This window comes from Ailuropoda melanoleuca, chromosome 6 (assembly GCF_002007445.2).
Source record: "Ailuropoda melanoleuca isolate Jingjing chromosome 6, ASM200744v2, whole genome shotgun sequence".
In the NCBI taxonomy this organism is placed as follows: Eukaryota; Metazoa; Chordata; class Mammalia; order Carnivora; family Ursidae; genus Ailuropoda; species Ailuropoda melanoleuca.
In genome coordinates, this window is record NC_048223.1 from 18395764 (window position 1) to 18514702 (window position 118939).

A 118939-nucleotide genomic window follows, 5' to 3' on the forward strand; every position below is an offset into this window, starting at 1 on the left:
GAAGCAGGCTCCCAGCGGAAGAGCCTGACATGGGGCTCGATCCCAGAACTCCGGGATCATGCCCTGAGCCGAAGGCAGACGCTTAATAACTGAGCCACCCAGGCGCCCCTATTATTACTTCTATTAGACATATGATTTATGATAATAAATAATATAACACAACTGGAATCTCCCCGCTGCTCAGGTTCTGCTGAATTAACAGATCTATTCCTTTCTGCTACTACTAATAATGGTTAAGACTGCCACAGTGTTACCACATGCCAAGCATTGTTCTGATTACTTTACATAAATCGACTTATTTCATCTTCATGACAGCCTGACGTCATGTTTTTATTATCATCCCCATTTTATAGGCATGAACTTCAAACGTACCCTTCTTGTTGTTGCCAATCACACAGTATTTCCTAGTCTACTTAACTTCATACAATGATTTCACATCTTTTTCTTTCTTCTCAAACCTCCAATTCCTCCTCCTCCATTCTCTTTCTTAGCTGATGACCTCGTTCTTTCAATAAAGAAGAGTTTCTATGAACTCCCACCAGCCACCATCTGCTTTCCCACCCAATACTATAGATGGATTATCTGTACTCCTCTAGAAAGAAAGAACTTGTTTTGATAGGAATTCCCAGTCATTTTCTTATGCTCAAAGACCCCAACCATTTTTCTCTTCTCCTCTATATCATTAATTTTCACTATCTTAAAGATCATTCCTATTTATACAAATATGCTGTTATTTTCCTATCAAAAATTTTTTTTTCAATTTTATCTTCTTTTCTTCCCTTTGTAGCAAAATTGAAAAGATTTTTCTAAACTCACAAGTATTCTCTCTTAAACGACTCCAAACAAGATTTTGCCCCTACACTAAATGAAAACTGTGCTTATCAAGGACATCAATGACTGTGTTGCTAGATCTAATTCTTACATTTTAGTCGTCTTTCTTGACCCATCAATAGCACTGGGCACAATTGATAATTCCCTCCTCCTTGGTGCCCTTCCTATGCTTGGATTCTAGGCTGCCACACTCTTCTGGTTTACTTTGCATCTCTTTGTTTGCTTCTTTTCATGCTCCTCTGCCAGCTCTGTCACTTCTCTCTGACGTTTTAACTAGTACTAGAGTCCTTAGAGATCCATCTTTGATCTTTCCTCGGTCTACATTCACTCTCTTGATGACCTCATCCAGTCTCATGGCTCTAAACACCACCTCTATGCCAGTGACTCACAAATCTATATACCCAGACCAGACCTCTCTCCTAAACTCCAGAGACCTACACACAAATGCCTTCTCCACATCCACACTTGGATGTCTAATAGACATCTTAGACTTAACATGTATGAAACTGACTGTCTAAAGCTATGGTGGCAGCACATGGTCACAGTTGTCGGGTGACTGAGAGGAGCAAGCATGGAGACAATGCTGCCGACACATTGAGAATGACAGAGTAGAAGGTGAAAGACTCAGTGCCCTTGAAAACATTGTTGCACTATCATGTGTGAGATTATAAATTATTTTTTGAGTTGGATTTTCGGTTCTTGTGGTCAAAATCATCCTAATTAATTACATAGCCCAAACTGGAGGGCAATTAATGGAGATCTCAATATTTGTTTTTCCTGATGGTCTTCCTTAGTCTGTTCCCCATCAAGAGATTAGAGACAATGCAGATACTTTAAAGACAGGAACATTTAAACAAATTACCTATAGGAGGCAACCTGAGATTTTCTAGGGATACTTCTTTCTTTTTGAAAGAAAATCGTCTTTCCTTATTTCATTCTCTAACAAAATGTTGCCAGTTAATGTGATGAGTTCATTTCAAAGTCTATGGCTAGTGTGTTGGGTGTGTAATGAGCCTGGTGCAATCCCAGAGTGGGAGCTTCACATAGGACTAAGGATTTATTCTAAACTCAATTTTCAAATATTCCCAGCCCCTAGTGAGTGGGGCAAGTTCTAAGTATCAAAGGTAGGGGTTAAGCTCTAAGAATGGGGGATGGTGATATAATTCAGGAAGATAGTATAGCCACTCGATTTAGAAAAAGGACCTTGATGGGGCGCCTGGGTGGCACAGCGGTTAAGCGTCTGCCTTCAGCTCAGGGCGTGATCCCGGCGTTCTGTGATCAAGCCCCACATCAGGCTCCTCCGCTATGAGCCTTCCTCTTCCTCTCCCACTCCCCCTGCTTGTGTTCCCTCTCTCGCTGGCTGTCTCTATCTCTGTCAAATAAATAAATAAAATCTTAAAAAAAGAAAGAAAAAGAAAGGACCTTGCTAAGGGACTAAAATATGAGAAATAGTCCAAGAAAGACAGCAGTAATGGTATAATTTTTCTGGAAGCAGTCTGAGAACGTCTATCAAAGTCCTAAACAATCTTCATATCTTTTAACTCAGTAATTTTATTTTATTGGAATCTAGAACAAGGAAATAATCCTGATGAAGAGTCATGACATCATATCCATCCCCAATTTTCTTTGGGTCCACTCCTCTTGGGCGCTCAGCAGGAAATGTTCTCAGCTAATTTGATGGCATTTATCCCAAGAGTCGCTGAAGACAAAAGATGAGAGGGCCTTAGAAAGTCAATAAAAAGAATATGTACATTTCTCATTCAGTCTACATCCTGTTGTCTTGGGAAAAAATTATTGCTTGCTGTGGTAAAGAATGCTTTCCTTCAGGTAAATCAGAGGAGGCTGGCTGGAGCTCTCATCACTGGAAAGGCTGAATAGGATTGTGGGAATTCTATTCCACAAGGTCACAAGACCAGAACTCTCTAAATCACACTTAGAGCCTGTGACTCCTGAGCATAGCAAACCTCTGTTAACATCTGGCCAAATATGAGGCTCTAGGGCTTCAAAGACACAAGAAGAGACTGGGGGCTAGGAGGCGGAGTGTCGGGTGGATGTGAGAGGACGCTTTTGTTCTCCAAGCAGGCTCCTCAGGTACACCACTTTATGACTCCAGGGGCCTTGAGTCGTCCCCTGTGCACCTTCTTCACAGCTTAACTGGGAAATTTATGTGTCCATATAGGTTCCTACATCAATCTCTCAGCTCTCTTTCAGTTTTCTGGGAATGTCCGGGAAGTTCTTACCACTTATTGCAGGTATGGACAAAACATTAAATCTTCTCACAACCTTAAGGAGATTCGGAGTTTCAGGATCTCTTCTCAATGTCACTTTCTATCTCCTGTTTGGGATTCCCACTGGTAGAATAACATAACATTAAAGGTTCTGGATTGACTGAAGTGACTACTGAACTTAAAGAGAGGCGAGTGGAAACATCTGGGAAGTCCAGAAAATTTAGTTCAAGGAACAAGAAAAAGACTCTTAACTCTCGTTGAGAAAGAGGAACTCCTAATGTATCAGAATAGGCATCTTTCCCCACTAGTTCCCAGAAGAGGTATGTGGAAGACACTGGACATCTGTGCATTGGACAGAGCTTCCAAACCAGCCCACTCACCCTCCTTGGCAGCATTCTCTAGACTCCCCCATGTGGTAATGCAGTAGATATGAGGGTCACCACAAAGGTATGCTAGCCCCTTTCAAGGATCTTGGGTTTCTGCTGGGAATTGGACAGTTACTAAATGATAGGACTCCTTCTTTCCTTGCCATGGCCAGCTTCTCCATCCACCACAGAACCCACAACTTGATATACATACAACATCCCCAGGATTTTCTCCCTAGGAAGTTCCACCCCACACATTTAACTCACATACGTTCTCTGCAGGATTATCAGTGAGTCCCAAAAAATAGGATTTGAAGAAAATATGTGGAGTTGGAGTAAATTGCCCCCGGAATTTGGAGACAAAATCAGGAAAAGAGAAAACTCCCAGATAGGAACAAGTACAAATTAATGTGGAGGAAAGTGGCCTTTTTAGAAGACTTCAGAAAGATGTAGGGTGCAGCCTTTTCATTTATAGACTTTTAGGGTTTGGAAGGAATGGTATGTGACAGTGCCTGAGCAGTACTGGGCACATTGTAGGTATTTGACAAGTGCTAGCATTTTTTCAGTCGCTTCTAGTCTCAGATGCATCTGAGGTGTAAATCATTTTGGACCTCTCTGCTAGAATCTTCTTTTCTTATAGTGAACATAAATATATTTCTCTGTACTTTCCTTTTATTATCTTATATCTATTCCTGGAGACTTAACAGAATAAATTTTATCTCTTTACACCATGACATACTTTAAAACATTTGAAGGCAGTCGTTTTGTTTCCCAAATATTCTTTTTAATGTTTAAGTTCCCAAGTCCTCAACCATTCTGCTTAGGACCTACTTTTGAGGCCTGTTCACTCCCTCTGAATACCCCTGTGTTTGTCTTTGTCTTTCCTGAAAGATGACCATGAAGTGGACACTATACTGTGGAAGAATGTCAGAAAAGCACAGAAAAAACTATCCAATTTTCTCAGTTACTTGTATAAGTCAGCATAAAATTTGTTTCACTGTCTAGTTTATTTCAGAAACTATGTCACTATGACAACTCATGCTACCTTACTATCCTTGAAAATCTTCAAAGATTTTTAGCCATTTTCCCCAAGTGGAAGATTGCTAATTGTTCACCAAAAGCTGTTTTTTTTTTCTTTCATTGTTGTTGGATACCTGGCTACTTGGGTGGAAATTATATTTTGCAACCTCCTTTGCAGTTAGGAGTGATCATGTAACTATACTCTTGCCAGTTGAATGTTAAGTGAAATTGATGCTCCCAGCTTCCAAGTCTTGGCCTTTAAATATTACCTATGTGCTTCTCCATGCATTTTCCCTCTTTCCAAAGATGATACCTGAACAGGCCTGTAATCAGGTTCCAAACATGCAGATCAGGATCATACTCTAGGGTTTGGTAGAACCACATTAAGGAGACTGAGGCCCTCAATGATCAGTGGAGCTGAAAATTGGCCAACCAGGACCTTTAACATTGAGATTTCTATCAGTCAGCCACTGGCATAATAATGTTGTGTAATAAACAACCTCAAAAATACCAGTGGTTTGCAATAAAAGTAAAGGAGACAGGATCTTGAAATAAAAACATGACAACCTAAACTCATTTCTTTGGTAGGGTCTGTAGATAAGAGGCAACTGCAGAGAAAACAATGGGGCTAGATGTACCAATCGCAGTGAATTTCTGGAACTGCAAAATCATAGGCTGGATATTGGGTGATGCATCCTTACCTAACCACTGACAACTGGGGAGACTCAGCCTGCACAGCCGCCCTGCTCTCTTGGGGGTAGATTGATATATCGGTGGCCTCCAAAGAACCACACCTTGGCATTTGCACACTTGCATACTCCCCTCCCACACTCTCTCTGCACTTGACCACGGGACTTGGTTTGGTCATTGAGACATTAGCAAAGTAATGTCAACAGAGGCTTGATAGTTGAATTCACGTCGGCGCTTGTCCTCTTGAAATGCTCCTTGGAAGTCAACTGCCGTGATATTGAGAAGTTTGGGCTGAACTACTGAATGGTGAGAGGTTCTGGAGGATGAGAGACCATCTTGGATGTCCCAGATCCAGTCAAACTCACAGCCAAAAATAGTTCATGAGTGCAACCTTAGCTATACCATGGGGAACAGAAGAGCCACCTAGCTGGTAACAGTCTGTCCACAGAATCACGAAGAATTAGAAATCGCTGCTGTTTTAAGTCACTGTTTTGGGTTGGTTTATAAAGCTACTAAGGCTACAAAACTCATCTGGAGACCCAGATGTCTGGCCTAGGACCCTTGGAGAAAATTTTCTGGCACTGGGAATGTAGCCAAAGGGCCCCAGAAATGGAATCTGGAAATGTCTCTGTTCTCCTGAAAATTAAAAATATTTTACTCACAAATCCTGAAAAGAAAAGAAATCCTTAAACCTTGAGGTATAAGAATATTCCACCAACTAGCCAGGTAAGACCAAGTTCTCACTCAGCGCCCCACATTCCTTTCTCACGTATCTAGTTTCCTCCTCAATAAATACATCAGTTTAAGGGAAGGCCATAGATTGTTTGGTCCTCCTGAGACACCAAGAGAGAAAACTCCCTTCAAATGCCTCCTGTCTTATTGCCCAATCTCTTGTGAGGTGGCTCAGTGTGTGATGGGTTGTATGTCCTTCAAGACTGAAGGGGAAATTTTCCTGGATAATGCCAGAGAAAGTTACCCAAAGCGCTGAAAGGTACCATCTTCTGAGGTCATTGCAAGCAGTACTGGGTATGACATTTCAGGAATATTTTTGGTTTGCCCTCAGCTGAAGATATATGACTCTCCAGTATCCCCAATTGCTTATGGATTCCATGACACGAAGTCAGGGTGTGTGCTTCCAGGGGTTGTTACACACACCAAGAGGTTTATATTCCAAAGCACCGAGACTGGCATTTACAATCACTTCTTTTTAAGGATATGTACTGAGCAAGCTCTGAACTTTGCCCAGAAGTAAGTTTTCATTTCTTCAGTGAACAAATGTCTTTACTGGGGAGCTACCCTGTCTGAATATTCAGCAGGCATCAAGTACAGTGGCCCAGTAGATAACTTGTTTGAAGCTAGGCAGCACACATTCTCCCCTTTGGAATAGCCAACCAATTTTTTTTTCCAGAATAGAAATTACTTCTCTCTTTTGGATCCAGGCCAATGAGGCTTCTTTCCCTCCCCAGCCAAGGGTGAGCCAATGATCTAAGTCAGGCCAATTAAATGTTCTCACTCTGGATTTTAAATCAAAACAGATTATTAAAGAGACTGAAAACAAGTTGGCATTCAGGGATCTCACACCCCAATCAGGCTGTTTTTACCAGAACTTACTTCCTGCCATTTTAACTTCCTACTTTTTAGAGCTGCCTTGTTCCTGCTTGTTTCCAAGCCTTGTTCTTTGGCCTGACTACTAACTCCAGATGTCCTTCCAACGAATTTCCCTTTTCTTACATTAGCCAGACTGATTTCTGTTGCTTTCATCCAAAATATCCTGACAGATACAAAAATGAATGAAACAGACATAATCACAGCTTTCAGAGCCTATCAGTTGGGTCAGGAAGACATACACTAAACAAACAAACAAAAAAAACGTTTTACAAAGACTTGTGAAATAAATGAAAGAGAATACTAGAATAATCTAATTGAGATTGCGGGCCCTCTGAAGGCTGCTGTGAGATGGAAAGGGTGAGCTGGCATGAAGAAGAGAGCACAGGGAAAGGGCTTTCCTGGCCGAGGACAGGGAAAAAACAAAGCCCATCTTTCCAGCCTCATCTCCTACACTTCCCAAGAACCCCAGCCCCCATTCCTTCTCAGAATGCAAAAGACTTCTCTCTGCCTCAGGGCCTTTGTTTGTTCCCTGTCCTCAGCCAGGAAAGCCCTTTCCCCGTGCTCTCTCTCCATGCCTGCTCACCCTTTCCATCTCACAGAAGCCTTCAGTGCTCCACAATCTCAACTAGGTTATTCTAGTATTCTCTTTCATTTATTTCACAAGTCTTTGTAATACGTATTTTTTGTTGTATTTTCTGTTTGTTTAGTGTATGTCTTCCTGAAACAATTGATGTTGGAGAGGTTGTGGAGAAAGGGGAACCCTCTTACACTGCTGGTGGGAATGCAAGTTGGTACAGCCACTTTGGAAAACAGTGTGGAGATTCCTCAAAAAGTTAAAAATGGAGCAACTCTGTGAGCCAGCAATTGCACTACTGGGCATTTACCCCAAAGATACAGATGTAGTGAAAGAAGGGCCATATGCACCCCAATGTTCACAGCAGCAATGTCACAATAGCCAAACTGTGGAAGAAGCCGAGATGCCCTTCAACAGACTAATGGATAAAGATGTGGTCCATATATACAATGGAATATTACTCAGCCACCAGAAAGGATGAATACCCACTATTTGCATCAACACGGATAGAACTGGAGGGGATTATGCTAAGTGAAATAAGTCAAGCAGAGAAGGACAATTATCATATCGTTTCACTTATTTATGGAGCATAAGGAATAGCATGGAGGATATTAGGAGAAGGAAGGGGAAAATGAAGGAGGTGAAAACAGAGGGGAGACGAACCATGAAAGACTATGGACTCCAGGAAACAAACTGAGGGTTTCAGAGGGGAGGCGGGTGGGGAATGGGCTAGCCTGGTGATGGGTATTAAGGAGGGCACGTATTGCATGGAGCACTGGGTGTTATACGCAATGAATCATGGAACACTATATCAAAAACTAATGATGCACTGTATGGCGACTAACATATCATAATAAAAAAATGAAAAATAAATAAAAGGGGTTTGCTTTAAAAAAAAAAAAAGAAAGATGGGCTCAGGCAGAGCATGCACACTCTTGGAGGTTATGGAGAGAACTTAAAACTTGTTTCAAGACAAGAGGAAGAAGCTGTCAGAATGTTTTAAGTGTGTGAGCGACATGATGTGTTAGGTTTGTAAACGATCCCCCTGGCTGCTGTATAGTTGGCTTAGAGGACAGACCCAGGGAATGGCTGAGTGGCCTGGGAGGGCGATGAGGCCGCTTAGTTAGGCTAGATGGTAACAAGGGCAGAGAAGCCAAGTGCTAGCCGGATTTACAGGTGTGTGCGCGCAGAAACTCCTGCTCCAGGGCGGGACTGCGCTCGGACAAGGTCAGAGTCCTGCTCATTTCTACACCCCGCAGTACCTAAAGGTTTGTGCGTTGGCAGAATGTCACAATTTACAAAGTGTTTCTCTGTCCAACTCTCCTTTGATCCTTGCAGCAACCCTGAGGGGTTACTAAAAATAAAGTAACCAAAGCCTGGAGGGAGAGGTGCAGTGGTCCAGAGGCACACCGCTGAGGACAACCCCGCAGGACTTAGTCTGCTCCTCCCTCCTACACCCCGCCGCGCCTGCGCAGTGTCTAACCTGCAAACTGCGGCATCCCCAGAAACGATTGCAGATCCGCAAACAAACTGAGCTCTTCTCCTCTGCCTTTGGTGGCCATAGACTGTGCACCTGAACCGGGGTGCTGTGAGATGGCCTCATCCTTCTCCACATCAGGCTTTGCCCAGCACCCCCTGAGCACTTCGAGCCAAGTCATACATTCCTATCTCCCTTTATCTCATTCTGCCTGGATCTCCTCTGATATTCTTTGAGTCTTTTCTCTCATCCTTCCCTAGAATGCCTACTTCCCTGTACCTGGATTAGCGTCTCGACTGGCAGCACGGGCATCACTTGGAAACTTGGTAGAGAGGTAAACTCTCAAGCCCCATCCCAGATCTATTGAATAAGAAACTTCGGGGGTGGCCCCACCATCTGTGCTTTAATGGGCCTGCCAGCTGACTTTGATGCATGCCAAAGTTTCAGAACCCCGGGTCTAAATCTTTCCAGAAGCAGCCCCTGAAGCTGCAGACAGCAGAGTTCAGTGAAGGACCTGTTCTCTGTAAAACCTACGTCAGGGGCTGAGGTCACCGGTGGATCTTTCCCGAGCTCTGGGCCCATAGGGCAGAAAGGTAGTGACAGCTCCAAGCTGAAGAATGTAGTGAAGCTCTAACGGGTTTTCTGCTTCCGTGAACTCTACCAGATCTCGAGGAGAGGGTCTGGAGGAGGGTAAAGGGAAAAGTTGTCTGTCCTTCTTTGTCCTTAGCATTCATGTCTCCTCTGCCCACCACACATTCACTGAGCATCCTCTAGCTGCCTGGGACCGATAGGTTCAGTGAGTGCTGATTAGAGCCTTCTTGGGGACAGGGATCAGTCAGGTGGATAAATGATTACAGGTAACACTGAGAAGCGCCCTAGTGGGGGGGTGTGTATCAGCCTGCTCGGGCTGTCAAAACAACCTACCACAGACTGGGCGGCTCTATTTTCTCACAGTTCTGTAGGCTGGAAGTCGGAAATCGAGGTGTCGTCAGGCAGGGTTGGTTTCCCCTGAGGCCTCTCCCACTCTGTGTGTCCCCTTGTGCATCCCTGGGGTGTCTTTGTGTTCTGATCACCTCTTCTTGTAAGGACACCTGCCAGATTGGGTTAGGGCCTTCCATACACCTCATTTACCCTTACTCACCACTTTAAAGGCCCCATCTCCAAAACCAGTCACATTCTGAGGTACTAGGGGTTGGGGTTTCACCACATGAATTCATGGGGGACAGCCCTTGGTGGGGTGTGACCAGTATTCTCCTCAGTGGGGTAAGAAGCTACTGCATGAGGTGGTCAGAGAGGGTTCCCCAGTAAAGGCGATGTCTAGGCTTAGTCCTACAATGTTTCCAAGCAGACAGGGTGTTGGGAGTGAATTTTGGACAGAGCAAAGATACTTTGCAAAGACAGGGAGGTGGGGCCATCCCGGTGAGCTTGGTGGTAGGAAGTATTTCGGTGGGGCCCGAGTGGTGGTACGTGATGCTGGCCTTGCTGCCCAGCTCAGGGGAGCTCGGGGACCCAGTCTGGAGGCCACAGTAGCTTCCACTGATACATCAGGTGTGCTTTTTGGTTACAGGTAGTGGAAACTGACTCAAGGGAATTCAAAGGAAGGACATCAGGGAGCTCAGGAAATTGCTGGGAAGACAGAGTTTGCACAAACTATTGCACAATTTACTTGTTTTTCCTTTAGCCTCCTCTCCTCTCCAAGCTCTTTCGTATAATCAGGAGGCATGGCAGTAAATACACATGGTGTTTGTTTGTCTGTTTGCTGTGAACCACCTCTTTCCTCATAGCCTGTTGTGACCTGAGCATATCACACAAATCACTCAACTCCACATGCTGACAGTTTTCCCTGGAACAGTGGGTATACTCATTGTAGAAACAGAATCATTAAAATTTTTTACATGAATAAAAACTTGGTAGCATCATCTGAGGGATTCTCCATATACCCTTGTGCCTATGGCAGGAGTTGAAGACCACAGAGCTCGTCCTTGCACCTAGCAGGAGCTAAGCACCCATAATAAAATGATATTTTTTTAAAAGATTTTATTTATTTATGTGACAGAGAGACAGCCAGCGAGAGAGGGAACACAGCAGGGGAGTGGGAGAGGAAGAAGCAAGCTCCCAGGGGAGGAGCCCGATGTGGGACTCGATCCCGGAACGCCAGGATCACGCCGTGAGCCAAAGGCAGACGCTTAACAACTGTGCTACCCAGGCGCCCCTAAAATGATATTTTTTAATTGAATGGACTCCCTTTTGATTTGCTTGGGGCAGACTCCCCGTGACTCCCCTTATTGGTCTGATTCCAGGCTGAATAGCTCAACCACTGCTCTGCTCAATTGAAAAATAATGTCAACTTGCCCCTGCCGACTTCTTGGTCTGTTTTTCTAGTCTTTAAGTTAAGATCTTGGACAGTCGTCTTGTACACACCATTCATTGGAATTCTCTATTATGATCATTTTTTGGAGTGGCTGGACAAAGCAGCATGCCCACCACTGGTTTAGACCAATTTACAGTTGGTTTTTGTTATTTGTGGTCATTATGTTGTATAAAGTTATCGGGAACACTGAATCAGTGAGTACTGAAACATGCTTTTGGGGAAACACACACACACACATACACACACAAACCTCACATGGATTATAATCCTAAAATCCTAAATATAATTTATCCCAGTCGATTCTATTTTCTTTATTTTACCAAAAAAAAAAAAACACCCAAAAACCAAAAACCAAAACAAAACCCCCAAACAACAACAAAAAAACAACGTTCAGAAGTGTGAAGTGACTTGTCCTAGGTTGCCCCCTTATCAGGTGCCAGAGTTGGGATTCGAACTATTCACCCGGCCCCAGAGGCTGAGCTTCTTGCACTACACTGTGCTGCCCCCACCTCGCCACCCTCTGGACACCTTTGTGGGAGAGCTGGAGGGCAGAGTGCTGCCTTGGCCCGCCTCAGCTGGGAATGTGCGGACTGGGCAACTCAAAATTTCCGCTTCCCTGCACCCATCAGCAAACGACAATGAAAGGACTGCAAGTATTTGATTTGAGGGTTACGAATACATTTTAGTGAATAAGGGCTACTCCCAAATACAGGATCGGCAAATAATGAGGATCGACTGTGCATACTGTTCGTATTCTTCCTGAGAACTTAAATCTTCTGCCCCAGCTTTCTATCCCTGACCCCTCTCCCCACAATAAGCTACGTCCTCAAAACTCCAAACTTCTCAATAGTCATTGATGTTTATTAATGATTTTCCAAAAATGTTATCAAAACGTGTATCTGCAAAGTGATGATAGCCTTAAAGAGACGGATGGACATGTGAGGCTGCATATGACCTCCGTGGGCCCAGCCGGTGGCATCCCTCCTGGCTTTGTGAATGTATGACAGACCATATTTGTTTGGTCTTCAGAATAACTCAGCAAAGTAAGGTACCAATTTTGGGCAAGGGAATTAGACTGCATAGAAACCTATAGAGCTGAATGCCGGTGATCTGCCTGAAATGGACAGACAATTCTGCTACAGCAGGATAATTATTGTGGGATTTGAAGAAATAAAAAATGTCTAAGTACTTGCATCTTGGTAAATTGTGCAATAATTCTCATATCATCATCCCCTGCCCTGCCTTTCTATTTCAATCTCTTTTTACTATAGAATAGTAATTTTTCCTGTCTTATGAGGATTAAAAATGTCTTTTTTGGCCAGAGTCAGAAGTCTCATACCATCATATTCTCAATACTATTGGCTCACAGGCTGGCCTGATCTAGCACGGGAGGGAAATACACAAAAGTGTGAAAACTGGAAAGCAAGAGTCGTTGGCAGAAGGGGGGTTGGCCTCTGGAGCCTGGCTACCACAACTGTTACACTCAGTTATCCTGCACTGGAAGGATCTTCATGGGCACTGGACATCACCAAACAGAGTCTGAGCAGGACCAGGGAACAAGGTGGCCGCCACAGGGTGGCCAAGAGCACTTTTCTGAGAACACATAGGAGTCATCTTCCATGGGTTCCCAGAAGTGACTGCCCTACAGGAGGCTAGAAGTCCTGAGAGAGAGATAAGCCTGGGTTTTCATTATTAATGCGACTCCACTGGGACTCCCCGGAGGAACCCAGGCTCTGATTTCTCCTGCTGAGGCTGACAGGTTACCAGCTCCTCCCCTCTGTAGAGTTTCTGGAGGCTTGAGAAGAACAAGTGAATTATGAATGCTGCCTTAAGCACCTTGTCCTTTCAATTTCAGTAAACAAGAAACTCATCCCCTGCAAATCCCTCGGAGGGGGGAGGGGGGTGGTCCCTGTGGGGATACCTGGGAGGAAGCAATGTTTGCAACCCAAAGGCAGTTTTTCCTGAAAGGTGGGGGTGAAAAGAAAGTTGGGGAACCAACTATACTTTAACTTCTGTAAGCAAAGGAGAAAAATAGGAGGCGTGGCATTTCTTTGTATCACTGAGGATAGAATCGGTATCTTAATTTATCCCTAATGACTACAAGTAGCCATGACTGAGCTGAAACAGTCCTTGACTGCCAAGAGATTTCAATCTAGTAGGGAAAACTCTCAAAACAGCAGCATTTGCTGAGTGACAGCCAAAGTCAGGGCGGTGGAGGTGGTGGGGAAGGAGGAGCTGGGGCATCAGACAGTAAAGGTGGCAGAGTTCCAAGGGGGAGACATCTCTGAAGGCTGGATTTACGGACATTGGAGGAGAGAGGCATGGGGACTGGGTCTGGAGGCAAGTTTGGCAAGTGGGATTTAAAAGGGGTAGAGGGGTGTGGAAAGGAGCAATTGGGAAAGACACGAGCCTCATGGGCAAAGTCCTAGGAGTTTCCCTCGCAGCCCAAACCCGGTTGGTAAATCTCTGCTGGTGCCTGAGAGACATTCGGCCAATACCTTTCTTTTGCTGTGAAGATGCAAATACGAGGCCCAGCTCTGAGTGAAAAAAACTATGTGTCTCCCACACGGCCCTCCTTGTTTCCATTAACTCATCTGCACGCCAATCAATGACAATTAGGGCCTCTCAGGTATTTTAGCCGTCAGACTGTAATGGCAAATACAATAAATCTCTGCTGTGACAGCTAAGTGTTGATTTTCTTCTGCAGAAATCTCACCACCTAGAGTCGCGAAGCTGCAGACGTGAGGTTTGCTCTGGCGGATCTACCAGCACAGGCCAGGAATGGGTCGGAAGCTCTCCCAGAAGGATGCGTTCTTCAGGTGTTGTGGAACAATGTGGCGGCCAGACAGCAACTCCAGACTTGGTGGGGGACACATGCAGACATACTGGATGGCAGGGTGGGGGGTGGGGGGGTTGGGATGGCAGCAAGGCCCAAGCGTCGGGAAGTGATGTCCATGTTTACCAGTCTTTGATTTCCTAACGGGAGGAGGACAAGGTACTATGATCCCATGTGTGGGATTTATTTGGTGTTCTATCTTGTCTTATCCTCACTCTTCCTCATCAGGCCCAGGTGTGCTGGGCCTTCTGTAAGCACAGCAAGGTTCAGGGCAAGCCACTCTGCGTACACCCACACTGGAGTGCGGCGCACATTAAGGACAAAGCAAGTCCTGCCCACCTTAGCCAAAGGGAATGTGGAGAAGGAATGTGGTTATAGGGGCGCCTGCGTGGCTCAGTCGTTGAGCGTCTGCCTTCGGCTGAGGGCATGATCCCAGCGTTCTGGGATCGAGCCCCACGTTAGGCTCCTCGGCTGAGAGCCTGCTTCTTCCTCTCCCACACCCCCTGCCTGTGTTCCCTCTCTCACTGGCTGTCTCTCCCTCTGTCAAACAAATAAATAAAATCTTAAAAAAAAAAAAAAAGGAATGTGGTTATAGGCTCCTGGGGCCCATGTGAATGTTTCCTACCATCGGTGCTTGGGGACTTCATTTTCCTTCACTTCAGTGTTTCTCTGAGTGAATGCCTAGTCATGGTGACTGAGGCCAAGGTGCCCATGTCAATCCACTGGACATGAGTCTGGGTTTCAGCAATCCCCGCTAGAGAGTTTCCTCACTGTGGTTCTGAGATCCCATAGATAAGCCCGACAGTCCCCACAGTGCATCGTTGGTCTGAAATGGCTCTGTGTACCATGAACATTAGGGCGGGGGTGGCAGGAGGGCTCAGCACGTGTGTTAAAACAAATGTGGGAGTGAGGGGAGGGAACCACCCACCAGCCTGCTTCCCACCTGGCTTGGCGTCATTCCATCTCCTGGAGCCCCAAAGACACCTGACTGACATGGTTTTGAAGCTAGATGGTTCTGCCTCTTTCCAGCAGCCTGGACCTCCAAGTGGAGATGATTCGTCCTGAATGACATAATTTCGATGGACACAATTTAGACTCTTAAAAATTATAACGAATAGTTATAAACAAATAGTGCTATTTCTCCAAATGTAATGGAAATTTCCCTTCCTATATTGTTTTTCTATTACTTTAAAACCCATATTCCTTTTTCTCATCATTTAAAAGTCAACAGGATCTTCTCCCATGCTCCCGGCTTCTGGCTGGGTTTTGCCAATGAGGACCACTGGGGGGAGACGGGAGTGAGTGGGAGAGCCAGGGTGGACATTCATTCTTCTGGCTCTCTCTTTGCAGGGTCTCTGTGGGCTGATCATCCCTTGACAGGTCACAGCTCCTTCAGGAAGCCCTTATCACTTAGCTCTTTCTTTCTCTGGACTCTGCTATGTCCACCTTTACCAGTCTTTAAGCAACATTCCTGGCATCTCCAGCCCTAGTCGTGGTGTCAGTTCCTCTGGTTACCAGCCTCAAAAATACTGCATCACACCTCGGGGTTTCCCTATACATTTTGAAAATAGCACCTTTACCAACTGTCCTCATATTAAGGAAAAAAAAAAAGTAACTAGGTTCCTGAAAGACTTAATGATGAACAGTAGAAAGCAGCCTTCCATTATCAGAGCAAAAATGGCTGAATCCATATTCCAAGGGCAAAGATGGAGACTTTTCTCATTGTATGATCAGTAGCTAACACCAAAGCAAAGCAGCCAGCAATCAAACCACCAAATATTTTACCCCATTTTCCTACTCTGGCTGCACATTCACAATCAATCAGATTAAGGGAAAGATAGAGGGAAGTGTTTGTCCAGGCTCAGCAAGAGATCAGTAGCTCATGCCGTGTACTCTGGGGGAGCACATGGCTTGCTTTGGTGACATGTGACTAGAAAGCGTGCTGCATTACTCCAATCTTTTAAATGTTGAAAATTGTGTAAAGTGTGGATTGCAAAAGAAAAGTCTTTATCACACCATACAAGGCCCAGCCTGATCTGGTCATGCTTTGCTCCCTTAACTTCAGATCCCAGCCCTCCTTTTAGTGTTTTCAAACATGCCAAGCTTCTTCCTGCCAACGGTCTTTACACATGCTGCCCTCTACCTGCGATGCTTTCGTGTCATTCTGCACTCGAATAGCATGTGTTCATCTCTCAGGTCTCAGTACAGTTTACTTCCTCGTTGAGTTCTTTTTTTTTTTTTTAATTTAAATTCAATTAGCTAACATATAGTACATCATTGGTTTCTGATGTAGAGTTCAATGATTCATTGGTAGAGTTCTGTTGGACTCATTAGTTGGGAATGTGTTTGACTGCAAGTGAGTGAAAACTCAACTTCTCTGGCTTAAACAAATAGGGCTTTATTTTTCTCACTTAAGAAGAGGTCAGAGGTACATAGTTCAGAGCTGATGCAACAGCTTTGTAATATTGTCAAGAGTCAGCTCTCCTTGTCTTTCCATCCCTCTACTCTTAGGGTACTTGACCTATGGCCTCGTGGTTGCAAGATAACTGCCATATCTCCAGGCATCAGCCAAACATTTCAGTCTGAAGGAAGAAGGAAGGACAAAGAACAAAAGCCATTCTATCTGAGTCTGTCTGTTTTTTTTTTATCAGAAAAGCAAAATTTTCTAATAAGGCCTGGCCAGCAGACTTTGACTTTCCCCTCATTGGCCAGAAATGACTTTGATTTCATTGGTAAATGACCTCCTTACAATCAAGTCATTGATCAAGGGAGATGAGAGTTCACTGACTACTTAGAACCACTTCAAGTCATACATATACTGGTCCTGAGGAAGGGCCTAAATGCCTGAGATAAAAGGGTTTCCAAGCACCTGAAGTAATCAGTCACATTAGTGACAAATGTCTCTTATGTATCCTCCTGGCCATCCAATGTAAAGCAGTCATTACACTCTTAAGGCACTTCCTGCAATTTGCCACTATATATCCATTTACGTGTTGTATGTGTTACACCTAATTTCACCACCAGACTTAAAATTCCAGGAGGGAAAGTACTATTCTTTCTCTGTTCATCACTCAGCACCTCGCATAACACCTGGCATGTGGCAGGCTCTATAGACATATTTACTGAATGGAATTTATTGAGTTTCATTATTGAATGAAAGAGGTCATCTGTTCAACACATAAATAGCTCCAGTGATGGAAAACTCCTCTCCTTTGGCAGTACACGATGTCTCTTTTCAGAGAATTCTTCTGAATATTGATTTGACTCCTATGTCTTCCACCTCACATAGAAAACTAGTCTAATCCCTCTTCCCCATGGCAACCCTTCACATACTCCAAGGTATCTATATTATCAGGTCTGCAAAATCTTTTTTTTTTTTAAAGATTCTATTTATTTATTTGAGAGAGTGAGAGGGGCTGAGACTAGATCCCGGGACCCTGGGATCATGACCTGAGCCAAAGGCAGATGCTTAACTGACTGAGCCACCCAGGCGCACCTGCAAAATCCTTTTTTATAAGCACATCCTATAGCAGGATACCAAGTGAGCTCTCCCACACCCCTCAGCCTTACATCCCTTCTGCCATCAAAGCAGCCAAATGAAAAAGAAGAGGGGGGTGTTCAATGTGCCTCTGTATGACTTTATTTCCCTGAGACAATAATAACATGTAGTATCTTGGCTTCATTTGGACCGGCGATAGTAGACCAGTTCTCACTTGAGTTTTCTTCAGAGCATTCATGTTTTAGCATCGTTTCCCCAAATCTTATGAACAAGTAATAGCCAAATTCTTTGTGGCTTAAAAATGTTGATACCATGGGGCGCCTGGGTGGCACAGCGGTTAAGCGTCTGCCTTCGGCTTAGGGCGTGATCCCGGCGTTATGGGATCGAGCCCCACGTCAGGCTCCTCCTCTATGAGCCTGCTTCTTCCTCTCCCACTCCCCCTGCTTGTGTTCCCTCTCTTGCTGGCTGTCTCTATCTCTGTCGAATAAATAAATAAAATCTTTAAAAAAAAATGTTGATACCAAGGATGGGCTTACGGAAGTGTCTCTGAATAAGAAGAATTTTCCTTACTTAGTGATTTGTGGTAGCTAATGTCATAATAGTGATCCCACTGCAGCAAGAGGTTGGCTCTCCCTTCGTGGGTGGTGCGTTAGTCAGCAACCGTTATAATGTGCTACATAACAAGCTGCCCCCAATTTCGTTTTAATGCCTGTGAGATGACCAAGGTAGCTCTATTTCAAGCTGAGGATCAAGTTCACCTCTACCCCCACTTCTCCTTCTGGACCTGAGATGAAGGGATAGCAGTGACCTGGGGCATGACCTCTCATGGTGGAGATCAGAATCTCCTAGAGGAACAGGTAGAAACATGATATCCCTTAAGACATAAGCTTGAATGAGAACATTTTTACTTGCGCTCATATTTCATTGGCCAAAACCAAGTCACATGACCAAGCTCTACATCAATGTGTGTGTGAGCAGCTCCCTTCAAGGAGTTGGGGTAAAGGTAGCGAATATTTGTTCTAAAGTAATCTGATCTACCACAGGTGGTCAGTAGAGTCCTGGGCTGAAGAGCGTCAGCCTGGGGAGGGTCCTGGAGGCTAGGGTTCCATCAAGTAGGGGTGGGACACCAGGGCGGTTGGAAGTGGACAGATCCAGAGACAAGCAAACCTTGTTTGAGGGAGGGGACAGAGAGTCAGGGGCAGAGAATTCGAAACTGTGCTGAAGTCCAAAAGGTCAATGGAATATCCAAGAAGAGGAGGAGCTTGAGGAAAGACATAAATGCATCCAGGATTGAGGCCGGGACATTTTGGAAGGTATATCCTGCCTGGTGTAAGAGTACATAAACCTGATGGAAGGTTGTAAAAATACTCCCAAGATTTTTCCTACCCCACCCTCCATATGGTCCTTTTCTTCATGTTTATTCTTCTTTCTCCTGGTGCCCTTCTCCCTGGGGCCACTCTCTCTCCCTTTGACCTAAACCTGCCTCCAGACCACCCTTCACCTACCCGTGCCCCTTCCCCCAAGCCTTGGTGACACTTGGGCATATGTTGGAGGCTCTGATCACTCACGTGTGCATGAGTGAAGCTATGTGGCTGGCTGCTTTGTGACTGTATCCTGACTTGGAAGCTGGGGATGGATAGTCCCTCAGAATAACCTGCCTGCAGAGGCCCTTCGAGGCCCTGATACCAGTTAGAGCAGAGCTGGGGCCACCGGTTATTTGGTGGCTTATCAAGTCTACTGCTGCATGGTGGGGACAGCACTCCACAGCTCAGCAGCTTAAAACAGCAAGTGTGTATTATTCCTTGTGAGCCTCTGGGTCAGCCTGGTGCCCGGGGGTGGGTGGTGCAGCTGGTGGCTCTGCTGCTCCCAGCAGGGTCATTCCTGTACAGCCAGCTGGTGGTAAACTGATGTAGGGTAAACCCATTGGAAGTGGCCCTGCTCCATATACCTCTCTTTCCCCTCCGGGACTGGCAGGCAGCCTCAAGCATACTCTTCTTAAGGCAACTGAATGAATGTAAGAGAACAAAGAGAAACATGTTTCAGGCTTCTTCAGGCCTAGGCTCAGGATTGGTACACCGTGTATAGGTTGGAGGTCCCCAAGGCCACCCTCACGTTCACCAGGAGTCACAGAACTTAGCAAAGCTGTTATACTCATGGCTACACTTTGCTATAGCAAAAGGATGCAGAGTAAGGCAGCAGTGGCTCACAGGTCAGAGTCTAAGAGACACCAGGTGCAAGCTGTCAGCTGTCCTCTCCCAGTGGAGTTCTACAGACAGTGCTCTTTCTCCCAGCAACAATGGGTGACAACATACAGGGATTATTGCCAATTAGGGCAGCTCACCCAAGCCTTGGGGCCCGGGGTTCTCACTGGGGGTTGGTCACATAGGCGTGGCTGACTGTGTGTGACTGATCGCACTTTCCAGTCCTTTCAGAGATCAAGCTGGTACCATGGAGCCCAAGGACCCCATCGTTAATAGTATTGTTAGCATCACTCTCCGGCCTGGCCCAAGGCCTCCCTCCTATCAAGCAGGCTATTCTGAGGACTTAGAAGTTACCTCCTGGGAACCAAGTACCAGTCCAGGGCCAAAGCTTCCTTTGCAATGTTCAGGGTTTGGACCATCAGACTTGCTGAGTTAATCCTTTATTGCCCACCTTCTCTTCTGTCTCATCCTATTGGTCAAAGTGAGCACAGGGCTGGGCCAGAGTCACAGTGGGAGGGTACCCCAGTTTCATAGCAAAGGGCAGGACTGCAGGGGGAGGTGAAGAATCAGGACCAGCACAGGGTGGCCATGGTGACCGGTCACAGTCTCATCACTCCCAGGACACAGCACGTGTGCTCACATCCCTCTATTTCCTGTGGGCTGTTCTCTACTTTCCCACCACTCCTCATCGACCTGGGAAGTCTCAACTCCGGTCATAAGATTTCCCTCCCCCGTGAAGCCCTCCCTGACCACCCCCAGCAAGGGCCTCCTTCTGAACAGATGACCAAGCTCAGGAATCATGGTTCTGCCTTGCCCGGTGCTCTTGGACGGGGAGACGGCCGCTCTCTTTCTGATTCTTCCTGTCCCCTTCTCCTGACCATCACCGAACTCACTTTCACCCAGGACAACAGTTTACCCAGCCCCAGATTTGCTCCCGAGGTTCCCCAGCCCAGCCATCTGCTTCTGTTCCTGATAGACCTGCTCTCTGCCAGGAGTGGAAAGTGCAGACCAGTCCATCTGACGGCTGTTTCCAATCCCCAGTTGTCACATTACCCACTTGGTTCTTCTCCTCCCACATGTTGAAGCTATTTCCACCCCAGCACTGAATTAGTTAGAGCCCTTTACGATCCATGCCCCATTGCTCAGGCTTGTAAAATGCTTTATGAGCAAATATATTGCCTTCTCCTTGACGCCCAAGGTGCGGAAGTGGGTTTGCAGTAAACAATGTCTGAATCTGAGCAACTCCTGGGCCTATCTCACAGCAGAACCAAGCCACCTGGCTATTTTAGCCAGCCCTGAAGATGTCAACTGCCTCTTTCCACATGGCACCTCCTCTTCCACGAAGCCTGCTTTAATTCCATAATGGGAAGTGATTTCTCCCCAGTCTGAAATCTCACTAATGTCTCCAAACACATTCTTCCTGGTACGATTTTCTTTTCCAGAAGTGCCTCATCTCCTCTTCCATGTCATGGGTAATCGAAGGCCAGGAACCGTGTTTTCATGGGATCCAAGGCCTAGTGCACAGTGGGTTCCCTCTACATGTTTGATGAATGACTATTTGATGGTAGCTGGTAATGGCCCCAAATAGCCCCTATTCCTAAACTGGAAAGAAAAAGAGGTCAGACAAGCTCTAGGTCCGACCCAACCCTGCAGGTCCAGAGCCAAGGAGTGGGTGGGAACAACAGGCCACTGAAGGGGGACTCTGAGGCTGAGGTGGGGACCTTACAAGGCCATGCAGGTGGCCAGGTGGGAAACAGGGAACCAGGCGGCAGGCTTCCTGACGGTCGGACTTTGCTTTAGTCACTTGCATATCCTCAGGGCTTAGCAAAGTGCTGTACACTCAGAAATCCCGAGATTAAATGAGGCCACGTGTGAGGAGCCCAAAGTGGAGAAGTAGGAAATACAAGGCACCCAAATGAGAGGTGTCTAGGAACTCCAGTGAGGGCTCTTCAAAACGACTTGACGAACCTGAAGCCGGGGGTGGGAGGATGGGCGTGGAGTGAAGCTGGTAGGTGGTATTCCCCCCCGCCCCATTCCCCTGCTGTCGCAGACTCCAGCTGGCTCCCAGAGACACCAGGTGCCACCTCACCCACACGGGTGCCACGGGCGCAGAGCCACCAGGCGCCAGGTGTGGGAGAAGCCCCCAGGTGCTCTAGAAAAGTGCTGCCCGAACTTGAATGCGCGCCCGGACTGCTGTGGGTTTGGTTAAAATGCAGGTCTGGGTTGGTAGATCCGGGGTGGGGCCTGAGATCCCACATTTCTCGCAAGGTCCCACATTTGACGCTGCTGCAGGTCTGAGGACTGTGTCTGGGGCTCAAGGGGCCAGACGAGCGGTGGTTCCCCGTGCCACCTGCTTGTCCTAATCACCGGTACCCACTGTGAAGGTGGGATGACCTTGTTCGCCAAGTTGGGAGGCTGGTCTGGCAGCATCAGTATCACCTGGAAAATCATGAGAAGTGCAAATGTTCGGACCCCATCCCAGACTTCTGGAATCAGAATCTACAAAGATAGAGCCCAGCAACCTGGGTTTCAACAAGCCCTGCAGATACGCACTAAAGTTTGTGAACCACTGTGTTGCTGCGCCCTGCTGTGATGCGGCAGGAGGTACAGAACTTCACAAAGAATCACCTATGTGAGGTTCTTGCTGGAAATATCTGACCTGGATCTAATCACCAGGGGACAGTGATTCTTCTCGGGCCTGGTTACGCTGTGCGGTTGTGTAAAGGGAGGCATGCTGCGACATTCGGGGGCCAATCAGCAAGTCCAGCCGACTTTGGAATGGTTTGACTAAAGGCAAGTGCGTGTGATGGCATGGATGTGGCAAGACGTTAACAGTTGGTTTATTTAGATAAGAAGCTTAAAGGAGTCGAATGAACTCTTCTTTGGAATATTGTGTATTGGGGGATATTAAAAAAAAAAAAAGCCATGAAGAAATATTAACCATCTTGGGCCAAGCCTCTAGTGTTTCCTGATTGATCTAGTTTGGGGTAAAAGCTGCATATATTGTATAACCGCCCTGTGGTGATTCAAATGTGCACCCGGTCTGGAGAAACTTGATGTTGCGGTCGCTTTTCTTCAACGATGACATGAAACCACCTGCCTCAGAACTCGTGGGCTGCTGGTCTACACTGCAAATCCTGAGCCTTATTACTGCACTGGAATCAGGGTCTCTTGGGTAGAGCCTCAGGCGAGCACCAAGAGGATTCTGAGCTGCGTTTGAGAATTTTTGTTTGAAGTGCTTTGTCAAAATATTGAGTCACCAAGCCAGATGGCTATAGGGTCCAGGAGGTAAACTGAACAAGTGAAGCAAGCTGGATGTAAGGTAATAGGGAATGGTGGGGACTAAAGCAAACAGAAGAATGTATTACAGTTTCCAGCTGACTGAAAAGGGTGTGTTGTCAGTGTTGTCCCATGTTACCAGATCTTTCTTTCTTTTTTTAAAAGAGACACCAGAAATCTAGTTAAAAAAAAAAAAAGATTTTATGTATTTTTTTTTTTTTTTGAGAGAGAGAGGGTGTGCATGCTCGTGGGGGAGGGGACGAGGGGGAGGAAGAGGGACAAACAGACTCAGTATTGAGTGCAGAGACTGATGCGGGTTTTGATCTCACAACCTGGACACCACAATCCTGAGACCACGACCTGAGCTGAAACAAAGAGCCAAACACTCAACCAACTGAGCCACCCAGGCACCCCCAGAAATCTAGTTTTTAATCTCCCAATTTAAGTTGGTGACTAACTAAAAAAAAAAACCACTCCAACACCATGCAAGCTAAACAAAACATGTCTGAGGGTGGTGCTCGGTCTACAGACCGTTCCTTTGCAACCACTGACAGGGCCTCAGCTCAACTAGCTGGTACTCTGCGGGCCATGAGTCAAGGGTTCTCTAGCTCAGCAGAGAAAACCACAGCCTGTGTTCTCATGTTGCCCTGTCTCTGAGCAATGCTTCCTCTGCAGGAATCCTTCCAAATAGCCAGTCCCAAGTTCCTCTCTTGCTCCTTAATGGTGTGATGTGTCCACAGCCTCCTTTCTGGGGAATTAGTCGACGGAGAGAGGAACACTTAGCAAAGCGGAGTTTCTACCTGAGAGCTCAGGGACACAGCATACCTTGTCCCTCGACCGGCAGCACAGCGGTGATCTAGGATGTTTTCTTTTCTTTGTTACTTGAAAAAAAAATTTTTTTTTGGGTATAGTTGACATGCAATGTGTATTAGTTTCAGGTGTACAACATAGTGATTTGACAAGTTTATACATTATGCTGTGCTCACCACAAGTGTAGCTACCACCTGTCATCCCACGCTATTACAATATCATTGACTGTGCTCTTTATGCTGTGCCTGTTATTCTCGTCACTTATTCATTCCTCCGTCACTGGAGGCCTGTGTCTCCCGCTCCTCTTCACCCATTTTTCTTATCCCCCATCCTCCTCCCCTCTGGAGACCATCAATTTGTTCTATGCATTTATAGGTCTGATTCTGCTTTTTGTTTGTTTATTCATTTGTTTTCTTGGACCACAGTGCCTCTCCCTCATTGGAACCATTATAGAACAAACCAACCACTGCAACGTTGCTGAGCCTGTCTTGGGGTTGGAAGGGCAGGAGAACTTGTGTGGACAGCACCTTCATTCCAAAGGGTTTTCCCTTTCTTTTGTGGCTTCCAATCCAACAACCACATCAACTGCCCGTAGATCCCAGGGTACTAGGCTCTGGTCCCAGCCACTCCACTACCCTGCTGTGTGAGCTTGGGCAAGTCCCATCTCCCTTTCTGCATCACTAGATCCTCCCTTGTGGAAGGAGACTATCATCACCGTTTTTTAATGGTAGAACTCATTTTTGAAATGCTGATGAAATCGTATAGCAAAATCCAAATATGAAACAAAAGCAATACAGAGTTCAGTTCTTCCAAAGCTGATCGGGACATGTCAATGCTTGCCAATCCCCTCTTGCGGCCATAAGGTTCCAGGGAACAGAGTTTTAAAACTACAGAGTTTGCTTATTTTTAAGCAGTTTTTCCAATTTGGACATTTGCTTGTTTTTTCAATTTGGAAATGCCATGTGAAAGCTGTGCATGAGCAGTTTCCTTTAAATCTCCCACTGGTTCGTATTTTAACTACGACTTTAGGAAAGGCCACTTCTCCAAGGCATTTAGTGAAGTCTCCTGGTTCCACAGAACTGCTAGATGCTACAAAAGAGAATAGGCCTAGCCTCCTATTCCCAGGTGTTAGGATAGTAAATCATGGGAGGTAAGAGAGGAAAGGGATCTCGGACAGATTCTAATTCTATATTTTATGACCTATTCTCACCCATGACCTCTTTCTGATAAACATAAAAATCCCACAGACTGGGAGGTTTGATGTCATTCCCACCCTCTGACTCATGAAAACTTTTGTCTAGCTTTGCTTTCTGTAATTTATATTGTGAAAACAACACGTATTGTTTTTTCATGTTTCAAATAAAAATTATATAAGTGTATTATCGATCTTGCTTTTTCCAAAACACACGTTACACTAAAGAATGTAATAAATGCACTCTATCCTCTGCCTCTCCACACTCATTGAGAATAACTGACCCAATTTATTCTTCCTCATTTATGCTTACAGTCTTGGTTTCCTTATGAAATTTGAAGATGTTATATGGGGAGTGAGGTGGGCGTGAGGAGATTGGTGGGGGTATAGATGAAACAAGATTAGCCTCAAGTTGATAATTGTTGAAACTGGGCAATTGGTATATGGAAGTTCTTTAAATGTTCTCTCCACTTTTGTATGTTGTGAAATTTTCCGTAATAAAAATGTTACATGAAGAAAATATTACCTACTTGTGAGTTGAAATTGAGTATTTTGCCCAGTTGCAAACCTAGAAGCACTTTGAACAGCATTTTCATTTGTGCAGCTACGTCTGACATTGGTTCCGATGCTGTGTCTCCACTCCCCCATTCCACCATTTTGTTATAGCAGAATCTCACACTACGCCCCTTGAGGACAGACGAGGAACTGCAACAGTCCAAATCCCAGACTGGAGGAAGGCTCTGACTCTGGGTACTTATTCCTTCACCCACGTCTTGCCAGCGCAGATGAAGCTGAAAGCTCTCTCTAACCCTGACTACAAAGGGTTAACACTCTGCCCTGAAAATGACTGGGTTTCCTTTTGGTCAGTGTTGTCTTTCAAGCTCATGCCTTCCTGATGACTCAGAGCAGGTCAACAAGTGACTATGTTTTTGGTTCCTAAGTATATGTAAACTGACTCAGATTACCAAAAATTGAGAACTGACTATTTTTGCCTTCTCCATCCATGGCAAAATAGCTCACCTGGATCCTGAGTGGGGGAGAAAAGGCTTCTGTGACACAGGGTGCCTCAGAGGATGGGGAGTGCAGTCTCTGGGGTGGAAAAAAATCAGAGGTTGCTACTAAGTAAAGAATCTGTGGGACTCAAACACAGAGGGGAGGGGGCAGGGCACCAAAAGCACTGACACCTGAATAATCCATCTGTAGCAAAATGGCTTCCAACTAATTAAACATAGAAAAACCTCTTTTAGAGAAAATAATCCTATTGGATCAACTTGCAAGATTTTTCCAGCCAGCTTCTGCCTCTTAGAGCTTCAATTAAAAGCTGTTTAGCAGATGGCAATTTCTGAGTCACAAAGTTAGACTCTCTGGCAACCATGTGTGCTTCTGGTTTCCCAGGGGATCCTGGCTACATATGGCCCTACAAGAGGTGCGAGAGCTCTTTCTTGGCGCACAGTAGAGGGCTCCTACCCCACCTCAACACAGATGACAGGGATTTCAACATAACCATGAAGAGTGATTAGCAGGAGGGATTTTCCAGATAATTCAGGGATTCAGGGGAGGGAGCTTGAACATCCTCTAATGCAACTCCTTCTTCTTATAGAATGGGGAAACTGAGGCTGGGGGGGTGTTCTATAATCTATCTAAAGTCACTCAGCAGTGGAGAAGCAGGGGACAGGACCAGTCTCATTCCTAATTACTAGAGAGACAACTTCTGTATTTACTTTGGGGACCTAATTCATTGCCTGGTCCTTTCCTTAACTCACATTGCTGCTAAAGGATATTTTACCAATGATCTGACAAAGTGGTCAGGAGACGGGCTTGAAAGGTCACTTCGCCCACCTCTTAGCTCCCTGCAGGACAAAACCTCTGAAGTAAAGCCCCATTGCTCTTCTTTTCAGAGCTGCCCACTAACGTTGAAGTCACAGCTTCCCTTGGGTGCCGTCAAAGAGAAACAACCAAATACTAGTGAAGGCAGCACGATTTTATTCAGTACTACTGCAGTAGGAGAGAGACCTCAGTTTGACTTCACTGACATGAAAGGCAGGAGGGTTTTTAAGTGCTGAGGTGTGTTAAAGGAAAAGTACTTTAAAAAGTTGGGGTCAGGGCAGGAAAACTGATGTGAATAGGCCACCCATGCTTGCTTATTGTAGTCAGCCTCTTACCCTCCCACAGACACCGGGTGATGGGGCCCTACCTTTCTTGATGATTACATTTCAAAGTGATGGCTCCCAGGTCCTTGAGAAAAACATTCCTGGCTTGTGGAAGGTACGTCACAAAAGGACAGAAAAAAGATTGTAATTACAAGTTTTTAAAACTAATGCTTCTAGTCATGTTTTAGAACAAACAGTAGATTCTTTTGGCAGCACTGAGCTTTCTGAAGCAGGAATTTAAGGAGACTGGGGCCATCATTCTAGGGATGTGCCCTTGAGCTGTTAGAAACTATGCTGGTGTTGTTTGAGTCTCAGTGGGAAAGGTGGACAAAGGATTTGCTCTGGAAGTCTGCAGTTTTCACAGGCCGAGGCTGAGGCCTAGTCAAGAAGAAGGCACAGAGGACCTGACTCAAGTTTGGGCAAAGACGGAGTCTTTGTCAATGCTGATGAGACCTTCAGTGCCCTGCCAATCAGAAAATTGGTTCAGAGATTTCCCCATATTTCTCACCATAGAAATAGAAACCTATTTCTTCCTGTTCTGTACTGGGGCTACAAGTTGGTTCGTGTTCTGCTCTGGAATGGCTCTTCACATATTTATAGTCAATCTTTCCTAAACTGGATTTTAAGTTGTTTGAAGGCAGGCCTATGTATGATATTTTTAAAAAACCTTTCATTGTACGTTGTGAGTAACTAACTTGATATTCATCCTTCATTGACCCACCTGCCAGATCACATTCCATTTTCAATGGTGCTAACCAATATTCCATGGCCCATATCGTATTTCTATAACCACCTCTGTAATTTTTTTTCTGAACCCTTTTCCAATATGGGAGAACAAAATAAGCCTCCTCCAATTACCTCTGTACATTTCACTAGCACATTCTCCTTCAAAAAGGTCTCCAAGAATTCAACTCATCAACTTTCCTGAGCCACAGCTAAAGGCCAGACAAACACTGTCCAGGCAGCTGGGGAGAAAGCAATCAATGGGTTAGGGTTTCTGCTCTCAAGTGGACGAGTGGGGAGACTGACAAGTAAATCAAGGATTCCAAGACTCAGTGAGAAGCTCCAAGTAGCGGTGCATGCCCAAAAGAAGGTCCGTAGTTCAGTTTGGGTGGGAAATGGTTAGGGAAAGTCTCCCAGAAGAGACAACATCTACTTGGGTTAGGTTCCCTTGAAGGAAAGTCTGAGAGGAGAAATCTTGGACAAGTGATTTACTGAAGGAGATCAGAAGAAACCTGTGAAGAAAGGAGGGAAGCCTGATAGATGTATGCATAGATGTGAAATCTGCCACGCAGGCTAGCCTTGGTCTGATCCCAAAGGTATATCTGGAGGGAGTGTAAATCACACCAGAGTTGCCCCTCCTGGGGTCAAAGAGGCCAGACTTCTGTGCTCCTTATTAGGCTGGAGCCTGCTCCCCGGGGGAGAGTGCCTAACATCCTACGTAACTGTGGGAGGAGCTCCTGCTGGCAGCCGGGGCATCTCTGGAGGAGGATGTAGCTTCGAGCAGCTGGGATGAGTGTACCTGCCAGCTAACAGGGATCTTGGTGGGGTGCAGGTGGTTTCTACTACAATATCTGAATGGACTCTCGAAAGAGAGGAGAGAAGTCAAAGTTAACTATAAAGAGTACATAGGAGGGGGATTGGTAGGCCATTTCAGGGCAAACTTACAGAGGGCAGAGAGAACACAATGAGTCTAGAAAGGACAAAGGTTTGGTTGATGTCTTAGCTCAGGCCGCTATAACAAAATAACCATAAACTGATGGGGCTTATAAACAACAGACATTTATTTCTCACGGTTCTGGAGGCTAGAAGTCACAGATCAGTCCAGTATGGTCAGGTCCTGGTGAGAGCCCTCTTCCGGGGTTGTAGACCACGGTTTCCTTGTTGTATCTGCGCATGGTGGAAAGAGGGCAAAAGAGCAATCTGGGGTCCCTTTTATAAGGACACTACTCCTAATTACATCTGAAGGCCCCACCTCCAAACACCATCGCACTGGGGGGTTAGAATTTCAACATGTGAACTGGGACTCGGGCACGAACATTCAATCCATTGCACTATTAATGGAACAGATAAAACACTGGATTTAAGAAGAAGGGGGTATGTATATCACCAGCGAATATCAGTGGGTGAGGACCCCTTCCCCATCTCAGGTATTTGATATCTACCCTTCTCCCACCTCAAAGGAGACTGGAGATGCAGTCCCTGGGGAAACTGAGCCAGAGGACGGAAGGGGTATACACAGAAGGATGACTAGTGGAAGTTATGTGACATTTGAGTGGCTGCAATTCACAAGGCTGTCTGTTTCTCCCCCAGTAGTAGGAGATATTCACCAACTCTTCTCAGGCAGCTCTTTGAAGAGGCATTTGATTTGTTCACCTGCAGTCAACACCTGAGAAGCCCAAATACAGTCATTCAGACTCTGCCATTGTTTACATAATCTGTCACTCTCATCGGAGGCAGCTCGCTGGTCCTGACTCCAAATCCATCATCTTCTAGCCAAGTTGGTTGCTCAGGACCTTGAGTTCTTTTTTTTTTTTTTTTTTTTTTTTAAGATTTTATTTATTTATTTGACAGAGATAGAGACAGCCAGCGAGAGAGGGAACACAAGCAGGGGGAGTGGGAGAGGAAGAAGCAGGCTCGCAGCGGAGGAGCCTAACGTGGCTCGATCCCATAACACCGGGATCACGCCCTGAGCCGAAGGCAGACGCTTAACCGCTGTGCCACCCAGGCACCCCAGGGACCTTGAGTTCTGCCTGGCATTCACAAATTGATAAATTGGTGTTTTGTTCTGTTTTTCTCCTTTTCTTTCTTTCTTTCTTTCTTTCTTTCTTTCTTTCTTTCTTTCTTTCTTTCTTTCTTCTTTCTTTTTATTTTTACTTATTTATTTGTCAGAGAGAGAGAGAGCACAAACAAGGGCAGCGGCAGGCAGAGGGAGAGAAGCAGGCTCCCGCTGAGCAAGGAGCCTCACGCGAGACTCGATCCCAGGACCCTGTGATCATGTCCTGAGCTGAAGACAGAGGTTTAATGGACTGAGCCACCCAGGCATCCCTCACCTTTCTTGAGAAGTTCTTTCTTTTTGTTTTTGTTTTGTTTTTTTAAAGATTTTATTTATTTATTCGACAGAGATAGAGACAGCCAGCAAGAGAGGGAACACAAGCAGGGGGAGTGGGAGAGGAAGAAGCAGGCTCATAGCGAAGGAGCCTGATGTGGGGTTCGATCCCATAACGCCGGGATCACGCCCTGAGCTGAAGGCAGATGCTTAACCGCTGTGCCACCCAGGCGCCCCAAGAAGTTCTTTCTTTTTGAAAAGATGGACACTGTTGTAATCTTTTCCCCCTCTGGGACCTCAGTCTTTCACATGTTCTAAAAAATAATAGCTAAGTGTTTTGCAATAACACTTGTCAACTCCTTAGGTCTCCTACTTTGCCAGTTTGAATATACCCACCTTCAAACAAACTCTCTTCCGTGGAATGTAGTCTGACACACACCTTTCCACCTGTGAGAGACAATACTTGTTGTGGTATGTGGGTATAGCTAAATCTTGTATAAACACATTAATGAAATTGTGTGAACCAAGACTCTACCCTGAACCCAACTCTTAAAGATGTCAAAAGATTAAAAAGGCTTTTGTTGAGATAGCGTGTTAGTGTGCACCCAAATGTGAATGGATAGTTGATAAATGCAAAACTACAAAATGGCAGTCAGCTCCACAGATGTCTTGTATGAGCAATCTATATCCTTCCTCACTTTTCTAATAACCAAAATAGTTGTTTTTAGATCCTCTGGAACTGCTCTGATTTTCACTTCCATCTCGTTGGTATTCCCATGTACTTTTCAGGCGTTTGCATTCACGCATTTGTTCCATAAACATATTTAAGAGCACCTGCTGTGTGAGCGGCCACAGTCACGTGCTGGAAATACAACAGTGGACAAGGCACTCAGGGTCCTGGCTCTCACAGAGTTTGCAATTAAGGAAGAAAAACAGACATTTAGCAAATCATTTAAAAAATATTTATATATCATAATTGGGACAGTTTTAAGAAATAAAAATGCAGCAGTGTTCTGATGCTCTCTTGCTGAATAGCAAACCATCCCAAAGCCTAGACTTAAAACCGTGACAATAGACTGCATCACGTGGATGAGCCCTCAGAGGGGAGAGCTCATCCCTGCTCTAGCTGCCATCGGCTGGGGTGGCTCAAGGGTTAGGCGCTGGAATCGTTGGAAGGAAAAGGCCCTCAGCTTACTGAATGCTGACGATGGCTATCTGCTGGGACCTCAGCGCAGCTGTCAGAGGAAACACAGACGGGTGGCCTCTCCATGTGGGCTGGGCTTTCCGGCAATATGGTGGCTGGGTTTCTAGGGTGTGTGTCCTGATAGAGGGCGGGATAGAAGTCCTATCATATCACGCCCCACTTATCCAGGCAGTTACAAAAGCTCACCGATTTTCAAGGAGAGGGCATGTAGACTTTTTTTTTTTTTTAAGATTTTATTTATTTGTCAGAGAGAGAGCACAGCAGGGGGAGTGGCAGGCTCAGGGAAAAGCAGGCTCCCCACTGAGCAAGGAGCCCGATGTGGGACTCGATCCGGCACCCTGGGATCATAATCTGAGCTGAAGATGGATGCTTAACCGACTGAGCTACCCAGGCATCCCGGATGTAGACTGCTTGGTGGTGAGAGTGTCAATGAGTCTGTAAACATGTTTTAGAACCACTACACCTAGAGTGACCATATAAGTCACTGTCCAAAGCAAGACATCTTGAGAGCGAAAGTGGGTGCTTTTCAAGCATGGATAAACTGGCCTTAGTAAAACAAGGCAGGTCACCTCTATTACCAGCTCTCTTAAATTCCTTTGCCTCTCTGACATTCACTGTGTCACTTTAAAACATACTCTTTACTCATTGAAATTTGTGTTTTAAAATTTATTTTTGATCATTTCTTTTTTCTAAATCACAATTATTACCGTGAGGTTGCTTGTTCACGATGACTCTGGAACTTGAGAGTTATGAATCCTGTCCCACTACATCTTTCCTGCTAATTGGGACAGCTTCTGGCACTGTGGATCTAAGTGCTTAGAATGCCTTTTCTCTCAGATGAGGGAAACCCAAGCAATGGAAGAATTTGCTTCAAGAAATGCTTTTTTAAAAACCTCATTTTTTGGCAAAGTGGTGAAAAAACACAGTGATGACTCATCAGCTGAAATCAAATCCTTCAGCCCAAAAAAGTGTTTTTATAAGAACTGGGTGGTTTTTTTTTTCTTTCCCCAAAGGCAGACTGCATAATATTTGGTGCTTCTCTTTTCTGAGTAATATATTCCATCCCAGTGGAAAGTGACAGTTTCAGACTTGAGCCAATAACGTTTTATTTTCAGAGCTGTGCGTGATGCCCCCGTATCCAGGGATCTGCTTTTGCCTTCATCCCTGAGAGGAATTCAGTCATGGATCATTCCACACCAACACAGTCCCCCTTTCCTCCCTTCCCTTGGCCAGTTATTAACCTGTTTTTCTAAAGACCCTGGAGCAGAATAAATGCCTCGAGAGAGCATTTGGAGACAGCACCCAGGTGTAAATAAGCATGGCAAGTGAAGTGTCCTTCAAGAGTGGACCACAGTCAACCACTGTCAACCCCTGTCTCACAATCCGGGTCTCCACACAGGAGCCTTTATTCACAAATACCCACCAGAAAACATTTTCTTTCTGTTGTTTCTTTCTCTTGACTCTGTAACTCTGTGCCATGACTGAAAGAAAGCGATGTGATTCTTTTCTGATCCAGGGAAGCAAACACCCCATTCTGTTCAATGTGTCTTCTCACATATCTCCTTGCTAGAAACCAAAAATGCAACACTGGTATCCATTTCTGTTCCAGACTGAAATACACAGGAAACTTTCATGAGTCCCGACCTATGGCCTGAGCTTCACGAATTAAGAGGGTATTTAAGAGAGCTATTGAGAGAGCATCAAGTCTAGGAAAGGTGAGCGGAAAGAGTTAAAAGAACCAGCAGGGGCGGGAACGGCAGCATCCAATAGCTGCTCAGATGGCAAGCGGGCCTGGACTTAGGGTGACCTATTGTCCTGGTTTTCCTGGACTGAGGGGGTTCCTGGGATGTGGGACTTTCCTTTTTTTTAATCCAGAAAGCCCTGGAAATGCGGGCACTGGATTTCTCTTCCTTAATCAGAAGCTTCCCCCACTGCTCCGCTGCCCAGAGCCCGGTTCTGCTCCGGAACCTCAGGAAGGGGCAACGATGATCCTGGGCCAGGGCCTGGAAGGGCAGAAAAGAGCCAGAGGCAGAGCTGGGCTTTTAGGCTTCTAGGGTCAGTGTGCTAAGGGGTGTTTTGGGTGAGAAAGTGGCAGTGGTGAAAGCGAACAATACTGTTAATGGCTCAAAAGCACCGTGGCAGAACGACACCCTGTAAGGAAAAGATCACGCAACTTTGTAAAATGTTACACACAATTGATGAACTATTGAACACTACATCTGAAACTAATGAAGAACTCTATGTTGGCTAATTGAATCTACCTTTAAAAAAAAAAATGAACACTTCCACCTGAGCTTTAAAGGTCCTTCCCAGGCAGCCTTCCAAGAATCCTTGGGAATTAGGGGCCATCTGGGCCTCTCGCAAGATCCCAGGGCTCCACTCCTGTTCCTCTCATGTGTCAGGGGCCTCCCTCTCCGTCCATCCCCAGTGGCAGGGCATTCATTATTGAAAGCTCCCTTTCCTGTGCTCACGGGCCCTGGGGACCCCACATGGCTTCAAGCTGGGAGAACGACCCGGCTGAACTGCCCTGCACTGAGATAACTGGAGGGCCGCTTCCTAGCGTCAGTCATACGGAATCTCGTCTCTGGTCACTTCTTTCTTCAAGAAAAACAATATCCAAAAGTCAGAAATAAAACAAAATAGATGCATGACCCTCACAGTCAAGCCTTACTCGGGGTCACTCGACTTTCTAGTAGAACGTAACTTTGTTGACTTACTATTTACTCTTGATCCAACATGGTAGAACTCTCCAAGATTAGCTGTTAATTTCTTGAAAGTCATTAAGATGCAGATGGTGTGTACCCATTAGTGGTACAAATGGCTTTTTTCCTGTAGAGATCAAAATGACTTCTGTTTGAGAGAAACTATAACTCTAAAGGTTAGAGTTTTATGGCCTTGAAGAAAAGAACTGGTGTTGTATCTAACTTATTGAACTTATTTCACATTAAAAAAAAAAAGATTTATTAATTTGAGAGAGTGTGCACGCATGTGTGCGTGCGTGTGCCCAAGTGGGGAGGGGGGCAGAGGGAGAGGGAGAGAGAGAGTCTCAGGCAGACTCCCCGATGAGCACAGAGCATGACATGGGGCTTGATTCTGGGACCCCGAGATCATGACCTGAGCCGAAACCAAGAGCGGGACGCTCAAGCGACTGAGTCACCCAGGCGCCCTACTCAGTCACATTTTTTCTTTTACCACCGTATGTGAGTCATCTTACACACCTTGTACACCTGGTTCTCTTACTAATGAGGTAAAATAAAGCTTTGGCATGTACTCATAATGTATTTGTATGAGAATTATGCTTTTTTATCATTTTAAAAATTATGCTTTGGGCAGTTCCCCCACTGCACCTCCATTTTTGGTTCCCTTTGGATCCACAGCAATGCAGTTTTCAGTCATGAGTCCTCTTCATCCTTCTGTTCTTCCATCACTGATGACACCTGGGCCTCGCTCAGGGTTGTGGTAAGTGGCATCTTTGGGTAAAAAAATTTTTTTAAAGAATCACTCAGTTGCAGAGTTACAGATAATAGCAAAATCTGGACTTTACTACGATGTCCAGCAACGGAAATAGGAAAGTATGGTGCATCAACATTAAATGCTATGCAGCTGTTACGTATAAGCATTGTCAAGACCATTGCAGCAACACGGAAAATGCTGTGGAGAGCATGTGCGAAGACAGTATACGCAATATAAACTGGAAGTTAAGACAAATGTGACAATATCTGTCAGGAAGTGCTATTAGGAAGATTTCTCATTTTTTCCCCAAATTTTATTTAAGATGGTTTTTGTCCTTTCAATGAAAAAAAAAACATAAAAAAGAAAATTTAAAACCCAAGCAAGCAGAACATTAGTATTATGTGATATTGATGTCATTACCACCAACATGGTCATGAAACTATGGTTCGGAGATTTCATTGAATAACTCTCCAGAAACCTCCCCAAACTTGCCCATTCTATCACTCCTTCACCTCTGAATGCTTAGGAGCTCCAGGGTCACTTTCAACTCAATCATGCCATGTGACCAGAGCAAGGAAAGGCAACGCCCTAAGAAGTAGACAGAGCTTGGTAAGGTAGGACTTGAAGAGATAAGCTTCCAAAGGTTTATGAAAACACACACAGGACCTCAACCATCAGCCTCCTGGACAGGGACGTTAGCAGCTCTGCCCACCGACTCTTGGGTTGCCTTAGGGGGCTGTCATGTTCCAGCCCCATCTCTACCTTTAGGGCATTGTTCTTGATGCCCCAAACTCTACCAAACTCACCCAAATCCACCCTGGGGGCAGAGCTGTTGAATATGCACCCTCTAGACCCCAAATTGTGACACAGGACCAGTATCTCCTTTGCTCACCACTTGGAACATCTATGCCTGGCCACAGAGAGCCCTTCCTGACCGTGGATGTGCTATCTAGCTGTCCTTCTGAGGACAGGCCTTTCCCTCCCCGCCCTCTTGGAGAAAACCACAAAAACAAAACAGGAGCCAGCTATGTTCCAAGGGCAATGTTTTCACCCTGCTCCCATTTCATTAAACTTTTTGGCCCAGGCCACGGGGCCTCCCAGAGGTACCCATGCAACAGGCCCAACTACCTGCCAGCTCCGATCTCATTTGAAGTTGCTTTTGGTTCTCTGGCAGCTGATGTTTTTAAGCTGGCTCATCTTCTAAGCGCACGTATTTACAAACAGACTTTAGTGAAGTTCCTTTCAAAACTCCCTCCTCCTGAGTCCTTGCCTCCGTCTGTATTCATTGAGTCAGAGTCATATTTTGTTTGATATGTTGGTGTAGTCTTAGCTTTCAAGCACAGACCCCCAAGCATAAGCTTCTGATGGGCAGGGACATATTTTACACTTCTTTATAGCCTAGGAGCTCTCATAATGACCTACACAGAATAAACATCTCAGACACCTGGGTGGTTCAGTTGATTAAACGTTCCACTCTTACTTCTGTTCAGGTCATGATCTCAGGGTTCTGGGATTGAGCCCCATGTCAGTCTCCACGCTCAGTGTGAAGTCTGCTTGAGGATTCTCTCCCTCTCCCTCTGCACCTCCTCCCACTCTCTCTCTCTCTCTCTGTGTCTCTAAAATAAATAAAAAGATCTTAAAAAAAAACACGTCTCTTGGCAAACTGGAAACAACTCAAATGTTCATCAATAGGAGAATGGATAAACAAATTATGACTTATTTGTACAACAAAATCCCTTTCAATATTCCCAAACACACATGCAACAACCTGGATCAAAAGCATTACACCGAGCAAAAGACGCGCACCCCAAAGAGCATATACTGTATGAGTCCGTGCGTATGAAGCTCTGGAGCCAGCAATGCTAATCTGTGATAGAGGCCTAGTGTGGACTGAATGTTTGCGTGCCCCCAATTCCTGTGTTGAAGCCTTAATTCCCAGTGTGACTGTATTTGGAGATGGGACCTCTAGGAAAGAAATTAAGGTTAGATGAGGCCATAATGGAGAGGCCCTGATCCAATAAGATTTGTGTCTTTCTAAGAAGGGAGACCAGAAGGCTCATATGCATACAAAGAAGAGGTCATGTGAGGACACAGTGGGAAGGTGGCCATTACAAACCAGGAAGAGGGCTCTCAACAGGAACTGAATTGGCCAGAACCTTGATCTTGGACCTCTAGGCTCCAGACCATGAGAAAATAAATTTTTGTTGTCTAAGCCACCTAGTCTATGATATTTTATATGGCAACTCTAAGACGAGATGGAAACAGTGGTTGCCTCTGGGGAAGTTGGCATTGACTGGAAAAGGATACAAGAGAACTTTCTAGGGTGAAGGAAATGTTCTATATCTTGATAGGGTGGTGGTTGCATGGATATTTACAAATGTATATGCAAAAAAGTATTGAGCTGTTCACTTAAGATATGTGTATTTTATTACATGTAAATTATACCTCAATAAAGAAATGAAAAAAAAAGTCTGTTGGTAAGAATGGTTATCTCTTCGCTGTAACTAACACCCTCTGACTGATCAACTTGGGATGAAGGTTTATCAAACACCCACTATGGGCAGATTCTTGCAGGAACCACAGATAAAGCGACCGGGCGGGGGGGGGGGGNGGGGGGGGGTGGGGGTGGGGAAGCAAGCCTGGTCCCTAGATCTCCGAGAGCCCTTTTCAACTCCAAAAGCACTAGCTGGAAGTCCTCAAGTCACAGCCCCTGAGGCAAGTTGTACCAAATGCTACCAGCTCATTAAGAGGCTTTTTGAGACTCTGAAAGTCACCTTAACTCCTTCATGCTTCTACGGAGGCAGCTGTTGCTTGGTCCCTTTAAGAACTGGGCTGACCCCAGATCTGCCCATCTGCAGGCAAATACCATAGGAAAAACAAAAGGGAAATGGAAAAGCTGGTGCAGAAAGTCTTGAGGAGATATTAAACTGTGAGACTCAGACCTTAAACACTCTCTTTACTTAAACAAAAGAATCTGCAAACTATTTCCGCGCACGTGTCGGCAGTTGACTTTTCTGGAGTGTACAGTCCTGGTGGAGTTGTTAGAAACTTGGGGCAAAAACGAGAAATTCTTCCCCATGTTGTTTCCGCTTCTTTCCTTCAAGAACTTTGACAATGCCAATGAGACGCAGTCAGACAGCACTGAAGAAACATGGTAAACCGGGGGCAAGATCTACGTGTGTCTTCCCAGGGAGAATGTGCCATTTCCTTTCCAGGCTCTTTGCAATTAAAAAAACAAAAGTTGTTCTGGAAAATGTGTGCCACCTATCTTCCCTTCTGTGTCCTTAAGAGACACTGCTAATTGATCACAGCTCTGTTAATCACTGAGCCCTGTTCTGGAAGTAGTGACATGCTCAAGCCAACTGGTGCTGGCTAAACAGAGCTAGTTGTTAAATTTCAGGAATCTTGCTAGCTGGTTGTTGAACATACTCATTATTAAAAATTAAATTATGTAAATTTATACTTGAGTGAAGTATATTAAAAGAAAAGATAATGGATACTCAAAAATCCATCACTTCCTAATTATTTTACTACATTTTATTATTATTCTCTCTGCACCTGAGGTTATTTACATATATGGTATCTGCAAGCACTTTATAATGATGTGCTGTAAAACAGTCTCGGGAGTTGGCCAGGCTTGTGAATTCCTGAGATAAAATCTCTCCATTTTATTGTCAGGTTTTTTTCATAATGGCACCCCTGGCAAAGGCAGCAGAAGGCAATTTGTTGGGGTAGAATGAAGCCTTTGGGCTACATAATTTGCAAGACCCAGCATAAAATGAAAATGTAGGTTGCTTTCTTCAAAATTTATTAAAGATTTCAAAATGGTGACAGTAGATCGTTAAACCAAACATGGGCTCTTCTGATCATGGGCCTTTTGTGAATGCCCATGAAACCAACCCTGGTAACAGGTCACCATTTTCCTGTGGAGAACCTGCATTATCTGAGTGTTTGTAACCCAGGGGCTGCCCACCTGATTTTCAAGGACAAAGTTTCCAGGCAAAATGCAGTGAGTCTTGAAAGCCTGTGCCCTGACTCTGGAGGAGAGCCATGATCCTACAGGGTCCAACAGAACAGATCTCAAAGTTTAAGGAAGTTCCACTTCCTCAAGACCCCAAGGTTTCCAGAGCCCTGGGCCCCTGTTGGAATCCCTGGAGATGACACAGAGATGTCCCAGGGAGATAGGGACAGAGGTGAAGGCAGAGAACTCTGCCGTTGGCAAACCCCTCTAGAAAGGAAGCCACAGTTGACCAGATAAACATCCACAGAGAGCCACAACCCTGCTCTGCTTCAGAACAAGTCACAAGTGTCTCAGGCCTGACTCTTCCTCATTGGCCAAGTCACCTCTTTCTACTCTTTGATCCTGTCCTGAGAAGAAGCCAAACCGACAGAATGACCAACTCATCCCAATTTACTGGGATTTCCCAGTTCGAACGGCAAAAGCCCCATGGTCTGGTTACCCTACGAGATGATTGGTCACTCTACAAACTAAAGTCACAGGAGGAGGCCCCATTCTGAAAGGGCTTAAGTCCTTTCTGTGGGCAGGCACCTTCCAAGACTAACTGGCTAAGTTCCAACAATTTGATGCAACAGGCCAACTCCTTTACCAACAGGCCAACTCCAGGTACATTTTCCCTCATCGTTCACCAGGCTCTTCCATCACTTCCATCAGATACAGCAAGGGCATCTTATTAACTATGACTATGACTGGTGATTGGTAGTAGCTACCCTGGGTTTTTCCCACCTGAAACAACCCCATCCTTGCCCTGGCAATGGTCCTCATCTCTGGTTATACACGAGGATCCCTGGGGGACTGGGTTTCAATGTTGTTCAAAGCTCTCAGTCATTCTGATGTGCAGCCAGGGTTGAGATCCACTGCCTTAGAACCTAGAACACTGGGCACTTGAATGTCCTTATGTCCAAAAAACAGTTTTCTAAGGAAAATCTTGCTTCTATCCAGTCTCCAGTCTATCCAGTCTTGCTTCTATCCATGCTTGCCCACCTCCACACAGGCATAAGTCCTGGTGTGAATAATTTTTTTTTCAAACCGAAAAGAATATAACCCTTATATTAATTTTCTTGATTGTCAAAGAATTTGGCATTTATTTTAACTGACCAGCATAGAAATTTTTTCTCTAGGTACTTGCCATTTAAAGATTAAAACCCTAAAAACAATAAAATAAAGATTAAAAGCCTGGACCCCAGGTTTCATGGACAATGACCAAGAGAATCTATTGATTATCCAGTCAGAGCATTCTTACTCTCTGAATACTGTGACCTTGAGGACTGATCGTATTTCCTTCTTTACACTGGCTGCTAGGAAGATCAGAGTGGCTCACTTTCAGCAATTGCATAGACTGCACGGTCTATGCTTCATGTGCTAACTTTACTTCTGGTTTCATCTTACTCCCTAAGCTGACTTTTCCTTTGCCCCAGAGCCCATAGCTATTTATTCTGTCCTATTAAGTTGAATGTACACACAAGCTGCTACAAATCCTTTCAGAAGAAAGGTCTAAAATATAAATAAATAAAATGCAGATGGTAATTGCTATTTTTAGGAAGAGGCAGAGCATAAAAAATATTGGACAGACTCTACAAAGCAGTTCATGCTGACTCTCATGATGCAAGGCTTCCAATTTTCAGTCCAAAGCTACCTTCTCAAGATGCATGCTTCCCCCCACGACTCATACAGAAAAAGTACTAAGCCCGAATGCCCAACCCAAGAAATGCCTTTTGGCCTTTCTCTGACATTGTCTTCTGGTCTCAAGAGTCCCAGTAAGGAGCAGATTATTGCTTTCAACAGCACACTTCTCTTCCCAGATCAAGGACACAATTATCTTGATTGGTTTATAAGCTCAAGTTTGCACTTTGTGAGTGATTTCACTGCTGGATTGGAGGGCTACCACAGTCAGTTCTCTTAAGTAATTTATTTGATTTATTTACAGAGCTGTGGGGTGGGGGGGAGTCTATTGAAATTCATATGCAAATATAATTTAAAATGTAAATCAATATTTTGAGCCAAGAGCACGGGCATTTTTAATGGGAATGCAAGGTAGTCTTGTGCCTGAAGTTATGGTTCTTTGTGGCTGATGACTTGGTTCTCTGTGGGGTTATATTTGCAGATGCTAGGAATTTTCTGAACTCTTGTTCAGAAAACAGGGAGGCTATGTGGAATGTTTAAGATTTATTCACTTTCCTCCAGCTGCATGAGTAGTCAGAGGTTCTGAAAAATGGCTCACATAAAATCTCCATTTTATAATGCACATCCAGTTCCCATCATAGAACATTAGTGCGAAAGTTCTCTGGGGAACATCATATCCAGCCTTTTCCTTCTGTGAATATATAGAAATATTTCCAGTATTACACATAGAATGAGTTGCAGAATTTGGACTGGGATCCAATGTTCACCACACCTGTGACCAACCCAGAAACAGGTGCATAAACTTCAGTTCTACCTCTAAAACAATCTCTCAGAAATTTCCTACAGACTTACCTCCAACTTACTCAGTACATCCAAGGTGAATTCATGACAATGTACTTCTTTCAAGATTTGCAGAATTGCCTGGCGGCGTGGGGGGGGGTTGCCCCAAACTGTCTGGATATATAACCTTCTGAACACAAGGCTTACGGGAAGGTTCCAACAGGCCATAAGAGTTCTCTGTTCTGGAACCCAGCCCTGTCTCCTCTTAAGTCAGGGAAGGCCTATATTTCTGCCTGTCCCACTCTTGCTTCTTAGCAAACCTCTGTTGTCAAGAGACATCTCCACCCTATACAATTTCTCTCAGGGATCATCTCATGTTTATTAAGAGATCACACAAGGTTCTCAAAAGCCTCCTTTAGAGACAGTCCCACTCTTGCAAATTGGGACTCCCTACAAAGAGAATCCAAGGAGTAAATCCCAGTCCCCATCTTGGGGACCATCATCCTCATTGTCTCCCTATACCACAATGTCCTACAGCATCTTTCCCTCCCCATTCCAGGTGTTGCAGAGAGTAGGGAGAGTTGGAGGCCAAACTGGCAGCATCTGGATCATGTCACAACTTTGCAGGTCAGACTATATGTATTTGCTAGACTTTCCCTGAAGGCTAAGACTAGGCTGCTCATCAATTCATCTCTTCCCCATCCACTTGGGTTTTACACTGTAAATGTTCACAGATTAGCTATTTCCAATGTCTTCCCATCTCAAATGGTGGATAAAAGTGGAAGAGCTCAGCTATGAGCCTGCTTCTTCCTCTCCCACTCCCCCTGCTTGTGTTCCCTCTCTCGCTGGCTGTCTCTATCTCTGTCGAATAAATAAATAAAATCTTTAAAAAAAAAAAAAGTGGAAGAGCTCAGGGTCAGCCAAGCTGCTGAGAAGTCACAAGCCTTAGACATGTGACCCATTGTCTGGATGTTCAAGATTATAGTAATGCTGGCTAGAGTTTATTTCACACATCTACCCTGCTGTCTCCAGCTCTGACCCAGCCTACGGAAGGGAGGCAGAAGCTTTCAAACATGATGATAAACAATGAGGTCACAGGACACAACAGCCAAGCCCTCTTGGACTCAGCCAAAAAAAAAAAAAAAAGTCCTTATTGGCTACAGAAGCCCTACGGGTCACTAGGAGTCAAAGAATCATGAGAAGACAAATGCCAGAACAGTGACAAGGAGTCATGGATAACTGCACTAGCCATGGCAAATGGTGGACCTCGGACATCAAATAAAACTTGAGGCAGGTGAGAGAGATGACCTCACTAGACAGACACAGAGGTGCCTGGCCACACACGTGTCAGGGCAGACTTGTCGGCATCTCCTGTCCCTCCCAGAATGCCTTAGATTGCACAGGAGATAAAGATACATTTTCCTGGACTCATACCCAACAGGTGGAGTTCTGCACGTCTTCCATCAGAGGTTGCAAACTGGCAGTCTGTGGGCTGAAGTTGGCCTGCCAACATGTTTTCTTTGGCCTTAACGGTGTATTTTAAAATTCTTGAATCCATTGCCAACTTTCACAAATTGGGGATTTCACGTTTTTAAAAATATGAATCTCCTACTTTTCTTGAAAAATCAGATGATTTGGCAAGGATAGGCCTTTTTCCTGCATGGCAAAAATTGGCCATACTGAGTGACAGCTGTTCTTGTCCAACAGGGGTAGGAATTTGCCAGCTTCTGCAGTCCCACCTCACTTATTTCTCTTGCTTTTGTTATCTGTCTGGCTTCTGGAGCCACCTAAGTTTACCTCCCTGGTCCTCCTGTCTGTCGCAGATCCTTCTCTCCCACTGTAGTAGAAACCCAGGCTGGACTTCAATTGCCAGTGTCCTTACCTCTTTGCCTGAGGACTTTCTTCAGCAGCCAGTCCTTCTGTCTGCTCCCCAGCAGGTCATCAATTGCCCTTTCCCAGCAGTCTCCAAACGATTGGAGCTGGTGCATAAATACCCCAGCTTCCTCCCCCCATTTGGGATCACTCTGAGGCACACGTTGTACCCTGGCTCCCAGAAGTCCCCAAAGATATTAAGCTCTAGTTACCCACCATGGTAACTGCCTGGATGACATGCCCTTTAAAGGCTGTCTTGCCTTCCTTATCCTCTTCTCTCCCCACTAGTAGTTTTTCTTTTCTTCTCTTTTCTTTTTTGCCACCTGAATAAATTAAGTGTACAGTTTCTTACACAATAACAAGAACTTGGAGTTGCTATGTTTTGTGCAGTTGTCATCAATACAGAATTAGCCAATAGTGAACCATTGCTTCTGGGGGTGGGGTTTCTAGGCTTCTGGTCACAATGCTTTCATCAACCAATCAATACATAACCTTGTTTTTTGTGTTTATGTTCAAAGATATATTATTCAATATATACTGTTGATTCATAAACATTGAACTCATAGCTAACAACACATTAACTCTTGCCTGAATGGAGCTTACCTAACACACACATTTTCTCCATAGACCACATCACAGCCTTCTTGGGCTTAGGAATTCTAGCCAGTACGTCAGTACTAGGCTTGGGGGCACCAATGAAAAGAACAAAAATGGGGGAAATGTAGCACTAAATAGACTATGAAAAGTGTACCTGTTTACAATATAAGAGCTGAAACAAGAAGGCAGAGCATTACCTTGTTTGGCCTCATCTGGGAATGGGCACATCAGGTAACTCAAACTTTTTGCCACTCTGTGCGTGTTCACAAATGAATGTGAAAGTGCCATGAATGTTGATTTTGAGGTTACAAATATTACAGTAAGGAGGCAAATTCACAAATACAGAATCCATGAATAATAAATATCAACTATACCCCAGAGTCTGCTCCCAGGGGACCCCAAATAAAGACAGCACCATAGAAATGCTTTCTTCCTCAAATAATTCAGGAGCAACTAAAAACACTGGGAAGCAACATAAAACAATGGTTTTCAGGCATTGGCCATCGGGTAGCACAGGATCCCCAAGAGAAGGGAACAAATGAAGTAAGTCCTATGATTTCCCCAGAGTATTGCCCAGAGACCGTTTCCAGCTGTACTGCAGGAACGAGGAACCCAGATGGAGCCCGGGGGTCACCTTAAGTTGAAGAGATGGAGCTGGGGGACCAAGGAGGTCGAGGTGGTTAGAGTTGGCAAAGCAGAGTACTGGAGACTGGAGAGCTGTGCTCAGAAGGTGCTCCAGAGATTTGCAAGGATCTGAGAGCCCTCATATGAGCTCTGATCAGAACATGTGGTGTGAGGAAACACCAAGGCCACCGAAAGGAACAGAGGGAAGAATCCTCAGAGCTTACACGGGGTTGGGAATAGTGTTTCCACCAACTAGAGTGGAAAACCTTGTAATTCCTGTGGCCTCAGGCAGAGTACTCAGCAGGGTCTTGTCTTGGTAGTGTGGAAGAAATTGGCCTTCAGCTGAAGATCAAGCTGTCTCCAACTAAGTGAACTATCTTCCAGAGCAAAGCTCAATAAAACTTACAGAAATACAAAACATCCAACATCCAACATGTTAAGATTCACAGCATCTGACATCAAAGAAAAAATTACCTGGCATGCAGAAAACCAGTAAAATATGACCCAAAGTGAGGAGAAATATTAATAGAAACAGACCAAGAAATGACACAGATGGTATTATTAGTAGACAAGAACATTGAAACCATTGTTGTAACTATATTTCGTATGTTTGAAAGTGAAAGACAGATGAGGTATGTTAAGTAGAGACATGAAAGATGTAAAAAAGATCCAAATAGAACTGTTAGTGATAAAACCAGAATGCCTAAGATGAAAAATGAAACAACACACTAGATGGGATTAATAGCAGATTAGATGCTACAGAAGTAAAGATTAGTTAACTTGAAGACAGAGTAATAGAAACTAGAAATAGAAAATGAAATTCAGAGAGGAAAAGAGTAAGAGAAGTCAGAGGCTTTGTTAGAGTGTGGCTTCTATTGCAGGTCATTTAGGTCTGTACCCAGAACCTGATGGTATGTGGGCTCTTGTGGTCCTTGGGAGGAGACACAATGGGGAAGCTGGACTAGGGACCAAGTTCCCCAGATACACTGTCAAGGGGAAGGGATGGACAAGCCTCCTACCATGCTCAGTTTAAGGTGGCTTCCAACATGTCTCAGCTTTCTTCTTCCAGGCCTTAGAGATTTGGTGGGAAGTTTCCTGCTTTAATTTTAATGGATATTCTTTCCAGGAAATGGAAGCAACGGCTGTGGAGTTTTTTGTCTCCCTAGTCCTTTCCCTCATTTTTGCCCTCCTGTAAACATAGGAACCTTTCTTTTTAGACCATCTACTCATTAATGAGAAAGGATAAATGACAAGAACAACAAAATGAAGATGAGGGAAAGGTCCTAAATACTACACTAAGTTTTCATAGATTTTGTTTCTACCAGATGGTAACACATAAAAAAGGCTGTGAGTTTGCCTTTTTCAATGGACATCTCTGAGCCCATTCTCAGATGATATTAATATACCCCGAATAAATGTTGAGGCCCTGCAGAAATGGATATTCAAACCTCAGTACCACACTAGTTAAATTTCTTTTGATTATGAAATGTCTCAAACATACTGAAAATAATGTAATTGACATGTATTTACACTCCAAGTCTTTTAAAAGTTGACTTGTGGTCATATTGGCCTCAGAACTTTGGTTCTAATTAATATTTGAAGTTACAAATACAGCTACACCCCCAGCCCCTACTCTATTCCAGTTTTCCTCTATTCCCAGTAGTGCTCACCTCCTAAAAGTGTTTTACTTTTTAATAATTTTTATGTTTACCACATATGCTTAATATGTAGTATCATTTTGATTCTTTCAAAAATCCACATGGATATTACACTGTCCTGTTACAACCTAATTTCTCACTCTATATGATGTTTTAGAGATTTGTTTGTGTGGACTTCATTATGTGACATTATGTGGACATTTTGGTTATTACTTATTTTTTTGCCATTACAGTGCTTTGGTGACCAGCCCTGCACATGTTTTTTTGTGAACATATCAAAAGAATTTTTCAGAAGTAGCAAATGCTGTACTGTCTAAATGGGCATGCTCAACGTTACTGGATATTGCCAAAATGCTCCTCAAAGGTACCAGTTTACTGCTGCCAGTGAACAGTCCCCATCCCCCATATCCCTGACTGAATTGGTATCATCAGACTTTAAAAATGCTATCAGTCTGTATCTGGACTCTCTGTTCTGTTCCCTTGATCTCTTTCTCATTCACTAGCCAATACCACACTATTTTAATTATTATGGCTTCATAAATTTAGATATCCGGGGAGAGGGATCTCCTTCTTTGTTCTTCATAATTAGCATTCTTGGTTCTTTACCCTTCTGTAGGAATTGTAGAATAGCGTGTGAAGATCTATGGAAAGCTCAGTTAGCACTTTGAATGAAATGAGAGTGAGTTTATAGATGAATTTGAGGAGGATTCACATTTTTATGATATTGAGTCTTTTTCACCCAGGATCATGCTATTTCTCTCCAGGTTTACTTTTATTGCTTCAGTAAAGTTTATAGTTTGCCTCACAAATTTCATGCGATTTATTACTAGGTACCTTAGAGCTTTTGTTGCTGAGATACCATTTTTCACTTATCAGGTAGGCAAAGTTTAAAAGGGCTACTAACACTCTATACTGGTATATAATATTATGGGGAAACAGGCATTTTTATATTTTATTATTGCAAGTGTAAATTAATTCAGCCTCTTTGGAGCACAATTTGTAATAACTTTAAAGTTTTTAATGCATATTTATTTGACCCAGAAATTCCACTTCCAAGAATTCACAAATATATGCACATACATGTGAGATTTTGTGTGTCTAAGGATGTTTAAGGCAAGATGATCATAAGAGCAAAAAATTGATCACAGCCTATATGTGTATCGGTACAAGCCTGGTTAAATTAACCACTGAATAGTTTATCCAGCCAATGAAATACTGCATAGCAGCTTTATAAATACTTACATGAGAAAAACCCCAAGATTTTTATTTTTTTCTTCTTCCTGCTTGCTTTAGGGTTAGTTCACTGTTCATTTTGCAGTACCCTCGAGTAGTAGAATAGGTTTGATTTGAAAGTTTTCTTCTCTTTCAATATAGATATATATATAGCTATAAATTCCCCTCTAAATCTGCTTTAGCTTCATGCCATAAGTTTGGGTATGTTTGATCTTCATTTTCATTTATTTCAAAGTATTTTCTAAGTACTCCTATGATTTTCTCTTTGACCCATTAGTTATTAAGGAGCGTATTGTTCAATTTCCACATATTTGTAAGTTTCTCAGATTTCCTTCTGGTATTGATTGTTCTTGGCTGGAGAACGTACTTTGTATGACTTCAATCCTTAAAGTTATTGAGGCTTGTTTTAAGGTTTAATATATGGTCTATCATGGAGAATGTTCCATATGCATTTCAGAAGAATGTGTATTCTGCTGTCGATAAGTGCAAAACAGAGTCACCTCTTAAAATTCCTTTCCTCTCTTCTCCTCCTCTGTTCCCTGCAATTAGTTCAGAGCATCTCTTCCTCTAAACTCGACATCTCTCACTCTCTATGCCAGGTCCATAGGGCTTTCTCTGTTTTTTCCCCTTTTCTCCTGTCTCACCTCTTTATTGTATAGATCAACTTAGCCTCTCTCATGGTAGCTCTCTCTCCTGCCTCTTTCTTCTCTTCCTTTTCCACTTTTCCCATCGTTTAGATTCTCCCAGATCAAAATAGAACCTGAGGACTGACACAAGAATTCACTTCTTTTACCAAGGCCTCTCTTTTTTTTTTTTTAAAGATTTTATTTATTTATTTGACAGAGATAGAGACAGCCAGCGAGAGAGGGAACACAAGCAGGGGGAGTGGGAGAGGAAGAAGCAGGCTCATAGAGGAGGAGCCTGATGTGGGGCTCGATCCCGGAATGCCGGGATCACGCCCTGAGCGGAAGGCAGACGCTTAACCGCCGTGCCACCCAGGCGCCCCTACCAAGGCCTCTCTAGTTCAGTGTCTCTCTATCCATTTTCCTAAAGCTGCAATAGAAAAAGTCCAGGAACAGGGTTGATAAGGAAAAAGCTCTCCATATGATTAGGATTCTCTATATGGTTAAAATGAGCTTGTGAAAACAAAAATGTTCCCTCTAGACCCACCTTCCATGGATCAAGACCCAATGGGAAATTGTGTAAACAAATTCTTAATCATCCACAGCAGGATTAGCCTTCTCCCTCAAGGTCATCTGCTATAAACTCCTTAACTCTGTCGATGTCTCACAGAACCAAAGGCCAGGCTTTGAGAGTGGCAGCCTCGAAGCTGCAATCAATCTGGCTTTAATTCATTATTAACACACTACTAAAAAGCCCTTTTGAAGTCACAGCACCAGCAGGAGCCAAGCACAGGAGATCCCGCGAGCTTTCTAAGATCTTACAGCCTATGGGCAGGTGGAGAAGTAATTGCACTTTTGTTGTTCTTCAACAGGCTTGGAGAAATGTCAGGCCTTTACATTTTATTTTGTTTTCTTCACATGTACCAGAATACTGGTTTGTACGCATCTCTAGCAGTAGTCCCAGCACAGTATGTGGTTATAATAACTTGTGGACCTGTCTTCCTGGCCATGTCTTATTCATCTTTTTATTCACCATGCCAAGCACCTTGCCTGGTGGATATTCAGTAATGTCTTCAGAATGAAAGGAGACAACGCAATAATAAATACACCCAGTAGGGCTTCACAGTGCTTTTCCGAAAGAATCATTATAGGTATTTCAAACCTCATATATTGGTCACATAACTCATCTCTATCTCCAAAATCCATACCATGCCCTCTACTCAGCCCTGTACGGTAATTAGTCTTCCAGGTCCTCTCAAAAGTTTGCCAGCATCTTTAATCCCTTCAACCCCAGTTCGAGTCAGTGTAATTATCTGCAAAGTCTATTTCAAACGTGTAGTATTAATGCATATGCACGCATGTGCAGGCACGTGCACTCACAAGCTACACGTTTTCAAGTATAGAGCATGGTGCATTCACCCCGCTTTTTGCACCAGGACAGAAAGTAGACCTTTGTTCTCAGAATTAGAAGAATGAGGAAGAACAGAGGCACATTGTTCTCCCAGACCGCTTACACCTTCAAAGACACCTGGAAATCAGATGGCAGGATGACTGAGAAGTTTGCTCTCCCTAATTGCCTCTGTGCCCTAGCCCTTCCCTATTCTGACCATTGGGGCCCATCCTCATTGCCTTGGGGAATGGACGGCACTGAGGAATGCTGCTTACAAAGAAATTAAATGCTTGGCTTTTCAGGTTCAATAGACTAAAAAGGGACATACCCCCCCCCAACCAAAAAAAAAAAAAACACACACCTGAAGACTACCAACAGATCCTCCCTGTTCTGTACAAGAGCCAAAGGTCCCCTGAGCAGAGTCTGTTGGGAGTAGATCGTAGCATCGACAGTGACTGATGTCACCCAGAGAGGGCTCACGTGGCTAGTGCGAAGGTGGTTATGACAATCCTGGTGCTCATTCAGAGGGGCAAGAGAGTCAGCGGTAGCTGAAAAGATGGAAGAAGTAAGTAGAGACTCTCCTGGAGTGTTCTCACCATATGAAGCTGAAATGCACACCGCCTGAATTTGTATGGAGTCATTTTTCTGGTACATCTGCCGCTGGGAGCTGGCAGGAGCTGTCTGAAGTCTTGTTTCTGGGCTCAGCAAGATGTTGATTTGGGTCATGGCCATTGCCCGAGTCTAGGCTGCCCCAGGCAGACAGAGTCAGGGGTGCTTTTGCCTCCCCACCGCCCTATCTAGAAGGATCCATAGAGAATAAGTTTAGTGTCCATGATTGGCCTCCCCATCTGACACCACCTGGTGCTACTGAGCAACGGGGCCAATTTTCTCAGTATGTGTTTTTAGGAGAAAAAAGTAGTTGCCCTTAAAAAATACATAATCATAGGGTGCCTGGCTCAGTCCATTAAGCGTGGGCCTTCGGCTCAGGTCATGATCTCAGGGTCCTGGGATAGAGTCCTGAATTAGGCTCCCTGCTCAGCAGGGAGTCTGCTTCTCCCTCTCCCTCTGCTCCTCCCCCCACTCCTGCTCTCTATCTCTCTCTCAAATAAATAAATAAAATCTTTTAAAAAAATACATAACTGTGACTTGAAAATAACAGGATCTTTAAACAAAAATTTTTTTAGTGGAATTGGGTGATTAGAATGAATTCCAAAATACTGTTAGGGTTGCTGAGATTAACTGTTTTTTAAGGCAGGCTGTCTCTACAGTGTCAGGCATGGCCTTTACCCTGCAACGTATTATTCTAGGCGCCCTATAGAACATGCTGAAGAATGTTTCACTCTTTTGAGGACTTTAGATCTGAAAGAGAACTGATCACATAGCTATCCGTTCCGTTGCACAGACTACAGATCAGGAAACATGTCACAGTCAGACTTACACAGAAAGAACAGAAATAATCTTGCAGAATACTATAGGAAGTTACCTCTCTCAGCAATTACTTTTCTCCACAACCAGAAAATAAAAGGGATTGATCAAGTATTTATGCTTGCTGGCATCCCTGTCTTACTCTGGATTCCCCCGAAAGCAAACCCTGAGGTAAGAAGGTGGGTGTAAGCAGTTTATTTGGGAAGAGAACCAAGAAGTACAAGCGAGGGGGTGGTGAGAACAAGACAAAGAAGGGAGAAGGTGGAGAAAGGGTATATTGATGAGCAGACTGCCCCTGTGGGAGCTCAATGCTGCTAGGAATTCTCTAATGAATTATGTAGATCATAGCTCAGAAGAGTTGCACTGAGTTTATGCGGTATTTTTCACTGGAGGCATTTATCCACCAATTTCCTTTCTTTGATGCCTAAAGTTGCTCCCATAGTTAAGTCCCTAGCACTCCTGACTCGCTCTGCACGAAGGGTGAGTGAGTTCTCCAATGGGGGAGAGACCCGCAGGTGGGCAGGGAGAGGCGGGCACTGTGGCATGCTGTCCGTGTGCATAGCCAGCGTCCATCTGCAGCCGCAGGAGAACTCAGAGCGAGGCCAAGGGACCTAGTGCGGTGGGTCAGCCACAGCTGCTACGGTCTCTCTGGGAATGAAAGAAAATACATTAAATGTATCTATTTTTAAACCCACTAGTCCTGAAGAGGAAAGGTTGAAGGGAGAGCAAAGAGACCCTGGATCCCAGGGGATCCCTGGAAAGTGCCCTACACCCCTCCTCCGAGCCAATCTCCAAGGCAGAAAGTGTATATGGAGGTAAATGAGAGAAGCCCTAGAGAGAGAGAGGACCAGTGTCCCCATGCTCCAGTACAGTCCGGGGCAGTGACAAGGCCCCAGAGTCCTCTTCAACCAGCATGCTGTGTGAGCAGGAGAAAAGTCCTACGCGGGGGTTAGGCTGGTAGGTGTGAGGTGGTCTCACAGAGCTCCCTATGCCCCCGAGAAGAGTGGCATGGCTGTGCTTTGGGAAGCCTGTGGCCCAAGCAAGCCCTGTGTTTGGAGAGCAGGTAGTTTACAGAAACTCTGTAAGGGTTTTCAGAGGCCAGATGGGACCAGGGCGCTTTCAGGGGAGGCTGGCGTGGGTTAAGAGCAAAGAGGAGGACAGGTGTGCTCCCTCTCAATGCCTGGGCCTGGGTAGCACCCGCAACCTAGACCCTGCCCTGGGGACAAGGAGGGGATGGAGAAACCTTGAATGGCCTAAGACTGGTTTATGTGTGAGGCCAGATGAGTGTTTTTATTTTTGCCGCAAATGAACTCATGAACCCACACTGAGGAGAATGTGGCCTCGCACATCTGAGGTTTATACACGCAAAACTGAGCTCCCTTGCTTCCCACTCATGCCCAGGAAGAATATGTCCCAGGTTAGAAAGAAAGACAGAAAGAAGCAAATTGAGTTTGGACTTCTTTGTCATGTTAAGGGAGATGTATCCTCTATATTTTTTAAATTTTTTATTTGAATTGAAACAGAGCTGACATGTGATATTAGCTTTCGGTGTACAGCATAGAGATCTGACGATTATATACATTGAGGGAGGTGCGTTCCTTATGAGAGAGCGCTCCACCCTTAGCAGACATCAGAAGCATCTGGAGGGCTTGTGAAAACACAGATGCCTCCCCCCCCCCCCCCGCCATCAACTCTAGCTCAGGAAGTCTAGCAAGGGCCTAAGAAGGGCCTCTATTCTTGGTCACTCTTGCATTTGAAGATGACCCGACAAGCATCATAGATGTCACTCCTCCCTTGAGGTAGCCCAGTGTAAAAACTGCTCTCCGTCAATGCTTATCATTGTGGTTTTACACACACGGTTACTCCCTAATTGGTGGTAACGTTCTTTCCCAGTACGATCTGTGCACAAGGAAAGCTGAGCCGAATGGGTTGTATCAGAGAAGCAGGAGTGAGGTTGGCCACATCAGGCCTGGTCCTGTCAGGTGGTCTGAGGGAGGGGAGGGGGTGGGGCTTGCACGGCCTCACATTCCCTCCTCCCCTATCTAAGGCCCAACATTGGTATGCATCCCAGGCTGTTACCTTATTGTCAACAATTCATTCAGGGCCCAATGTGTAGTGGACATCAGGTCTCATCTCCAAGAGCCATGCATTTGACATGTGTAGCTGAGCCAGGCCCTGAGTTCCATGTGGGAGAGACAAAAATGCAGCAACCGTTAACAGCGGAGGCCAGAGAGCGAACAGCCATCACCTTATAGCAAAACAAACTGGGACGTGCCTGTGGTCAAGCGCTTGGGGGAACTGTTTTTCTCTTCTCGTCTTGTTTCTGGCTCTTCTCTTCACCTCAAGTTCAGACAGGAACCAAATGGTGACTGGACATTCACCTGTTGATGACATCTTGAACCCCGCCGCCCCCCCCCCCCCTCCCCCCCCCCCCCCCCGGCCAGGTGTCCTGTTGCACGGCAGAGAGTTGATTTACTAGCTGACATCCACTGTTCCTTCAGTGAAGGCTCTCAGTCTCTGACTTGTTCAAGCACTTTGACCTGCTACCAGACTGAATTGAAGACTGAATGTTTTTTCTAGGCAAATAGCAGACTTTTCTACACTAAAGGTGCTGTGGCTTAAGAGAAAATAGGCGGATAAGAAGCTAAGTCCCAGTGGCTTGGGACCTGCCGCTCCCTCCGCTCAGGGTGACTCTGTCCGTGCGGGAAGTGCATGGGAATTTTATTTCATTCTTAGCAGACTTCAAGTATCATCCTCTGATTATGGGCTGTGTGCAATCCTTTTAGGGCTGATCAGAATCCCAACGTCTCAGAGGACATCCGACCTCACTTGACTTGAATCAGAATAGCTATATTGTTGTCTCTAAGTTTATTTGACAAATATTTATTGAGTGCCCACTCTATGTCCGACCCAGTTCTCTGGGGAAACAGCAGTGAATGGACCAGTGGAACAGTTCTCCTTGTAGAGCTAACCGTTTATGGCGCTGGGAAGGGGGCACAGACAACAAAGAACCGAGTTATCTTATTTACCAAGTACTGGAAAATCTACAGAGATTCTCAAAGAAAGCAAGAGGCCAGAACATCGTGTGTGGATGGAGGGGCTTCTGGTGTGAAAGGTGGGTCAGGAGAGGCCTCGCTGAACAGGCAATATTGGAAGAAAATGAAAGCAAGTAAATGAGCCTTATGGCTCGCTTTCTGGGGAAGGAAAGTTCAAGCAAAGGATCAGCCAGGAAAAGGCCCTGAGCGGGCAGGTGGCTGGTGAGTTTGAAACCAGTGTTGCTGGAGAGGGTCGGGGTGGGAGTTCTGCCCTGAGGCTGGAGACTGCACATTCCTTGTTCTCTGAAAGTCTCCCGGAATCATCCTTGTTAACCTCAAAATGTCCCAGAAATTCTAAATTCCATCTCCCAGAGTGTCTGCCTCTTGAACCTGACTGAAAGCCGTATAACTTCTACCCCACTACACCCCGATGTGGGATTTGGAAAATATGGTCCAATCCAGCAATCCTAACTGCTGTCCATCAGGGCGCTATGCTGGGCTATTAAGAACAATCACATATAACCCACCATGTCACCTCTGACTCTGAATGTCTTCACGGAAGACACACACACACACACACACACACACACACACACACACACACTGAGCTGGAGCTCTGGAAGAAGCAACCGAATCAAAAGGAAAAACATTTTTTTCCATGAGATGTTTAAGTTCCCATTCTAAGATCAAAATCAAAATAGAAACAATGAGCAATTCATTTCAGGAATTCCCCAGGGCAGTTCCCCACCCCCTCCCCACTCCACTCCTGGTTACTGGGCAGCCTGGCAGTCCTGCAGTCATCAGAAAAAATGCACATCACAGTGATGGTTGGTCACCCTTAATCAGTGATTCCAGCCAGAAGCCCAGGAGCTCTGAGCATGCTGGATTCCCTCCTCTCTCCCATCTACATCACCTCCTTGGATCTCATGGGTTCAGACACCATCCCTGTGCAGTTTCACCACCTGCAGGCCAGACCTGTCCCCCGACCTCCAGCTGCGACATATCCCGCTGCCCACCCTTCACCACCCCTTGACTATACGAGACATCTCACACTTCACATGGCCCAAACAGCCGCTGTCATACATCTCCTCCTACCAACGCCTGCCCTTCCCCATCTTGGTTGATAGCAACTCTGTTCTTCCAGCTACCAGAACAAAAACTTTCTTTCTCTTACACCGCGTATCAATTCACCAGCAGGTTCTATAGGCTCTGCCTTAAAATATGCCCAGGGGCGCCTGGGTGGCTCAGCGGTTAAGCATCTGCCTTGGGCTCAGGGCATGATCCCGGTGTTCTGGAATCGAGCCCCACATCAGGCTCCTCTGCTGGGAGCCTGCTTCTTCCTCTCCCACTCCCCCTGCTTGTGTTCCCTCTCTCGCTGGCTGTCTCTATCTCTGTCAAATAAATAAAAAAATCTTTAAAAAAAATAAATAAAATAAAATAAAATATGCCCAGAAGCTGACTACTCCTCGCCACCTCCACGGAGGCCACTTTGGTCCACGCCTTCATCATTTCTCACTGCAACAGCACCTGAGTTGGTCTCCTTGCTTCTGCCCTTTGCTCCCCCAGTCTGATCCAAACATGGCAGCCAGAGTGATCCCATTCAAATCTAAGTTAATTGTGTCTGTCCTCTGCTCACAACCCCGAGGGCTCCCATTTCACTCAGAGGAAAGAGGATAGCCAAAATCCCTTACAATGCCCTCCGAGGTCCTCCATGATCCCCCGTCACCTCTTACCCCCCTCACCTCTTTCATCCTGTTTTTCATCACACTCTGTCTTCCTCCCTCCGTTCCTGTCACACGGCTTTTCTGATGCTCCGGGGAAGGTCCGGCACATGCTTGCTGCAGGACCTTTGCATTTGCTCTCCCCTCTGCCCCAGATGCTCATGCCCGCATCGCTGCCTGGCCCTCCTCCTTACACAGATGCTAACTCTTCTGTGAAACCTTCCCTCACCACTCAGTGTCCCTTGTCAACCCCCAGTGTATGCTCCCCAGCCCCTTGCCCTGTGTTACTTTCCTCCTTAGCCCTTATCACCCCCTGACCCACTGCATTTTTAAATTAATTATCCATCTCTCCTGCTAGAATGTAAACTCCAGTCTAAGGCACAAATTTTGGTGTTTTATTCGTTGCTGGACTCCCACTCCCGGATAGTTTTGGCACATAGTAGGTGCTCATTAATATTTGTTGGTTGAATGAAGGAGGTTTTATAACTGAAGACCATGCCACTCCTCTCCTGATTTGCCCCCTTCGTGGCCGTGTATAGAAGTCATTCAGATGCTCTTGTGGGCAGGAGGGGCTTACAGGAACATCTCCCCCCAGCTTCCCTCATTTTCAGAAGAATGAGGACAGTGGTCCTCAAGAAGGAGGGAGAGTCCAGCCTAACATTCCAGATCACTTGTGGGAGGCCGAGGGTGCAAACAGACAGCTAGCTGTTTGCATCTGTGCTGCAGGTACACCTTTCTGGAATCAGGAGGGAATACTCTTTCCTGCCCCTGTGGGTAGGGAAAGAAATCTTCTTATCAACGGGATTCAAATCTGAACTCCTGGGATGTTCCTGTTTGGGTTTGGTCCTGGCGGGACGGTGTTTATTTTGCCCCGGAGTTGCCTTCTGTGGGATTGTGCAAAGCCTGGGAACAGTGAGGGCATTAGGACCAGGAGTGAGGCGCACACTTGGCTCCTGATGTGTCTGGCAGAGGGCTCTCAGCTGAGCGCGGAGCTATGTGTGAAAGGAAATCAGGCGCTGCCTGCCGGCTTCACATCTGTTGATCTGACCCGACTTGAAGGGTCCAAAGGAGGATGACTGTCAGCTCTGCTGGACTGAGGACCCACAGCTCCCCCCAAGACATCGCATAGCAACCTTACCATTCATGCAAGGGGCGGGGCGGGGGGAGACGAAACACGTGAGACCAAACACCTGAGCAGAATGGAATAATTTTTTTTTCCCCAAGGAGATAAAGGGGATAAAAGGGGCAAAACGATTCCATTTGAAGACCCCGTGAATGGGCTTTCAGAAGGCAATTACAGAAATCCACTCAGAGAGGAGCCAGGGTGGGACCTGGGTCCCGTGGCTTTCTGATTGTAAGTGCAAGTCGGTCTTACACATGCTGTTGGCAAATGTGAGATGGGAAAAAAGGAGCAGGTTAAGTGACCAGCAAAAAACTTCCAGGTGGAACTAGGAAGCCAGGTCCTCCTGCAAGCCAGAAGAAACCTGGAGCTGGAGGAGGAGGCGAACTTGAATATGACCTGTTGCGTTTGGCAAGTTCCAGCAACATGCTCCTAAGGAAGCGATGCCGGCCTGGACCATGCAGACTGCAATTCCTGCTGCTCTTGCTGATGCTGGGGTGCGTGCTGCTGATGGTGGCCATGCTGCAACCTCCCCCGCACGCCCCCCACCCTGCGGTCACAGCCCAGGCCGCCCAGCGCAGCCCAGAGCCTGGCTACCGCCTGGACTTCGGGGAATCCCAGGAATGGGTGCTGGAGGCCGAGGATGAGGGCCAAGAGTACGGCCCCCTGGAGGGCCTGCCCCCCTTTATCTCGCTGCGGGAAGATCAGCTCCTGGTGGCTGTGGCCTCACCCAGGGCCAGAAGGAACAAGACCCAGGGCAGGAGAGGTGGCAGCTACCGGCTCATCAAACAGCCAAGCAGAAGGCAGGATGAAGAGGCCCCAGAGAGGAACTGGGCTGCCGAGGAGGAAGATGGGGAGGTATCGCAAGATGAGCGGACCCCACTCAGCCTGGAGGAGGCGTTCAGTGCCCGCATCCCCCTGCAGAGGGCGCTGCCCGAGGTACGGCATCCACTGTAAGTAAGGTCCTGGCTTCCCCTTCCCCCAGCTCCTGAGGCGTTATCTGCAGACTCAGGGGTGCCAACTTCCTCCACTCTGCCTCCACTGTCCTTAGGGCAGCAGTTCCCAAGGTGTGGTCCCTGGAGTGGCAGCAGAAGCATCCCCTGGGGACTTGTTAGAAATGCAGAGTGTCAGACCACATCCCAGACCCACTGAGTGAGAAACTCTGGGTGGGTCCGGTGAGTTAACCAGCCCTCCTGGTGTGGAAAGGAGGAGCTCTTACTTGCCCTTGTCTTCCCCACCCGGCTTCTAGTCCTTCTGTCTCGGGCTATCAGGTCAAACAGCTTTGTCCATTTAACACATAGTGAGCTTGGGGCAGATGTTCTCCCACCCACCTTCCAACTCTAACACTCGGCCTCGATACATTTTGGTATTATGATTGCTGCTATTGTTGCTTTCCTTTTGGGTCAAAGTAACAATTGAAACTAACATTTATGTGACTCCTGCATGTGCTTGATTATTTATTTATTTATTTATTTAAGATTTTATTTGAGAGTGAGAGAGCGCACAAGCAGGGGGAGTGGCAGAGGGAGAGGGAGAAGCAGGCTCCCCGCAGAGCAGGCAGCCTGATGTGGGGCTCGATATCAGGACCCTGGGATCATGACCTGAGCTGAAGGCAGATGCCTAACTGACTAAGCCACCCAGGTGCTCCCATGTGCCTGATTTTAATCTAAGAGCTGCTCATATATTAGTCCTTATAACTCTGTCAGATGAGTGTATTACCATCAGGCTGATTTTATAGGTATGAACACAAGACACGGAGAAGTCAAGTAACTTGTCCACAGTTACACGGCTGGCAGGTACCAAAGCAGGGATTGGAATCCAAGAAACTCCAGTCTCCCTGGACTGCCACCCCATGCCGCCCTTCTTAATCTACTAGACTCAGGGCACAGTCCCAGTGCTCAGGGGCTAGAATGCTGCACTGAGGCAGCCTAGCCCGGCAGGGTGGCCCCACCCCCAGGAGGCAAGCTGGGAAGTGTGACAATATGGAGGCTGGACCCCGGGAAAGGCTGAGCTTGCCTTGTACATCCCCTGTCCTCCCCCACCATCACCATGGCTGGCTGCAGAGGAGGGCTCTGGTCCAGCGGCCAGGGCCAAGGCGGCCGGTTAGTTCGGGGAAGTCCCTTCCCTATAAGCCACTGCTCTTCCTAGAGCCCAGAGAGTTTCCCGCCAAGCAAACACATGTTCTGACCCTCTGGGCGAGCGGGTCCATGTAGAGCTGCCGTCAAGAGCGCGACAATGTACTTCTCTGCATCCTGTGTGTTGGGGGGGGGGTTCCTGTCAGCCTGACTGCCTGGTGCTCACCCTCAGGGCCGTGCAAATACAGGTCAGCGGCCGAGAGTGGCTCCCTACATCACGCATGTGGGTGCCTCACTCATCTTACGCACCCCAACCTTGCTGCTCCAACTTCAGCTCTTGGCTTAAAAAGCTCTTTTCAGGAAACTTCCAGACCCAGCCAGGCCCACCCAGGTGCAATTTTGGGCTCTCAGAAGTTTGACTGCATAACACTTACTACAACCAAAGCTAAACGGTCACTGATGTTTGTTCAATGCTCAGGTCCCTGCCATGAAGACAGTGAAGAAATGAGGGCTGAATGGATGAACATATTGTTTTCAAATTCTTTGGGTACATTTTTTCTTTGGCCTAGAACAAGAATGAGTGTCTTCATTTTGCCACTAAGAAACATTGCCTCAAACAAGAGGGTCTCTGGCTACCCCCGGATGTGTGTGTGTGCATTATGCCAACGCGCTGTGCATACGCGTGTCTGTGGGTGCGTAGTATACGTGTTTGTGCCTATGTGTGTTATATGTGCATTGTGTTGTGTGTTGTACACATATGTTGTGCACTAGGCGGTGCCCGTGTGCCTAGTGACTGCGTGTGTTGTGGTGCGCTGTGCACAGGTATGAGTTGTGCGGTGTGTAGTCACACATGCACGAGTTCATGTTCTTCTGTGTGTGCATGTTGATGTATGAAGTGTACGTGGTGCGTGTGTGATTCTGTATGTTTTGCACACGGTGTGACATGCATTGTACATGTGTGTGTTGTGACTGGGTTTTGGTTTTGTATGTGTTTGGGTGGTACTCGCGTGCATGTGTATTCTGCTGTGACTGTGTTATGTGTGCATGGTGTGCTTGTGTGAGTGTGTGGGTTGCATGTGTTGCACACGTGTGGTATGAACCTGCTATCTTGGCTGTCCATGTGTATGGGTGCTGTGTGTGCTGTTCATGCGGTGTGAAGTGCGTGTTCTGTGTGCACACGGTGCAAATATGGGTGAAGTGGGCAGCATGTGTGTGCGCCTGTAGCTAGTGTATATGCATGTTGTGTATATGGTGCATGCGGTGTGCTGTACACATGTGTGGTATAAGGTACTGCTTATTTTGCATGTTTGTGGGTACATGTGTGCAATAGTATTTGGCATGTGTTGCCTGTGTGCCCTGAGTGAGTGTGTTGCCTGTATAACTGTGTTGGGCGAGTTGTACATTTGTATGCAAGTGTGTTGCGTGTGTTATGCTTGGGGTGTGAACTGCATGTGTGTGTGTTGTGCATGTGTGGTGTAAATGTGGGTACAGTTCGTGTCACGTCTGTCACACACAGACGCGTGTGTGTGTGCGCCGCTTCAGTGGTTGCGTCTTCAAGCCAGAGTAACCAACTGGTCTCAGTTTGTCTGGGGCTTTCTGGACTGGGAAACCCCGCAGTCCCTGGGAAACCAGCGGACAGCTTGCCCAGTTCTCCCAGGCCCGCCATCAGCCCTGTGTGGAGGTGTGTGGCGCCCTCTGCTGGCCAAGCCACTCCATGCAGCCTGTGCGGCCTGAGCCTCGGCCTCCAGCCTCTCCTCGGGCTCTGCACCTCAGGTACTGCTGTCTCCCCTTTCAGCCCCGCTCCGGACACACAAGGGATTCTCTGTAAAGTGAGGCAACAAGCCCCCGCTCTCCCTCCAGGGTGATGGGACTCTCCTCCTCTCACCAACCACAAAACCAGTAGCAAATACAGCTCATAAAAGAACAGCCGTGTATTAAGTGCCTACCCTGTGCGCATCCTGCACTGCTTTCCCACCAGGCCTGGCAGAACTCTGGGAATCCCGGTGCCTCTGCCTTCGGCTGTAGTGCGCCGAGCACCACCCATCCCAGGCTTCTTGTAAGCCTGTCCTAACCCACACAAGTCCTGCCGGCCCCAATTCATGCACCAAAATCTCAAAATCAGTCCTGGCCTTTCCTCGTTCCCCTCAAAAAGCCACAGGCTTTTTCTGAGGACTTCTAGGGTCACTGCTGAAGGTCATGTTGAAAAGGGGAATGCAAGGAAGTCAGTAATAATGCAAGACCAAAGCACAAAATTTAAGTGTAAAAAGTCAAAAGGCAGGCTCTGGAAAGAAAGGCAAAATTACAGTGAACGTTTATCTGAGCACTTCCTATGTGCTAGGGACTCTGGTAAGGTTTTCATTCATTTAGTCTTCATAATGAACCCATAAGCTAGATACTATTATCATTTCCATTTTACAGATGTGAAAACTGAGGCACAGAAAGGTGAAGGGACTGAGGCCAGGTTATCTGACCTGGTGTGTCTGGCACCAAAGTCATGTTCATAACCACCACTTTCTGGGCAAGTCACTCAGGCTGGAAGCATTTCAAGTTTCTCCACCTATAAATTAGGGAGAACTCACATGGATCCACAGGGAGACATGGAGGAGGAGCTCTGTCACAGCGTCCTCGGTGGCACTGAGACATTGGAAGCCACCTGGACATGTGATCAGAGCTGCTGGGGCAGCTGGGTGCAGCCCAGAGGCGCTCGGTGGGAGGTGGAAGCCACAGACTCAGTGCACAGCACTGATGGGGGGAGATCTGCAAGCACCATGCGGAGCAAAGCAAGTAAGATGCAGAAAAGAGGCCCATAGCGTGACATCACTGGGAAAATGTGAGCTCTGGCACACTGACCAGTGCGTTCTTTGCGAGAACAGTTGAAGCTCCATGGACGAGCCATGCTGTGGGGAGGACAGGGTCCTGGGGGCAGGGGCAGGACTAGAAGTGAATGAATACGTAGATGAAATACAGAGAAATAAAGAGCCCCAGACTGAAGACTAGGGTTGACTCAGTCCTTCAAAGCTGCTATCAAAGAGGAGGTCGGGGAGGAAGAGGCCTTGCCCACTCAGCCTCGTGTGGCTTGACAGCTTCCAAGGCTCAGCCAGGCCCAGCTCTCCTTTGATCATACCGGCACCCGGCATAGGGTAACCGATTGCCAGGATCAAAGAGGCTCCCAACTGAGAAACTGCTTTGTAATCTCCTGGTCCAGGCCGTGGCCCCCAAACCTGGGTTCACATGGGATCCCCTAGAGAGCTTGCTAAAATGCAGATTTCTGGCCTCTGTCCTGCAGTGCCTGACTCAGTCGGTCAAGGGTGGGGCCCAAGAATTTGGTTTCTCCAGGTTTCCCGGGTGATGCTCATGCCGCTGGTCTTTATACCTAACAGGTTACACAGAGCCGCACTTCTCACATTTAAAGTGTGATCCCCCCAGGCATCTTGTTGAAATGCGCAGTCGGATGTAGTAGGCCTGGGGTTCGGCCCCAGATGCGACACCTCCATCAAGCTCCCAGCTGGTACCGGCACTGCCGGTCCACAGACCACAGCTTAGCAGAAGGGGCTCAAGCTCCCAGCTGGTACCGGCACTGCCGGCCCACAGACCACAGTTTAGCAGAAGGGGCTCTATCGCTGGTTCACCAGAGTAGGCACTTGTCAGATTCCCCCATATTGCTTGTTAAAAATGTAGGTTTTCAGGGGTGCCTGGGGGGCTCAGTCGGTTAAGCATCTGCCTTCGGCCCAGGTCATGATCCCAGGGTCCTGGGATCGAGCCCCACATTGGGCTCCCTGCTCCACAGGGAGCCTGCTTCCCTCTCTCCCTCTGCCTGTCGCTCCCCCTACTTGTGCTCTCTCTCTCTGTCAAATAAATAAAAATTTTTTTTAAAATGTAGATTTTCAGAATCTGCTGGAGAGTCCCCATAGTCCTGAGCCGGAGTGCAGTGATCTGAATTTGTAAAAGCTGATGTTAGTTCGGGGAACCACTGATTTGTACAGTGAGTGGAGAGGGAGTAGAGCTCTGGAAGCTTCCATGGAGGAGGCAGTACTGGGATTAGAAAATAGAAACGAGAGGCAGAGAAAAACACAGCCCCCTTCACAATCCAGAGTTCTGTACTTAAATATAAACGTCAGCTCAGCCGTACCTGGCTGGGCACTGCCTACTTGCATCAACATAGAACTGGCATTCCCATTCTGGCCCATGGCTCCCTGGTTTATATCCCCACAGCTGTGATTAACTCACACGCCCAAAGAACAGTGGAGCTGGGGCTGAATCCCAGCCCCAGCTCTTCCTGTGGGACCCTGTGTGATCGCTCAACCTCTCCACACCTCAGTTTCCTCCAAAATGTAGCTAAAATAACACCCTCGCGTGGGGTTGTAGGTTGAATGAGATAAAATGTGTGATGATTTCCTCCCTCGGTATGCAAGTACAAACAGAAGGTGTCCTTACCATATTCTTGAGTGTAGGGCCTGGAGTGAATTGAGAGATGGAGAAGTCAAAGCAGGCAGCTGTGGAGAGCACGTCACTGTCCTATCTCTGATCAAAGAGTTACTTTCTACCCCATGGGCTGCTAAGTCATCACAGACTCAGCGGCACATTGGAATTACCTGGTAAGTGTTAAAAACTACTCATACCGGGTCCCGCTCCCTCGGATTCTTACTTAGTTGGGCTGGGGAGAGGCCTGGGCCTCCCCAGGTCATTCTGATGTGCAGCCGGGGCTGAGGACCAGGGCTGCGAGGCACCAGGTCCACAGCCAGCAGGGAGACCCAGGAAGGGGTATCCTCTCCTCTGTTCCCTCCCTCCTGCCCAGAGGCCCCTTTAGCAGCAGCTTTGTTGTCAAGGAGAGGGTGGTGCTGCAGTCTACCTTCCGGTCAGGTGTGTTCCCGGCAGGCAGGCAGTCACCCCAGGATGCTGGCTCTGACACCAGGCTGCAAAAGAGAGAGAAGACAGCTGGCAGGCATCAGTAAGTCTGAGCCAGTGTGCATGGCCCCGGGGCGGGGCCGGTGAGGGGAGAGCAGACGGGGCAGGTTGGGGCAGTCACCTGGGGCTGGAGCTCAGCTTATCCACCCTCACAGCCTGGAAGGGAGAAAAGACAACCCAGTGTAGACGGTAGGAATGCTGGTTCTGGGCCCTGGCCAGCCGGGTCACGGAGGGAATACACACATACCAAGCTTTCGGCCCTCAAGCCCAAGGCTGAGAGCAGTGCTCCCCACTGCCCCCACCGGATCTGCACTCTGGATCTGTCACCCTTCAGTGGGCTTGTGGTATAGACAGGCTGAGTATAACTCTCTGAGATCGAATGTGCTCATGGGAGTCAATGCGGTAGAATCTTGCTTTGTGCCTTGGGTTAAGCTGGGGGATTAAATCAGAGGGGGTTAACTCCCGTCTTTTCTTTTTTAATTCTTAGGAAAACTGCTATTTTCCCTGAAAGTGTGGTCCTCAGACCTGCAGCACCAAAAATGCAGAATTTCAGGCCCCACTCAGACCTACTAGATAAAGTCTCTATTGTTCACAAATCTTTAGCTGATTTATATTCACATCAGAGTTTCAGACACTCTGATGACGCCAGAGGTTCACAGCCCTGCCTGCCCGTTAGAATCAACTGGAGAGTTTTACAGATCATCACGCCCAGGCTCCACCCCAGACCAACCCATCAAATACTGTTTGCTGGGACTGTCCTAAGTGCTTCTAATGTGCAGCCGCTCTTCGAGGTGAGAGGGAGACACTGGTGTTGCTGCAGGTGTCAGGGTTAGTGCTGTCTGCACAGGGAGTGAGGAGCTGGGACTGCCCAGGGAGGTGAGGGTGCAAGAGGAGGATGGGAAAGAGACTCATAAGCCATAACCCCTCTAGGGCTGGGTCTTCCTGATGACCTCCGGCAGCTGGTGTCCCCCGGGCCTGCTCATGTTGCCCTCCTAATGTCTTGCCACTAATAACCACTGCCCTCTGCTCAAGCTCTGGTCTAAAGGCCAGCAGCACCCGGATCACCTGAGTGTAGCCTCCGGGATCCAAATCTGCACTATGGACGGAGATGGTGGAGCATGACAGGTGGGCATTAACATCGGAGAGGCCTTGGGCAACCTCTTGGGTTCTGTTGCCTCATCTTTGGCTTACTGTCTGTTCTATGACCTGCTACCAACTGCTGATCCTCTCTGTAGGTCTGAATATCACACTCCTTGAGATAGAATGGCTGGAAGGTTCACCTGGCCATGATTTGGGGGAGACGATGCCTGTTAGGGGGACTACTGCCCCAGGATGCCTCATAGGCCCTGGTCAGTGTGCAGACCAGTGACTCCCTGTTAGTGCCCATCTTTAGTCCAGGGTCGGGAAGCCAGAATCACAGCAAAGCTGAGGATGCCTGGAGCACCTCAAAAGGAGGCTGGGAGGTTTCTGAGGACCCCATAAAGAGAAGGGGACTGTGTGCCCTTGTGTGATTTCTCTCCAACTCTTAGAATGATAGGCGGGCAGCATTAGCCTCAAGTCTAGGCTCCTGCCGGTCCCATACTTCTCTCTCATTTGTAGGAGCATTGTCCATCCCTCAAAGCTTCATTCCCAGGCTGTGTCCCGGGCCTCCTATCTCTGGGCCTGGCCTGGAAATTGGTATTCCCAAGATGAGCCCCACCAATTACAGACAAAATGGACTGAGCACTGGGATTTTCACAGAATGTGGGACACTGACTCTATGGCGCTACCCTCCCAATTATATAGCCCACCAGTCTATATACTCCTTGCGAGCAAGAGCAGTGTCTGCCATCATTCATTGGACAAATATTTATTTAGCAACAATGAAAGGTGAGAATGTGCACAAGACCCAGCCCTAAACCCAAGGAGCTTGGGGAGCACTGAGGGATGTAGATAAGCCCCCCGGTTGTTGCATCCGTGGGCTCCAGGAAGCGATATGGATGCTCATCTGAGAGGCGGACCTCTGCTGATGTGGTGGAAGCTGGAGGTCAGTAACCCCAAAACAGAAAAGCCAGCAGAAACCCTTCTACTCTGGCCAGGCACGGAAAGGGTGGGGGCGGTGTTTGTGGCCCAGCCAGGCCATCTGGCGCAAAGCTGTGACTCATCCTTCTCAGAATCATTGGTCAAATGCATTTTCTGAGTTCATAGGGGATCCTGGAGCTGCATGCAGAGAGGGTGTGCATCTGTGTGTAAACACAGACCCCGCACTCCTCTGATCTTGGAGTGTGAAGATACGAAGCTAACATTTATTCAGCAGCCCTCCTGGGCCAGGATGAGCCCTTTAATCCAAGAAGCATCCCTGGGCTATAGAAACATATCAGCCTGCCTGTGTTGGCTAATTAGGGGATGTAAATAGAGCCAGGATTCAAAGCCAAGTTGATTGGACCCGAAGCCCTTGGTCTCTCCTTCCCTGCTGCTGCCACTCAGAAAGATGGACAAATGAGGTCAGGATGAGCTCGTGAATGCATACTAAGTATGCATACTAAGAGTAAAGTATCCACCAGCTACACGGTTGAAGGACAAAGTATCCCCATTAGGAAATAAGATGTACATGCTTTTCTTCATGGATCCTCTTCACAACTGCCTGTCCCATTTGGGACCGCTTTGCAAAGTCCGAAAGCAGTTTCTAGACACTGCCTCACTGATCCCCCCAGCAAAGTCGTGGCACAGATAGAGCAGGAAGGATGGGCACCCCCACTTGACAGAAAGAATCTGAAATGTGGAGAGTGGAAGGGACTTGCCCAGGGCCCCTTGCAGGGCCCTCTCTTGCCCAGGCCCCTTTTGCTCACTTGTTTGTTTACCTACCTATCTTATTCCTTCAGAGGATTTAAAAATATGTCATAAAATAGAAAATTGCTAGGAATATAATGTTAATCAAGATAAGGGGAAATAAATTTGGAATACCTTCCCTTCCGTTCCTGGTATGCCCAAGCTCCTCTTCACCTCCAGGACTTAGCGAGGCTGTGACGTCTACTGGAAACACTGTTCCCCACCCACCCACCCCCTTACTTCAACTGCATCCTGCCCACCCTTCAGGTCCTGCCTTTCATATCACTGCCCTGCTCCCTGAGTGTCTCCTTGGAGCACTCGCTGTGGCTATTCAATAGTTATTTGGTTATCAGCTTCATAGGATATAAACTCCATGACATCAGAGACTATCTTAGTTTGGGTTCCTCCAAAGCAGACACTGAGATGAGGATTCATTTTGCAGACGATGCCAGGGAGCCCAGGTAAAGGACTGGGAATGTGGAGCAGAAAATAGAAGGCCAATGAATGTTGTGTTTTCGAGGCAGTTACCTCAGTGGGCAGCTAGGGCTCAGCCTCCTGGGGAACCTGGGAGGCGCTATGGAACACACCTCTCCATGTGTTTGACCTCCTTAGGGCCGGGGTTACTGGGTATTAAGACGTCAGCAACTTTTAGTCACTGGCTGAGGGCTGCTCTCAGGGGAGGGTGGGAGGTTCATTTTCTAGCTCTTCAGGTCAGCTGGGGGAGAGCATCTCCAGCAGGCAGAGAAAGCCCTCAGGCAGTTGCAAGGCAGGCTGTGGTGTACTGTAGGATATGGCTGAAGGGGACATGCGGGCCACCGCAGATTCCACTTCAAGGATCTTATCTATTTACTTCATCTTCAGTCCTCACAGACATCAGGTTGTCAGGAAATATCTGTTAAATGATGGAAAGAGGGAAAGTCAAGATCAAAGAGAAAATTAGAGTGAAGGTAGACAATCCTTAGAACCCGCTCTATGACTAAATACCCTAGTTCCTTACTCTGAGCTTCCCGGCAGCCAAATTGAAGAAGGAAACACTATAGATATCATGGTCCTTATTGGTCATGAGGAGAAAACATCAAGTCCTCAGAAGAAGAAAAGTGTCTTTTCCTAGCATTTATATCCGATGGGAATTTCCCTCTGAAGCTGTGTAGAGGTGACAGTCAGTGATAGAGGATACAACATGCTCAGCGGGTTCCCTCTATGATGAAAGTTGAGAGCATGACACCAAGCATGATTCCACAGAAGCAAATTTCTAAGGCAGCCAAGACACAGCTTTCTGAGGACCTTAACGAATGAGTGTAGACAGTCCTGAGCAGGTGAAGGAATCAATGGATTGCACAATCTTCAACTAACCCTCCATCATTGTCACTTTGATTTGGATACCAGGACCCAAGCCTCATGACCCTGAATCCAGAACATTCTTCTAACACTTTAGTCCAAGACGGCAGTATCTACACTGGGTAAGAGCGTTAGGTTTAGAGCCAGACTGACCAATCAGCTATCTGCTGTGTAACTTAAAGCAAGTCACTTAAGCTCTCTGGGTTCTAGTTTCCTCATCTCTAAAATGGGAATGTGTATCCATTATCTAGTGCTGCATACACAGCACCTCAAAATTTAGTGCCTTAAAAAACAGATAAATAGAGCTTCATGAAAATAAAAACTTTTGTGCTTCAAGAAAGTGAAAGTCAACCAAAGAATGGGAGAAAATATTTGCAAATCTAATAAGGGGTTTGTATCATAATACATAAAGAACCCTTCCAACCCACCCAACAAAAAGACACCTAATTTAAAAATAGGCAAAGATTTGAGTAGACATTGCTCCAAAGAAGACATAAAAATGGCCAAAAAGCGTATGAAAAGATGTTCAAGCCATTAGTCAGTAGGGAAAAACACAAATCAAAACCACAATGAGATACCATTTCACCACCCATTGGAATGGCTAAAATAAAAAAGGTGGACAATCACAAGTGCTGACAAGGATGTGAAGAAGTTGAAACCCGCACACGCTGCTGGTGGGATTGTAACACAGGACAGCTGCTTTGGAAAACAGCTGGGCAGCTCCTTAAGACGCTAAACAATTACCACTTAACTCAGCAACGCCAGGCCTAGCTGTACACCCAGGAGAATTGAAAACATATTTTGTTTGTTCCTAAAAACTTGTTTCAGAAGTTCATAAAAACCAGTACATGAATGTTCATAGCAGCATTGCTCAAAACGGCCCAACATGGAAACACTTAACTGTCCATCAACTGATGATCAAATAAACAAAATGTGATATATTCAAACAATGTAATATTATTTTCCAGTAAAAGGAGTGAAGTACTGACGAACGCTACAATATGGATGAACCTTGAGAACATTCTGCTAAGCGGAAGAAGCCAGTCACAAAAGGGCACATATTGTGATTCCATTAAAGTGTATAAAGTGTCCAGAGTAGTCTATAGAGACAGCAAGGAGATTAGTGTTTGTTTGGGGCTAGGGGGGTTGCCAGAGGCTGGGGGTAACTGCTAATGGGTAATGGGTTTCTTTTGGGGGTGATGAAAATATTCTGAAATTAGATATTGGTAATGGATGCACAAGCTTGTGAATACACTAGAAACCACTGAATTGTACACTTTTCTAAGGGTGGGTTTTATGATATATGCATTATATCTCAATAAAATTATTATTTCAAAATATTAGTGGCTTAAAACAATAACCATTTACCCACGATTCTATAATTAGGACTGGACTCAGCTGGGCATTTCTTCTGCCACCCTCACCTGGGGTCCCTCCTGTAGTTGCTATCATCCGGAGGCCAACTGGGATTGAGTGATCCAAGATGGCCTCACTCATGTATCTGGCAGCTGGTGCTGGTCCTCTGCTGGGGCACCTCAGCTTTTCTCCAAGTGGCCTCTCACCCTCTGTTAGAGTAGATAGGCTCCCTTACATTGCATTTTATGTCAGCAAGAGGAAGCTGCAAGGCTCTTTGGAACCTCATCTTGGGAGTCCCAGAATATCACTTCCAGTACATTCTATCGGTCAGAAAAAGTCATAAGACCAGCCAGATTCAGGGAGTGGAGAAATAGGTTGCACCTCTCAATAAAAGTGGCAAAGTCATGTTACAAAGGAGCATGCATATAAGAGTGGACAGAATTATGGTGACCATCTCTGCACACATGAAAATACCTACTCCAAAGGGCAGTTGGGAGGACTAGATGTGATAATGCATGTACTTAGCCCAGCACCCGGTGTGTAGGAACCCTCATTAAGTGGTGGCTACAGTGGATATTAATAAGACACTACAATATCTCATGGCCCGCCCTGATTCCTCAATCCCTGAGCTGAGGACAGATTGCAGACAGCAAAGCTGGAAAGGTCTAGACCTTTATAGTAAGTGAGTGAGTGAATCCCTCCTTCATGGGGAAATGAGGACCCAGGGAAGTGACAGACCTGTTCAAGGTCCCTTATTGCCCTTTGCTCACAGGGTATTCAGAGGAGCACGGCATCGGTCTTCTCCCAGTGCCCGTGGCCCATTCCCTCTGACACCTGGTCTCACACTCCTCCCTCCAGACCAGTATCCTGGCTCGGGCTGTAATCCTGTAATCGGGCTCCAAGCAGGAAGGGCTTAGCGGGAAAAGGAGCATGGAAGGCAAAGTGTTGCCTGGGATGAAGGAGCAGGAGACCCTGGAGTTAGGGGTAACTCAGATGTCACAAAATGACAGCCCACGGGTTGTATCCTGTCACAGATACACTGTTTGGCTGCAGTTGTGTGTGTTGTTTTTTTTTTTTTTTTAAGATTTTATTTTTAAGTAATCTCTATACCCAACACGGGACTTGGACCCACAACCCTGAGATCAAGAGTCATATGGTCTACCCACTGGGCCAGCCAGGAGCCCCTGACCACGGTTTTTTTTTTTTTTTTTTTTTTTTAATATTAGAGGAGTGACTGATATTTAGAAATGGAGAGATTTCCCATAAACAATTCAGGTTTATGGCTTTTTCTGAAAATCAGAACAATCTGGGAATCCTGAGCTGAATTTCCTGCTGGTAACACTGGCTGCTCCTGGGGGGGCCACGTGGTCTCTAGCTCACGGCAGCCCCCAGGGGCCAGGTCACTGTCCCCTGGCTGTCTGACAGTCTCTGCAGACATTTGAGTATGTGCTCACTCTGTACCGAACCAAGGAGCCCTTGCAAGGGGGAGCTGGCCTACATGAACTTTAAGGCCCCTTTTAAGCAATCTTGGTTGGTTGTATTTTAGAGTTTGTTTTGTTTGTTTGCTTGCTTTTTGGAGGCTTCCAGCAGCTTCTCTGAATCACTGCTTAAGCTCTCTCCCTAGCTCTGGCCTACCTACACCCCTGGCTCCCCAGCCTCCAGAGCTCTGTGAAATGGGTGGGAGGTGGGGCAGAAAGAGCAAGTACATTGTGAAGCAGACGGTAAGTTTGTAGTACTACCTGCCTTCCTCTCCCCATGCTCCACCTCCCTCCTCGTGCCCGCTCTCTCCTTAGGGACCTCGTGTCCCCGTGGTGACATCAGGGGACCAGGGTTCCCAAACACAGGGGATCAGGGCCCCACGGTCTGGACCATTTCTTCCTGTTCACTCAGGATCTCCCAAACCTTACCCATTCATATCAGTTAAGGGGTGAGTGGAGGCTTGCTATCACAAGCCTTACTCCCCCGAGGAGAATTCCTCCTATATTTTAATAAAACAAAATGGAAGCCGCCAAGCCACTTGGGTGAACAGGGGATGGGAGGCCTTTGTTCACAAAGGCTGCCTGGGTGCCTGAGAACATCTCACTGCCAGGCCGTGTTCTGCAGAGTCTGGGGCCAGTAGGGGATCTCTGTGCGTCCCAGTCGCTCCTATGCCTTTCTCTGCCTGCCATCCTCTGTGGTAGCCCACACTGTCATGCTGCACAATGCTAAGGGGCACCATTGTGTGGCGTTCTGTGAGCACGGCACTCCCTGGAGTTGGGCGGTACAACAGTCCCCGTGATGGGAATAAGGATTAAATGACAGAGCACGTGGGAAAATCCTACACATATCAGGCATCACCATTTTTAGAACACCTGACCAGTCTTCTATGATGATGCAAAGCAATGCAGAAAGGAGCCACCACACAGCACGAACCTGAGAAATAGCAAGTTTCCAGTCATTGAATGCTTGCTGGGGACAAGGCCCACAAGGCATCTCTTTGCTTATATGATCTTTTTTTTTTTTTTAAAGATTTATTTATTTTAGAGAGACAGAGAGAGTGGGAGAGAGTGAGCGGGGAGAGAGGCAGAAGGAGAGAATTTCAAGCAGACTCTCCGCTGAGCACAGCGCGGGGCTTGATCCCCGACCTACGAGGTCATGACCTGAGCCGAAACCAAGAGTCAGGTGCTCAATTGTCTGAGCCACCCAGGCACCTGTATGTAATCTTTACGAAGCCCTCTAAAGTAACTTTACTTCTTATCCTCATTTTATAGACAAACAAATTGAGGCCTAGAAGGGTATCCTGGCACATGGGAGGCTTGCAAGAAATAATAAAAACTAATATTTATTGAACTCTTACTGTGAGTAAGGCACTGGGATAAGTACTTCCCAAGTATTAACTCATTTGATCCTTCCAACACCCCCATTTTACAGATGAGAAAACTGAGGTTAAGCATATTACATGCTCAAAAAAGACTTACTGGAATCAAAAGGATTGCAAAAAATAAGAATTGATTATTATAGACATAACTGGGTCTGTGGATCTGGAAACTGTTGAAAGGAAGGATAGTTATCAGAGAGCCTATGTCACTTGCCCAAGCCACATAAGGACAGATTCAAGGTTGGAACTCAATGCCAAAGCTTGAGCTCTGTCCACGTGACATACAGACTCTTCCCAAGATGCCCTGAACTGAGAGTTTTTGAGCGGGGTGAGTGGAGTCGTGTTCGCCTGCGCTCAGGGTATCGCGTGTCACACTCTCCTCCACTCTGTGCTACTACCTGGGCCCCTGGGCGTGGAGAGGGCGCACCCCATCTGCCCATCCCCACAAGACAGTGCTACCCACAGGTGGATGACGCCCATCCCGGAGTGATGACCACGGACGCCCCATAAGCGCACACACGTAGCCGGTCCCGCTTCCTGCCGCTGGCGTGTGGAGGCGACACAGCCTACACCATCCACAGGCCCCTCCGCCTGGTTACTCCGCTCACCAGAAACAAAATAATCAATCCCTGGCTCCTCGGAAAAGCGTCGAATATGCCCCGAGACACAAGGCCTTGCCAAACATCTGCTTCTAATATTTAGCGCGGCGCTCCAGAGCCTGGCCGAGAGTGCCGGGCCTTCTGGCAAACCACAGCATTCACTCAGAGCCCATGCTTGTCCTCCTCTTGAAACTCCAGATTATTTCCACGGTGATTTTAGGCTCCCAGCAGTCCTGCGGTTGCCCCAGAGCTGTCTGTTCATGTCTTGGAGGCCGTGTGAACTTCCTTCTGTACAGCAGGTGACAGTCGAGTCTGAGCTGTTGCCAGGACACCCATCTCCACGGCTCGGGGTTGGGGGCATCTCCCTTGGCCTTGCAACAGCTCGCAGAGACCCACTTGGCCTTTTAAAGTCCTAGGAGCCTAGCCAAGTTTATCCCAGTCACGCTCCTTGTCCCCGTTCATCTCTTCCCCATCTTCTCTCAGTGTGAAGCAAGAGCACAGCTCTATCCACAAAACCCAGAAAATGCTGGAGCAAGACAGCCGGAGGGAGAGGAATCTTAACAAAATTCACTTTGAAATCCCTGCGCCCCTGGCTTCTCCTCTTGCTTTCCCCTCTCCTACCTGAAGAGGGCCCCGAGGAGTCAAGAACACAGAATTTCAAGGTGGGAGGAGCTTCGGTGATCAGCTTGTTAGTAATGGTCCATCTTCTAACAATGGGAGCAAATTCTTACCCAACACTTCCTCTGTGGCAGCCACTGTCTCTGGTGCTTTATGAAGGCCATTCATCACAGCAGCTCTGCGAAGTGGGTGCTGTTATTACCATCCCGAGGAAACCAGGGCACCAAGAAGCTAAGCAACTTGCCCAGGGTCCTTTGCACAGCTAGTAAGTGGCCTGAATCAACAGGCTAGACTGCTGCTCTAGAAGGTTCCCCGAAGCCAAAGAAAGGAAGTCAGTCGCCCTGGAGTCACCAGCTATTTAGCAGAGCAGAAAGCTCTCCTGTCTCCCGACTTTGAGGGATGTATGAGGACTGTGGTCCTAAAAAGCTAGAATTTCAGTGAAATCCCTTTTATTGGTGGAGGCCCTACTACGTGCCAGGCACTGTGCTAAACACTCGTTCTTACAAAGACTTTGAAAGGGGCGCTGCTGGCATTGCCATTGTGCAGATGAGGAAGACGCAACTTGCAAAGCAAAGATCGATATGTTTTACAAAGATAAGCATGCATACGATACACATGCTAATTACATTTTTTCCAGGATAGCTATAAAAGAGCCACTGTCTATGGAATGCCTCTAATTCTTCTTCAATTCTCACAACAGGCCCAAGGGGTAGATATTATCCAGTGTTCAGATGAGGAAACTAAGGCTTGCAAATATTGAGTATATTACCCAAGGGGTTAGGAAGAAGCAGGGGGAAGAGTCAAATCTAAATACGATTCTGAAGTCTAAGCTCTTTAACCACCCTTCTTCAAGGTCACACACACACACACACATTCACACACTCACACACTATACACTTGTGCTCTTTCCGGTGCTCCTATTCTATGGATTGGGGAAAAGAAAAGACCCGTCCCTCCAGAAGGCATGGCTGTGTTCTGCCCTCAGGTGACAGACTTCAGTCCCTATAAAACTGTAGCCACGAGAATGCCATATGCAGGCCTCTGTGTCGCCAAGCAACTCTCCTATCAGAGTTGGAAAACAGCCAGCCCCCAAGCCATTGCCCTAGTCATGTTTTCAGTTTGCTTTGTACGCACTGAATTCACTGAGGCATGGTTTCTTCTCACAGCCACCGGAGGCCCCAATCCTAGATCCCTGGATTTTCCTACTATCCCAATCTCAAGGAAAATAGAGAGGACACGAAGGAAATTTTGAATCGGTTTGTGAGCAGGTCTAGAGCAATTCTGAGTGCAGACTGGAAATTCTCCAAGTCAGGTGGGGTGGGGGAGCAAAGCTCCATCAGGGCTACGGGAGAGAGGAGGGAGAGTGCGGGAGGGGGTGTAGGGGTGAAATCCCTCAGCAGAGCCAGCACACACCCTGGGGCCTCCGTTATCTCCCGAAAACCTTATAGGAGGGGGTTCCACTTCGAATATGTTACATGAACAGCCCTGACAGCAGCCTATAAAGTACACATAAAATTCATGATTTCATTTGTTGTAGGGATGCTTCTAAGGACAGTCACCCATTTAGGGGCTTCTTTCTAAAGTTCATAGGAATTGCTCTTAAAAACTACTGCGAGATGTGAAAACTGATGAAGTGAGAATAAAGTCTGTATTTGAGCTAATAGTATTGGGACTGTGTCAAATTCCTGACTCTGCTCAAGGCGGATCGTTCTGTAATATATCATCACTGGGCAAAGCTGCGTGAAGATAACACAGGAACTCTTTGTACTATTTTTGCAACTTCTTGCAAGTCTTAAACTATTTCAAAATAAAAGTTATAAATTGTTTAAAAAAAAAGAGTACTAGAAAGAACATCACTTTCCCTAAAAATTCTAGTCAACAGCTTCTCTCATGGTGACAATCTGATACAGAATAAACCTCCCATTTTTCTTTGGCTACTAGGAAGCTCAAACTGAAAATTTATTCTGGAAACTCCAAGGCCCTTATGGCCTATATATTTATGTTTTTTTCTCTAGATGTTGGCTCTCTATTTTTTTTTAAAGATTTATTTATTCATTTGAGAGAGAGAGAGGAAGTGAATGCACTTGCGTGAGGAAGGGGCAGAGGGAGAGGGAGAGAATCCCAAGCAGACTCCCCCCGCTGAGCACAGAGCCTGATGTGGGGCTCCATCTCACGACCCTGAGATCATGACCTGGGCAGAAATCAGGAGTCGGACGCTCAATTGACTGAGCCACCGAGGCGCCCCTCGACTTTCCATTCTTCCTTATATCTCCCTTCTCCTGACTTTTCATCCTTACTTTTATCTCATTATTTTATTGTGCATATTCTTTGTGAATGGCTTCAAATCCTTTATGGAAAGAAATAGTACATTAATATATAACCTAATAAAATAATTGACAGCTAGTTTATGAGATGTTCACGTTTGGGATTTTTTTTTAAATCTAGGATTTCTGTTTCACTGTTACCTTAAAGCACTTACCTTGCATCACCCCTCCACCCCCTGGTGTAGGATTTTTGCCCAGAGTCACAGGCAGGTGTCCTGTACACTGAGAGTCTCAGCCTTGGTTAGGACTGTGCCAGGCACAGGGCGGCTCAGCTGAGGAGCAGCGTGGCCTTTCCCTCGGCTGGGCTGGGCCGGCCTGAGTCTCCTGGTCTGTCTGCAGGCAGTTCTACCATCACAATTGCCTTTAGGTGTTGGAAGTTTCCTAGAAAAAAGCGCCCTTTGTGAACAATTGTTGAGCCACACACTGCTCCGGGCATCCTGTTGTTATTATAATCCATTCCACTGTGGTCTCCCTCTGAACGCTCAGCAGGTGCAATGCAAAGCAAATAGGGAGCATTCTATTCATCTGCCAAGGAGGGAGGGAACCAGGCAGGCTCCTGGCAGAGGTGGTACCTCCCATTCCCACCCATCCAGCCACAAACCAGCAGAGGGGAAAGGGCAGGGTAGCTCTGCCACTCACCAGTACTGTGAGCTTTAATAAGTCTTGCCCACTCTCTGAGCCTCAGTTTCCTTATTCACAAAATGGAGGTAAGAGCCCAAACCAAAGACTTACTGCAGTGTAAACAAGCAGCAATATGTGTGGAGGACCTAGCACGGCATCCGGCATACTGTTGGCACTCACAAACGTGCAGTCCTTGCCCTTCTTCAAGAACAGTAATAATACTTAACCTTTATTATGTGCCAGGTGCTGTGCTAGATGATACGGATACAAAAATAAAGAAAACAGTGTTTCTGCCCTTACATGAATGACAGTGTGTGTTCATAGGACACCCACTATGTACCTGTTTAAGCCTTACACCAGCTCTATGAGGTTGGTGATGTCATTCATTCCCATTTTACAGGTTAGAACAGTGTTTGCTGGGAATAGTGGCAATACCTCTCAACTGCTACAAGAGAGGCACGGATTAAACACTGCTCCTGGGGTTTGAGGATTGGGAGACAGCAGACAGCATTACTGTGAGGGTGTGATGGGTTCTCTTTACGTGGAAATTTCAAGCAAACCCAGAGAGCTACTGCATTGGTGGGGGGGAGGGGAGCCATCAGATTAAAGCAGCCTCACCCAGGGCCTCGGGAGTGTGTTAGAGGATGTCCAATGCTCTTTTTGGTCTTCTCTTCCCATGGCTCCCTGGTTCTCCCCCCTGCAGGTGTCTGCAGCAGCACCCCGGGGACAGCCTGCCCACAGCCAGCGTCATCCTCTGTTTCCACGACGAGGCCTGGTCCACCCTCCTGAGGACCGTGCACAGCATCCTCGACACAGTGCCCAGGGCCTCCCTGAAGGAGATCATCTTGGTGGACGACCTCAGCCAGCAAGGTGGCTACGGGCTCCTCCTGGCTCCTCGGGTGGGCCTAGACCCTGGGGGTTCCGATGCAAACACTAGGGTTTGGAGCGTGTAGAGGCAAGGTTCCCAGAAGCATACCTCCAGAGGAGGATTCAGGTGCAGGTAACTCATTAGTGAAGAGCCCCAGGGGCACCCATAAGGAAGCGGGGGGGGGGGGGGGGGGGCGGGGAGAAGACATAGAAGGCAAAGCAGCCAAACAAGGCGAGGAGGTCCCAGCAAGGATCTCAAGAGTGTCACTCCCGTCTGATCCCAGTGGTATCTCTCCCAGTCCCAACATTCACACAGTCTAATAAGCTTCTTCCCAAGACACTCAAGAATCACAGCAGGGTGGTCATTCCTAAGCGCTCACTGCCTTCTAGACACGAGATGAAGCCCTTGACATGTGTTAGTCATTAAATCATTCTTGTTTAGCCTGAACCACTCATTTTCCAGATGAGGGAGCTGAGGCCTAGGGAAGAGAAATGATCAGGGCTGAGTCAGGCCAAGGGCAGCAGAATCAGGCCCAGGGCCCAGACTTGCAGCATCTGCTCAAATGTTTCCACTGACAGGAAACTCACTACTAGGGACCAGACCCTTGCATGGCTGAGTCGCTAAAAGAATGAGGGAGACAGAAGAAGGTTCTAGGTCAGTGGTTCTCAAGCTTGAATGTACATCAGAATCGTCTGGCAGGCTTGTTAAAACACTGATTGCTAGGATCTCCTCCAGAGTTTCTGGATCTGGTACTGGGCCCACGAATTTGCATTTCTAATAAGGTCTCAGGTGATAGGGATGACGCTGGTCCTTGGACGACACTTTGAGAACCACTGCTCTTCTTTGGCTGGGGCCTCAGGCTTTATTTCTGGCTAAACCAAATGGCCTGTGGAGGTCCCCTCTGGCCCTGTGGGGAGAACAGACTGCTCCAAGGGAAACTGAACACTTGCTGAGGTCCAAAAAACACCTTTCTAAGGGGAATGACAGAAGACAGGCTCGAGGAGCCACATGCCTCTGTGAGTTTTTCTGAAGGTCCTCATGTTGGGAATGTACCCAGCCCGGGCATGGCAGTGAATCGGACTAGCCGGAGTCCCCAGAAGTGTGTGGGGTTACTGAGGTACAGATGGCTGTGTATTAGGCAGGACGGTGAGCAGTTCCTGGCTGGGCTGGGTTGGCTGGTGGAAGTACCCGTGGACTCTGAACCCTTGGCTGCGCCAGAGTCCTCCCAAGAGCACATCTGTGGCTCCTCCCCCACTCGCTGAAGAACTGTGTTATGTCAGTGTCCCTTGGTAGCCTTCCCTTCTCCTTGTGTGTGTAGAAGCAGAGAAGCTGGGCCCCAGGGCAGTGAGGCCCTCCAATGTCCTCAGCATCTTCTTCTTTTTTTTAAATGCCCTCACCTTTTTTTTTTTTTAAAGATTTTATTTATTTATTTGAGAGAGAGAGACAGAGAAGACAAGAGCAGGGAGGAGGGGTAGAGGGAGAGGGAGAAGCAGACTCCCCACTGAGCAGGGATCCTGAAATGGGGCTCGATCCCAGGACCCTGAGATCATGACCTGAGAAGAGGTTTAACTGACTGAGCCACCCAGGCCCCCCCTGTCCACAACATCTTCTGCTTTCCACTTAGCCCTACTTGGAGTGTGGCTTTTGGCCTCATAATCCAACGAGGCTGCTCTCCCTCTGGATATCACATCACGTTCCAAGCAAGAAAGGGTGAAATGCAGACAGGCAGAGATCAGCCAAGTTGGTCCCTTAGAAAAAAATCAGTAGGGGTGCCTGGGTGGCTCAGTCGTTGGGCATCTGCCTTCCGCTCAGGGCGTGATCCCGGAGTCCTGGGATCGAGCCCCACATCAGGCTTCTCTGCTGGGAGCCTGCTTCTTCCTCTCCCACTCCCCCTGCTTGTGTTCCCTCTCTCGCTGGCTGTCTCTCTCTCTGTCAAATAAATAAATAAAATCTTAAAAGAAAAGAAAAGAAAAAAATCAGTAAAACAATAGATTTTCCAGAATCTTCTCACCTAGTATATTTCCACCAGAGTTAGATTAAAAAGCTATTACTGGGGTGCCTTCAGCCCAAGTCATGAGACCAGGGTCCTGGGATCAAGTCCCACATCAGGCTCCTTGCTCAGCAGGGAGTCTACTTCTCCCTCTGCCCCTCCCCCTGCTCGTTCTCTGTCTCTTGCTTTCTCTCTCTCAAATAGATACATTTTTTTTTTTAATTTGAAAAAGGCTATTACTAACAGCAGTGGAGTCTTGGTAGGTTAGTGCTTTTAGCTGTCCTGGGTTAAGTCAAGTTCTGCTAGTAGGAGGAGGGGAGAGTGAATGTTGGACAGGACAACTAGTAGTTCTCAGTACAGTGGAGTCACTGAGGGGCTGGTTCTCACACAGAAATTTAAATAGCTTTGCTAACAGAGGTCCTTCTCTAGGGAATGGACTTGGGACTAACAAGCTTAGCAGAAAAATAATTATAAAGTAATAAATCGGCATAATATTTTACCACCAACAAATTCAACATCTAATGACTGGGAATCCTTATGTCCATTGCTCAGGACAGTTTCCTCTGCAGAAAAGTCTCCCTGAGAAGCCACGTGCTACTAGAAGGCAGCTCTCCAGGGAGTGTGGGGCCTTCAGGTAAGGCTGCCTGAGCCTTCCCTAGCTCCCTGGAGACCTATGTGTATTCCCATCAAGACTGCCTCTGGGCTGGAGAACCAGGGAAATTCTTGCTCTTGGCACAGTTCTGTTCAACACAAGTGTACTGAGTGCCTACCATGGGCCAGCCCTGCGCTAGGGATCAGAGCAGTGGAAATGCATGAAGTATACTCCCTGCCCTTGAGATCTTAGTTCAGTGGACTAGGGGGTGCCCCAATTCCAAGACTTCAGGAAGGACACTACTTCTCCAGGAATGCATTATTCCGTCTGTCTCTACTGGCTTGTTCATCTTGATATATGCATGTGTGCGCGCGCACACACACACACACACACAAAGACAAACACAAACACACAGAGCTCTTCTTATCTTAAACACAAAACCTAATAAGCCTCTCTCTTCCTTTATCCCCTATATAATCATTGTTCCTAAGAGAACGTCTAGACTCTTGGTCTCAGTTTTTCATGTCCCACTTTCTCTTCCACCCACTGCGTTGCCCTTCCACCCCTACCACTACAATGAAACCACTTGGGCCAGCACCACCAATGATCTACCAGTGGCCACATTTAATGGACCTCTGTCTTTGACCTCCTTGACCACTGTCTTAGGTCAGATTTCTTAGAAGCGGAGCCTGAGATGGGATTCATGTGCTTGTGATTTTTAGGGGGTGTACTCTCAGAGGAAGCCTGTAGGAGAGTAGGGGAAGCAAGAGAGGCAAAGGAAGGTGCCGAGCCAAGATGAGGTTTCAGATGAAGTCCAGCCACAGCCTGATCCCATGGAGAGCTCTGCAGTGCAAACTGCATCTCAGAATCTGTCCTGCCTTGAGGCCAGGGCGTGGGCTTCGGTAGCCCTGCGCTGGTTGGTCATTGACCCTGGACACCTGGGCCAGGGGCGGCATTCTGCACGACTTTCTGGCACTCGCAGGACAGGCAGTTTTATATCCAAGGGCATGTCTCCAGAGAAGGGTGCAGACTAGTTAGCAGCAAACCCACAGCTGCTGGCTACGTGCCAACCAAACCAAACCTAAAAAGGGACCCTAGGGCATCTGAGTCAGGCACCAACAGTGCCTGCATAACCTCCCTGCTGCATTTAGAGAAGGTTAGACATTTCTCCCCTCTCCTGGTTTTAGGACCCCATCTCTCCTGGTTTTTACTGGAGAGAATACCGACCCACCCCAAACTACCGAAGCAACTTACATCTTAGCCACAACCTCAGTGTAATTGTCTGAGGCTCAGGACCCTGGTGCTCACCACAGCTCCCAAGAGAGAACCGCTGGCAATGATCCTAGTGATGGTTGCGGCATCTGTGACCCCACTGACCACAGCGCTGTCGATTCCAGGACAACTCAAGTCTTCTCTCAGCGAATACGTGGCCAGGCTGGAGGGGGTGAAGTTGCTCAGGAGCAACAGGAGGCTGGGGGCCATCAGGGCCCGGATGCTGGGGGCTACCAGGGCCACCGGGGACGTGCTGGTCTTCATGGATTCCCACTGCGAGTGCCACCCAGGCTGGCTGGAGCCCCTCCTCAGCAGAATCGCTGATGACAGGTAACTTCGCCCCGGGGGCCGGGGGAGCACGGTGGGACTGGGAGAAAGAGCCTACAGCTTCCGCCACTCACACAACATCTATCCACCATTGAACAAGTCCCCGAGGCGCCCCCATGAGAGAGCAACATGTTTCTTTTTTTCATATGTTTGAGTTTGAGCCTTTTCAAAAGCATAGGGAGGTAACATTGGAAGGGAAGTTAGAGGTCCTCTAGTCCATCTGCCTTGTTTTCTTAGTAAAATAACAGGGACCTGGAGAACAGCTGTTCTTAGGTTGCAAATACTCCTGGATAGGGTAACATCTTACCACGGTTATCACTCCCTTTGCTGAAAAGTCAGGAATTGTAGTCAGGATTATAATATAATCTGAGAAAAAGTCTTTATGTTTTGCTCATAGGTACTTACCCCTAAACGGAAGTCTTTAGACTCTGTGATTGCTAAACTTCCGTCCAGAAGCAGCATTGGTTTTCTGGATGAGGGGTCTCTAATGTGCTAATCACGGCCTCAGCAATGTGAAGTCAGAGAGAATTGCATTGCATACCCTTTAGCCCAACATTTAAAAATTTCTTTTTGACCATTTCTCTGTTCTTCCCCCCATCTTACTATCATTTGCTCCCCACTTCCTTGCTTTCCTCATACAGTTCCTAAATATGTCCTGTCAACCATTTTCCTTAATCTGAATATTCCACTAAGGAAAAGCAAACCTGGTGCTAGCCCACATTGGACCACCTCAGGCATACCCCTTGGGGTTTGTGGAGGCCTATCACACAGTGGGACTCAACAAATGATTGTTTCTGAAGATGGCCAGCCAGCTAGGGCTGATGCCAGAACCAAGCCTTATGACTTCTATTCTTGCTCTCCTGCCTATAGTAAATGTTCACTGTCTCCTTTGAAGTCGGGGTTGATAACAACTAAGAAAAGACCTTTCTGGATGAGGAGGTGGAGGAATTATCATATTCCACTAGATGAAGGAGGTTTCAGGCAACATGATGTCAATTGTTAATAGTCCAGCAATTCCTTTTCAATGAAGAACAATTGGAGCTCAAGTGAAACCAGGAAGGATTAGTTTTGCCCAGTACTGTGACACAGATTACTGCCCACTCCTGGCTATTATCTCAGAAGAAAAGAAGATGTGTATAAATCCAGGACCAGGACTAGGACAAGCAAACACACGAACGCTACAAACTCTGCCATCTTGGATTCTGCCCTCAACGTCACAATGACTGTGTTTCATTGCAGTGGGAGCTAAAGTTGGTCCAGCCTATTCCCCATCTAATTCCCATCCCTGTGTCACAGAGGGATGGATTTCAGAGGGACCTATAAGATCATCTAGTCTTACCTCACGATTTCACTGCTGAAAAAAACTGAGTTCTAGGGAGGTCAAGGAGACCCCTCGGGGTCACACTCAATAACTAGGCCATTTTCTATGCTGCTTTTATGCAGACGTTTAGGAACCCAGGAATTAATATCATTAAGCCTTATTTATGTATAACCCAAATAGACTGTTTTCATATAATTCTTCATTGACACCCCCGCCATGAGATGTCTCAGGCAAGTACTTCTGCTTTTGTTTCACAGAAAGCGATAGTGGGGTTCCACGGGGCGAAATGATCTGCGAGGGCACAAGGAGACTTTGCCACTGAGTCAGGTGTTCTAACTCTGGGTCTAATGTTCTTTTTGTTGTCTAGGAATTATTTTAAGAATTGGAGAATCTGATCAGAGAGTGACATTTACTCATCCCCCTCCCCACCCTGCTTGTGAGACATGTGTTAAAACATTGATTAGAATGAGCCCCTCATGTCTGCTTCTCACATTGGTGCCATTTTCACAGATCTGGAGATTTCTCACTCTAGGCTGAGAGAGGAAGACTTGGCAATACCTCAGTGTCCTCAGCTATAAATAAAATGGGGCTCCCTGAGAAACCTTCCACAGTTAAGAGGTGGGTCCATGAAATTTTCATTTCCTGGGCTCTTTTCTTCCTCTCTTTATCCAACTTTTCCCCTCCCCTTCTCTTTCCCTCTCATTCTCTCTCCCTCTCTCCCCTGTCCCTCCCTCCCCACTCCCCCCCCCACACAAATGGTCTCTGATCTTAGACCCCATTCTGGCTTGGCTTCCTCTTCATGTCCCCTCTCTTGTGTGGTTTAACCATCTTTTTGTCATCCCACGCCTCATTCACAGCTTCCTGTGAACGCTGTTTTCTTTGGGACCTAGTGTTTGGCTTGCAGGCCTTCGCAAGAGAGGGTTTGGAAAAAAGCTAGCTCTCTTGGGTCTGAGTTCTCATCTCTCTCCACTGTACACAGTGATGCTCTGAGGCCTGGGAGAGTGCCCTTTTTAAGGTTTGCTTTGCTCCCACAGCAATTTTGCTCAAGTGTTTCCACTGGGCACAGCTTCTAATAGCTGTTGCTCTTAAAGAGAGGAAAGGGGCCCCAGCCACCTCTGAGGCTCATGGCGAGAAACATTCTGTCCCCAGGTGAGGACCCATTGTGCAAAAGGCAGGAAAAGGTCTTTAAGACCTTTCATTAAAAAGGTGGAGTGGGACGATGAGTAAGAGTCTAATAAGCCATAAATCAACAATTGCAAAGTCATAACTTCCTCCAAACCCCGATCAGAGGGTTCAAGTCCTGGTTTCTAGCCCTGGTTCCCTGCCCCTGCCCACAGAATAGGTCTATAAAGAGCCTGGCAACTTTGTATGAATTGGTAAAAGGAGTCTCTTCTTCATTGCCCTTTACCTTCATTTTTCAGAACATGTGTCATAATACATTCATTTTTTAGAACAAGCTACTTTTTTTTTAAAGATTTTATTTATTTATTCGACAGAGATAGAGACAGCCAGTGAGAGAGGGAACACAAGCAGGGGGAGTGGGAGAGGAAGAAGCAGGCTCATAGCAGAGGAGCCTGATGTGGGGCTCGATCCCATAACGCCGGGATCACGCCCTGAGCTGAAGGCAGAAGCTTAACCGCTGTGCCACCCAGGCACCCTAGAACAAGCTACTTTAATGCTAACTGCCAGAAATTTTAGAATTAAGTATGCAAATTTACAACGTCTATGATATTTGAGGCAGTCTCTAAGTTTGGGCAGTGCACAACCCACATAACTGTACATAGCAGCCCCAGACAGAGTTGCTCAAAGAGCAGTTTTTAGAGCAGTGTTAGAGTTGCTGATTGGTAGTTGGTTTCCGTGTAAAGTAACAAAGATGAAGATTAAGGGTAGCTGTTATTCTGGCTGCCAGCTGTCAACTGCCTTGGGCTTACTGCCAGCTCTAATACCCAAGCCAATGAGTGAGAGCCATGGCCCTAGAAAATTCAAGGTTTCCAATGGGAAAGGAGCAGTCCTTAGTGAAGTGCTGAAAGACAATACTCCTTAAGGGCAATGCTCCAGAGGCTATTCAAGTTGTTTGGTCTGGTCCTCTATCTTAGAGACACCTAGTTCATAGAGTCACGTAGTGCTCAGCCAGGGCTGAGCCTGCTCAATGGGGAGAAACAAGGTGGGACAGGGAACAGACCACGGCCTATCACCCTGCCCTGCAAGGGGTTAAATGATGGGAAGCAGTCAGAGGAATCCCATGTGAAAGTGTGAGTGTGTGTGTGTGTGTGTGTGTGTGAGTGTGTGTAAGAGCATGAGTGTGTATGAGAGAGTGTGTGTGTGTGAGTGTGTGTGTATGTGTGAGTGTGTTTAAGAGCATGAGTGTGTATGAGAGAGTGTGTCTGTGTGTGGGAGAGAGAGTGTGTGTGTACGCGTGTGAGTGTGTTTAAGAGCATGAGTGTGTATGAGAGAGAGAGTGTGTGTCTGTGTGTGTGTAAGAGCATGAGTGTGTATGAGAGAGAGTGTGTGTCTGTGTGTGTGTGAGTGTGTAAGAGCATGAGTGTGTATGAGAGAGTGTGTCTGTGTGTGTGAGAGTGTGTGTGTATGTGTGTGAGTGTGTTTAAGAGCATGAGTGTGTATGAGAGAGAGTGTGTGTATGTGTGTGTGTGTGTGTGTGTATGTGTGTGTGTGTGTGTGTGTGTGTGTGTGTATGTGGTGAGGAGCAGCAGGGGGACCAAGATGCCTCCAGCCCACAAAGAGCCTTCTTTTGGTCTCATGCCCCAGGGAAACTCTCCAGCCCTCCTACTGCACACTTCTCAGCATGACAGAGTCCTGAAACGGCTGACATGAGTCTTAGCGTCACACTTGAGAAGCAAGAGCTCTGGGATTAGAGAATTCAGAGACTTTTGCTTCTCAATATAAGTTACTTTCCACAACACCAAGAATTTGAATGAACTTCCAAAATGACCTTAGACACCCCAGACCCGGAGGAACACGGAGGCGCAGGAGTAATAAAGAAGGATGAGGTAAGCTAGGGCTTATAAGTAACCTAGGTTTGCTTGGTGAGGGTGAAGCCGCAGTTAGCTTTTGAAGACTTGGATAGTAGTTTATTCGTTGACCTCGCGTTTTGCAGTCAACAGTCTTTGTGGACAATTCCACCAGCTCTGTTTGCCTTTTGAAACCCAACTGCCTGACCCCCTGGAGCTTAGAAAGGCTTAAGAGAGAATCAACCTTGAACTTGCCTGAGAGTTAAAACTCAATTTGCAAGAGAGAATGATGGTGTAAGCAGACACTGCCAACTCCTTCCAAGTCAAACAGGGCAGTGTTGCTATTTTGCTTTAAGTGTATTCCAAGAACTCCAGACACATCTGTAGGTATGAAACCCAAAGTTAAATATAAAACTGTTTGGGTTTTTTAAATCACCATTTTGAGTCACTAGACTGCATTTACTCCCTAGTTCAGCTGTAGTTAAGCAGCTGCTATCCTCTTCTTCTCTATCCAAAAGGCACTCAGAGTATCTCGTGATTCATCACTTAGGTGTCTGGTTAAAATAGAAGGAAAAGGAGATCTCAGACAGGAAAAGATAGCATTGGATATTTGGGGTGATACACTCACTAACCGTGAGCTTTGCATAGGACTCTGAGCTTCCAGCAAGACAGAGCAGATAGAGAAACTTGATAAATTCTAGAGTTCTCATTTTCTGGTCAAAAGTAATGTACAGTTTTGTCAGGAAGAACACAGCTCAAAGATCTAGGACCAGCTAGTAGTATGGATTCTCGGATGCAACTTTCTTTCTTGTCCTGTTGAGATTACTAAGATGGCAGGAATTTGATGGGATTCTTCAGGATTCAGCCGCACGGCTTCCCTGGCTCTTGACTCTGAAATTCCACAAAATGCTTTGCCAGTAGCTAAATCCATCCCATCTGCTCAGTTTACTCCACAGTAAGTGGGGACTCGGGATGGGGGCTGGGTGTCCTCCTTTCTTCCTTGATCTTGTTTCTCAATTTTCTTAGATCTAGTCAGGATGCCAGAAGTAATGGGGACCCAGAGGAATTAAATTTCATTTACCTTCCAGAGGGAACAATGTGAAAAGGACAGGAAAATCATATTGGGATCCTTGCTCTAAATATAAACCCATGACTCCTCATGCCAATGTCAGTCACTTAAGAACAGATAATTGAGTCCTAGGACCAGCCTGGTCCCTCCATGCAGCCTGGGCTACTCCAGCCTGGCCATCTCTGAGATGGAAGGAATAGAGATGGAAATCGATAGAAGTGGAAACACAGCGTGGCTGGCATCTCTCCGCCAGGAATCTCTCTTCTCTTAGAGTGACACCTTCCAGCACCCCCTGAGTTCAGGCCTGATCCATCTCATGGCATAGATTTTAACTTATTTTATTCTAGAGAGAAAGAGAGAGTGCACGCGAAGGCGAGCAGGGGGGAAGGGGACTGGCACAGGGAAAGGGAGAGAGAGAGAATTTTAAGCAGGCTCCAGGGTCAGCATGGAGCCCAATGCAGCGCTTGATCTCACAATCGACCCTGAGATCATGACCCGAGCCAAAATCAAGAGTCAGAGACTTATCCGACTGAGCCACTTAGGTGCACATGGCATAGATTTGAGAAGTAACAGTCACGAGAAGCCAGAAAAAAATGTGACTAAGATATTGGCTAGGTGGAGATCAGCTCCTGGTACTCCTGAGTGATGACCTGTTTAGTTAAAAGGTGAGGTTTCTGACCTGTACCATTTTCCCACATCACTCTCTTTGAGGTCATATCCCAGGCTGTGCAAACAAAACAAAACAAACAACAGCAGCAAAAAAGGGGTAAAATCCAATTACCAACAGCATCAGTAAATGAGCAGGCAGACAAGCCTAGACTTAGGACTTTGGTTTGCTAGTAGGTGCCGCGTGTCCACATCCACGTGCATTTACACCAGGGACACTGGGGAGCTTGGTGGTCCCGACTCCTCAAGCCAATCGAGTTGTCTGGTATAGGAAGGCACAAGAGCCAGACCCTAGAGCAGGGGCCCATGAACCCTCTGAAATTGTGCGTAATATTTTGGATATGTGCATATGATTATTTTCCTGAAGAGGAGTCCATAGTTTTCCCCTGGTTCTCAAAGGGATCAAAGGCCCCGAAAGAAGTCAAGAGCCATGGTCCTAGAATGTTCCAGCTGAGAAAGGTGTTTGTGGGAAGTGGTTCAAACTCCCATTTTACAACCAAGGAAACTGAGGCCCAGAGACATGCAGCAGAGCTGAGCCTAGAGCCCCACTCTCCTGTCTTTGAGTACTGTCAACAGAGGTTTCTCAAAAAAGAAAGAGGCAAGCATGCTCTTACTTAAATGGGCCCTAATTCCTTATGGAAAAACATATTTTCTAGAACAGTGCTGTCTAATAGAAATAAAATAAGCCATGTATATAATTTAAACATTTCTAATAGTCATACTACAAAACAAAAAGAAACAGATGCAATTAATTTTAATAATATATTTTAGTAAGCCCACTATATTCAAAATGTTATCATTCCAACATGTAATCGATGTAAAAATTACTAAGATGTCTACATCTTTTTTCCATGCTAAGTCTTCTAAATCCAGTGTGTTTTTTATACTTATACCACATCTCGATTCAGGACCATATTTTAAGTGCCCGCTAGCCACATGTGGCTACTGGCTGCCATATTAGGCAGTGCGAGTGTAGAGTCCATTTCTATCCCCCAGCAAGTGAATGGTTTCTACCCCTCATGTGATTCCACAATTCCTTCCAGGAGCCGAATGGTGTCTCCAGTCATAGATGTGATCGACTGGAAGACGTTCCAATACTACCCCTCCAAGGACCTGCAGCGTGGGGTGTTGGACTGGAAGCTGGATTTCCACTGGGAGCCTTTGCCAGAGCGAGAAAGAAAGGCCCTCCAGTCCCCCATCAGCCCCATCAGGTGAGGCTCCTCATACAGCCTGCTTCTCCTTTGCTTCCTCGGGAAGGACTCAGTAGCCAAACAGCTTGGGATCGAATCCTGGCCCCACCAGTTTTCTAGCAAGTTACCTAATCTGTGCCTCAGTTTCCTCATCAGTGAATTGAGGGTAACAGGGTTGTTGTGAAGACTGAAAGAGTCACTACATGAAAAGCACAGAGAGAGTGCCAGGCACTCAACCTTCAGTATTATTATTGTTATATTCTTACGTGAATGGAGTCCAGCTTAAGCTCTTTTAGGTGGCTTCTTCAGTGGACGACCCTGTGTGGGGCAGTGAGAGAACCCAAGCTGGGATCTTGACCTAACTCTGCCTCCCAGGTAGCACTGGAATTTCCCTGACTTCAGGTATTTTCTTGCTAGAAAGGAAGGATTCAGTCAGGTGAATGCTAAGACACCCTAATTCTCAAAATATATCAAATTTTATGGGTTGCTTGCTTGCTTTGGTGTTGGGGCATGTTTGGGTTTTGGACAATTTTTCTATTTAAGAAGATGTTCTAGATATCTTCTTTTGAATAAAAAACCACCCAAACTTAGTGCTGTAGAACAACAGTTTTATTAAGCTCACAGATTCTGTGGGTCAGGAATTATGAAAGAGATCCCCGGCATTGGTGGTCTCTGTTCCATGGTATCCAGGGTGGCGGGAAATGGCTCAAGATGGCAGCAGGGGTAGGGGAGGTGGCCCTGAGGCTCGTTGAATGTCTGAAGGTTGATGCCGGCCATCAGCTGGGACCTCCACGGGAACTCCACCCACTCCCTCCATCAGGCCACTGCACCTGGGGCTTGTTACGCCATGACGCTGGGTTCTGAGACTAAGTATCCCAAGACGGCTAGGTGAAACAAGCTGTATCTCTCCCCCTTTACAAGAACAATTTGTTAACGTGAATTTCACATACCACATATGAGCCATTTAAAATTGAACAATCCCGTAGCAAGTAGCGCACCCACCACCTCAACCTAGTGCCAAAACATTTCCATCACTCTAAAGTAGAATCCCGTACCTGTTAAGTGGTGCTTCCCACCCTCTCCTCCCCCCAGCACCCGGCAACTACTGTCTGTCTCTATGCATTGGTCTATTCTGGATGTTTCATATAAATGGAATCATACGATGTGTGACCTTTCGTGTCTGGCTTCTTTCACTCAGTATAATGTTTTAGAGGACGTATCTCCTTCTCTCACCAAGCCTCAGAAGTCACCCAGGATCACTTCCAACAAAATCACAGGCCCACCCAGTTTTATGGGAAGGAGACATAGACCCCACGCCTCAAGGAAAGCAATGTCAATGTCACATTGTAAGAAGAGCCTGTGGGACAAGGGATCGCGTGGTGTTCACCTCTGGGCGGTTGACCTCCATTAGCCATGGCCCATCTCCCTCATACACTCTCCAACACCTACCAATTACCCAGCTGGCTTCTGAGTGCCTAGTACAGGGACACGGAATGAAGACATTAGGCACAAACAAGTCTTCCAACGGTCTGCCCAAGGAAGTATGACTGTAACAGAAGTTTGATAAGCCACAAGCTTAGAAGTGCAAAAAAAAAATTGTCTTTATTTTCTAATAACTGGACTTTGGTCATTTCTATCTTGACCCCTCTTTCTACCCAACAGCAGAAAATTTCCATGCAAATTAGTCAAATTTCATGACAGCTTAGTGATCTCATTTTTAAATCTACCATCCAGGCGTGTTGCCTCTCCCTGTCTCCCTGAAGTTGATTGTGAGCTCCAGGTTTCTGATGGGGTGGGGGGTGGGGAGAGAGCGCCCCACCTTGGGCTCAAGCTGTCCTGCATCAGTGTTCACCACAATGCGCTTTCACTGGTCATAGCCTCTGGCCAGAGGTTGGCACCCCTGGCCCCCAGTGGCCTGCACTCTCCCCTTGGTATGTGCCGAAGTCCCACCTCTGGAATATGGGAAGAAAAAGCCTGACTGTTTCCCTTTGTGCAGGCCTGGTGCTACCTGCCTTAGGGTATATTATGCTAGCCAAGGCCTTCTTTCCAAAGGTCTCTTCTAGAGGCACTCAAGCCAGAGGGGAGGGGAGCCTCGGGTGCAGCCCTGTGGCCCTCCCTTTAGGAGGTTAAAAGGGCCCAGGCAACCATAGCTCTCTTCTTATAAAATACTGGGATTTTTGACATGGTTGCTTGGCTCTGGTCTTGCAATTAAAAGCACCGAGGTCTATTTGGGCCCGTAGCCCACTACCTCAGCCACTGGAACTCCCGCATGGTAAGCCTTCCTGATACGCCCAGGGTTCTGAACTGCCGTCTGTTCCATCTTCTCCCTGCCCAGGAGCCCCGTGGTGCCCAGTGGGGTTGTGGCCATCGACAGACATTACTTCCAAAACACTGGAGCCTATGACCCTCTCATGTCCCTGCAAGGTGGCGAAAACCTCGAGCTTTCTCTCAAGGTATGTCCTGGACCAAGGGAGGAGCCCAGGTGGGTTTTGTGTAGTAGTGGGTAAGGTCCCAGCTTGGAGGCAGCCATTAAATGCCCCTGGTCAGGTCTAAGATTTATAAGAAGATACTTCGAGAGAGATACCACATTCACATTTTATTACCGTGTATCATTATATTGTTCTATTTTATTATTAGTTGTTGTTAATCTCCTACTGTGCCTAATTTATAAATTAAACTTTATCACAGATATGTATGTATGTATATATGTATGTATAAGGAAAAACGTAGTATATATAAGGTCCAGAACTATCTGTGATTTCAGGCATCTACTGGAGGTCTTGAACATATCCCCCACGGATAAGAGGGAACTACTATAGCTCCAAAAAATAAGGATTTGCCCTAAAAATTTGGCGCCTTTGGACACCACACAACTTCTTGAACCTCGGAATCTGATCAGACACCACCACCCTCGTTTCCCATTCCATGTCGATTTTAACACTATACTTGCTTTTTCATCACAGCAACCACTGAGAACCCAACAGAGATGTACATTATCAAAAGTGCAGCCATCTAATGTTAAAATCATGAATTACCTCAAGCTTGTAGTTTGCAGAAATACCCTGCATGGCCTTTATAGGTGGTTGGGGCACCCTGAGGGTACCTTGGCATACAGTTTGGGAACTCCATCTTTGGTGTGTTTCAGTTCATATGCTGCCTATGCTAGGAACGTTTTCCTTTTTCTCTTTATCCCCAAGGATGAAATGAAAGGCTTCCTATCAAATGAATTCCAGGCACTTGGGAGTAGGCAGGAGCGTTAGTGGAGAACAGTGAGAACCCTCCTGAAGAAGGAAAGACTGACTATGTTTAAGGAAAGCTTGCTTTGATCTCCACATAAATGGTTCTGGTGCCTTTGCAGCAGGGGACGTCAAGAGCTTCTAGAAATTCTCTGACCACTAGGACCCCTTTTTTCCTGAGGAAGCGGCTTTGGGGAACAGGGATGCTAAGCCACATGGCCACATCTCTAAAAGCGCTAAACATATGGGCGTGCTTCAGGGGCAGGGCACGTTCAGGGAGTCGCATGGATGTGGCCCCCTTACTCCACTGGTTCTGTCCCGGGACAAGTGGACGCATCCTTCCCACCCCGTCACTCCCCTGCCCAGAACTCCCAGATCTGGAAGCTATGGCACTCTGAGGACTAGAATTCTCTTTCCCATTTTGTGCTCCTGATTTCTTGTGCATTTTGCCAGCCCCTGTCAGGGTCCCTGATATCCCATGAACTTGGAGTGGTGTTCAGATGTTTATTTTCTCCTTTTCCGGCAGGTCTGGCTCTGTGGTGGCTCTGTTGAAATCCTCCCCTGCTCTCGGGTGGGGCATATTTACCGGAATCAGGAAACCCACTCCCCCCTTGATCAGGAGGCCACTCTGAGGAACAAGGTTCGCGTTGCTGAGACTTGGCTGGGCTCCTTCAAAGAAACCTTCTACAGGCACAGCCCAGAGGCCTTCTCCTTGAGCAAGGTAAGGACAGAGCCTGGCAGGGGCTTCTGGACCTGACACCAGGCCACCAGCAGGAGGGTGGGCCAGGGAGGGCCTCTCCCTCTAGCCTGGAGGGGAAAATAAAAGCTTCCTGCTTGTGCTTGCCTTCAGTTCCCCTCTCAAGTGGCCCCTCTACTAGGCTGGGGTGCCCATCTCTCCCGAGCGTCTCTCCCAAGCATCAGGGCATCCCAGAGGGTCTCGGCCTGGAGCCCCCTGATGTCTGTGGGATGACATCTATGGGATGTGGCATAGGACACACTGGGGCAGAGGACAGATTGGGCGGGTAATAAGCAGTAACAGGTTTCAGAGGGCCGTTTCATCCTGGGCAAGTGCTCAAGGCTATGAAATTATCCAAGACATGAAACAAATGAAAGTATAAAAATAAACATAAAAGATCTAAAACAAGCCACAGAAAAATTAAAAATTTGAACATTTAGTTAAGTGTCCACGAGCAGTGCATTTTCAACTGCTGTTCAGCCCCATTCTTGTGGCGTGACACATAAATACTATTCAACATGAGACGCCGGTTCCCATTAATGTTTGCTATGCAGGGAGTAGGGGCTCCAAAGGTAAGATTTCCGTGACCCACAAAGGTCTTGGGACAACTCCCACAAGCCCCTCACCGGCCTGCCCTGCTGGGTGTGCTCTATTCTCTGATTCACAAATCTCCCCATCTGTTCATCTGATGACTTTCACAAGGACAATGGCACCTCCTACTGGTAAATGAGATGAGAAGACCTTTTTTTTTTTTTCCTTTTGAACATTCCCATTAATTAATTCGTGTTTTGGAAATGTCCTATTGCCGACGTCAATGTCAAGATTTTAATATCACCGCCTCCCTGAAGGTGGAGGCATTTACTTTGTGCATTCGCTTTAAATTTAGATAATTAAAAATTAATTTCGCTCTACAATTTCTATCCTTCCATCCCCTCTCCCACCCCATCCCAAAACCCTCACATGGATTTTGAGATACAGAAATTCTGGGCACCCAAAAGACAAGGCCGGGGTTTCTCTGGTGGAAAAGTTGACATTCTCTTGTTTTTTCCTCTCAGGCAAGGTTGTACAGAAGGGCAAGTTCACTGTCAGCATCCCTCCTCATTTGAGGTCAGACAAGGGCTGGGTAGATTTGCCAGTTTGTTTCATTATCAAGAAAGGTGAAGGTGATGGAATATGCATGAAGGAATGTTCTTGCTCTAGGAGCAAAGTCCAGCCCTACAGAATGGCTGGCAAGGTCTCAAGTGAACATTCAGAATGCCAAGAAACTATAAAAAAACTTAGACTAATTTCCTTAGAGGAAAGAGTAATAAATGTCTTTGGTTTAATGGTAGCTACATATGCTGAATAAACAAGACATTACTGTCTCAGAGAAGTTGTTCTCAAACTTCCCGCAGATAAAACTCAGCAGGAGAGATGGTTGAAATGCAGATACCAGGGGTGCTGCCCCAACCTACTGAACCACAGTTTCTGGTGTCGGGCCTAGGAACATGCATTTTTAACAAGGTCCCTGGGCATTTTTGAGGCAGGTGCTCATGATCACAGTTTGAGAAGCGTGCCGAGAGCATTTCAGTATGGCGTATTCAGACCTTACTCCTCCCAACATTTCCATCTGAGGAGTAAAAGAAGGAGGAAGCCGAATCAAATCAAACTCTCTCACTTCATACAGCCTGTTAGCCCAGTGTCTAGTTGCCAGCCTAGAGGCCAGGAAGCTGGAACTCTGAAATGGACTTCTTGTTCCAGCCCTCTCTCCTTTCCTCTCCTCACCCCAGGAAATACTCTCTCTCTCTCTTTTATTAAGTAGGCTCCATGCCCACCATGGAGCCCAGCGTGGGGCTTGAACTCATGACCCTGAGATCAAGACTTGAGCTGAGATCAAGAGTTGGACGCTTGGGGCGCCTGGGTGGCGCAGTCATTAAGCGTCTGCCTTCCACTCAGGGCGTGATCCCGGCGTTCTGTGATCGAGTCCCACATCGGGCTCCTCCGCTGGGAGCCTGCTTCTTCCTCTCCCACTCCCCCTGCTGTGTTCCCTCTCTTGCTGGCTGTCTCTCTGTCACATAAATAAATAAAATCTTAAAAAAAAAAAAAGAGTTGGACGCTTAACCAACTGAGCCACCCAGTTGCTCCCCTCTCTCTCTCTTTTGTTTTTGTTTTTGATCTTTCCAACCACTTCTTAGCACCCCTGTCTTCCCTAAAATATGCAGGACTTAGTACCAAATGTATGGGTAGGTTTCCTTATATCTTATCAGTACAGCCAAATACATAAATTTATACTAAAGTGTTAAGGACTTACCTGATATCCATCCCAGGACAAGTGTATTATAAAGGAAAATCTTAAGGAAAGGGGATAGTGTTGCCCAAAGGCATGATTCATTAATGGAGGAGACTGGGCACTTAGAGGGGAAGAAAAGTAAACTTGCTGTGTCCCCACCACATCCCACAATTTCCCAGCTTATTTCATCTCAGTGGCCTTTGGGTCAGTTCCTGCCTCCATAAGGCTCATTATAGTGCTGCACCATGCCAGCCTAGGTGCAAAGCCCCACTGTTTGCTGGCTTCCACAGAAAAGTTCTTAAAGCACAGGTATAATGGTCTCTGTCACCTGAAGATGTAAGGGATTGTGGGGAGGGAGTGACCTCACAACCAGGTTGCTGGTTCCACAACTCTCTGTAGGAAACATTCATCTTATTCTGTCCCTTTTAAAACTCTTCTCCCAACACATGACCTTCCCCCTTGTCTGCAGCCCTGGGGAATCCTGGCCTTGGTCCCCTCTGTCTGTCCCATTCCTTCTGCCACCTCTGTTCCTCCCCCACATGCGAATGGTGGTGAACAGCAGGCTTTCCCTGTCTCACTGCCCATGTCTTTCTCCTTCCTCAGGCTGAGAAGCCAGACTTCACAGAACGCCTGCAGCTGCAAAGGAGGCTGGGTTGTCGGATGTTCCACTGGTTTCTGGCCAACATCTACCCTGAGCTGTACCCATCTGAATGCAGGCCCAGGTTCTCTGGAAAGGCAAGGCATGACCCAGGGAAGATGAGGAGGAAGGGAAGGCGGGGGACAGCTTCCCAAGACAGAAACCGATGTTCAGGAGTTTGACCATGACCCTGGCCACAGAGTCCTAAGTTCAGTGGGGCCTCAGAGGCTTTCACGCCTATCCTGAGGGAGGTGACTGGGTTGCCGTGAAACCAGTTTCAGGGCCCTTCATCATGACAGGTGTGCCCTGCGTCCTGTCCCTTGGGATTAGAGGCTTCAGCTTGACCTTGCTCATTGCTGTGGTCTGAACCTGACTCCTTGAGCTACACTGCAGAGAAAGGGGAGGAATGGCGCCTGACAGACGTGTCTTTACAATGGATGGCGGGGTTCACTTCTGTATGGGTGTCCACTTTCAGCTCCACAACACTGGACTGGGCTTCTGTGTCGACTGCCAGGCCGAAGGGGACATCCTGGGCTGCGCCATGATGCTAGCTCCTTGCAGTGACAGCCGGCAGCAACAGGTGGGTAGTCAGAGGCCTCCGCGTCACAGCCAGGGCAGACCTGAGAATGGTCTTTCCGGGGATGGTCCTCACTTCCCTTTGGGGCACCTCCTTTCAGTGGTCCCATGTCCCCCACTCCGCTGACCCATCCGGCTCTGCCCCACCCCCAGGCACAAGCACAAACACGGACCATCATTAGAGAACACAAGCATCTGAGCCTGAGGGAAATGGAGACTCTCTGGCTGATGCTTTCATCGAATAGATGAGGAAACTGAGGCTCAGAGAGTGACTAGCCCAAGGGTTGCAAGCTCAGATATGCCCAGGGTCAGGCAGGGAAAGGAGGTGAGCACAGGGAGCTGAGTAGAGGCTGCTGGGCCTAGGGAGCCCAAGCCCATCTGAAAGCACAGCAGCACCCGTCCCCCAGCCTCCACAAATGTCTTCTCTTCTGTATGAAAGGGGACCCAATATTATGAGACCACCCCCAAATTTTAAAAGATATTTGAAATCCAGGGTTTATGGAAAATCTCCCCATTTAAATTAAACATCTATAATCAGAGAGCAAAGAAAACCACCGTGTGCATGCACATTTCCACCAGGATGCCACCTGAAACATCTGGACCAGCCAGAGATCCTCAGCCAACTAGGACCAGAGACAGGGAAAGTGGGTCACCCAAGTGGGCAGTATAGACACGGAAGCACTGAGGAGGCCAGGGGAGCCCAGAAAGTGTTCTCCACTTGCAGTGATGCCTCAAACCCACGACCTGTCGTTACATTCTTGACTCTGTCCTCTGATTCTGAGGCCTCCCAAGCAGATGTGTTGTGGTTTTCAGAAGCTTAATGTGGCTCTATGGGAGCCAGACTGCACAAAGGGGGGACCTTTAGGGCACCACGGGAGCCTGGCGTGCCTGTGTCTGTCTGTGTGGTTGTCTCCGTATGCGTGTGCATACGCGCGTGCATGTGTTTGTGTGTCTGTGTGAAGCGGAGAAGGAGGGCTGGATTTGGAGCAGACAGGCCTTGTGGCCACAGATGACCATCTGCTCCAGTTGCCAGAGGAGAGCTGACACACAGAGGAGTCATTGGCTCCTAGGTTCAGAGCATTGGCCTCATTCAGAACATTTCCTGTGCACGGAGCAATTTGGTCGGTGAAATTCCTCCCATAGGGAGGAAGTCTTCCCCTCCATGGTCAGAAGGAAGGCAGAGAGTACAAATGCCCCTCAGGAGCAGAAGGGCACAGCACAGAAGCTCTTCCCAGATGCCAGGGCTGGTGGGGCCCCTCCCCGGAATATAGTGCTCTGATGACTTGCTTGGGGAAGGACCAAGAGGCAGCAGTGAAGACAAACTGCGCCACTTTCCCCTGAGGCCCCACTCTGCAGCACGGCTGGACCTGGCTGCACCCGACAAGGTTGGGGTGCCCTGGCGACAGCAAAAGCTCATGGCCCAAAGGGCAGCCGAAGAGAGATCTAAACATGCCCGGCAGGCACCCTGCCCGCAGGGAGACACCCCTCCTGGAGCCAGAGTTCTGGTTCTTGGGTATAGATGGCTCACCACAGGCAGACAGCTGAAATCAACACTGAGAAATCCAAGTGCTGCCTGCTTAAAATCTAGGCCTACTAAGGACGGCTCAGTCCAGTGGCTTGTCCATTCCCTGCCCGTGGTTCTTAACCTTTTTAGGTTATATCTGGTGGTTTCCCTGTGGGGGCAGGATCAACCCTTGACCCCAAATTTGGTTCCAATCTGGAGACTGATGACTCCACACATGCAACAAGAGAGAATGGAAAGCATCATGATTCACACAATGAGACTTTCCAGGGGAGAGCAGGACAGGCTCCCAGGCAGGCTGGCGACTGGCTTGAGACAGCAAGAAGGGGCAACGGCCTTTGGCTCTTATGTGGTCGGGAGATGGGCCAGATGAGTGTTCCCAAGCTCTGGCTGGGCTTACCTGGTTTGAACTTCCTACCAGCACCAAAGAAGAAAGCACTGGGCTTTCTTATGAGCCTGTCCCGAAGTACAGCAAGGGGATTTAAGGTGAAGGGATGGGGCTTGAAAGCTCAGAGGTCAGACATCAGACATGGAGTCATTCTTTATTACAGGTCACATAGTTCCTTTAAGAAGGTGATGAATTCTAAGGACCCTTTCCCAGAAAAAAAAACCCCAAAACTAAAAACACATATAAGCATATCTGCACAAAATTTTAACAATTTCCAGGGTTCATGGATCCCTTGAAGCCCCTATGGTCCATGGGACTCTAAAACCCCTGGTTCGTAATTCCCAGAAGCTAAAGAAAGGAGTCAAAGGGTAGCACCATGTCTCCTCCAGCAGCACCCCAGGGGTTGGTAAACTTCACGCCCTCTATTATCTGAGGAGAGAAGTCACTGAGTCCGGGGAAGGCTCTAGATGCAGCAGGGTCATTCCAGCACCCGTGTAGGCTGGAATCAGGAAGGTCTCTTTGTATCTTAGGGTATAGATTCTCTTCAAAATTTCCATCATGGAATAACTTCCCAAGGTGGTGGGAAGCCTCAGTGATGCTGGCTGAGGGTTGATGGGTCCACTCTTTTCACAACTTGGATGAGCCCAGAAAGCCTAGTTTACCCCCAAATCTCTTTCAGCCTGTGACAGTGGCCTTTGCATTAAGGCCTCTATTAAAAACAAACAACAAAGTACAAATTGCTACAGATATTGATCAAACGAGTCAGGTGAGGCCCCAAGAGTTTGGGGCAAATGCCAGAACATATCTTAGAGGGTCTGGAGTCCAGCCCTGCAGGGAGGACCCGTGAGGCTGGGCTTGGCAGTGGGGGGCCTTGGGATCCTGGGGGAAGGCCTACACCTGGAGGGCACATGGGGAAGCAGGTGCTCAGGATCCATGTGGCCTCTTTCAGCTTTGCCCTTTATCAGTATTCCAGAATACACCAAAAGGCATTCACACCTGGCACAGGGGAGGAGGACATATATATAAAGTGCTAAGTGAGGAAGCCATGTAATGTGGTAGAAACAGCTCACCACTTTCTAGCTGTATGATATCAGAAGACTTCTTAACCCCTCCGAGTCTTAGTTTTCTCCTCCTCTAGCTGGGAATAATGCAGTCTCCTGCACACCAACAGAATGTTAGCTTTTGTGGGTTTTCTGATTCTTGGTGAGAGGAGGGGACAAGCAAGGACTTCTATATGTAGCAAAATCATGAACTAGATAAGCAGAAAGCCCTTCTCCTAAAACACCTAGATATGCCATATAAAAATTAAGAAGAAACATATAACTAACTGAATTTGTAACAAAGGGAAATCTCCAGGGGCCAAAAATCAAGAGGCAACTGAAAATAGAGCCATAGGGCATTGGCCAAGCTATCCTACCTGAGGTGAGGGAACCTGGGGAATCCAGAGGCATTAGTTACATGCAGGAGTAATTAATGAGAGCCCACCTTCAGCCTGTGACAGATGAGAAGTTGGAAATGAGACAAATATAAAGTCAACTTTGACCTAAGAGTAGCCTATCTGCCAAAACTTTGACTAGAAAAATCCACCCACTGCCACAGGAAGATGGCAAGGAAACTTGTCTGTCTCCAAAGGGTCTTCGTATAGGAGAAAGTTACTTAAAAAAAATTTTTTTAACCACAAACCTGCATCTAATATGGGTTTAGGGTTCAAATTTATGTGTGGTATAGGAATCCTCAAGCAGGACTCGCTACCTAATTTATGGGGCCCGTGCAAAATGAAAATGTGGGGTCCATCATTCCACAATTGTTAAGAATTTCAAGATAGTAACAATAGACCATTAACCAAGTATATTAAACCAAAAACATTAATCCCTTCTAGGCATGAGACCCTACATGAATGCACAGATCACATGCCCATGAAGCCAACTCTGTCTCCCAGCCACAAAATTAATATAAAAATTCCTTCAGGTTGCACCTGGCAGGAGCAGAAAGTGGTTTTGTAAGAATGTGCTCTCTATCTGGGCCACACAGGCTTCCTACAGTTAAAGACCCTCTACAAAGATATGCACAATCCAATACTACAAAACACGGGAGGAATAAATGACCATGAGTAAGAGTCAGCAGATGCAACAGACAGCAGGAGAATTAGTTACAGGCCAGGTCAGATCTCTCCAGAAAGAGATCACCTTGGGCCTCAAGAGTGTTCCTTATCTTCTTCTCCAGTGCACTCACACAGTACTGCACACAGCATTCTTTATGGCCTCAACTATGATGCAGTAAATAGAATAATGGAGAAAGATTCCAGAACACATATACGAATGCAACAGCAGGTGCATGTGCAGATTTCAGAGGCTAGGTCTAGTCCAGCATTGTACGTGTAGATTTGACTATGAGATATGGTATTGTTGACCCTCATAGACTCTAGACCTCAGCCCTATTGTAAGATCTCCTTCCTTCATCTCCAGCTTTGGAGAAGATCTCCTTCTAGCTATGCTAACAACCATTCCCCCTGTCCCAGCACCTGACGCACACTGGCAGGAAGCAGATCCACTTTGGCAACCCACAGCACCTGTGCTTTGATGTCAGGCAAGAGAAGGTGATTCTTCAGAACTGCACAGAGGAAGGCCCTGCCATCCATCAACAACACTGGGACTTCCAAGAAGTAAGTAATCTGTTCAGGAAGGGTTCAATAGTGCCTCCAGCTGGGACGGTGACCCAAGAGATCAAGTATTACCATACAGGCCAATGCCCCTGCTGTTGAACTTAGTGACTTTACATTAAGGCCTCAGGAAGAAGTAAAGCCAACCTTGCAGCAAGGCTGGACCGCCAGCACCTTGAAGTATACTGATTTGCCACATCTCTGTAAAGCTCTGACCATGATCATGGCAGAGAGAGGAGACAGCCCCTTTTTGAAGCTTTTTAGCTCAGGTCACCAGTAAGACCATGGAGCATGTTACAGAAGCAGTCAACCATCTCACTGATGTGGTTTTAGGAGCAATAGAAAGGCTCTTCTTTCTCTACTTGGTGACAAGTGAGCCTAAGACTCGGGGCCCACACATGCTCAAAGACATCTTGGAAACCAAGTTAAGGTCCTTCATGAATGATCATAAAGGATCATTCTAACTAAGTCCTGTGGATAAGATACATTTTTAAAAGAGCATTTTAAAATAATAAGGAAAATAGTAGTAAGATTCACCTAGTATAATTCAGGCATTAAAAACTAAGACTTTAAAATTTAAAGTTTTATCGTTCAGCCATAAAAAGGAATGAAGTACTATTCATAGTAGCACTATTTACATAGCCAACCCAAGCATTCAATGATGGATGAATGGAAAAACAAAATGTGGCCTATATATAATGGAATATTATTCAGCCTTCAAAGGAAAGGAAATTCTGTCACATGCCAGAGCATGGATGAACCTGGAGGACATCACACGAAGTGAAATAAATGTGTCACAAAGGCACAAATACTGTACGATTCCACCCATAGAATGTATCTAAAGTAGTCAAATTCATAGAAACAGAAAGTAAAATAGTGGTTACCAGGAGTGGGGGGAGGGAAGAGTTGTTTAACAGGGACACAGTTTCAGTTTTGAAAGATGAAAAAGTTCTGAATATGTTTCACAACAATGTGAATATACTTAACGCTACTAAACTTTACCCTTAAAAATGGTTAAGATAGTAACTTGTGTGTTATCTGTTTTTACTACAATGAAAAGAGAAAAAAAATTAGGTACTATTTATGATGACTCTTGAAGATATCATGCAAAGTGAAAGCAGCCAATCACAAAAGGCCATATAGTATATGACTTCATTTATAGGAAATGTCCAGAATAGACAAATCATTAATACAGAAAGCAAATCTGTGATTTCCAGGAACTAGAAGGAGGGAGGGACAAGAAGTGATTGTTAATGGATAGTGGGTTTCTTTTTACAATGAGGGCTGCATACACTCTGTGAGTATACTAAAAGCCATCAAGCTGTCTACTTGTAAAGAGTGAACATTATGGTGTGTGACTTTTATCTCAAAACAAACAAACAAACAAACAAACAAATGGACATTATCAGCCTTGTTGGTGAAAATGTTAAACTTTTCAAAAAGAAATCAATTTTTTTTTTGTTGAAAAAGGGATGGCTAGATTCAATATTAAATCCAGTGAATTTTGAGCGGGAAGCAGCTATCCTCCTCCAACCATGACTGACCTGGGCCCTCTGTGCATCCTTGAGCTTTTACTCTCTACTGCAACCTGGTGGCAAAAGTGCTAAGTTGCAGGATTCGCTGGGGGGCAGAGATCAAACTAAATCGTCTCGACAGCAAAAATGTCCAAGTACAGTGATAACAGTGAATGTCACCAGTATTGTATAAAGACTGAACATGCTCTATATAGTGGCAGGCTACTATCCAGAGCTCTCTAAGAAATAGTACAATTATACAATCTCAATACAGATAATTTAATTAGTGACCTCAAGGTTCCAAACAATATTTATATTTAGGGCTACCTAAACTATAGTTTATATTAACCAACATGGTACAGTTCCTTACCAGGCCAGTTCACACCACCTTGATAATTCTCATAATGATTAGCACAAAGCTTAGAGATATCCTTCTTTGCTGACTGATTGCAGGGAACTGACTGGTTTTCATTTCTTTTTCTTTTTTTTTCCTTTTTTCCCCCTCTCTTCTCAGAATGGAATGATTGTCCACATTCTTTCTGGGAAATGCATGGAAGCTGTGGTGCAAGAAAGCAGTAAAGATTTGTACTTGCGTCAGTGTGATGGAAAAGCCAGCCAGCTGTGGCGATTTGACAACATCGTCAGTGTGGATAAATGAGGAATGCCCATATCAGAGGGAAGAGAGAAGTTTAGCCATCACAGTTCGGCCCCCAGAGAACTAAGACAGCATGTATATTTCACGAAGCAGATCCTTTTGTGTTTGTACTTCCGGTGATAGTAGAGAAGAAAGCTCTGTGAATGAATATAGAAAGTCTTTCCTCCTTGCACCTTATTGCATTGACTGCAGGCTGTTTTAGGAAAAGAAAAAAAGGATTCATCGTCTCATTGTCTTCATCACTGGTAGATGGTCATTATGTAGTACAGAAGATTGTTGTTTTTTTTTCTCCATTGAGCACTTGATAATTGCTTTTATCTCTGATAAAGGAAAGAGGCATGGACAGTCTCGGGCAACACCTCCAAGGATACAGAAATCCAATCGATAATTTTTTGCAAATGGCCATACCTGCATCATCTGTGTAGCCAACCATGAAAATTGAAGTGTGACAAGGTTGTAAGGCCTAAAATCTCCAAAACTTTGGATTAAGCTCATTAGGACAAATTCCATATTCACTGGCTGAGCCATAGCTCAGAAGAAGGAAGGGAAGCCTGTGAGCAAAGAGTTGGGTTGAAGAGAGATGGAAGAGCTTTGACCCAATTTTCCAGCTCAGTCTGGCAGCTGGAAAGAGCCAGCAGACCTGGAATAGGATGTTTTCATGTAAATGAGAATTTCCTCCCTACTTTCTACCTCCATTCCCCCTGCCCTAGCCCTTCTTTACCTTGGTTAACCCCAACCAGAATCTCATGCAATGTATTTCTCTTTAGTCATTGGTATTGGACGGGTCAGCTCAGACTGAGTGTTCCCAATAACAAAGTGTACACAGTTGAGAAAGTCTCCTGATGCCCTGTTACAGGGTTTGCATTGACTGGATCAGAAATAGCAACCTCTGCAAAGAGGCAAGCCTTCCAGAAGGGAAATGCCTGCATTTGAGCCAAAATTCATATGAAAGGAACCAGAGTTGGGTATTAATGTCCATTAGGGCTGACATGGCCATCTCTGAGCTTGGGACCCCCAAACGTGCCTGAGGGTTGAATGTTCACAACTGGGGGAGGAACATGCCTCCACTAGAGCAGAGCCAGTGCTAGCAAGAGCTGAATGGCCCTCCTTGCTGTGACCTGGCCTACCTAGTTTTGCCATAAGGAGCTGTTGAGTGGGGTTGGTTCTCCTGTTAAGAAGACACCATTTATGCCTATTTCTCCTCCAAGTGGAGTTCAGTCTCCATATGGTCAGCTTAGAAACCTCCCTTAAAGATACTGATCTCCTCTGGGCTATCTCAGAATTCAGTGTGTTTCAAATAAAAACTAGGTAGGAAGTAAGGGTTTCTAAACAATGCCTATCATAATTATGTATTCTTTTTCCACCAGCTTAAGTCAATGGCCCACTGCATTTCTCCTTCCTCAAAATGCACTCCGGATTTGCGCTGTCTACAGTAGCCATTAGCTGCATGTGGCTATTTAAATGTAAATTCATTAAAACTTAAAAAAAAATTAAAACTCAGTTCTTCAGTTGTACTGGTCACATTTCTAGTGCTTAATAGCTGCCCGTGCCTAGTGGCTACTGTATTGGAGAGCACAGATATAGAACATTCTATGCCTGCAAATAGTTCTATTGGATAGTGCTTATCTGGACAGATTCATCACCCCATTGAGAGAAGAGATTTTAGCCACTGTTTTCTTCCTTCAGACATGTCTATATTTAAAACAAATTCACCCAACATCCTAAGGCTGAGATGGAGCTAAAAATTCTCAGATGGCAACCGTGTAAACGGTATTAATAGTTGCAACTAAAAATTAAACAAACCTCTATTTTTTAAAATGAACTTAATTATTGGCATTGTGAGTATTTGAAGTTGCTGGAATAAATTAATATAATTAAATAAAGGGCTGAATTCAATTGTCTAAGTTGTGTTTGACAGTAATTAACAAAAGGACCCAGATGGCTTATTACTTATTTGGTTGAACAAAGCAAGAATGTGGGGTTCCTTATTTCCTTAACCATCCCCATGATTTATTACTTTATTGTAGAAACGGCTATCAACTCAGTCCCTAGCTGTTACTTACAGATCCTTAATTTAAACAAAACAGATGTCTCCATTTAGTCCTAAAAGGAATTCAACCTTCTCATAGTGTAACCAAGTGTTCAAATTCTGTTCTCTATGGACTGTGCTTTGGTTTTATCCACAATGATTATTTTAAAAGTAGGGAAACCTGGCAGTTGGAAGATTTGATTCCCAAGAGTTTGATCTTCACTTTTATGATTGGACTTTATTGTTCAGGAGTAGAAGCAAGAGATAGGTGGAACATCTTGACAGTGTTCAGGTTGCTGGTGAGATAGATGGAACATCTTGGTAGTACTCGGGTTGCTGTTTCTAGTTTGCTCTTGAGTTCTTGCTGGATCCCTGTCCTCAGAGTCCATGAGACATCCCACAGTATTTTGATTTAATCCAGTGCTCCTCAAATTTCACTGTGCTCACAGATCATATGGGGATTGTGTTAAAATGCAGATTCTGATTTGGTAGGTCTGGGGTGGGACCTGAGATTCTGCATTCCTCAGGAGCTGTGAGGGGATGCTGATGCTGATCTGTGGACCACTCTCTGAGTAGTGAACATTTAACTATTCCAGGAGTCTTCTGTTGCTACTTGGAACTAGAAGAGTGCCTACTGGACCAGTTCTTGGACTATTCTTTGCTTCTCACGGATCTCTTTTTGAATCCACATGGCAGGATGGTTTGATCCTGTATGGTGTAGGACAACACACCTTGTTCAGTGTAATTCCTTTTCCTCTCTTCCATCAACACTTTTCCTCTTTCTCATTCTGTTTACTAGTTTTACTCTTTTGACCAGGAGAGTTCTTTATCTTTTATGCTGTTTTTCTGTTTGGCCTGTGGTTATGTTGTGATCGCCTCACTTCTCTTACCTTGTCCTCAGCTTCCCTCTTTTTCTCATCTCTGAACAAAGCTGCTTTTCCAGCATCGATGGTCTTGGTCTTATGACAGCTTTTCTCTCACTCTCCCTTTCCTCCCTCTGGCCCTCTATGCCCTTCCATCATGAAGTCCAACTGACCAATCTTAATGGAGTAAACACCATCAGTTTCTCCAAAGATTTTTGGAGCACTGAACACATTAACTAATTGCTGGATTTTTTAGTTCTTCTCAGCCCTAGCTTCTCTCCTAGAAGAATCCAGAATATGAAGGAGTAGAAATGCCACTTCACATGGACGTGAGATTGTGGGCTACTGAGGGTCTACTGCTTGTCATGGGAATACAGCCCTTGTCTTGAGAAGGCAGCTGGGGTCTGGCAGGCAAGTAGCCCTATATAGAAGATCTACAGAAAGGAAGCTTAGGGGACCCTTGGGAGATGGGCCAGGACCTGTGACCTCTGAAAATAGCCACATCTAATAGCCAGACATAGGATTAGATGATCAGAAAACAAATCCTGCCAAAGCCCAATCCTTAAGTCACACAATAAACGTAAACCACAACTAACTAAGAAGGAGACGCCAAATTCACCCTTTGACATCGGAGTCTCTGGTGGGGACACAGAGTATTCTGGCCCCGCCTACCTCCCTCTGGTCTTACAGCTTCAGGGAGCTCCTGAAGAACTTCCAAATGTCAGTATCTGCATTTCTTTGCCTGAGGCTTTTTCCTAATGCTGAAGAAAGCCACTTTATGGTGTGGGGCAGGCCAGAAAGTCACCCCCAAGGAGCAGCCCTCAACCAATGACTGCCAAGAGTACAGATACCTCAGTTCCCTCACCACTCCAGTAGGATCATGCTGAGGTGCAGATTCCACACCATTTCCAAGAACCTACTGTGGGATTACACTCTAATCATCCACAGTGGTAGCTGGCTTGATAATACATCTTTAATTGGCTACCTCCCCCCCCACACACACACACACTGGTGCTTCCCAAACTCACCTTCCAGGTAAACCACTCGCACTCAAATCTTTATTTCAGTGTCTCCTAATGGGAAACCCACCTTCAGATACATGGCCTGGCCCTCCAAAACTTCCAGCTATGGGAGTTATTCTGCTCATCAAATGCCACTCTTGTTGAGTAGTCCCACCATAGACCAGATGCCCCACTCCCGAGCTGAACTTATTCCACTGAACTGCAAGACCAGATGTGGACCTCTAGGCATCTGTGTCTCAGGAAGGGAGAGACTGAGGAAGGAGCAACATGCACAGTCCTTATTCCACATATATCAATAATATTAGACATCCTATGGGTATTAAGGAGAGCACATATTGCATGGTGCACTGGGTATTATACGCAAATAATGAATCATGGAACACTATATCAAAAACTAAGGATGTACTGTATGGTGACTAACATAATAAAAAATTATTATTTAAAAAAATAATAATATCAGACATCCTTCCTCCCTGGGGAAGAATGAGTGAGGGGGTAGAGAGAGGTCACAAGTATTCCACTAACTGATATCCCTCCTTGTAGAAACCTGAAGACTAGGGAAGCCTAGGCTCCCCCTGAATCACACCCCCCCACACACACACACACACACGGAATGTTCCCTTTCATGTTCTAGCTATTGTCCAGTAACTGGTACACACCAGTGTAAGCGGATGTGCAGGTATACCATGTAAATTAGGAGCAGAGAGCATGGTTGTTCTCCACGATAAAATGAGAGGGATTCAGATATAAGGTGGGTGTTGAGGAAGAGATGGGCCAGACAATATGGTCAAGTCCTGAAGAGCAAGATGATCCAGGAGGTATTTCCAGTGGGGGCAGGAGGGGTTGCCAGAGGGATTTTCAGAGTTAGGTGACTAGTCCTCACTACAAAGGTGTTTCCTTATTTTCACCAGAAACTTTTGGCCAAGACTTACATACTTCTTTGTGTGCTGTATTGGAGGGTGGAAATCAAGGAACAGGGCTGAGCTCCCTGTCCAGGACAGAGAGGGAAAAGAGAGCCTTTGCAGGGGTAGATACCAGTGAGACTAGGCATTCAGTAGAAGCGGGGTAACATTGGTGTAGTGAAGAGCTAACACAAGTTCTTGCTGCCACATAATGTCATTAAGGATAAATTCACTGAGGCAAGAGAACATGTTAAAATTATATTAGACTATGGACTAGAGCAGGGGTCAGCAAACGTTTTCTATACAGAGTGAGGCAGTACATATTTTTGGTTTTGTGGTCCTACGGTCTCTGTCGCAGCTATGCACATCCGCCACTGTAACACAAAAGCAGCCACGGACAATAAAAAACAAATGAGTATGGCTGTGCTCCAATCGAACTTAATTTTCAAAAACAGAATTGGCCCACAACCCGAGTTTGCCACCCCCAGGAGTAGAGTTTTTGACCCAGCTGCAGAAGGAGACAGATTACATATTTAAAAAAAACAGAAAAATATTACCAAAGAAATTGTAAGTATGCTTGAAAAAAATAAAAATAAAGTATTTCTGTACTATAAATAAGAAAAAAGCAAAGAAAAACAAAACACTATATAGCACGTTCTCCAACTATATGGAGGAAACAATATATAGCATGTCTCCAGTGTAAGCAGACTTCAAACCTTTTAAGAAAGAAATAGGAAAAAAACAAACAAACGTCTTTTTCTTAATCAAAATATAAAACACTGACACTCAGCCCATAACCTTCTTTCCTCTGGGGACATACAGATTCCAAAGGCTTCTGTCGTCACCGGAGGTTAGGCAGAACAAGCCTTCTTAGTGAGACCGCAGGCTGCAGTCAGAACAGCAACATGGGAGGAAGGGCTGCTAAGAAGCATTTTAGCCACATCAGTGGGATTAAATTGTGCTAATAGATAAAATTTGTCACTGTACTTTCCATTATTGTGGTGAAGCCACTCACAGAGGGCAATGCACACCCTCCCTCTGTGGTCACAATTCTCTTGCAATTGGGATTTAAAGACAATCAGATACAAGCTCTTGTGTGGGCAAGAGCAATAACCCCTGTGTATTTATATAAACTCCCGTCCCTGACATCCAAGTTCACCAGGCTTCAAAACATGAACAGCAAAAGTCAAGTGGAGCAAAGGGATTTCCAAACACTTGACTTGAGACCAGGGGTGTACCAGGCCAGCAAACCTCACTCTGTGCTCCTGAGCCAGCACAGGCCCAGAAGACGTGCTTAAAGGCCAGACCCAGGGGTGCCTCTTGCCTGTTATAATCTATGTTTGGGGCTGCTGGCCCATCGTGCACCTTCGAGTATCAGTTTTGGCACGTCCAAGGCTGGCTCCAGATAAAACAAAAAGCCTGGGGGTGCCTCCCCCACCCCATTGTCACGGACAGGGCCCGAGCTGTCCAACCACATCTCTACCTTACAACCTATTGCTTTATTCTCCACCCTGCTGGTCCAACCTGTCATTGCCCAGTGAGCCTTCACATGCACAGGGGACAGATAGCTCCATAGCTCAGGTTACCCAGATGGAAGCCATAGTTGAGGCCTGTTGACTTCTATTTTGGCGAGATCCTGTTTTATCCCCCATGTTGGTCAAATGCTTAAAGTAATGGAAGGATGAGAAACCCCTGTTCTTACTATTCACTGGGAACATCATTTTCTTCTTCAGTCAACTCTTTGAGAATACCCTTGACCACTCTCCATGGGAGGCCTTCCCACCTAGCTCTAGGAAGTGGGTTGGTTTGCATGATGGTAGAGCCACCACTGTCTCCCTAAAGTTCCAGCTCTGTGCCCAGCAGTGACATCCTTTCACATATTTGATCGGACAATGGCCCTCCCAGCTGGTCAGGTGGGCCTCCAGAATCTTTCTACAAGCCATCTGCCACTTCCTTGCAAAGCTTCCCCACCCAGCTGGCCGTAACCTTGCAGGTGGTATCCTGATGGAAACATGATACAGGTTGCCTTGAGATGACTCCTGTCCTTTGTTGTTATTCAGTATGGCTCATGGTGGAATTATATTCCAGACTAAGCAAATAAGCATTTTTTTACAGCAAAGAGCCATGATCCATACTTCCTGTTTCCCCCCTTACCATTACCACAGGGCTGGAGTCTTGACTCCGTGGATTATATTACGGAGAAGAAAAATCCAGGAGTTGCGGTATAGAAGAACAAAATTTCAAGAGTTGGGAGAAAAATCAGGTATGAAAAACTCTGGATACCAGATGGGCAATAGTAAGGCCTCTGTGAACAAATACAGGTACCCATCATCAGAAATAATGGTAATAACCACAGGTGTTAAGCCTGCGCTAAGCTCTTTATTTACATTATTTCTTCTTATATTCCAAATAGGCCAATGAAGTAAGTACCATTATTATCCTATCTTACGTTATCCCATTCTATAGTTGAGAAAAGTGAGGCTTACGTGGATAATTTTCCCAAGGCCATACAACTAGAAAGTGATGCAGCTGGACCAGAGGTTCATCTGGTTTCAAGGCCTTGACTTTTGACCTACACATTTTACTGCCTCCCAGTACTTGTGAGTAAAGAAAATGAAGTAAAGCAGTGACCTTCCAAATGGAAGGAGGTGAAAATAAGGGCCAAGGTGCTTTGGGACCTGCCAAAATTAGATGTTTCAGTCTGAATGAGTACAGGTGCAAGTAACTGAATAACCAGCTCCCGGGGACTGAAGAAATCAAGACCTTCAGTCATTTCGCATGCCCAATCCAAAGGCAGCTAGTTCCATATTTGGTGCAATGACTCACACACACCATCTAGGACCCAGGCTCTTCTTAACCTTCCATTTACCGTTCCCCTGGCTTTTGATTCTGATATCTATCTCTTTGTCGTTACAAGCTGGCCACCATGACACCAAACACCACTACACCAAACATCCTTGCCCCAATATCCCAAATAGAAAGGAAGAGAGGCAGCAGAAGGAAGCTCCTCTCGAACGTCTTTATTTCTATTCTTCCCCAGAGGTCCCCCTGCTTCCCAGCCGACTTCTCCTTCTGTCTCATTGGTCAGAACTGTGACACATGGTCACCTTTGGCAGCACAAGAGTCGGGGAAAACGACCAGGAAGGTATCTCAGCAAAGTGGGAATAGGCAGGGCACAGTGCCACCTGGAACCTAACCCGGGTCTGCAAGTAGAGAAGATGGGAAGTTGCTTGATGGATAGCCAGTAACAGTGTCAAATGTATTTGGGGGATGTATTTGTATATCCCCCAATTCTGTATGTGGGGGATGATGACTCTCTCAAGCAAGAGTGGGCTCAGTTTCTTTTCTTTTCTTCCTTTTTTTTTTTTATCATTATGAGTTGAAAATGGCAGGATGCTGAGACAAAGACCTATGAAGTTTTGTGCGCCCAACCCTGAGGTATTATCCGATCAACTCCTGCCCTGCCCAAAGTCGGAATCTTCAATTGCCCCAGACCCAGCTCAGTTTAATCATGCTACAGGCTTCAGAATACTACAGCATAAGGGTGACTGCCATCTGGGTAGTACCCTCTACCACCACAATTGGTCAAACATTCTACGAAGTAAAAGTGTTTCGATCTCTTTTATTACACACCTTTTTGAAAAAAGCTGGGGCCCCAAAGTATCATCCAAAAAAGCCTTTTTACTTTATTTCTGTCTCCAAGAGGCAGGTTTCTATTTACTTTTTAAAAGAAACATGAAAAGCAAGTATGCATGGCTTATAAAAATGAGAGGAGGATCTTCCCATGGGACCTAGTGTGGTTTTCTTCCTTTATTGTATATCATATGGGAGTATATGATACAGGAAGATGCCTTAGGAATTTTGCTTAAAACGAGTTACAGCTTGTTAACTCCATCTGTTTCCCATGAGCGGGAAAGCTATTATGTGATCATGTCGGGGGCCTCTGGATTTTCTCAAGGCTTTTCCGTGAGGTGGGGGCTTAACCCAAAATCCCCCAACCCTTTGGTTCTAATCTTTTCTCTCTTAATCCAGTCAGTAACCACAGCATCTGGCTGATACCCATGAGTGCTGAGTTGGAAAAGTTAAAATCTTTCTGTGCTGTGAAAGCAAAGCAATGCAGTGAAAAGCCCAGAAATTTCAATGGCTTGGCTTTAGGTTTACAGAGCACAAAGTTAAGTGTCTGAGTGATGTGTTTACTACTATAAACCCAGATTATAATGCTCTTTCCAGAGTGAATTCTAGACTCTTAGGGTCACTTTCCAAACTAAAAAACTATAAATATTCCTTGAATATCTACTATGTACCAAGAACATTTCCAGGTCCTTGTCCTATGTGTTTTCTGAACCATTAGCTCTGATGATCTTGATGAATCATCCATGAATCAGAAAAATTGCAAAATACCATCTTCACTGCATATTATGTCAGCACAGACTCAGAGTTGCATATGTACTCTTCAGTTTCTGGGAAGGCAGAGAGATTTCATAAACAATTCCAGGAAAGGAAGCAAATGTGCCTTTTGATACATTTGCCAAGTGGGACACAACATAGACCTAAATTTGTAAATAACAATTATTTTTCCAAAATTGCCATGAGGACATGCCCAGCATTCAGTGATCCTTAAAATATAATTCAGCTATGTTAAGATAATTTCCAGGTATTTCTCCAGACTCGACTCCTCTGGCACCTCAGACCTACTCATGCAAGCACCTTCAATCCACACCACAGCCCAAGTGACGTAGCTTAAGTGCTCCCCTGCCGGAAATCATTGCCTCCAAAACAATGCCCTGCCTTCCCAACACAACCTACCCACAAGGTCCTTCCCAGCCTGGCTCTGGCACTCCGGACTCGCTGCACCATCTCTGAACACATAGGCCCCAAATACGACACTCTTGTGTCTACTTTTGCCACACTGTCCCCTCTGCCCAGAGCGCCCTTCTCTCCTTTCACCAGCTTGTTCTTGTCCATCGTGCAAGACTTGTTCATTCATCATCCCTCCAAACTCCCAGGCTGGGCTAAGTATGCCTCTTCTGGACCTAACATGGACCTTCTAGCCTAAACATGGACCACTCTGTATTACAAAACCCACACACATTTCTTCCACTAGACTCATCACATTTTGTACATCTTTTTCGCCCAGAGTCCTTTGTACACTTTCTGACTTTTGTTAGATATATAACACATGTTTATTGGACTTGAACTGAAGTGGTAATGGCTTCTTGTGTGTGTGTGTATCCAGAGTCAGGTGGAGTAAAAGCAAGAGAAGAAAAATTACAGAACTTAAATGCAGTTACCCAAGGGCTCTTATGGGAGGTCAAACTTCAGAGGATTTTGTCCGGATCACTTTTCAGTCTTCTAGAGTCTATGGACTACGAGACAAAGATGCTCAAAACGTGGGGGAAAGACTGTCTCTGAAGAATGCACAAGTCTAGTTCACTGAGATCAAAAGGAATCTTTTCGCAAAGTAGAATGGTCTTTTTTTTCTTTTTCAAACAGTGCACACAGAGACACAAATCAGGAAAGCCAAGAGTGCGCTGACCAGAAATGGACTGAGCACAACTCATTGTTCTAACCAAGAACCCTATGGAGAGAAAAGCTTCAAAAGGCCTGGAAGGGGCAGACAGGAAAGATAGCAGTGCTGAGGGTGGCAAGCAAGCACCCACCTCCCCCACGGAAGGCATGGCATTCTACCTGGAGTCTGTGGGTTTCAGAGCAAACCAGGGAGATGGGGTCCTCCTGCAAAACCACAGATAAGCCCTGCACTTGACAGCACCCTGACTGCAGCCTGGGATGGGGACTGGCGCAGCACCCGTTCCAAGGCACAAACCAGACTCTACCTCACCTTACTGTTCTCCCAAGTCGGCCGGGCTCCATCCGGACATGTCCGATCTCTCAGACCCTGAAGGGGGCAGCTTGTATGGAAGTTTCGCTCTGGCTCCTCAGGACAGCTTCAGGATATGGGGGTATACGCTCACTTCCCCTCAGAACCGAGGCTTTCACACACTCTCAAACCTTTTCTTTGAATTTTTGTTTTTCCCTTGAGGCAGTAAATCCTACAGACCAGGTAATCTCTAGATGATTCTGACATGTGGCCAGGTTCAGGGGTTTCTGATGTCCTTGAAACGTACCCTTATCAGGTAACTGCCCTTCAACAATTGCAGAACCAGAACAAAGCTAAACTTTATATTCTTCACAACATAAAGGAAAACTGCAGGGCTGGATCATTCAGGATATTTTTATTTACAAGCAAAAGAAAACCTGACCCGAACTGGTTTAAGCAAAAGGAGGACATAAACAACTCATGTAATTGGCAAGTCTGGGATAGTTCACCTGCAGGTCTGGCTTGATCCAGAACTCAAAAGGGATCACAAGAATCCATCACTTGCTCTGGTTGCCTCTGATTTAGCTCTATTAGCCGGTTCCCCAAGATGGCCACCTGATGGCTTTAGCCTCCTCTCTGGCCTTGATCATTCCAGACCTCACATCCCCCCCACCCCAACTTCACTGCCCTAGTGCTCTACTGCTGCATAACAAATTATCCCTAGACTTAATGGCTTAAAACAACTATTTTATTATAGCTCACGACTTTGTGGTTTAAGTGTTTGGGACTAGCTCAAGTAGGCTGTTCCTCTGTTTCACGGGGCTCTGACTGGTGTCACTTGCTGGCTTTCGACTGTGGCTGGTCTACTCTAGAGGGTCCAAAAAAATTGCACTCACATCTGGGTCCTTCAACAGGGATGGCTGGCAGGCTGGGCTCAGCTGGGCACTCCCCTCTCCAGGTGGTCTCAGGGCCTCTGGCATGGTCTCTGCGGCAGGTCTCTTTTACAGTAGCTCAGCAAACACGGACACCAACACAGAAGCTGCTAGTCCTCTTAAAGGCCAGACCTGGAATGGACATAGCACCCCTTCCACTGTTCTCCATTGCTCAGAGGAATCACACATCGTTTCAGATTCAAGAGGGGAAACAAACCCCACCTATCAAAGGGAAGAGTATACAAAAAAACATATGGGCATCTTTAAACCACCACTCCTACAAGCCCAGGGGCAAAGACTGAGCCTATGTCCCAGAATCCCCAGCAAAAGCTCTGAGGTTCACTGTGATTAAACTGGCTTGGGGAATGCACCTGCCCCTGAGCCAATCTTGTGAAATTTTGATTGGGAACTTGGGAAATTTTGGTTGGAAAATTTGGTTGGAGCTGGGGGTAGAAACAATCCCAGCCAATATTTTGGCTAAGCAATCCTTTGGGAGGGAATGGTGGTGGGTGGGTCCTGGGCAGGGGTGTTAGTTTGGGGTTACCTAAGGAGCAGAGCTGAACAAGGTCTTGGATGCAGTTGCCTTATTTGGGAGGGAACCCCAGGGAGCAAGAGTGAGGGAGTGGTGGGAATGAGACAAGGAGGGAGGAAAAGCCACTATAAGAATGTTGAGAGCAATGAGGCTTGATTCTTCCTGCTCTGGGACATTTTTCCACCAGCTCCCTTCCGTTAGGTTGGAGGCTGCCCCGGGGGGCATCTCTGACGCACCTTGCAGGCCGCACTTGCAGAAGCAAAGCAGGCTCCCAAGGCTTCAGAGAAGGCCCCCAGGCAGAAGAGTGGGAAGACATGGGCTTACACCTTCGTATGGCGTAAGATGAGTCTAGCCTGTATGGAAATGTGTTCTGAGAACTGATGTTGAAATCCAAAGAGGGCCAGGGAGGGATGTGACTCTAGGTACCAAAAACACCTGCTGCAGGAACTAACCAACCAATGTCCCTGCGGGGTCAGAGCCCAAATCACCTTGCCAAATGGCTCCGGGGAGCGCTTCTGCAGCTGATGTGGCGGGCATCCAGGGGGCCCCTCGTGTGCCACGGATCAGCGCAGGCCACCTTCCCTTTGTGCCTGTCGGTGGCACCAGCCAACACCACCAGAACACACCTGCGGCCAATCCAAGTCGGGTTCTTAGGCCCTTGTTGCAACAAGGGACACCACACACCAGGAAGAACCATGTAGGAGGCTGCTAAAAGAGGCTTATGAGATCAGAGCTCGGGTTAGGGGACTCGGGGAAGAGTTCCAGGAAGTACGGTCTTGCTCTAGACTGGAGGCTGTCAGAAACTGGGGCAATTTTATATAACTGGGCATCTTAGTAATTTTATATAGAAGGCAATGGGAAGAACAGAGTGGGGCTACAACTGTGGCTGATCAACAACCATTCGTGTTTTCCAGCGACAGAATGCCACTGGGTCATTTTCGTAGTTTGCTCAGTGTTCTTGCTTTTGTCTTTGCTCACCCATGATGACAGCATGGCCTTTTTCTGCCTCACTTCATCATGGTCACAGAGTGACCTTGTCCAATGCCGGTGTTCTGTGAAATGGAGTGTTACGCAGGGAGGGAGCTCTGCAGCCCAGGTATGGGTGCCAGCTTAGTGGCTGGTGTCTTTTTCTTTCTCGGGTCTCATATGATACAGGCTCTGTGCCCTCATGAGTGACAGGTTCCCTCGTTAGCCCAGCTGCCTGGCTGTAAGCAAAATCAACTCATGAAGTGCAAGGAGCAGAAGAGGCACAGCTCAGGAGCACTCTGCTGTCTCTCAGAAAGCTCTGAGTGCAGCTGGAGACATATGAGTAGATTCTCTCTATCTCCCCAGTGACTCACAGCCACAGTATTCATGGTCCAACCTCAGAAACTGGCAGGGATCACCGATTCATTTCCTGCCATTAGTTTGCAGGTGACAAAGCATGATGGTGACGGCTCAGATAACCTTCCCAGCCCCCAAATCCTTCAACTAAATGGAGCCAGGCTGTCAGGGGGGAGAGTGACAGGCGTTCCATGTGTTGCAGACTTTGCAGCTGGGTGCAGCCATCACAGAAGAACTTTAAATGGGACTTGGAGCCTGTAAGGCAGTCTCTGAAGCAGGGTTTGTGCATGGCCACTCTGGCAACCAATGCCTATAGTGGCCCAGGCTGGAGGACAACCAGGTATTTTAATGCCATTGGACAAATCAAAGGTTTAAGGAAGTCAGCAGAGTCAGGGGACACGGTAGAGAAAATTACATGTTCCAAAGGAGATTCGCACTCCTTGGTCCCCAGATCAGCCTCACCCTTGCCACTTTAACTGTGCAACGTCAAAGAAGGATCTCATCAGAATTTCTGGACGCTCAACAATTTGTCCCCACCAAGACTGGGATTGGGCACAGAGGCTAGTATTCTGGATATAAGCCAGAGATGACCTCTTGAGGCCAGCAGCACCTCACCCAGCCTGGGCTTATACAACTTATTACGACTACAGAGTTCAGTGAGGCCCCACGGGAGACACCTGTGGTGCCGCATCACATGCCGTCGGGCCCCTTCTGCTTCCAGCCACGGCTCCTGCATAGCTCTGTGCGGCTCTGAGTCCCTTAGCCCGAAACTAAGGGTCTTCTCTGAAAACAGAGGTGTTCACAGAGCCAGAGAGCAAGCATCTTGGCTTGCTGGGCAAGTTCACACTCCCAAGGCAACTCTTAGTCACTGCAGGGATGGGAACCCATGTATGTAAGCTCCTGTCTCCATTGTTTAGCTGGATAATTCTAGGAGAAATTCTGTATACTTCTTGGAAGGGTCTAGCAGAACCTTTGAGAAGGTGCCCTTATATTGGCTTTTCCTTCTTCCCCATCTCGCTTCACTCCCATAGTCCTACTTCCCAGGCCCATCTCCCTCATCAACCACCTGCACTCAATCCTTGCCCCAGGCTCTCTGCTTTCCAAAGAATCCAAATGAAACCACACATGAACACAGTCTTCCTTTATTACATCAGCTTTCCAGGCTACCACATTCCTTCTCCTAATATATTCCTTCTCCAACTTAGGGCTGCAGAATTAAAATAGGACCCAGACATCCAGATGCCTCTGAGAATCCTGCCACAGAGCCCTAAGCCCCACTATAGGGCTGGTCCTGCATCCTGACATAATCAAGGAGTTCTTTCAGTTTTCTTTGGTGGGTCAGCCTTTCTAACAGGCACCTTTTGGTGGCCTGTGGCAGACACACACTTAAGTGAGCTTAGTCCTACAGAGGCAGGGAGATTAGCAGAATACTGAAGTATCTTATAATTGAAAGAAGGGCTGGACAACCCAGAGGAGCATGACACAGCTTCTTTACAGGGAGAGGAAGGTGACCCCAAACAGCTCAGGAGGCCCATGTTAAAGAAGACAAATGCATCTACAAGTATAGTAATGCGAATGGGTTTCTGTAAGCTCCAGGAAGAAGCTTCGTCACTGCTGTTCACTGATTAATTCAAGTACCTAAAACATATCTTCAGTATGGGATATGGTTAATAAATATTTGTTGAATGGATGAATCAATGAATGAATGAACGAAGGAGGAGAAAGTGAGAAAAACAGGAGGTAGGTGAAGGAATGAGGTTTGGGGAGGAAATGAGGATGAAATTATCTAGTCCCCAGCTTTGAACAGTCCTTACGCTTTCCAGGGGTCATGATGGGTAATTCTGTCCCATCATTCCTCTGCTCAGAAGGCTGCTGTGGCTTCCCATTGCCTAGGTCAAAAACCCCACCCGCTTAACGTTCCATGCAATTCACCCACAGCCCAGTCTTAATACCTCTCTCTCACACACCCTCCACTCAGGGCACACTGGCCCATGAACCCCGTCCTGAGGGAGCTGTCCTGAGCCAGCATCACTGGCTGGTGATTTTCATCATCGCAAATTTACAGAACAAGAAACTGGCTTGCCCAAGGTCGCAAAACTAACAAAGGATTCAAATCCAGAAGCACCAGATCACAATGCCCTTGTGTTTTTCCGTGCGGCCCCGCGGCAGCCCTGACAGGTGAACTTGCGCCATCTAGTGGCACAATTAGAACAGGCACGAGGGCAGCTTACATCAGACTATTAAAGCCACAGGCTACATGCCCCTAAAAAGTTTGTGAAACCTGGAAAAACAAACGAGCTCATCGGTGTCCCACCCTCACCCCAACACCATGACCAACAAAGTCAACAAAAGCTAATGCCACCGTAATACAAAAGAAGAAGAAATAGTACCAAGAGATTTCAGGAAAGCTCAAAACCACTGGGCTGCTGGACATGACCTGATGGGGTGAAGTGATGCAGAGAGAGGAAACTCCTATTTCTTTTTAAGCAACCACCACACTTTTGAGGAGCTCAAAAGCCATTCAGCCACTGAAGATTCCAGCTACCATTTTATTTGTTCATTTTTCTTTTCTTTCCTTCCTTCCTTCCTTCCTTTCCTTCCTTTTCTCTCTCTCTCTCTTTCTTTTTTGTTACTCTTTTTTTTTAATTTTTTTAATTATATTATGTTAGTCACCATACAGTACATCCCTGGTTTCCGATGTAAAGTTCCATGATTCATTAGTTGCGTATAACACCCAGGTGCACCATGCAACACGTGCCCTCCTCACTACCCATCACCAGCCTATCCCATTCCCCCACCCCCCTCCCCTCTGAAGCCCTCAGTTTGTTTCTCAGAGTCCATAGTCTCATGCTTCATTCCCCCTTCTGATTACCCCCCCTTTCTTTATCCCTTTCTTCCCCTACCGATCTTCCTAGTTCTTTTTTGTTACTCTTAATCCCCATCACCTGTTTCACCCATCCTCCCATTCCCCCCTCCCCTCTGGTAACCATTAGTTTGTTCTCTAT

General features: G+C 46.5%; 1 protein-coding gene and 1 long non-coding RNA gene across 5 annotated transcripts; one reads left to right on the forward strand and one right to left on the reverse strand.

Annotated features, from left to right (window-relative positions):
• Positions 1-28897: 28897 nt before the first annotated feature.
• On the reverse strand, positions 28898-43340 carry LOC105235904. Of its 2 annotated transcripts, XR_002141941.1 has the most exons (6): positions 43141-43340; positions 34732-34854; positions 34102-34213; positions 32808-32950; positions 30577-30627; positions 28898-29021 (listed from the first exon to the last, which is right to left on the reverse strand). It is a non-coding gene; the product is annotated as an uncharacterized LOC105235904 (long non-coding RNA). The 2 variants fall into 2 exon arrangements; XR_002141940.1 differs by lacking the exon at positions 34102-34213.
• A 13011-nt stretch (positions 43341-56351) lies between these two features.
• Positions 56352-104429, forward strand: GALNT15 (polypeptide N-acetylgalactosaminyltransferase 15). 3 transcript variants are annotated; one of them, XM_002915352.4, is made up of 10 exons: positions 56352-57509; positions 76761-76927; positions 80905-81109; positions 88175-88342; positions 90657-90774; positions 92084-92278; positions 95166-95297; positions 95675-95779; positions 100204-100347; positions 102373-104429. In XM_002915352.4, exons 1-10 carry the CDS (start codon positions 56983-56985, stop codon positions 102514-102516), a joined length of 1905 nt encoding a protein of 634 aa, XP_002915398.1. In that variant the 5' UTR covers positions 56352-56982; the 3' UTR covers positions 102517-104429. The 3 variants fall into 3 exon arrangements, with proteins under 3 accessions (XP_002915398.1, XP_019650995.1, XP_019650994.1); XM_019795436.2 differs by having other exon boundaries at positions 57386-57495; XM_019795435.2 differs by lacking the exons at positions 56352-57509; positions 76761-76927; positions 80905-81109 and adding an exon at positions 82954-83045.
• Positions 104430-118939: the final 14510 nt, after the last annotated feature.

What these genes read in the sequence shown, in the direction of transcription:
- GALNT15 (XM_002915352.4), top strand. Translation starts at nt 56,983, where the DNA reads ATGCTCCTAAGGAAGCGATGCCGGCCTGGACCATGCAGACTGCAATTC. An exon ending in GGACGACCTCAGCCAGCAAG is followed by an intron (nt 76,928 to 80,904) that starts GTGGCTACGGGC and finishes TGTCGATTCCAG; the next exon opens with GACAACTCAAGTCTTCTCTC. An exon ending in GTGACAGCCGGCAGCAACAG is followed by an intron (nt 95,780 to 100,203) that starts GTGGGTAGTCAG and finishes CCCCTGTCCCAG; the next exon opens with CACCTGACGCACACTGGCAG.